Genomic DNA, 144179 nt, shown 5'->3' with positions numbered 1-144179 from the left:
GGACAAAAATTACTTAGGGAAAAAAATCCCCTATCTGCTATTCCACACAGAGAAGATGGTCTTGACCCATCCTTCCTGCTCGAAGTAGCAATAAAGACCAATTTATACCATTCAGTAACTCTCCCAGTCTTCTTTCTTTGTTATATTAACAAGGGGAAAACCTTTTGTCTTGCATGACATTCTGTCTGCAAAGAACACAAAGAATTTATAAGTTAGCAAATGTTTTATACTCTGCAAGGGAAAGACATCCAGCTGTCCAAGATCACTCTAACAAGATGATTATCAAAGTACATAAAATGTTTCTACCTTGAGATGCAAAACCCTACCCATATTCCCCAGAGCACACTCTAGCAGAGTTACAGTGACTTCCACACCATTCCCCATAATGCTTCAGTGGATGATATTTTACAGCATTCACATGATCTAATCTTAACATAGACATGACCTCCAAAGCAAGAGCATCTTACTACTGTCAAGAGGATGTTCTCATAACCAAGACCACCCTGGTAAGATAGCTAGGGTTTCTAACCTGCATATCAAATAAGGACTACTATCAAATACAGTAACTCTGTACTTATCATAATGACAGCACTGTAAGAAGGGCATCCATATTCAGTAAGACTTGCCAGCCCAGATATCCCCCTTCGCTCATTCTGCTGTAAACAAGATAGCCTACACATGCAGGTTGCACCATTCATGATCATACAAGTTACAGTATAAAGGCCTGCTCTCTTTTCTCCTTCTCCTTCCAAGGTTACCATTTTTTTCTGTGAGACAGCTAGGCATGTGGTCATATATCAGAAAACTGGTGAGCTGCAGCAGGAGAAGCATAACAGGATAAGGAGAGAGACAATCAGCCTGGAAGTTCTGAATGCTGACTGGCCTAATGTCTGTGGTATATAGTCTTACAAACATGTTACTGAAGACAACTCATTTCTTACAGATTTGTCATTATGGTTAAGTACACTACTTTAATTTCCTAACCATAGAAAAACTCATGTTTTTGATCATACCTTAAAACAAGTTTCTACATTAATGGATTATGTTGGTATAATAGATATGATGCTGATATCAAGGTGAAGGGTGAAAGTGTAATTTCTAACCCCATCTCTCCTTGATGTTTAAGTGCAGACAGTGCAGTTTGATCAGGCATTTTTGACCTCTCATTATATTAACCCTCATAAAGATTTATTTGACATTAATTGGAAATATTGCATTGGCCTTAGTCACTGTTTGTCATACTTAGGCTATTGTCTGTCTTGACTTCAGTTCTTGTGGAGTCACATTTATAGGGAAAGGACCCCTAGTACATGATCATGAGATGTCATTAACAAGCCTTACATGCATACCCAAGGGCGTAAGAACATCAAGCCCCAGATCCAGCTGTGATTTTAGACCCCTCATCAGCTGCACAAAATAATGCACTATCTTTTGTCATACATTGAGGGTTAAAATGCACAATGCTGCATACATTAATAATTCTTCGTGGTTTACAGCTTTTAGCAACTCTGCCTGCTTAATAAATGTCATATTGTGCCTTTGTGTCTTTAGCATTTTCTAACATGGTTCACTCATGAGACAGTGCTCGTAAGCTATGCACAAGATAGATGTGTGCAACTGCAAGACCCCTAATTTGACTGACACACCACATTTTTTCTGCCTGTATTTTGTAAAGAAGTAATCCATGGGTACTGAACTTTGTATTTGGGTGTATTTGGATGGTTTGCTTAGATAACAGAGTTTAATCTTTGATAAGGACTGTCAGACTTCTAGCAATTATCTCAGATTTTACTACGTCCTGATTTGACAAGCACGCTACATGAGCCTTGTTTTATCTGCTACATCAAACTGAAAAAATTTGAGACTTTGACACCTTCAGATAAAATGATACCAAGATTTGTTGTCATAAAGTTATTTTTATAAACACCCTTCTGCTAGCTGTTATAGAATTTAAGATGTAATACGCTCAAACTAAAAAATGGAAATCAAGGCATTACAAAGTACAAATTAAGCACAGCCTACTATAATGTAAACAAAATTATGTACATGCAGTTTTTTATTCCAGCCCCTTTCAGTAGCCTGAATAATACGTTTGTTGTAACTCATTCTGATAAAAAGAACTGTCAAACAGCTCATCACATTCTAAGTACATGCAGAACAGGATTTTTTGTTAAGGGGAGGCAAGCCCACTTGCATTGCCCCACCCTACATTCAGGTCTGCTCTTCCCACACATTTGGATTTCTAAATATGATAACTTTAAGATCATATAACAGAGTAAAAAAGATGACACTTCTTTATAGCCATTATTCAGTAATCTTGCACTTCAGTAAAACAAGAACCTTAATTGCCTGCAACTTTGACGTGCATTTAGCAAAAAACAAAATGAGTTTCAGCCTAACAAATGCATCTGTTATACAAAGTTGTTTTCCATTTTAGGCTGTTTTAAATAACCCAGTGTAAGCAGTAGCCTCTCCCATTCTAGGCTCTTTTAAATGTCTTATCTAACATGCTGCCCTTACTTGAATATACTAGCCTCACCATCACACAATTGTAGATGAAAGGAAACATCACACACAAAAGGAAAGACTGCTGCCTGTACACTGTAGAAGTCCCATTGGCAGTAATTTTCTGTGGACAGCAGTGCTTCAAAGTTCGTTATCAGGGAATTGGAATTAAATGAGTTTGAACTTTGTGTACTTTACATTCAATAAAGAATAATCTGCTTTATTATCAGCTTTTGAATGTATTGCTTATTAATGCGATCAGCCTGAAGATACAATCGGCATTATGGTGCCTTATTATGAATATGCAAATAAAAATATAGGTTGTGTGTTCATACTTAGCTGGTTGGAGAAAATGTTTACTGGTACCTAAGATACCAGTGACACGAAGTAAAGATACAGTTATAAATTTCACATTTGTACATTGAGTTCTCATGCTGCTGCTACCCCTCCATTACATTTTTTATGAGATGATATATTGTAAGTATGTGATAAAAGTGAAACGTGTACTAAAGTTCTCATGCTAGACATATTGTTAGTATAAAAAGCAGTGACCACTCTGAATACATGCAGTGTTTTTTCTGTTTCAGTTGTACTTTTCTGTATCTTTCTTTGATGGATATAATCTGTTTGATGCTATCATCTTTATGAATCGATATAGGACCTCCAGAGTGAATCTTCACTTTGCTTACATATTTCAGTAGTCATGATACACCTTTGAAGGTCACACTAAATGACCTTGATCTGGGTAAATACTGCCTCTTGCAAATTAATTTGTACTTAATGATTTATATCATATATTTGTCACAATACTTGTATATCTTAACACTGTTTAAAAATCAATAAAATGATTGGCCTTTATCAAAGGATTATATATAAATGAACTGACACATTAAAAGGACCTAAATAACTATTTTAGTTTGAAAGGAATCAACAACTTCAGTCAAGTAATAATCAACTGAACTCTGCACAGAAATACAGCCTCAGTGTGGGATTTCTGAGATTTTCTTATTCCCCTCCTTGGCAAGCATGTAAAGCAAGCTCAACTTGTGAGGTAATCATACCTCTCAACTTCTTAGAGCAAGAAATCTGGACAAAGCCATAAATAATGGGGGGTGGGGCAAAGGCCCAAAAATAGGGACAATTTTTAAATATTGCTCTTATAAACTTAGTAAGTTGATAGCATAGCAGGTTTTGCATTAGCGTGACTTTTCTGAAGAGCATAAAGTCTGAAACTTAAATGTCTGTCATTATTTTCTGACACTAATCTTTAGTGACTTGCTCGGCAGCCACAGTGGTGCAGCAGTTAGTGTTGTCACCTCACAGCAAGAGGTTCTCTGGTTCGATCCTCGGCTGGGGTGTCTTCTGTGTGGAGTCTACATGTCCTCCCTGTGGTCGCGTGGGTTTCCTCCAGGTGCTCCGGTTTCCTCCCACATCCCAAAGACATGCTGTAGGTGGATTGAACACACTAAATTGGCCCTAGGCATGAGTACATGTATGTGTTTGCCTTCCATGGAAGGTTGGGTGCCGGGCTGGCAACTCGACACTGTAAAACTCTACTGCCAATCATAGGCGGACAGGTGATCTGTTGTGGCAACCCCTGACTGGTAAAAGCCGAAAGAAGAAGAAGAATCTTTAGTGACTTGCCAATAATTTGTCAGAAAACCACAGTTTTATGAAAAATGGGCCAAAAATATGAGGCAAAAATATGTACATTTGAGAGGTATAGAGTATTATACAACTAAGCGTGCCTTTTTTTTCTTTTAATTGAAGAAAGAATAAATGACCTCACACAGTTTTCTTACAAATCCACACATTTTATGAGGGCTAGAGACAAATTCTGAGGCAAAATTGGGGACTGCTGAGGGTATGAATCTTTGGCTGAGATTAGACAATGACTAGAAGAAGGCTTGCTCAATTTAAGACATCTGCAGCCTTAATAAAACAAAGTAAATAAGTCAGCAAATCTAGCTACAGTAATCTAATTGCAGGATTAGTAAAAGTCTTAAACCTAGCTACAGATTACAGGGCCACTTATCTTAATTTGAGTAGTCAATCATGGATGACTAGTTTCATATCTTAGTTTGAACTGGCTTGCAGCTACAGCTTTGGGCTTCAACAAAATCAGCTGGAGAACAGTAAATAATAAAACTCAGTGGGAGTCAATGAAAAAGGCAAACTGACACACACCTTCCAGAGAGTCAAAGAAAACAGGAAACATGGCCAACATGGCAACTTCTATCAGATCATTTTAGGGTATAACAGAATGGAAAAAATGTTAGCCTCTTGCAATGATGCAGGGGCATTAGTACTGCAGAAAATATGAAGCTATGATGGAAAACATATTCTAAGAGTTTCTCCAGTTCAGTTCTTGGCCTTCTGTATAGAGTCTGCATGTCCTCCCTGTGTTTGCTTGGATTTTCTCCAGGTGCTCCGTTTTCCTCCCACATTTCAAAGACATGCAGTAGGTAGACTGAACATGTTAAATTGGCTGTAGGTGTGAGTGTACATGCATGTGTGTGGTATGGAAGAACTGCAAAGATGAGGCTTCCCTGCAAAATGCTTTAATGGTATAACCAGTTTTTTTTGTATGAAACTCAACTTTATTACTCAACAACTTTAAAGTTCATATACACAATTTGTTATAACTTTCACGTCATTATATCATGGTCCAAACAAATAACTGCAACAAAATTGCTATGCCTATGTTATATTTTGTCAATCACAACAATCATTGTTTTCCTTGATTATATAGCACCATTCTCTGGGTCAGTAGAACCTCACTCACAGAGATCACTTGTTTCTATACAATTTACATTCCAGTACACTATTATTCCTTTCTTTTTCTTTAATTAATTAATTTTTCAAAATGAGAGCCCATAACTTGGGTAATTTTTGAGTTTCCAATTTATAGTCATAACCTTCTTAGCAGCCATTAAAATCAAGGATAGTGGAGCCCCATGACAACTAAGGTATTCTTGTGAAATATCTAGGCTTAATAAGATTGACACTGTCAGAGTGATTTCCTTCCAGGTAATTTCCTAATCAAATAGTGAAACGCACCTTTAAAGTCAAATTCATACAATCAAAAATATATGCTCCAAATTAATTCTGTCTGTTTTCTGACACCTCCAGCAATTTCTTGATGTCTGGGGAAAATTGTTTGTAGCCTACCTAAGTATCAAAATATTTATGAAGACACTTCCAAGCAGAAATGTTGAATTTTCCGGACCTTGTAGCATATCTTGGGGCTATGCAAAATCATTGCTGTTGATCTTGAATTACAGGAGTTCCCAGAATCTCATTGCAAACTTTCCTTAGGCTTCAGTCATTTCCCAAATAAATATTTTTTTAATCACTGTTGCTGATCTGGCTTCTGCCAATATATTTACTAGTTTAGGTCTCTCTTCTGTATCTCTACTTCTTTGCTGTATTATCTTACCTGCTTATCTTATTAACCTATTATATTCCAAATGCCATCTATCTAATAAGTTTTGTCCTTTCCATTCCATAACTTTATCATTCTTAATTATCTATTCCCAATGTATAGGATACAGTTCTACTTGGAGCCACCTCTCTCCTGCTGAGCACATTCCTTTACTTCTAGCTCAATTCTGGCTTATCCTGTTGATGTCATCTCTAGGAATTATTTTAAGGATGTTTATTTAAATAGCACTTCACATCTTTTGTACATACAGTTTTCCAGAAATCTCTCTGTATTATTTTCAATTCCTTATATCCAGAATGTGAGTTTCTCCATCTTTCCTATCTTTTAACTTTGCCATGTCATCATCTTTTTTCCTTTTAGGGCATAAACAAGGACCCCAGATAAATAGATTATTGTAACTTGTGGGTCCTGAAAATTGCCTCTATATTAGGTATTACATGCCTTCCATCCTCATGTGGTTCAAGTAGCCTTTCCCACTTCATCCTTGGTGTTTTTCACTCCTTCCCCAAAACTGCTGTATTGTCCTATTTAACTTATCCCAACATTTCTTGTTAAGTTGGTAATAATATGCCTAATCTACAAATAAGATCTGCAGGGTCACAAATATTTTTATGGCCTGCAGTTTGTTTTCTTTATCCATATGTAATATTGTCCATTTCTTTATGTATACAAGAATTTTGTCACTACGTAACATTTCCATTTTTTATTTATCAAATAATTTTGTCATTAACTTCTTGCCTCATTTCTGAGGCAGCCAAATTCACTTCTCTCCTAAGCCACACCCCCAGATATATCATGTTCTTATGTCCTCATGAAAATGGGAAGCTCTGTGCCATATCAAATGTAGCAGTAATATTCAATACAAGAACCTTTGATGTTAAGTTGTCTATCTCGCCTTCATTCTTGCTGGATGGGTTCGGAGCCGAACCTCGGCTCTGACTCGGCCACTCTAAAAGCTTGAGAGCTAGTTCCACCGGCTCGAGGCTCCCCTATATCCCACAATGCTAGGCGGTAACTCCCCAGATCTCGTTTGCCGCTACAGCGATCGAGGTGCTTTCCTACCGGCTCAGGTTAGTTTTTGAAAAGAAACTAGTTATTTTCTTAGCTTTTTTCCCCTTTTTAAGTTAGTTTTCTAAATAGTTTTATACAGTGAGTAGTTCCCTCCCATTCCCAGTAAAATTCCCCCTTTTTTCCTAAAACTCACTAGAATTCTTCCCTTGGGCCTTAGGCCCAGTCCCTCCCTTCCTAGTAGTGAGTGACTGTGTTTATAGGGATTTATTTGTCTAAATTACTTTTAACTTAATTTAATTTAATTTAGTTTAAATTAATTTCTAATAAGTGTAATCGGTGTGTGTGTGTGTTTGTGTGGTTACACTTTCTCTTCTTAGACATGTCTAAGGACTCAAAGGTCTCAGGCTTTAAGAAGTGTGACTCGTGCTGTCAGAAGATGTCTCTGACAGACGGTCACACTTCTTGTGTGTACTGCCTGGGACCTTTGCACCTGCAGGACTCATGTGCTGTTTGCCATGGCTTCAGCCCTAGAGTCCTGCAGGAGCGTAAAAATAAGCTCATTCTGAGGGGCTTATTGAAGCCTGAGGGTCCCCCAGCTCAGTCTTCGGGGAAACCCTCGAAGCCTACCAGACTATCGGCTCCGGTATTTGAGTCGTCTTCTGGGGCTTCGAAGGCTGTTCGAACATCGTTTCCGGCCGGAGCCGATGACTCTCGAACTCTTGTACCTGCTATTTCCTCGGCTCCGGCTGGAGCCGAGGCAGACATTGGTGAGTCGGCTCCGATCAGGTTGTTGGAACCGACCTCCAGAAAAAGGTCCCAGTCACCATCTATCGGCTCCGTTCATTCGGCTCCAGCATCTCCATTGCTGTCTGAATGGAGCCATAGATCTCACTCCTCTAGGTCGTCGAGACTTTCTGATCATGACCTTCAGAGAGTAGTGAGTCGACTTCTTAAGTCTGAGGCACTGGCCCAGATGCTTCAAAGCCCGACTCAACAGTCGATGGCTAATCCTATCATTCAGAATATTCCTCCTCGACTCCTTTGAGTTTGGAGCCGGGGCGGCTCGGACCTGAGACTGTGGCTGCGTCGGAACCGATACCTTTGTCTTTGGTACCGTCGTCTGCTCCGATTTCTTCCTTGGAGGAATCTTGGTGCCGGATTTCCCTCGTCGGCTCTGAGGGGGCAAGTGGCATCGGACCCTTGTCCAACCCTGCTCTCCCTCTCTGTGCTTCGGCGCTGGTGAGTTCGGCTCCGACATTGGCCTCGGAGCCATCACTGTCGGTGCCGGGGGAGGTTTTCAGCTTTTTGGAGTGGAGACCTCCGGCCCTGCCTGACAGGGATGCCTTTGAGGTCATGAGGAGCATGTTAAAACCTGGTTCAACCCCACAGTCGGCTCCATCTGCCCCCCCCCCCTCCACGGTGCCTCTGGTGATTTCTGCTCACTCTCTTATCCCGGATCGCAGAGAGCCAGCTCCTCAAGTATCCCCAGTGGGGATCTCCTCCTCTTCCGAGGCCTCTCCTGACCTGGTAGGAGAGCCTTCTAGGAAGAGGCAGTGCAAGAGGAAGCACATCGACTCCCCTGAGTCTGTCACCTCTGACACAGATTTAGAGGATTCTGAAGGTCCCCCTCGTTCCCCCTCTGAAAATGTCTCTTTTGCAGACATCCTCGAGATCTTAAAACAGAGGGGGAATTGTCCAGCCCTCAACCCTTCAGAGGATGAATCAGTGTATCTTGAGGCATTTGGCTCTTGCCCTTCCACCTCCTGGGTGTCCCCTCCATTTGACCCCCTTATGCAGGTGGTGGCAAAGAAGGCCTGGACGGCTCCTGACACTGTGGACCCCAACCCCAGGAGACCTTCAAAGTTTATCACCGCCCCCAAGGACAAGGAATTTTTGACCAAAGGCATCTCTGTGGATGCTATGGTGGTGGCTGCAGCCACCAAGAAGGAGCTAGCAGATCCTTCAGTGCCTGTCCATCCTCCTAACAAGGAGTCTAGGACTATGGACAGGTACGGGAAGTGGATGTTATTGTCAGCGACCTTTTCTATGCACTCGCTGAACTACCTGTGTCATTTCACTTGTCTCCAGAGAGATTTGATCAAGGAAGCGAGTGAAATGTTAAAGGACCCAACAGCTGCGGGTTTTCAGGACAGGATGAACTCTCAGCTGGCTACCCTCCATTCAATAGTTAACTCCTCCATGCGCCTCCTTTCGTACACGGCTGATGGAGTGAGTAGAGCGGCAGGTACAGGTGTGGCCTTACGTCGGCATGCCTGGATGTGGCTATGTAATTTTGCGGACCCTTTCAAGGCATCCTTCACTAACTCTCCGTTTGATGGATCATCCCTCTTTGGTCCTCAAGTGAAGGAAACCCTGACTAGGTGCGAGACTGAAGGCAAGACTCTTTCTGCTGTGGGAGTCCATTTTTCTACCCCTTCTAGGCCTTACCCCAAAGGCCAGAAAGGGGGAAAGATGTGGTTCCGCAAACAATCTCAAGGAGCATTGCCTGACGCACAGAGTCGGTTCCCCTCTAGAGGTAGAGGGGGGAACAATAATGGTAGACGCCGCCCTAGAGGCAGAGGAGGCCCGCAGAATCAGGGCAGTTGAGAAACCTTCTCCGACAAGCCCTTTCAGAATCCCTGAGGTGTTGCCCAACTGTCCACCTTCGGAGGCAGTCGGGGGAAGATTATCTCTGTACCCAGAAGCCTGGCAATCCCTAACTCAAGACAAGTGGGTACAGACTATCATTTCCGAAGGCTATACAATCCCGTTCTTTCACATTCCAAAGCAAGCAAAAAGATCCCTTCCAGACGTTCCACCCAGTCAAAGGGGGCAAGCAGCTTTAGAAATATCAAAACTGCTTGCAAAAAGAGCCATTCAACCAGTTCCAGCAGACCAACAAGGATCCGGAATCTACTCCAAATTCTTTTTGGTTCCAAAGAAAACGGGGGACTGGAGACCCATTTTGGATCTCAGCAACTTGAACAAGTCTGTCAAGAAAATAAAATTTCTGATGGTCACGCTGCAGTCCATTCTACCTCTTTTGGGGGTGGGACAACTGGATGTGCTCTATAGATCTCCAGGATGCGTACTACCACATCAAAATGAGCCGACGCTCCAGGAGATTTCTCCGCTTCAGGCTGGGAACCAGTCATTTTCAATTCAGGGCCCTGCCCTTTGGACTGACTACAGCCCCCCGAGTGTTCACCAAATGTATGGCAGTGGTCGCCTCTCATCTGAGACGTCAAGGATTCCAGGTGTTTCCGTGTCTAGACGACTGGCTCCTTACAGCCCCCACCAAGCATCTTCTGCTTCTCGCCAGAGACTATACCTTTCACACATGTCAGACATTAGGCATTTCAATAAATTACGAAAAGTCTGTTTTGTCGCCTTGTGTTATTACCTTCATAGGTGCAAATCTAGACGCAGTCAGCATGTCAGCCAGACTCAGAGCAGAGAATAGCGGACATACACAGACAAGTCTCTCTTGTCTTGCAAAGCAGCAAAATCAAAGTCAGACTAGTCCTGAAGGTCTTGGGGTTAATGGCGGCTGCTATCCCTCTTCTTCCTTTAGCCAGATTCCATATGAGAATTTTACAATGGATGCTCTTCACTCAATGGTCGTACCAACAACTTCCAATGTCCCATGCCATTGCGATAACACAATCGTGCAGGAATCATCTTTCTTGGTGGATCACATCCCCCAGCTCTTCCTAGGAAGATCTTTTGTTCCTCCCCCTCCAGTTGCTACACTGACAACGGACGCCTCCCTGATCGGATGGGGGGGCATTACCAGGGCAGGACGGTCCAGGGCATATGGCAACCTTTCGAACGCCACTTGCACATAAATGTCCTAGAGATGAGAGCAGTGCTTCTAGCGTTGCAAGCCCTACAAGACTCTCTTCCCAAAGGGACTATAGCAATTCAGACGGACAATATGTCTGTAGTGTGGTACATCAACAAACAGGGTGGAACCAGATCCTACCCCCATGTCGAGAGGCACTCAGACTGTGGCAATGGGCGATTTCTTCTCAGCGGTTTCTGTTAGCAATGCACATTCCTGGGAAGTCCAATGTGATTGCGGACAAATTGAGCAGAGCTATTCTCATGCCTCACAAGTCGTCTCTGAAGAATTCAGTGTTGGACAAAATCTTTTGAAAGTGGGGCCGGCCTTGCTGCGACCTTTTCGCTACTCCCCAAAACAGCAAGTGCGACGATTATTTCACCCTCTTTCCCCAACCAGGCCATCCCAGCAGAGACGCTCTAGTCCACGATTGGCCCCGGGGACTTCTGTATGCCTTCCCTCCCTTTCCGCTGATATCTCAACTAATACAGAAAGCCATCACTCAGAAAGCTTCCATGATCCTCATTGCCCCTTACTGGCCTCGACAGGTTTGGTTCCCATTTCTTCACCGTTATCTGCTGGAGCAACCCTGGCATCTGGACCCAGTTCCAGACCTCTTGACCCACCAGTCAGGTCAGTTGCACCGCTCCCTCCCTTCTCTGGACCTCACAGCATGGTTTCTCCAATTCCAACTCTAGCCAGGCTTCCTCTAATATCTCACTCAGTCTGAGATATTTTAATAGCCTCTCATAAATCTTCCACTCGGAAGATTTATCATAGTAAGTGGAAACGTTTTTCCTATTGGGTACATTCAAAGGATATAGATCCTTTCACTGCTTCCATTCATTCAGTTCTAGATTTTCTAGCCGAACTTTTCCACTCAGGTTCGTCTCCTTCTACCATCAAGGTTCAATTGGCAGCTATATCCAACTTTCATGTTGGAATCTCAGAGTCCTCCATTATGTCTCACAAACTCTGCAAGGCCTTTTTAAAGGGAGTCTTTCTCCTCAAACCTCCTATCAGGGATCCTCCTCCTCTATGGGATCTCAACTTAGTTCTGACATCCTTGATTCTCCCCCCCTTTGAACCTGCGGCTTCATGCTCAATGAAATTGCTATCTTGGAAGACACTCTTTTTGGTAGCTATTACTTCAGCCAGAAGAGTCTCTGAAATTCATGCTCTGTGTAGTCGATCCCCTTATCTTTTGTTTCATAAGGATAGGGTGTCCTTACGTACCAACCCATCCTTTTTGCCTAAGGTAGTTTCTCTGGCAAATTTGAATCAAGCCATTGATCTTCCTGTGTTTTTTCCTAACTATTCCAACAGATCAGAATAAAAATTGCATTGGTTAGACATTCATCGCCAACTTAGGTACTATTTAGACAGGACCAAACAATTTAGGAAGTCTGATCAACTGTTTGTTTCTTATGCTGAAGGCAGAATGGGCCTTCCAGTTTCTAAAGTATCTCTTTCTAGATGGTTTACTTCATTGATTACATTTGTGTATGAGATCAGACATCAACAATTGCCAACCAAACCCAGGGCTCATTCAACTAGAGCTTTAGCTACATCTATAGCTTTCCAAGACAGACTGCCTATTGATTCCATTTGTGCGGCAGCTACTTGGGCTTCTCCCCATACCTTCATTTCTCATTATAAGTTGGACTTAGTCTCTAGAGGCCGAGCCAACTTTGGTTCCACTGTACTCAAGAGTCTGTTCCGATAGGCCACCCGGGACAAGGTGCTAGGGATGCGGTCCCATCCAGCAAGAATGAAGGCGAGATAGACAACTTAACATTTAGAAGTTATGTACCTACCATAACGTTCCATGTTAGTTGTCTTCTTCTTGCCTTCTTTCTTGTGTCCCACCCTCCTTCCCCCCTAGCCTGGACAGACCTAGAGGAGTTTGTTTTGTGACCTTTACCTTTTCTACCATCTCTATATATGTATTTATATATATATATCTGCAGTCAGGTTTAGGGCACCTTTTAGGCAGCCTATAGAGGTGGGTTATCCATTTTCTTCCATTTTATGGAATTTTCCTAGCTGGGCCTAGCTTACAAACGAGATCTGAGGAGTTACCACCTAGCATTGTGGGATATAGGGGAGCCTCGAGCCGGTGGAACTAGCTCTCGAGCTTTTAGAGTGGCCGAGTCGGAGCCGAGGTTCGGCTCTGAACCCATCCAGCAAGAAAGAAGGCGAGAAGAAGACAACTAACATGGAACGTTATGGTAGGTACATAACTTCTAATTTTGCTCTCATTTATTTTGCAACCTGCCATTTCTTGGTATTTACTTAAATGAAACAAAACATATAGATCCTATTCCAGTTTAACAGCATAAAGTATAATATTGTCTTCAAATAAATATATCTTCTCTTTTTCCATACCAGTTATATCCTCTGGTGATAGAGCTCCTTACTACTATTGCCAGTGGCTTCAAGTACATTGTAAAAACTAATGGTGACAAGGTGCAACCTTGCCTTGTTCCCCTGACAGAGTTAATCTCTCTGATAGTCTACCATTGACTTTAATTTGCAGTTGTACACCAACATAAATTTTAAACTATTGGTTTTGATATGCCATATTTCATTAAAACTATCTTTAAGAATTCCCAGTCAACCATATTGAATGCTTTTTAGCATCAATACCTACTAAGATAAGCTCACTCTTCTTTGCTTCTGTGTCTTTCTGCATCATTATTGTTTTATTGATATTGTCAAATGTCTGCCTATTTTCAATAAAATAACATTGGTCCAGAGCTATAACTCTTTGTAATACTTTAGAAAATGTATTCACTAAAATTATCTTAAAAAAATTAGAAGCAGGATTCAGGACTGATATAGGTCTATAAGAACTAGGATCTGCTTTTTTTTTCTTTTTTGAAGATCACTGAACTTGCTTGTTTCCAGGATTCAGGTACCTCCTGCCTTTCAGAATACATTTGAACAAACTTGTCAGTTATTGTACACCCTAACAGCTTCCAAACTTTAACTGGAATTGCAGCCAAGCCTGGGGATTTCCCTATAGTCAGATGTTTCATTGCATCTTGGACTCCTTGATCTGTTACTTCTATTAACTACTTAGCTTCTAATTCTGTTAATTCTTGATATCTGAACTACCTTTTGAAATATCTTAATCTTGTGGTTGTACTCTAGTTTATTCCTTTCTTTTCAATAAAGATTTTCATAGTATTTTCTGAAAACCACTAATAAGTTGTGGGTTTCTGTCTCTAGCTTCTTTATTTGATTATTCCAAATCTTTGCTGAAAACCTTTCTGCCTGTTGTTGTCTTAAATGCTATGCTATGTACTTAATATACTTTGGATGATTTTTGAACTGTTTCAGTCATGCATTCCTTCATTCATTAAGATTTTCCAAATATTCTGAAAGATAACCATTTGAAATATCAGGACCTGTTGTAGTAAGTCTTGTAATGCTGTGACTAAATGGTCGAAAAAACAGACTTACATATACTAAGTCCAAGACAGCCATTTCTCAGAATATTCTCTTGTATATATAAGTTCAGGGGTGAGGGGGATGTACCCTGCCCCATTGAAGGGTGTAGGTGGGCTTGCCCCTTACACAAAAGAAGTTGAAACAAAAAGAACGTTTTTTTGATATCTGCTCTTCTCATGCATTTTGGGTGTTTTTTACAGCATGCTGGCACTCAGCATTACAAGTGTCAGCACATCAATAGGGAACCATTCTGAAATGCATCTTTTCACCTCTTTAAATTTCTCGTTCTTCTGCATTTACATTATTTTGCATTGACAGTTTAATATTCAGTATGTTCTACCTATAATTGGTATTACTTTCTTCCCAGATCTGTCTCCCATATAAATTCAAGATTACTTTTGTATCCTCCCAAATTCACTGTAGAACTGAGCTTTGTATTGTTTCCTGACCCCTCTTCTACATCCATTTATTTGAACTCTCTTTATAAGTAAATGGGTGGGAAATCTCCAGGGCCTCAGACCTTCTGAGTGTTTGTCTAGATTTAACTGTGTTTAGAGCAGACCATGGTCTGAAAGCAGAAATGCATGAACCTCTGTACTGTTCTTCAAAAGTAAGTGTTGTTGCCCAGGTATTAAGTACAGATGAAGAAAAAAAAGCATATTGTTCCTTTCTCAAATGATTCTCCCATGTCTATAATCTGAAACACTTTAATTTTGTTTCCTAAGGATATTTCTTCTCCTGGAACATGTTCACATCTGAGCCCACCTGAGTCATCCAAATAATAACAAATTAAGTTCCATTCTCCTGATAATATTGTTATCTCATGCTGAAATTATCTAATTTGCCTCAGTGTTGCTTTGACCTCAGACTTCCAAGATGGCAACAGCATAACTTCATCTCTCTCCCAGTGTGAAAACAGAAACTGAGAAATGGGAATGCCATTGAAAATGTTTTTTCTTCTTCGTTTTGGAAAAAAATCAGTTACTAGCTAATAAATACACTGCCTGAATGCCAGCAAAGAAGAAATTTGGAAAACCTGAAAGAAAATCAACCAGAAACGGTGAAGAGAAAACACTGTCTGGGAAGTATTCTGCAGCTGTTCAGCAAAAAGTAGTTCAAGCTTCTGCTTTGCTTCAAGAGATGTCTTCCTTTGATTTAGATGAAAAAAATAAATCAAATGTACTCACAGATGATTAAAATAAATGAAAACTTGATGGAATATATAAATGCAAACATAAAAGGCTGGAAAATTTGAAGAAGCTTTAACTAGTCATTCAGATGAACTGATAAAACTGCAAAAATCAGTTTCATGAAGAAAAAGTTGGCTGAACGTGAGTTTTTTTCAAGAACTATTTAAAAAAATAATAAAGTTAGAAAGACAGAGCACCCAGCAAAAACCTGAGATTGTCTGCTGTACCAGAGAAACTGGAAAGAGTAGACTGTATTAAATTTATAAAAGTACAAATAAGCAACTAGACTGGTGTTCCACAGCAGAAATTGTTAATTGAAAGGGCACATTGAGTGTATACTTCAAACCTGGCCAAGGGAAAGCAGCCAATACCTTATATTAGTAAAGATTTAATCATACAACCAGAAAGAGTTGCTCCTGACAAAATTGTGCCAGAATGGCAAAGTATAAAAATTGGAAACAACAGAACGTTTGTAGAAAAGTATTATTCACTGTATACCATGCAGAAGAGAAGCAAATGTATCCCAGCAATCAGGAAATGTTGAGAGGCAGGTGTGAGATTCAAGCTGCTATATCCAACTGTCTTTAAAGTGTTTTTTTATGCAGAAAAGGCTAAGGAGGAAACAAAAAGTTTATCCAACAAAACATGTGTCAGTAAGCAGAAGGGGACTCTGCTTCTCATTCTTCTGATGGTAAGGTTCATAGAGAAACCTTGTCAGTAAAACATTTACCTGTGTTCCAAAGGAAAATGCTTGACAGAAAGAAAAAAGCACAGAGGTTGACTAGAAGAATTAGTAGTACCATGGAATTGAACCAGAGTTTGCTGTTGGGAGATGGAGATGACCAGGAAGAAGACTAGCAACTCTCAAATTAGTGAATAAATGGTAGACTATAAAGCATCTTATTATATTTTGAATTATGGGCTTCAAAGAAAAAGTGTCTGAAAAACATTGGACTTTTGTTGACTTTGTTAAATTTGTGGGTCATATCATTAATGATTAGAAGGACACTAACTATAAGTAAAACTTGTTTTGTTCTTATTAGTATTTCTGTAAAACATTTCATGATATAACCTGCATGTTGTATACTGTGAAGCAGTTTTGTGTAGTGTGTAGTTAGGGGTAATTTAAATGTGGAGAAGTCTTTTCAGTGAGTGTTGCATGTGTTAAATATATTAAAGTAAACAAGTACTTTCTTTAGTTGGAAGAAATATAGGTTTTACAGTATAACAAGTGAAAAAGGCTGGAGAAAAGCAAGTCTAATGTTCATGTGCTGTGATTCTGGGCTGTTGGGGTGAGGTGGGGCGTAAAAGTGCACTGATTATGGTATATGCAGAATTAGGATACTTTCTCTCCTTATTTTACAAGGGTGAATGTCTAGATTACTACCTTTGGCTTAAGCTGTAAACAGTTATTTTGTAAACATGCTGGCTTTAAAAATAAGACAATGATGACAGCCATGAAAATGCTTAGCTTCTTACAACTGCAAAGATATTAGCTTGTTTGCTTTCCACTGGCAAATGTTCAGTGGAGTTGAGATATCTGCAGCTGGGGGTAGCTGTGGATTATTTTCTGAGTGAAATTTACAAAGACTCATTGCTGAGTACATCTCCATAGAGACATGCTGTCTGTAGGTACAAATAGTTAATACTGAGAATTCTAAGTATTCTTTGCTGAAGGAAATGCAACATTTAAAGGTACAATGGCAGGCAGTTCAGAGAAAAAATAAGTTTGAAAGTATGAGAAGTGGATAAGAGGTAACAACCTCCCTATCAGCCTTAATACTTGAAAGTGTACACTGTTCTACTATCTACACTAGTGTTTTTAAAGACAGCTGGTGTGCTTCTTCTTAGGGCTAAAAGTTAATGTTTTTTGAAAGCATATAAGCTATTTTCATATCTGGGAGAGGAGGAGAGATAAGAAATGAACAGAAAGCAATCAGTGAAAGTGAGAGCATAAACTGTAGCATGCATGCACTTTCACATGAGTAACCTTAATTTTAGGTTACATAATGCCTTTGGGTACAGCCTTCAATTTGAGACAATTGTTGCCTTCTGTTGGGTAAAATTTCATGTTTTGTAAATGTTCATAGTTTTGTGTGTTTCTCCTAAATTAATAGGAGATGGGGGTTTTGTATTTAGTTTTTTGTTTCAGGGTTTCATTAAAACAAAAAAGTTTTGAACATGTGTCATAGGTTCAAATGGAGATGAGAAGAAACAATTGTAAAAAAGATCAGCCTGCCAAACATTAGTATATGCATCTAACACAAAATCTGGAAATACACATTCAAAAAAAATCCGCTATGTATAATAGGTGGGCACAGTAGCTTTTTATCATAATAGCTATGCTGTCCATATTATCCTGGAACATGAATGGCCTTACAGGAACAGATAAAAAGGAAAGCATATTGAATGATATTAAGAAATGCAGAGTGCAAATACCAATGCTGCAGGAGACACATTTGGAAAGAATGGAGCATGTAAGTTTGACAGAGAGGATTTCAGAATGGATATTCAGCGGAATATCAGGGACAGAGCAAAAAGAGAGGATTTCAGAATGGATATTTGGCAGAATATCAGGGACAGAGTAAAAATGGAGTAATTATACTGATTGCTAGAAAGGCTCCAATAGTGATAGATGAGGGAAAAAGACAAACATGGTAGCTGTGTGGTAGTAAGGGGCTATTGGCAAGGGAGGGGGATTACAATGGCTTGTATTTATATTCCACAGAAAACTGCTACTATCGAGATTAAGAAAATTTTGGGAGAAATAATCAGCTTTCAGCAGGGAATATTATTTATAGGTGGGACTGGGATTTTATTTGCATTAGTGAGGATGTACTGGGGGACCTAGAAATGACAATGTAACAAAAGAGGGAAGATTTCTGAAGAAATTTATGAAAATATTTGGTATGGAAGATGTGAATTCAGTAGTAGGAAGAACATAATTTATATATTATTCTCCAAGGTACAATAAGTGGACTAGATTAGACAGAAATTATATTTCACGTGAACGATTGCATTTAATTTAAACCTTCAACAGACATTCAGTAACTATTTCTGATCTAGCACCAGTAAAAACCAAGACAAAAATGTAGGGTAATGATGTAAAAATAAGACACTGATGCTTTCCCACCTTCCTGTTAAAAAGAGAGGAATTTAAGGAGTGAGTAATGGAAATTGAGAGTTATTAATTATCAATGACAAATATCTTCAGAAGTTTTTTATTTTATTTATTTCTTTATTTGACATTTGTTTACTGGGAAAATCCAACTGGGCAAGTGCCCTTTTTCAGTGGAGGCCTGGGGAGAAAAGCTCCAGAATTACACTAATAATGTTATAATTTTACATGTAAGTTCAGATACAAAAAGATAAAAAAAATCATCAGTGTTTGCAACAAAAATTCATACTGTAAATGAACAAAAGTAAAACTGTATTATACAGTTTTTCTAGGTCTAGCACATACTATCATTAATATAATACAGATGAAGTTGTATGAAGCTGAAAGAGTAGTGTTAAGAGAGGAAAAGAAGGTAAGAGGTGGTAACTAAGGGTTACCGATAGAAAAAAAGGCTAAGATATGATTTCAGCTATGAGAGTTGAACAGATAACTAGGTTGGCATTGGACATTGGCACAACCAGTTGTTGGATAGATATTACTTCAGTTGGGATTTGAAGGAAGAGTAGTGGGGAGTGAGTCTGATAGTTTCAGGAACTGAATTCCAGGATTTTGCTACACAGTGTGAATAGAGACTAACTCCAGATGATCTGTGAGGTTTATAAATGGATAGCAGATGCCTATTGGCAGAGTGTAAGTCATGGGATGGGGAGTAATATTACAGCAAGGTTGAGGTAGCTTGTGAAAAGGAGGTGTTATACAGTGTTTTGTGTGTTAATGTGAGCTGATGAAAAGTCAGGTGTGGGAGTTCAAGCCAGTGTAAGGCTTTGAGAGAGTAGTAGTGGTGAGTACTGGGGTGCTGACCAGTGGCAAACCTAGCTATTTTATTACAGCATTGACTGAGTTTTGCTGTTAAGTAACACTGAAGATTAGTTAAGATTGAGGAGGGCATAAAGAAGTGATAGTAAGATATAGGGGTTGGTGAGAGTTTCTTTGGTAGGATTTTTGAGGAATTTATTTTACCCTATACAACATGCTCAGCTTTTGATTGGTCTTTTTTATGCAGTTATTGATATGTAGATCAAACTGGAGATTGTTGTCAATTGTAAAACCTAGCAGCTTGGTGTGAGAGGCAACATTGATTTTGGTGTTATTAAGGGACATCATTTTGAAGGTATTGTTATTAAGGGGAGATTGCTTAGATAGGAATAGCATGAGCTGTGTTTTTTGGGGCTGAGTAGCAGTTGGTTCATGGTAAGCCATGACTCAATAGAATTAAAATGCTTCCTGAGTTATACTTTGAAGATGAGTAAGATTGTTTGAGGAGCAGATTAAAGCAGCATCATCAGCATACTGGATCAGGATAGCTTGTTTTGCAGCAGTATGAAGGTGGTTGATAAAGATGTTGAAAAGAAGTGGGTCTAAAATGGAGCCTTGAGGAACTTCAGTGTGTAGGGGAATAGATTGGAGTTCAATTTAACTGACCGATATCTGTTGGAGAGGTAACTGTTGATCCATTGTTGTGTAGTTTCAGTGAAGCCAAGTAGTGAAAGTTGGGATAGGAGTTTAGGAAACAATATCAAAAGCCTTAGATATGTCTAATAATAGAGATGATACAAGGTAGCCATTATCACATGCTTTATTTACTTTGTCTGTGAAGGAGAGAAGAGCAGTGGTAGTACTGTGAGCAGGCCTAAATCCATGTTGTGTGGGCAAAAGAAGATTGTTGTCTAGTAGGTATTGAAGTAACTGTTTATGGATGCATTTTTCAGAATTTTTGAAAGTGGGGAGAGAATCATGATAGGCCTGTAGTTTGATATTTCAGTGCAGGTGCCACCTTTGTGAAGAGGGAAGATATAGAACTTTTACCAGAAGGTGGGGACATAGGCTTCTTTGATAGATCTATTAATGAGAATTTAAACTGGATAGGCAACAGAGTCTGCTGTCATTTTTAGGTACTCATTGGGGAGATTATCGGTAGAAGGGGAGCATGGTTTGAGTTTGTTTGGCAGGGATTTAATGAAGGAAACTGGTACTGGTTGTATAATAAAAGAGGTGGGATATTAATTATGAGATACAGATGAAGTTGTAGGTGATTGTGGGAAATTGTTGGTAATAGAAGCTTTGCTGTCAATGAAATAAGAGTTAAACTGAGATGCTGTGTCTGAGGAAGTACTGTTAGTAGAAGGTTGAGGGGAAGACTGTTTTCCAGGGTAAAGAATTTTCTTGATTGTATGCCAGAAACTTTTTGAATTGCTTTTGTGCTGGTCTTATGGTTTTGAATAAAATTAATTTTATCTGGGTTTACCTGTTTTTCCACAAGGTTATGTAGTTCTTTGAAGTGTTTTAGATTAGTTTGAGTTTTTTTTTATTTTGAATAGCATGCCCAGGATTTATATCTTTTTTGCATAAGGGATACGGTATAGTTAGAAAGCCAGGGGAGTAGTTCTTTTTAACTTGTTTTTTTTTCTAGCAGGAGCATGTCTGTTTAAAGTGTTTAAGAATGTACAGTTGAATTTTTTGACTGCTCCATCAAGTAGTAGGTATTTAAGGAAAGACCAGTTAATGGTATTTAGAATATTGGTAAAGGTCACCTGGTTAAAGTGGGTAAAGTTGTGTAAACACTTGAATGTATGTTATTTGTAGGGGTGGGTGGTAAGTCTAGTCGTACAGATTGGGTGGTGATCACTAATTGAGTCAGGTAATACTTTGGTTTGTACAATATTACTGGGGTGGAAGACATAGAGCCATTATGACGTGATGAGTTGTTATATAGGTTGGGGTTCTGATGGGTTCTGAAAATCCATAAAGGTTAATAGTGTCAGTAGGGAAACTGGCACTTAAGTTTCAGCCAGTCAATGTTAACATCACCTAAGAGTACTGTTTTTAGTGAAATATTAGTTGATATCCAAGCTAGGATATTTTCAAGAGTGGTAAGATTATTACCAGGGGGTATATACAGAGCAATTAGATACTTTTATTATTATTTAGCTTAAAAATGATAATAATAAGTTCAGTTTTATCAAAAGTAGGTACAGGGTGGTTGTATGTAGTTAGATTAATAGAGTCAGGGTATAGTAAGGCTATGCCCCCTCCCTTTTTTTTTTTTTTTTTTGAGTTGGCCAGCTCTGAATATTTTGAAGTCAGGGGGAAGTATTTCAGTGTCTTTAATTTGTGGCTTGAGCCAGATTTCTGTAATTACTAATATGTTGGGGGAATGTTGTGTCATCGAGGTGTGTCGTTTAGAAATTTTGTTACAAATACTGCACATGTTTAATGAAATAATTTTAAGTTTATTGTGTGAAGTTGGACAATTGATTGTAGGTGGGAATCGTGTAAAGTTAGGACCTGGATTGGGGTGAATATCTCTGCATTGTAGCAGATATTTGAAGAATAAAGAGGGAAGAAAGGATTTGATTTTGGTCATACTGAAAGCCACCTTGATGTTGACAAGGTAAAGTGAAGTTAGTTGCATTTTTGGTTTAAATAGAAAATTATGGTCCCTATGGAAAAGATGAGGGGTGATGGGTAGGGCGTAGTGTTGTTTGTTATTGAAAGAAAATGTAATGTCAGTGGGGGGAGAGTAGGTAGAATTAATGTGAAGTAGGAAGACATCAAGGACAGGGTGAATAGTATAATGGTCAGATTGGCAGGGAGAATCATTGTGATTTTAGGACTGGAGGAGTTATATGATGCCTGAGAGTAGAGATGAGTTGTGTGCTAATATAATGAATTTGAAAGGAGGGGAATAGTGAAAGGGATAGTGGCATTGGGTTAATGAACTCAGGTTAGTTAGAAGGTATGCAGAGAGAGAAATTGGGGTAGGAATATGATTGGAAGGTTTAAGAGTATATAGTAGAGTATTTAGTATGCAGAGGTATAAGGTGTTTAAGCTGGTGTAGGAAGAATATATGGGTGAAGTAAGTGAGAAATAGCAGTTAAGGATATGAGGGCCTACAGATGTAATTTGGAGGGTAGGAGTTATAGAGGGGGAAGGTGAAAGTTTGTGTCAGATGGGGTAGAGAATATAAAGTTGAAAAGTGTGAGCTAGTGATGAATTAAGAATATGTGGGATGGTGTGAGGGTGATAGTGGGTGGAGCTAAAAGAGGAAGAAGTGGGTCATTGTAACGGATTGGAGCAAGGAGAGGAAAGGGTGTGGTTTTGTTACATTTAAATTAAATAGTTATAGCCAGTAATTGGAATAAAATGAAAATGGAGTTTAAAAATAAAGTTGAAATAAAAGACAAATATATATGGTTAGGAAGTAATAGAAATTACTGAGGGACTGACAAAGGTTACAGTATTGCAGAATAAGGGACATCTCACAGAACAAGAGGAGGAGCAAATGCAGAGTACTAAAGAGAAAATAAGGGAGTATCTGGATAATATGTATGAGTTTAGAAAGATTGCAGTTAAGCAATTCTTTTTTTGATAACTCCAGAGCACAAAAACTTTTAGCACAATGACTTTGGCAAAAGAATGCTGAAAAGGTTCTTGCCAAATCTAGGGAACCTATAACAAGCAGAATAATGAGAGATCCTGTAGAGGTTTTGGAGATATTATGGAGATTTCATGAAAATGTTTATAAAGCAGATAAAGGGGGATATCAGGAAAGAGTACAAATGGAAATATTTATGGAAGGCTTAATTATGCCAAGGTTAGAGGTAGACATGTCTCAACAACTAACAGTTAATATAAGAGATGAGGAGGTAAAAACAGTGATGTATAAGCAATCTTCAGGACATTTTCCAGAAGCAGATGGCATTCCTGTGGAAAATTGGAAATTAGGAGGGAGGAAAGTGACAAAGACCTGGACTTTTGTTTAACAGTATTTTAAAAGGAGAAGCACCAACATCTTGGAAAAAAGCTGTGGTGGCTGTGCTACTTCTAGATAGAAAAGGTCCTTCAGACCCAACGTCATATAGACCCATTTCAATTTTAAACCACAATTATAAAATATTTATGCCTATACTAGCTAAAAGAATGGCAAAGGTGTTGCCAAAATGATAGCTACAAATCAGTATGGTTTTGTGGAAAGGAGGCAAACATTTGGCAACATCAATAAAACAGTGATGATCCAGATGGAAGCAGAATATAAGAAAATACTTCTGTTGTTGGTGGGTCTTGATGCAGACAAAGCATTTAACAGTGTAAGCTGAGATTTTATGAATAGAGCATTGGAAGCATTTGTATTCCCTGATACAATAATAAGGTTAATTTGAAGGATATATGAAGGATTGGAGGCAAGAGTTAAAGTGGGTTGGTTCCTCTCAGATAAGTTGTGTTTGAACAGAGGAACCAGGCAGAGGTGTCCTCTTTCCTCTTTGTTATTTGCTTTATATTTAGAGCCACTAGCAAAGAAAGTAGGGGACTCTGAAATACAAGGATATAATTGGTATGGCAATCAAGAAAAGTTGGCTTTATTTGCAGATGATATTATTTTGCACATGATAAATCCAGAAAAGGACATCCCAGTGTTGTGAAATACTTCGAGACAAGTTTTGAGTCTTTTGGGGATATAAAATTAATGAGGACAAAACAAAGGCTATAGCTGTAAACTGGTTGAGCAATGCCAATATTTATGGGGACATAAGATTAACTATTTAGGAGTATGGATTAAAATGCTTTCTGTTATGGCAACTAAGAATATGTGGGAAGAGACTAAACAAAAAAAGATTAAAAAATTGAGAAACTGGAATCTCTTATTTATGGATATGGACAGTAAGATACAAGCAGTGAAAATGTTTTTAGTCCATTTGGTCTTGTACATGGGTCGTGCATACTTTTAGCAACCCAAGGAGAACCCCAACAAAGAATTTTACCTAAGGTAGATAGCAAATGTTGCAGATGTGATAGAGAAGAAAGAGGTCACCAGGAACATATGTTTTGGGAGTTTAATGGGTTGGCATATTTTTAAAATGTTATACAGAGTGCTCTGTCAGAAATATTGGGTGAGCAAATTGCTGTAAGTAAGGAAATGATTCTTTTGAGCTGGGATACAGAATATGAATTGCCTAGACATAGTAAGTCCTTATTAAGTGTAATTTTGTTGGCTGCCAAAAATCAGCAATTAGAGAATAGAAATCAAAGTATCCACAAATTGTATTTGAGGTCATGAATATTATAAAATAACTGGAAGAGGGATCTTTAGAAAAGGGAAGGAGCAAATTACAGAGAAGTACATGGAAATTGTGGGGACAATACATGCATAATAATGTTCAGGAAGAGGAGGACTGAGGTTTAAGGGAAGGCAGCTATTCATATTTTTTTTGTAATGTTAGACTAACGGTAATAGCAAAGAAAATATAACTGATGTATATTGTATTTAAATGGAAAAATGTTAACATTGTTTTCTTTTCTGTTAATGTATGCTTGCCTATATCTTAAGTGATAATTCAATAACAGTGTTTAAGATAAAAAACATTGCTTTGAGCTGCTTTTTTATTGCTCTAGGTAGTAGATAAACATTTGCCATTGTGATTTATTTACATCCCCAATAAGTTTTAATCATAATAAATCTGGCCAATCCATTTTTTTCTCCTCTGATCTGATGCTACCACACATTTTGAGCAATATTACTAGCCCTTTTCCTATCATTACTCATCTCTAAACTATAACCTAACAACCCCCTTTCTTTTATCAACCTCTGTTGTTCTGTTTTATTTAGGTGCATTTCTTGATGCCTAATTAAATTAACCTTTTCCTTATTTAAATATGATAGAACCCTGTTTGTCTTCTTACTATCCACCAGACCATGTAAAATTGTGTCCAGTGTAGCTATTGTTCCTTTAACAGCTTCAAACTGATATTTTTCTGCCCATCTTCAGCTATGTGGTCTAATACAATCCATGTAACCCTACTTATAATTCAAATTTTAATTGTCATTGGTTTCATTTTGAACAAATCACAACATTTAGATAAAGCATTAACCATTTGGTTTCTACTAACAATGTCTAGACAACTGAGAGACTTCCAAGATGGCTGCACATTGAGTAACAGCTTAATTTTAGCTCTCCCGGTGTGAAAACAGAAACTCAGAAGAGTCAGTAAACTCATTTTTTGGATAAATCTTCATAACTGGCTAAAAACCACACTGCCTGGATAACAGCAGAAAGGAAATTCAGAACCTGAAAGAAAATCAAAAACAAAAGTTGAGGAAAAAACACTGACGTGGAAGAATTCTGCAGCTGTTCAGCAAAAAGCAGTGCAAGCTCCAGCTTTGGTGCAAAACATGACTTTCAGTAACCTAGAGAAAAAAATACATCAAATGTACTCAAAGCCGATTAAAATAAATGAAACAGTGATGGAGTATATCAATTAAAATAACAAAAGGCTAGATAAAATGGAAGAAACTTTAAAAAGATATTCAGATGAGGTGATAAAACTGCAAAAATTGGAGGTCAAAATGAAGAAAAGGCTGGCTGAATATGAAACTGCTCAAGAAGAAATGTTTCAAAAAGTAATAGAATTAGAGGATAGAGCATGCAGGCAAAACCTCATCTTTTCTGCTGTACCAGAGTAGCTGGAAGGAACAAACTGTATTAATTTTATGAAAGTACAAATAATCACTGGACTGGTATTCCACAGGAGGAGTTGTTAATTGAAAGGACACATCATGTGTATGCTCCAAACCTGGCCATGAGAAAACAAGCAATCCTTTAATAGTAAAGATGCAATCCTACCAGCAGAAAGAGTTGATTCTGACAAATCTGTGGCAGAATGGCAAAGTACTAAAAGTGAGAGACAGTAGAGTGTTTGTGAAAAATGATTAATCACTGTACACCAAACAGAAGAGGAGTACATGTATTCCACTAATCAGGGAATGTTGAGAAGCAGGCATAAGATTCAAACAGCTGTATCCAGCTATCTTCAGAATATTCTTTCCTGGAGGGACAAAACCATTTTTAATGCAGAACATGCTAGGGGGAAATACAAAAGTTTGTTCAACAAAAAGTGAGCTGTGAAACAAAAGGAGATTCTGCTTCTTGTTCTTCTGGTAATAAAGACCACAGAAAGACTGTGCTAGTGAAACCATTTCCAGTGTTTCAATGAAAAATGCTTGAGAGAGAGAAAAAGCGCAAGAGTTGACTAGAAGAACCGAGAACACATTAGAAAGGAAGCAGAGACTGGATATGGGAGATGGAGATAAACATGAATTAAACCAGCAACTCAGAAACTGACAAATAAATGTGGGCTTATAAAGCATTAATTATATTTGTGAAACATGACAGAACAATAAGAGCTGAAAATATTGGACTTTTTTTACTTTGTTAAACTTGTAGGTGACTCTAAAGCATATGCCCTATATAATTTCATTGATGTTTGGAGAGACACTTAGGAGAGGGGAAGAGAAAGGAAACAGTTAACTGTAAGTAAAACAAACTTTTGTTCTTAACAGTAGTACTTGTATAATGCATGATATCTGCATGCTTTAAAGTAAAGTTTTCACAGTTATTTTCAAGTGTAATGGGGATACTAAAGTAAATAGGTGTCCCTGTTTTTCCTTCTTTTCTCATTATCCCTTTTCAGTTTTAAGAAATATAGGTACTGCAATGTAAAAAAAAGAAGAAGAAAAGTATGTTCAAAAGAGTATGATAGTATGATACAAGGAAACCTTATGTGCTTTTTCTCATTCTTGCACAGGGGAATGACTGGATTAAGGCTGGGTATCTAGTAACAAGTTTTAAGAGAAAGCAAATAAATGAAAAAAAAACATTGAATGTAATAAAGTGCTCCACTAGCAAATAAATAAATACTTGTAGAAGCAACTCTGTATCTGGTTCTCATGTCTCCATGGAGACAATCTGATAAACAGCAATAAAAACAGAACACTTCTTTCTTTTAATGTCTTTCTCTCAATGGCTAGGAGATAATGTTTTCTGAAAGCATTCAAATATTTTCTCATTCTGGGAGACCAATAAAGATAAAACAAAACCAGACAGCACTTAGCCAAAGCCCAGGATATACCATGTTTCTTAGCATGGATAACTTCCTTTTAGGTTAACCTAAGTCCATGAGTGTGGCTGTCAGGTTGGGAAAATTGTTCTTACTAGGAAAGTAAAACTTCAATATTTGAAGATGTACATAGTTCTGTGGGTTAACATTAAGTTACAAGTTTTGAGGGTGTATTGGAGTGCATTTGTTTCTTTTCTTTTTTTTCTTTTTTTTTTTTGTCTGAGAACTTTCAATAAAACAAAAAGTTTTGTAAGATGTGACATAGGCTGAAATGGATATGACAAGAAACAACTGTATAAAAGGTCAACCTGTCAAACAGTGTGTGCATGTAACACAAAAGCTGGCATTACATTCTTAACAAAAACATTGTTACAAATAAAAGGTGGGAATAATAGCTTTTTAACATAATGACCCTTTCAATATTATCTTTAAATGTTAATGGTCTCATAGATATATACAAAAAAGAAAGAATGAGCTATATTAAAAATGTAGAGTGCAAATGGCTATGCACAGGAGACACATTTGAAAAGAACTGAACATGTGAATCTGATAAAAAAAAAAAAGGTTTTCAGGAAGGCTGTTCAGCAGAATACCTGGGACAAAGGAAAAGCGGAATACTTTTATTAATTGCAAGACGAGCTCCAATAGTGATAGAAGGAGATAAAAAAGATAATGGTAGATAAGGGGCTACTGGCAAGGGAGGAGAATTACATTGGCATGTATTTATATTCCAGCTAAAATTGCAATAATGGAGCTTAAGAAAATACTGGGAGAAATAATTTGTTTTCAACAGGGAATATTACTTATAGATAGTGACTGGAATTTGATTTGCAGCAGGGAAGATGTGTCTGGAGGGCCCAGAAGGGGAAATATAACAAAGGAGGGTAGATTTTTTGAAGAAATTTATGAAAATATTTGGGATGGAAGATGTAAATTCAGTACTAGGAGTTCACAGTGAATTTACATATTATTTCCCAAGATACAAAAACTGGGCTAGGTTAGACAGGATTTATATTTCACAGGAACACGTGCATTTAATTGAAAGTTTTGATACACATCCAATAACTATTTCAGATCATGCACCAGTAATAACAAAGATAAAAACACAGGGTAATGAAATAAAAATGAGACACTGGTGCTTTCCACGTATCTGTTGAAAAGAGAGGAATTTAAGGAATGGGTAGTGGAAATTATTTGGGAGTTATTAGAGAAGACATAAATTTCTTCTGAAAATATAGCCAGGGAGTGGAATAAAATTAAAGTGGGGTTTAAAAATAAGGTGGAAATAAAAGAAAGAGAGATATGGTTAAGAAATAAATATTATTTAGAAGGACTGACAAATGTTAAAGTATTACAGAATAGGGGGAATCTCAAAGAAGAAGAAGAAGAAGAGGAGCAATTGCAGAATGCTAAGCAGAAAATAAAGGAATGCCTTGATAATATGCATGAGTTTAAAAAGATTGCTTTTAAGCAACAGTTTTTTGATAATACCAGATCACAAAAACTTTTAATGCAATGACTCATGCAACAGAAAGTAGAAAGGGTTGTTGCCAAGCTGAAAGAGCCAATAACAAGGATGATAACAAAAGATCATATAGAGGTACAAGAACATTTTCAGAAATTTTATAAATGTCTGTACAAAGCAGAGAAATATGGAGATCAAGAAAAGGTACAAATGGAAATGTTTATGGAAAAGTTAAATATGCCAAGGCTAGAGGTAGGTGAGGATCAATTACTAATAGTTAGGATAGGAGGAGATGAGATAAAAATAGTTGTGAACAAAAGTGTGTAAGTAAGGACATGATGTGTTTTTTTTTTTCTTTTTTTGAGCTATGATACAGAATCAGAATTGCTTAGACATGGTAAGGCCTTGCTGAGTCCAATTATGGTGGTTGTCAATGCAAATCACAGTCTAAACCAACTTTACTAGACATAGTGAATATAGTAACAGAGATAAAACAACTGGAATTGAAAGCTTTAGAAAATGGTAGGAGTAAATTACATTGGGAAAAATAGAAATTGTGGGAACAATAGACACATATGAGAAACAATGTTTAAAAGAAGACAGGATTTGAATGAACTATGTAATGTTTGACTGACAATGACTGGATAGATTTTAAGTGATGTATAATGTTTGCAACTACAATTATGTCAATATGGTTTGTTTTTATATAAATATATGATTGCCTGTGGCATATGTGATAATTTAATAAAAATGTTTCTTGTTTAAAAAAAGAAATAATGTCTAGACAACTAACTAGCAACATATTTAAACCAAGAAAAGTCCAATTGCTATATATTATGTTCAGAAGTATTTTAGAAAATCTTTCATTTTCTGTAGGAGGTATTACATCTGTTTGTATGGTGTGTCTACATTCATCTTTAATGGTGCCTCTCTTCTTCTCACTTTTTGTCCCCACTACATGCCTGCTTCCTATTAAAATATCTCTTCACTTAGCACAAAGCACACAATCCTAAAATATCTTTCCACCCTTCCATTACAATCATGGACCCACCCTAAACTCAGCTCACTGCAACTACAGCTTAAGAAAATTGTTTAGCAAAAGAACTCTATCACAAAAAACTACTCTTTAGAACCCTGTTAGAAGCTGCCTCATTTAAATATCTTTTCATGATTTGGCCTGCTTAAAAGCCAAGTAAATTGTGGAGAGTCAGATACTTGTGCATTCCTCTGCAAGGCTTTTCATGGCTGATCCACTATTTCTACTTAATATTTCACTTTCTGCACTGGCTCCTCTCATTAGTGCTCCTCCCATCGTGTGTGAGTGAATTCATATTCATAAGATGCATCATACTGTTAGTGAGCGTTCTGCCACTCCATTTCACTTCTGCCTGTCTTACTCAAAACTCTCCTAAATCAACTTAGCTAATAGACAACATCCTTCAGAGTTCCTCGCTTCCTATTTTTATTATGTCTAATCAGAACTTGCTGATTACTTGAGTACTCCCCGTGGTCCCACGCCCTTGAATCTCTTTAATAGGAAAGAAAAGAGCCAATTTTAGCTGTGTACATCTTACTGTTTCAGGAATCTGTGCTTATAATGACAGAATCCAAACTCTCTCTTGGTCCCATTTCTTTACTCTTTTCCCTCCCACTTATAGGTTGCTTCCTAAAACTCACTGTATTTATATTCTACTTTTCTCACTGTTTATCTTTATTTGCTGTTAAGACTGTAAATACTGAGAATGAGAAATGAAAAAAAGTTAAAAGTTAAAATCCAGTTTACTTGTAATGGGTGATTCACGTCCATTGATGATATCCTATTGTAACAGAGATAAAAGGAATGAAAGTAGAATCTTTAGAAAAGGGTAGGAGCAAATTACATAGAAAAATGGAAATTGTGTTAACAATACTTGCAGAATACTGTTTTGGAGGAGAAGTGAGGTTTAAGGGAAGGTAAGAATTGAGCAATTTATGTAAATTTGGATCGATGATAGTTACATAAAATAATATATGCTATTTATAATGTTTGTAACTGGGAACATGGTAATATGGTTTGTTTTCTTTTATATAAATTTATGTTTGCCTATGTCTGGAGGTAGAAATGACCCTTAGCAGAATTTGTGTAGTGCAGTTTATTTATATAATATTTTATTATTTTTTGAAAAGCAGTTCACCATAAAACATAAATGTGCAATTCAGCTATTACATCCGTGGAACATTAACATACATGTACAGTTTCTCTTTTATCACTTAATGCTCCAATTTTCATTTCTGTTTTGTCACTTAATGCTCTAATTTTCATCTAATAAATCCTACATTTATTAATTTTAATACTTATTCCCACATTTCATTTACATTGAGCATAGTCCAAATATATTCCCGTAATACCAAACCTCCCTTATCCTTTAACAGTCTCTTACCATATCCACAAATATTAAAAAATGCAGCAACATTCAGATATGCACAGGGACATATTTTTTTCTTTTACATTCGCCAATCCCCCAAAGCTCCATTCATACAATGTTTAAACGTGTTTATTAAATCGTCACATTTTAAGAAATGACATGAATACACATACATTAACAGATAAGAAAGCAAACCATAGAAACATTTTCATGCAGTATACATATTTTCCTTTTAAAAATTTTCATTCACTCATTTTCTGCCTTACTTTAAATTTCACTCCTGCTCCTGAACATTAGTCTGCATATATTATTCTCATGCATTCCATTTATTTCTATGTAATTTGCTCCACTGAACATTATTCTGCAATTTTTGTTCACATAAACTCCATTTAGTTCTATGTAATCTGGTCCTTCCCTTTTCTAAGGATCCCACATACACTTCCTTTATCTCCATTACAATATTCAGTAATCCAATTACAGTTAGCTTAGATTTTGATTTCCATTTTCTAATAATTGCTTTTTGGCTTCTGTTTGCGTTAAACTTAGCAATGGCGTACTATGTCTACTCAATTCATATTTTACATCCTTGTTCAGAAGAATCATTTCCTTAAGTACAACCATTTGCTTCCACAACAGTTCTAACAAAGTACTCTATAGGGAATTTTTTAAATCTGGCAATTCATTACATTCCCAAAAACATGTTTCTAATTAATTTTCTCTTTCCAGTCACACCTCCAGCATTTGCCGTTTACCTGAAGTAAAATACTCTGAAGTCTGTTTAGGGTAAAAACCCCTCTGCAAACCCTTCCATACAAACATCCTACACCTTCTGGCCTTTATTGTATACTTGGGAGATACAAGGATACCCTAGCATTGTTCTTTTGTAAATCCCCTTTCCATTATCTTTCCCAATCTTTTCTAACCTTGTCTGCTTGATACATATAGTTATAACAAAATATTTTATATGCCCTACTAATTATCCCCTTTTTAACAACAGCTTCTTTTGTAGACTTAATGAAAAAGTACAAAAGCAGGTCTTTCATTTAGCTCTCCCCTGTCCATTTCTGTTGGCCTGTAATATCACTCATACAGACCTCTCACAAAAAAATTGCTGTGCAGCCCATTCTTGAGCTATATGTAGGCAATGCATGCTCTCCACTGCCACGTTCAGGCATCCTGCTACAGTTTTTCTCCACTGAAGAAATGGATATACAATGCAAATCAAGTGTAGTAATGCTGATTATGACATATCACTATTATTCCTCCCATTCTAAAGAATGCCCAGCATTTTCCTACCCTTTACCCCTTACCAAGGGACAAACATGTCTGGATCATATTCAGCACATCTCTCACTTTACCCATTAGCACCTCATAGTAAAAGACAATATTCTGTCAAATTTTATTTTTCTTCTTCCTCAATGAATACTAAGACATCTAAGTGGGTTGTCACAAGCTAAGTCACTGATGTGGCAACACACAGGGCACATTGAAACTGCTCTCCATTCCCCAAGTAATTGTAGCATATAATTTATATAGCTTTAAATATGGCAATATCTTGCTAGAAGGACTTGGCATGTGTATTCCTTCTAGAAAAAATAAAAGCCTTATAGAATCTAAAATAATTGGGCATCAGAGTGGAGAAATATAACTGTACAGATGAAGAAATATTCATTTTCAAGAGTTCGTGTCTGGAAATACTGAAATATAAAATCTTCCAACTGCAACTACCAGGAATTTTCTCACTGCAAGTCAAAATAACAGAAAACTGGAAAGTTGGGATTCAAAATTTTGATTTATTCCTCACTGTTTATACTTTATAGGTACTTGCTAGACTATGGATCTGTAAGGATCCTTAGAATCCTAGCTATGCATTCCCAAGATATTCTTAGCCCTTGTATTTTAAGTACAAAATAACCCAGGCCATTCTATTTTAGATTTGAATATCCCAGAACTTGGTAGACATTTATATGTTACATCATTTCATAAGGGACAAATATGTGAAATCAGAGATGAACTTGTGGTTTCCCATCCATTCATCCATATTATGCCTGAATAAAATAAAATATGTGTTTAGGAAGACAATTTCAGAGAAGTAGTATTCTCTGCAATACATACTCATCCTTCCAACATGTTCTATTTATGTTGCATTGTACTCAGTATTCTACAGACTACTACAAGGCAACCAGTGTATGGCATGCAAAGCATCCTCTGACCAATACTGATGGATTTACTCCACACTGGCAAGTCAGGTGGCATCAGAAATACTCAGTCTATGGATCTAAACCTCTTCTGCAACATCAACAGAATAGTTTGGAGGGAGAGTTATATCTTACAGAGGATAACACTGCTCTCAAACAGACTTTCCATCCGTGTAAAACAAAGCTCATCCCTCTCCATATTCAAGCATAACTTAGATCTATTGATGGAAAACAGAAAATGTATTCCAGGACTGCCCCTCCTGTACTACTAATGGAAAGAAGCAGCTCCTAAATGAATTATCCCAATGCATGGGTCCCCTCAAACTATCTATGGTATGATCCCAGTTATTCTCACTATGAGTACTATATAATTATTGACTATGGCATGGATAAGGCCAACATAACACCAAATGGAATAGGTTAACATAAGCAGTAAAAGGGAAATTAGCCTTAATATGTCCTGCAAGCACTTACCTATGAACCTATAAAAATCAAGTGTAATAGAGGAGAAGCTAGAAAAGGTACAGTGTGCCATATTTCTACAAGCTGTTGGAGAAGAAACCTTAAAAGCTGAAGGCATTGCTTTTTTACCTTTTGGGAACAACAGAAAGGCAAAAAAAATCCTAATTTAGAGAAGAATTTTTGTGAGCCCAGGAGGAGCTTGCCATTTATTCACCATTTCTAAGGGCATACAAATCTATAGATATTACAGCTACTTTTAATATTCAGCTAATGATCCACCCAAAGACTGTGTATGAAGAGTTGCATGATTTGTTAGTAAGAGACAGAAGAGTTTGTGATATAAGAAAAAAATTAAACAAGGGAAATGATACTAAGGGAAAGAAAAATGAACTTATCAAATAATACGAGTTTCTGCAGAGGTCCAGTGTGTAGGAAATTTGGTCAAGCCAAGCATTGCTGAGGTATTCATGTCTTGAAATGGCAAAAGCTTGTTTTGCAAGTGATTGAAGCAAACAAAGCTAATAGCTATGTAAACTCTAATGTGTGTTAATAGCCAGACTGATCTACATAAGGCATAACTTTTGTGAAGACATTTGACCTGTGTTGAGAGTTTGTGCATACTTTCTTCAGTGTTTTCAGAAAGTCAACAGTTGTACTAATGCAAAAGTCACTGGACCAAAAAAAAGTATTCATAATTGTTATGGCATCTAGCTGATACATGGGCCCAGTATAACATCATTATGGATAATTCATTTATACAACTGGATTTCAGAAATTCCCTGAGCCCAACACTGCATTACTGATGAAACCTGGTAATAAAATTAGAATATTTAATCAGATTAAGATGCGTTGTGTGTATGAAAACTAACCAAGCAATTTATTACTTCAAGTTGTGTCAGTTCAACAATTTAAAATGAGAAACAATATGTTTAAAACAGTAGATAAAAGCCCGTGAATTCATAGTCTGTATATGCAGAAGCACTTGAGGGCACACTGAAGTCAGGGGCAATGATTTGTATAGTCAAAGAAACAATAATTTACATATTTGTAGAGTCAGTGATTCACATGTTTGCAGCAGCAATGACTTGTATACTAATAAGCTTCCGGAGCAGAATGCTGTGAGCAGTCATGCCAGATCACAAAACACAGTCATACATTCATTAGGACGCACTGGAAAATGCAATGCTGGGGTGGTGTGGCCAAGATGGTGAGCAGTTAACAGCACTGTTTTTAGCTGTGCTTCATTTTAACATATCTGAGAGGAGTTTTACTAAAAAAACTCAAACATAACATGTCAAAACTTGATGGATTTATAGTTGAACATGTGCTGAAAGATTTACTACAAAAAAAAAACAAGTTTGAAACTCTTTTAATTGCTTTCTCCTGTCAAGAAAACTAGAAGTAACTAATTGTCTCCTACTGAGATCGCGCATTGAAAAAAGACATATAGGCTATACTAAGAAACATCAATGAGTTATCTGTAAAGATAGATAAATTAGAAAGTAAAATGGATAATTTTAAAGAGGAACATAAAAAAGAAGTTGAACTGCTGAGTGAATCTCTTAAATAATAATCATCACAAATCTAAAGTATAGAAGAGGCAATGCCTGATTTATATGGAAGACTAGTTGAAAATGAGAAGAACACTGAATTTCTTCTGAAACAAAACAACTTATTCTGGGAAAAATAGAAGACTTGGAGAACAGATCTAGAAGGAACAACATCAGGGTTTATGAGATTCCTGAAAAAGAATAGGGAGACAAGATGATTCAATTCCTTAATACATGGCTGCCTAAAACTTTGAACCTGCCTGAAGCTTTTTCTTTTGGCATTGAAAGGGTGCATAGATCATTTTCCAACTCATCTTAAAAAAAAAAAAAAAAAAAAAAAAAAAACTTCACCAAGGTCAGCAATCATAAGATTTTTCTCATGTCAAGGTAAGGATTTAGTCTTAAAAGCTGCCTGGATTAATTATCCAGTTAAAAATGAAATAAAATACCAGAAGATTTGACCATGACTATTCAACATTACAGATGTCAAAGAAAAAAAAATGTGTGCCTCTTGTTAAAAGCTTAAAGAAAAACAATATTAAAGCACAAATCTTGTTTCCAGCAAAAATAAGGATTCACCTTCCAGAAGGGAAGACGATTTTTAACACCTTGGAAGATGCAATGGACATAATACATAGAAATAAAATTGTAGAAAAAAACAGAAGAAACTAACTAGAATCTATCAACTTATTTAAACAGAAATGCAACAAGAGATGGTTGGTCAATAAAAGATAAAAACAGTAAAAAAACTGAAGAACAAATGAAAATCAGTGTATTTCATGGTTATGAATTCTTATTAATTGAAATAAATGCTTGAATACTTATGAACAGGTGCTGAATATTACTTTTTATGAGGTAAATAATTTTTTTTTTCTTTCTTTCCTACTTCAAATGATTACTAGCTCCCTTTTTACAATGTTAGAGTTTGCTTCTTTTAGCTATATATGAAATTAAAGCCACATATGGTCATTTAAAGTTTAAAAGGTTATATATTTTATTAAAAGTTATTCATTATTATGATTAAATTTATGTTAGTTGGCACACTTTCTGATATCTTGGTATAGTTGAGTAAAGTACTATTAAATATAATGCAAGATGCAACAAATGCCACTAAAGTGGGATGTTAAGTTGCATTCTGGGTTCTTAAATTGCTCCAGTAGTGTGCTACTTGACATGCAATAGCACCTAGGAAAGACATGCTATGTTATAAACAAAGTATAAAAAATAGCTTTTTATATATATAAAAGTTATTATTGGAATGATATCAAATAATTAGCGTAAACATTCACACTTTTGCAAGTTAAATCTGGATCATACATAACTGTCATCCTTTTATTGCAAGTTTATATGTTATGTCTATTTTTAAAAAAATACAGTTTGCTTTATATTAAACATCTCATACAAATGGTTCTTACTGAATCATTAAACAGTATTTCTTTAAATAAATAAGTTTTTAGTGCTGAAAATACTTTGAAATATCTTTTTTGTTTTTTAGTGGTTTAGAGGGGTTTGAAGGAACGCTGTGCAATGTAGAGTTGACCTGGATTCACTTGCAAGCATTTTTATATGAATTGTAACTGATGGACTGTTCATTTTCTCACCCTTATTATGAAAACAAGCTTGAAACAACTTAAAGTCATGAGGATTTTTGTGATGATGCGGGAGTTCTGAAACTTCTAAGAGCTGTCCAGGTTGCGTCTTCCTGTCTAAAAGTAAATAATAGTATTTTGAATCATATGCTAAGATGTTAAATTATACAAGTTAATAAGCAAAAGACAGTGAATTGCATTCTAAACCACTGTCAGTTATTACATAGTTATGAATGTTTGCTACTGATAGTATACTTGATATGCAGTAGCACACAGGAAAGTTATGCTATGTTATAAACAATAAAAGTTCAACTAGGAAAGAAAAAGCAGCAAATGCACTGTGTGCAAAATTCCGTCTCTGTGTCTTGGGAATTCGCCCCTATTCAATGCTCATAACAGTCAACACCTTCAATGAAACCAAGTAGAAGTAAATAAAAGTATATTGTAATGCCAACAAACAAAGAATGGTTAAGCGCTTTCACTTGAATAAAACAAGCTTCCTCAGAACACCATAGCTTGCATCACAGTTGCTTAAATAACATTTTTGGCACCAAAATTCAGTTTGAAATTTTAAAGCTATACACACATCCTATGACCATTGTTCTCTATTCATAAAATATTAAATGATATTCATATTGTTTCTAAAAACAATGTTACATGTAATATGTATTGATAAAATGAACAAGTTTAAAAAATTGAAAAAATGTTAACAACATTTGGATCAAATCAAAACATGTTTGAAAACATATAACAATGTACCTTATAAATAGTTCATTTTAAGACCAATAGTGGTTTAACAGATAGAGTGTCATTTAAACCTGGTATAGTGGAAGCATCCGTATATATTTGCCACCAAAATTCTTTATATAATAATAAATTATTAAAGTCACCCCCTCTGTTATTGGTGTGCACAATGTCCACTATACCAAAATTAAAATAATGTTTATCACCATATTGCTTAATATGTTTATACAAAGCATTTTTTTCATCCTTCCTTCTGATGCTATAAAGGTGAGAATATATACATTTGTTTAAACCCCTTTGAGTCTTACCTATATAGAATCCTGAACATGTTCTACAGATGGCAATATACACCACCATTTTAGTTATACAGTTGCCCCCACAGAATTTAATTCTAGTGTGTTTGTAATTGTCCAATTTCACACTATCTCCCTGAAATATAGTGTGACATTGTTTACATGCCCCACATTTTGCAGTTTTCATATGCTCTGTCTTCTTAATGAAGATACCCTTCTCTATAATAGATTTTATATTAGCCCCTACCTTATAAACAAACCTTAGGCATTCACCTAATATAGGTGCTATATCTTGATCAGCAGATATTATATGCCAGTTGTTCATCAAAATCTTTTTAACTTTACCTGAATACATGCCAAATTACAAAATGCAAGATTTACCAAGTTTCAGACTTCATATCATGCAATGTATCCACAGTCGAAACAATAGCTGTCCTATATTTTTCACCCAGCAGAGGCTTGTACTGGTTACCCCATTTCCTCACAACATAATTACTTACATTTTCCATAACTCTAATGTCATAACCTCTGTCCTTAAATAAGGACGTTATAAATTTCACCTCTTCCAACATGTCCTCATACCGTGAGGTCATCCTAACTGCTCTAATAAGCTGACCCTTATATATATTCGTGAATTGTTTCTTCGGATGGTAGCTAGAATATTTCAAATAACTGTTCGAAAAAGTGTCTTTTCTGTAAATTTTGGATTTAAACTCATCCCCTATTTTTGACACAAATGTGTCTAAATAAGCCACACCATCATGACTGCTAGAGGAGGTGAATTTTAAAAAATTGCTGCTACTGTTAATATGTTGTAAAAATAATGCTAGCTGTTGTTCTCCAAATCAAATATATATCATCAAGGTATCTGACATAATATTTTATGTATGTCATATAGTGACTGTCTAAAACAGTCCTCTCTTCCCATTCAAGCATGACCAAGTTGGTGTATATGGGAGCACAAGCTGCTCCCATAGCTATGCCTTTGGTCTGCTTGTAATATTCTCCCTCAAATATAATGTAATTGTGTTCGAGAACCAGGGACATCATATCCGTGAGAAGACAGATGGTGTCCCATTGGATGTCTGTATGTTTTCTTATACTTGTAGCAAAAGCTGATAGACCATCTTCTTTAGGTATACAAGAAAATAAATCTATGACATCAATAGTCACAAATATCAGTTTTGAACTAGATAGGTAAATAGGATACTGTTTCAAAAAATCTCATGAGTCCTTGGCTATATGTGGAATAGTGGCATAAATGTGTTTCAAGTAGGTGTCAATAACCTTACCTATATTAAACGTGTTAGACCTACTCCCTGATATAATGGGTCTAAAGGGCGGTTCATCTATATTCTTGTGAATTTTAGGAATACCCACTATAGAAGCTAATACAGGATGTTCAACCTTAATATAAGTGTAGATGTCATTATTGATCCTGTTATCTAGTAAGTATTCTTCAATACATGTGTCTATTTTTCTATACCCTATGTTGATCTCATTCAAGGACAACATAGAATAATTTCCAGAATTATGTAGTAATTCATGTATCTTACAAGTGTATAAAAAACTGTCATAGATGACTGCGCCCCCCCCCCCCATCTGGTTTCATGATTCTGAGTTACTAGCACATCTTAATTCCTGTAATACCCTGCTCTCTTCTTTTGTTAAATTAGAACTAATGTGATGTCCATCAATTTGTCTATCCAACTGATAAAAAAAGGTTTTCAACTTATAAATCTGTTTAGTCACTACTTTATCAAAGATAGAAATGGTGGGGTGCATAGGGGCTATATATGTACTTTTCTTTTTGACTACTGGGATGAACGGCTCTGTATGAGAAATGTCACCCACTGTTTTTTTGTCTTTAAATAAAATAGCCAGGTTAAGCTTTCTCACATATATCTTTTTATTTAACAAATACAGTCCACTAGGTTGAATCTTTTGGTGGGAATAAATTGAATTGACTGCAGACCAGGATTATCAGTCAGTGAAAGCTGAATTGACTGAACTGAGGGGAGAGGTAAGCAAGCTTACTACCCTACTTAATCAATTAAGCAGCTCCTTCTTAGATATTCACAAAGGGAAAAATAACTGCCACAGTTCAAAGGTAGAACATAGCCGTGACAACAAGAATTGTATTACTGATACTGGTCGAGGGAACACTAACTGTGAAGAAGATGCTTTAAGACTGTCCAATTTGTCGACATTACAACCATTGCTAATGGACAGGGTTCCTGTAAAAGTACTGTTATGGCTAATACTGGGAGTACAAACATTATTTCTTTGGATATACCTCCTGTTTCTTTAGCAGGCTCTCAAAGGAGTAGTAGCAAAATTGGTACTCCTGACTTTACATTTGATTTCTCATTTGGTGATGTCAATGAAGAAGCTTATCGTATAGGCACTAAGCCTAAAAGAATGAAGTCACATTTCACTTATGGTACTACAGCAAAGGGTTTGGATACATATGGCACTACAGCAAAGGGTATGGACATTAATATTGACACTGTTGACAATGGTATGATGGACAATGTTGATGTTAGTGGTAACAGCAAAAGTAAACATATGAAACATGTAAATTCAGATCTGTTTAAAACATTTATTGATAAGAACTGTTATTTTGACACTGACCCGACTACAGAGATCAGTAACAAAAGATACACTTCAAAGGAGAAGCCCAAAGGTACCTTAAAGGATTTTATACACGACTTGGGTAAAAAGTTGGTTCTAATAAACAGTGTTAAACTGGACAATGCCTATCTTTCCAGATGTATAGAGTTAAAGGTAGTCCCGATGGGACTCAGATTTTTTAAATTACCTATGGGTTTGAATATTACTGAAAATGTTAAGTCAGATTTTAATAGTTTATTTGACCAATGTGGTTTTAAGTATATGTCTGTGTTGATGAAATTTAATGATGAGAAGCTGGTTTATTTAATTAAGGAGGTGGAAGAATTAAACACTCTGATTAAAAATGACTTACTTTTTCCCCAGTGGGAGAATTTGTATGTCAAACAATTCTCCTATGCTGAATCTAATATTTCAAAAATATATGAACGTAAGATGAAAAAACTATACAGGGACTTAGACCAATATAAAAGAGGCACAGCATATATATGGGAAAAAGATCACAATAAGTACCCCAAGTATGTGAGGGGGGACCAAAAGATAGGAATTGTAAATACATATAAACAATCTAGTTCTGATGGAAATGCTAACTCTGACTTTTTATATGGAGAACACAAGGGAGGAAGAGAAAGTGGATGAGGGGTTACAGAAGAGACCCTCACTACCATCCATATCCAAGGACCCCACATTAAATTCTGGTTCAGTTGTTACTAAGACAATAGATGAGTCCAGTAATGACAATGTAGGTATCCTACAGGATGGTGTTACTTACACCTATAGGAACTTTAATATATACAACTACACAAACTACGTTTTAAATACTGGACTCTTTGATTTACTATCTAAGGGGATTAAATTTATTCCCACCAAAAGATTAAACCTAGTGGACTGTACTTGTGAAATAAAAAGATATGTGAGAAAGCTTAACCTGGCTATTTTATTTAAAGACAAAAAAACAGTGGGTGACATTTCTCATGCAGAGCCGTTCATCCCAGTAGTCAAAAAGAAAAGTACATATATACCCCCTATGCACCCCACCATTTCTACCTTTGATAAAGTAGTGACTAAACAGATTTATAAGTTGGATAGACAAATTGATGGACATTAGATTAGTTCTAATTTAACAAAAGAAGAGAGCAGGGTATTACAGGAATTAAGATGTGCTAGTAACTCAGAATCATGAAACCAGATAGGGGGGGGGCGCAGTCATCTATGACAGTTTTTTATACACTTGTAAGATACATGAATTACTACATAATTCTGGAAATTATTCTATGTTGTCCTTGAATGAGATCAACATAGGGTATAGAAAAATGGACACATGTATTGAAGAATACTTACTAGATAACAGGATCAATAATGACATCTACACTTATATTAAGGTTGAACATCCTGTATTAGCTTCTATAGTGGGTATTCCTAAAATTCACAAGAATATAGATGAACCGCCCTTTAGACCCGTTATATCAGGGAGTAGGTCTAAGACGTTTAATATAGGTAAGGTTATTGACACCTACTTGAAACACATGTATGCCACTATTCCACATATAGCCAAGGACTCATGAGATTTTTTGAAACAGTATCCTATTTACCTATCTAGTTCAAATCTGATATTTGTGACTATTGATGTCATAGATTTATTTTCTTGTATACCTAAAGAAGATGGTCTATCAGCTTTTGCTACAAGTATAAGAAAACATACAGACATACAATGGGACACCATCTGTCTTCTCACGGATATGATATCCCTGGTTCTCGAACACAATTACATTATATTTGAGGGAGAATATTACAAGCAGACCAAAGGTGTAGCTATGGGAGCAGCTTGTGCTCCCATATATGCCAACTTGGTCATGCTTGAATGGGAAGAGAGGACTGTTTTAGACAGTCACTATATGACATACATAAAATATTATGTCAGATACCTTGATGATATATATTTGATTTGGGATGGTGGAGAACAACAGCTAGCATTATTTTTACAACATATTAGCAGTAGCAGCAATTTTTTAAAATTCACCTCCTCTAGCAGTCACGATGGTGTGGCTTATTTAGACACATTTGTGTCAAAAATAGGGGATGAGTTTAAATCCAAAATTACCAGAAAGGACACTTTTTCGAACAGTTATTTGGAATATTCTAGCTACCATCCAAAGAAACAATTCACGAATATATATGAGGGTCAGCTTATTAGAGCAGTTAGGATGACCTCACGGTATGAGGACATGTTGGAAGAGGTGAAATTTATAACATCCTTATTTAAGGACAGAGGTTATGACGTTAGATTTATGGAAAATCTAAGTAATTATGTTGTGAGGAAATGGGGTAACCAGTACAAGCCTTTGCTGGGTGAAAAATTTAGGACAGCTATTGTTTCGACTGTGGATACATTGCATGATATGAAGTCTGAAACTTGCATTTTTGGTAAATCTTGCATTTTGGAATTTGGCATGTATTCAGGTAAAGTTAAGAAGATTTTGATGAACAACTGGCATATAATATCTGCTGATCAAGATATAGCACCTATATTAGGTGAATGCCCAAGGTTTGTTTATAATGTAGGGGCTAATATAAAATCTATTTTAGAGAAGGGTATCTTCATTAAGAAGACAGAGCTTATGAAAACTGCAAAATGTAGGGCATGAAAACAATGTCACACTATATTTCAGGGAGATAATGTGAAATTGGAGAATTACAAACACACTAGAATTAAATTCTGTGGGGGCAACTGTACAACTAAAATGGTGGTGTATATTGCCATCTGTAGAACATGTTCAGGGTTCTATATAGGTAAGACTCAAAGGAGTTTAAACAAACGTATATATTCTCACCTTTATAGCATCAGAAGGAAGGAAGAAAAAATGCTTTGTATAAACATATTAAGCAATATGGTGATAAACATTATTTTAATTTTGGTATAGTGGACATTGTGCACACCAATAACAGAGGGGGTGACTTTAATAATTTATTATTATATAAAGAATTTTGGTGGCAAATACATACGGATGCTTCCACTATACCAGGTTTAAATGACACTCTATCTGTTAAACCACTATTGGTCTTAAAAATTAACTATTTATAAGGTACATTGTTATATGTTTTCAAACATGTTTTGATTTGATCCAAATGTTGTTGCTAACATTTTTTCAGTGTTTTAAACTTATTCATTTTATCAATACATATTACATGTAACATTGTTTTTAGAAACAATATGAATATCATTTAATATTTTATGAATAGAGAACAATGGTCATAGGATGTGTGTATAGCTTTAAAATTTCAAACTGAATTTTGGCGCCAAAAATGTTATTTAAGCAACTGTGATGCAAGCTATGGTGTTCTGAGGAAGCTTGTTTTATTCAAGTGAAAGCGCTTAACCATTCTTTGTTTGTTGGCATTACAATATACTTTTATTTACTTTTACTTGGTTTCATTGAAGGTGTTGTGGACTGTTATGAGCGTTGAATAGGGGAGAATTCCCAAGACACAGAGACGGAATTTTGCACACAGTGCATTTGCTGCTTTTTCTTTCCTAGTTGAACTTTTATGGTTGCTGCACTGTTTGCTTCAGTCGAGTTCTATGTTATAAACAAAGTATACAGATATAGTGTCTTACATATATAAAAGTTATTATTGGAATGTTATCAAATAATAAGAGTAGATTCACACTTTTACAAGTTAAACCTGGATCACATATAACTGTCACTCATTTAATGCAAGTTTATATGCTATGTCTCCTTTAAAAATGACAGTCTGCTTTATATTAAACATCTTATACAAATAGTGCTTACCGAGTCATTAAATGTTATTTCTTAGTGGTTAACATAGTTTGACATTTTTTGTGTTTTTTAGTGGTTTGGAAGGGCTTGAGGGATTGATGTATAATGTAGAGGTGGCTTGGATTTACTTGTGAACATTTTTGTGTGAATTGTTGCTGATAAATTGTTCATTTGCAAGCCCTTGTCATGAAGACTAGCTTGAATCAGCTTAATTACAGTCATTAGCACTTTTGTGATGCTGTGGGAGTTCTGAAACTTCTAAGAAATGTTCAGGTTACTTCTTCCTGTCTAAAAGTAAATAATCATAATATTTGTAATCACATGTTAAGATGTCAAGGAATACAAGTTAGATAATAAGCAAAAGACAGTGAATCATATTCTAAACCACTGCCAGTTATTAAATAGTTGTGAATGCTTGCATTATAACAAAAGGATAGTTTATATACTAGCTTATAGAAAGACACTTCTGATAAAAAAAATTAGGATTGTGTTTCTCTGTTATTGTCTCTTTTTAATGATAACAAAAGTTAATATGTCAGAACAATTTATTATGGAAAATAGGATTGATTCTATCCATAGTGCTAGATTACAGAGTGTCAAATATATAAGGGTAAATATAAATGTTCTATTATATGATATTCTACACTAGAATTATAACTAAAATTTAAAACCTAGACATATAGTAATAGTATAAGACATAGTATACAATCAGAAATAGAAAGAGATCAGAATAAGTAAATATGTATATAGTTAAAGAATATAAATATGTCTACAAGGTTGGCAGATTGCCATAGTGGTTAAGGTGTTCACCTTATAGGGACAAAGTGCAGGGTTTGATTCTCAGATGGGGTAATTGACTGAACTTGGAATGGCCTACAAGGGGAGTTAACCTAGTACTAATTTATGAACGTATGATCCTATGAACAAATTTACACATAGTAAATACAATAGAAAAATATAAATCATCTGACCTATGAATTAATAAAAATGAAAATAACAACTGGCTTCCTCCCTAGACCAGAGAGATAATGTGAGGTACAGGGAAAGATGATTGTAGAGATATTCAGTCTGGTCAACTTATAATAAAGATTCTGAACATCTGTGTAACTTTTTTTATTCATAATAACTCACTGAAGGGCTTTTTTAAGATGATGCATACTAAAAATATGAAACACATTAATATGAATTAGAAGCATGAGCTAAGCGTTGTTAGTCTAATGAAGAGTTTGAGAGGTAGTTTGGTTGTCTTTTTCAACAAACTAGGAATATGTTATTCCATGGTAGAATGTTTTAGGGTTACAGCATTAGGTGATTTTTTTATCTGTTTCAAAAGTTTTGTCCATAGCTGAATATTTCATATTGTTATATATAAAGTATATAATAAGTTATGTACATAAATGTGATTTTATAATACATGTGTTTTTTCTCTTATATAAATGTCTGATTTTAAATACATATCTATTAATATTAATGGATTGAATAATCTAGTAAAGACGGGAGTATGTTCAAATACTTGCAATTACATTAAGCTCAAATATTTCTACAGGTAATACATTTACTTAATAAAGATGTAAATAAACTTTAATTAAAGAATTATTTGGTTTTAGCAGGTTTTAGCTTTTGAGCTAAAAGAAGAGGCACCCTCATTTTATGTAAGAACTCACCAGTAATGCCTAAAGTAAAAGATACCTATGTTGATAAAAATGGTATGTTAAGGATTGGTATAATTGAGTGGAACAGAAAACTATATACATTGGTGAACTCTTATTGGATTCCAGGGGTTGGAGCTAAAGATGCAAAAAATTATTTTGACACTATAGCCTATTACATGAAAGGTGAAGTCATACTGGCTGATGATTTTAATTGTATTTTATCAGACAAAGATTCCAGTGCAGATAGAAAGCTGAGAATCACATCTTCAGCCAAACACTTAACAAATTTTGTAAATCTAATGAATTTAAAGGATATATATGAGCTAAAGAAAGCAAACTCACTTCAATTTACCCATTATTAAAATAGATATGGAACACAAACAAATATTGATATTTTTTTATCTCAATCTGTTTTCACATATCAGAGAAGTTTTAATAGTTTCATGTTCGTTATTGTACCATAATGCTAGAATCTTTCATATTATTTTAAAAACTGACAAGTTAATATATCACAGGAGATTACCAGCATACTTTAAAATAAAAGGATTCAAGGATTAGAATGTTAAGAAGTCAAACTTTTCCTAGAAATAAACATGAATGGTGAAGTATCAGACATTGTCTTGTGGGATTCAGTAAAGGATTACTTAAATGGAAGAGTTACAAGCTGGTATACTAATAAAACAAGAGAATGGGTCAAAGAATTGAATACACTACAGGCCAAAATAGCCACACGTAAGTTAAATCTAAAACAAAATGACATTATTGGTCAGTTTGAACTTAAAAACTTAAATACAAAATATGTTGAAATTCTAAATCATAAAGTTTCAATAAAGTTGAAAAACAAACTTCAGTAAACCCTTTACATTTACATAAACTTGCTCTTAGATGAAAGAAAATGAATAAACTAAATCATATCAAAGAAATTATAACACATATAAATAAAATAGAGGAAGAACAGATATTAAAGGTGTTCTTGAGGGCTTTAAAATATTTTAGGAAAATATAAATAATAATACAAATAACCTAGATAATAATGATATAGTTTAAACTTTTCTAGGGGAAAATATAAATAATAAAATAACAAGCGAACAAATAAAAAAGATTGATAGACCATTCACTTTAACAGAAATAAAAGATCAGATAAAAAAGTTAAAAAATAATAAAGCAGGCTTATATGGTCTTATACCAGAACTATATAAAATATTACCAAATCATGCAGTTAAAATATTAGATAAGGTCTAAAGAGAAATAAAAACAACTGTTGAAGTCCCCACCATCATGGAAATAGTGCCTTATATCACCTATTTTAAAACAAGATAAGGATCCTACAAAGTGATCATCATACAGACCTATTTCACTTTTAAATGTGGACTATAAGATTATAAGATGTTCTTGTCCATTTTAGCTAACATAATTAATCTACTTATACTTAAACTAAAATTAACAATAATAAACTGGGTTCATTTTAAATAGACAAATACATGATAATATAATAAGAATATATACATTAATAGACTATGCAAATAAAAATAAAAAATAATTTTCTATCATTAGTCTTGATTTAGATAAGGCTTTTGACTCGGTTAATTGGTCGTACCTGTTTAAAAGACTTAAAGTGTAGAATTTCTCACCTCAGCTAATTGCATTAATTTCCAAGTTATACAATAACTATTGTGCTTATGTTAAACTAGGTTATTTTCTTTATATTTCCTTTAAATTACAGAAAGGCACAAAACAAGGCTGTCCATTATCATCTTTACTTTTTGCATTAGCTATAGAACCCTTTGCTAATAGATTAGATCCAATAAGAACATTAATGGTATCAAATTAAAAGAAGATTTTAAATTAAATATTCATCTCTTTGCTGATGATATTTTACTAACAATAGGAAATACAGAGAATTCATTAGAACATATAATTAGTTCAATTAGTCATTTTGAAGAAATCTTGAACTTAAGATTTAATCATAATAAAACAAGTAAATTTTTAATTAATACAAAATAAAAAAAAAATCGTACAAAAGTATTCAAGTAGAATAGCAATCAAATGAAATACCTTGGTATAACCATTATGTCTAAAAGTAAAGAAATGATGCAAACAAACTTTCAACAGGTTAATAAAAGTTTTTTAGTCACAAATTGGAACAAATTTTTCTTTACCGTGGAATTAAATAATAAATATATCACAGCCAGTTATAAACAAATAGTCCCTAATAGTTTGATCTGATTATTAAAAGATTTTTGTGTAAATAAAATTACCCTCTGTTCAAATTTCCTATTTAAATGACATTGTTTACTCTTTCCAAAAGTTTGCATATTCTAACCTTTGGATTAAAGAATTGATATTTTCTATGTTTCCAATTGCATAAACAAATGACTGCTTAGAAACTCATAATTTCAACAAAATTTTAGTATTGAAACAAATAAATAACTTAATTTATTGGCATCAATTCTCAAATAGTACTGGCATGTATACTGTTGAAAATGTAAGGTCCGAATAGAATCAAGATTCTGAGAATTGGTTAATTTTACAAATATTTAGACACTTTGAGAACACAGAGATTAGTAAAATGTTTAACCAAGATAAGAACTTTTTCCCCAAATTATTGGAATTCTCAATAAATATCAATAACAATGCAATGAAAAATAAATCATATTTGTCATAAATGTATGAAATTCTTAAATTAGATTTCACACATTTAGACAATTACATTTGGAACTACTACTCAGAAATTAATAATGAAGACATCTCTGAAGAATACAAGAAAATAATATTAAAATCTACAGATAAAACTGCATCTTCATTATACTGGAAATTTTTTACTTGGAAATTATTACACAGAGTTTTTGTTACTCCTAACAAAATATAATTATGTATAAATCAAATAGAATTAAATGCTGGAGATGTGATTCTGAAATAATATCTGATTGGATGCATATAGTATATGAATGTGAAATCATCTCCACTTTTTGGAAAAAAATTAATAACTTAATTCAAGCTCTAGAGGCAAACAGACATAATATTTCAAAATTATTAGTTTTATTTAATGCTCCGATTCCTGATATAATTCCAAAAAACCAAAGTGCCTCTTCTTTGGTCTGTTCTTGCTATAGCCAGAAAAGTAATTACTAAAAATTGGAAAAGTAAAGTTACCCCATCTAATGTTGAATTTATAAGTATGGTACAACTTGTTTGCAGTAGTAATTGCAGATTATAAAGATGAGAACTTCTAATATCACACATTCATATAAATATTGACTTAATGACTTACTTGAAAAATTTATATTATTGTTAATATGTATAACTTTGATATATTGATCAGCTGTGGGCCTATGCAAATAGTTTTTTGTTTGTTTTTATAATTAATCTGTTTATGTATTGTTTTAAACCAAATACAAAATAAATAAAGAAAACGCAATGCTGATTTAGTCATAGCTGCAAATAAGCTAACAAAATTTCTTAATTTTGCAGAAAATTATATAAAGCTAGTTATACTACTGACAGGATAGCTAAGTGACAAGGAAAACGTTCTTCTACTAATTCAAATCCACTGCACCTACTGTGTCAAAATGCATGAAGCACAAGGACTGATGCTCTATCCCAATACAATGATTGTGCCAGACCAGCTCCATAATCTCATGTTAAGTAGAATATATGAAGCACACTTGGGAATTAAGTGTAAACAAAGAGCATGTGGCATTGTGATTTGGCTAGGAATGTCCAAAGTGATTGAGTGTATAGTTAAAAAAAAAAAAAAAAAAATATATATATATATATATATATATATATATATATATATTCGATCTGTAGCATGTACAAAAAGTAATACTAAAGATGCACTAATCTCTCAAAAAATTCCAGCCAGGCCATGGAGGAAATATTGTTTGAGATTTATTTCAGTTTGAAAAAGAGTCAACATCTCACATGTGCTGATTACTATTTTAAGTACCCTGAGGTCATCAAAGTAAAATATATTCCTTCACTTTTATTAACATTGCTGAAGTCATTTATTTTTCTTTAACAAGGTATTGTTCATATACTTATTGCAGACAGTGGTCCACTGTTTGCAAGACATGAAATTCAAACAGCATATTATAACTTCACCAATATTACCCAAACAAATGTCCGAAACTGGCAGAGTTATTCCAACAGTGAAGAACATCAATGATAAAATATGTTGACAGCTAAGGAAGAACCATTATCTTGCACTGTTTGAATACATAGATAGTCACTTCAAACCACATACATTCTGCCTTTGTATATTGATGAGAAAAATAAAAACAAAGTTGTCAGCATCTTCTGTTTTACTTCAGACAGAAAAAATACCAAATCTCCAACCTCAATTGTCAGGTCATTTCCCTTTAGAAATGTATATGAAAAGTTTTATAGAGGCTGAGCCTGTGTTCTATTTACCTCGGAAAAACTCAGATCTTTGAATATAGTTTACAGAGGAAAGCTCAAGCTGGCCAACTCATTGTAGAATTACCGAAGGTGATTTGATTAGCAGCACCTCTGTAGGTTTGGACTGTCCATAGATGAAGCAACACTATCCTTTAACAAGGTAGAAGTGCGTTAATTTTAGAAAGGTGGGCGTTTTCCAGGACTGGCTGTTACTTTGGGCCACAGACCACTAATAACATTGAATACTACATTTGTTACAGATTGACATTAGTCACTGACTGGACATGTATGTATACTCTGAGCATTTCTGCATTGCAATGGCTAAGCATCATAGAGGAATGAGTGACGTGCTACACTTACCCCTTGGCTTTTCATGCATGGTAAAGGTATTAAACACTCTGTGTACCCAGGCGAAACAAACAAGTTCCCACCTAAGAGCAGTTCGCTCTTTTTAAGTAACCAAGTATAACTGAACCACAACGAGCAGCAAGACAACGCAGCCCAAACTAAAAGAATATTGCAAAGGTCTTGTATATCAATAATAGCTCCTTCTAAGCTAAGTGTTGCAGCAAACACTGGAACTACTAGTGAACTGGGTTCAGAACACAGCAGTGATTTTACCCCGTTTAACCCATAAACCATACAGTATTTCAAACACCACTACTGGTGAAAATTGAAACTCCCTGTAATTTTCCTCTGAATTGTAAGAAACTGGTATCACACATAAGAGAAAAATACCATTTATTCTTGACTTATCCTGGCCATTAAATAATTGGAAGCTGGAAAAACCCCGCTCCGCTCGCCCTCGCTACGCTCGGGCTCGCTCCACACCTCTTCCTGCCCCCATATCTCACCCGCCCCCAGTAGGGCTAAATTTATACCTAACAAACCACACCCTCATTCTTTTCTTTGAACCAACCAAACTTGACTTTAAATCTCCACCCACCTCAATACCAATTTCCCTAGTATAATCCCCAAATACCTTCACAATTCAAAGCATTACCACCCATAGCAAAATGAAGCCTACAAAAGTCTTAACAAGTAAGCCAATGTTAAAAATTGTACTCTGTACCTTACTACTTTTTATCAAAATTTATCTACTAACTAGATATGAAGACCAGACACTCACTGTTTTTTTCTATCCCAAGCGCCAAACTAGTACCATCCCATCCCTAAGCTGTTCTAAACTTCACAACTTTCAACTGTCCAGTAAAATATATCACCCCAACCACCATAACCCCCTTAAACCCAACTCAAAACACACCAAATCCAAACATGAACTAAAATTATTATGTAAGCTTATCAGAATATTAGACCTTACAAAAAAATATATAACCATAGATGGGGATATCCATCCTAACCCAGGCCCCACATCACCTACAATTGAAAATAACCCACCACTTACCCTACCAAACTCCCTCCAAATATACCACCTAAATATAAGAAGTCTAAATAACAAGATTCATAACCTGCACACCCTAATAGCAATGTACCTCCCTGATATAATGTGTCTAACAAAAACCTGGCTAAAACAAGGAACCAAAGATAATGAGGTAATGCCACCAGGCTATGATATTTATAGAGCTGATCGCCTGTCAAAAAAAGGAGGCGGTATCGCAGTGCTCTACAAAAACACACTAAATCTCACTATCAATTCACCGCAACCACCTCAGATCTCTAATGCTGAAATACTTGCACTAAAATTACAAATAAACAAAGATAAAAGTATTAATCTAATTGTGACCTATATTCCCCCCGGAAATAACTCTGATACTCTTGAACACATCCTTAGTTGGCTATCAAAAAACTATCCTCAAGAAACCATTATCCTAGGAGATGTTAATATAGACTGGACTCAATGCTCCTCAGACAACAACCCTACTCACATTAACCTACATGGTTTCTGTCAATTAATATCTTCCCCTACCAGAGTAGGTAATAATAATCAAAAAGAAAGCATCTTAGACTGGATCCTTAGCAACAGTCAACACCATACATACTCAACCGGAACTCTTCCAAATAGCATTAGTGACCATCTCATCACCTATATTATGAAAAAGAAGGTTCTAAGCTCCACTCCGTCTATGTATAGGTCAGTCAGAAATAAGAAGGATTTTGACCTCACCAAATTTCTGATGGAACTTAAATCCTTTAACTGGGCAACCCTTAAACATCTCCCCCTAGAGGAAGCAGTACTTCTTTTTAATAGTACATTCCTGAACATACTTAACTCTTATGCCCCAATGAGATCAGTCAGAGTAAAAACAAGAATTGCACCCTGGCTAACAAAAAACACCATTTCACTAATCAAAATTAGAAACAAAACCTGGAAAATATGGTGTTTAACCAAATCAACCTCGGACCGTATAAAATTCCAACAACTAAGAAATGAGACCAAAAAAGCAACACTACTAGACAAAAAAAATTACTATTGTCAACTCCAACATATACACCAAGACAATCCTCAAAAATTCTGGAATGGTCTAAATAATCTTCTCCACCCAGGTAAATCCTCTACCCCTACCCCAGAAAAACTAAGTGACAAGACCCCTGAAGACGTTGCAAATTCCTTTAACAAATTTTTTACTGACACTATACAAACTCTAGCTAATCAATTACCATCCACCAACTCTATAAAAATGGAAAACTTTCAACAACTAAAATCCACCTTTAAATTTCATCCTGTCTCCACTGCCTATATAAGATCCTTACTGAAGAAATTAAAACCAACCACTCTCCCTGCAGACCTTCTCCCAGCTGAATACTTACAGATATCAGCAGATACCATTGCGTACCCTATCTCAGTTCTTATCAATAGAACCATAGCAGAAGCTACAATCCCATCTATATGGAAAGTATCCCATATCATACCTCTCCACAAAGGTGGCTTATCAACGGAACTATCAAACTATAGGCCTATAGCAATACTATCACCATTGGCTAAATCATGGAGAAATGCATACACAAACAACTGCTTTACTATCTTACCCTGAACAATTTAATAACCAATTCTCAACATGGTTTTAGACCCCACCACAGTACAACCACTGCTCTTCTCTCTTTTACCGACACTATTAATCTCAACCATAATGACAAAAAAATATCTTCAGCACTATTTCTTGACCTATCAAAGGCCTTTGATATGGTGAACCACCAGCTACTTCGCCATACACTTGAAAATCTCCAACTTGACAAACAAGCTCTGGACTGGTTTCTTGGCTATCTATCTGGCAGGAAGCAAGCAGTACTCTGGAAATCCAAGCTTTCTAACCTCCTACCTAATACCATAGGAGTACCTCAAGGATCTATCCTGGGACCTCTTCTTTTTACTATCTTTATAAATGACCTGTATAAAGCCATCCCGGAAGCCACATGCATTCAATATGCTGATGACTCGACACTAGTCTGTGCTGATACTTCTCCTGTCAACCTACTAACCAAAACCCAGTCTTGTTTCATGTTAGTAGAGAACTGGCTATTAGGACGTAAACTGATCCTGAATCCCAACAAAACCAAATTACTACTCTTCCATCCCACGCAAAAGATAACACCCCTATCCTTTTCTATCCAATCCAAAAATGGGACAATCATCTCCCCAGACCCCTATACTAAACTATTAGGAGTCACCATAGATAACAAACTAAGATTTGATATCCATATCAACCAGACCATTAAAACCGTTAATAAAAAACTTGGGTCACTTTACTGGATTAAATCTTTTCTAACTCCAATAGCAAAAGTGACCTTGGCCCGTTCTCATCTTCTCTCCACCCTCTTGTATGCCTCCCCTATGCTCACCAATCTTAACATAGCTGAACGGAATAAACTATCACGTTGCTATAATCAGATTGCTAGATTTGCAACTGGAATGCCTTATAGAACTCACCACTGTATTAATCTAAGAAACCTAGGTTGGATTGAATCCCCCACCTACTACAGAAGACCCAACTTATTGAAGCATATAAAATCCTAAACCAACCTGACAAAACTCCAGGGCTGAAAAATTTAATGAAACCCTACAATAATCTCAGCAGTCTGCACTCTTCAAACAAAATATTAGTTCAAACAGTCAAATCCAATAATGTAGGGGGTGAATCACTTTTTACCAATTCCATTGGTAAAATCTGGAACTCCCTCCCCCCCAGTCTCTCCCGCATTTCCTCTCTAAGCCTCTTCAAAAAAAGATTAAATCACCATCTAAAGTCACATTGGCTTTGTCAATCCTCAAGTCCTGACTGACCCTTTCTCAGACAAGTATAGATCCCTTCCTAATAGCATCCCCTCTTCCTTTCTTGTTTCTCTCTCCTCTTAACCAAAGTGACTATCCTAAAAGTAGAATGGTTATGCTGTAATCTATGTTTATATTATTGTATCCCTGATAGTGTATATTATAGTCCTGCTCTGCATCTCCTTTGTTGCATCTACTAATATAGGAGATACAATTGTTTTTTGTTATATCTTCTTACTCTGTTTTATTACAATGTATTAATTTTTATTTTACTATAATGTATTAATCTTTGTATTTTATTGTGGAGCTTTTCTCCCCGGGCCTCCGCTGAAAATGGACATATATCCAGTCAGACTATCCCGGTCAACAAATGTAAAATAAAATAAATAAAATAAATAATGACATCAGGACAATTTTTTTTTACCTGCGGAATGATGACAAGTTGTATAACATTCTCTCCTGAGTGGAAAGTATATATGACAGAATTTCAGACTGTGGTATTGAGTTTTTGAGTCTGTGTGGTACATATTTGCTTGAGTTAAGTAAAGGAATTATTTATATTTGTTGTGAATTATATCTAAAAACATCTGCATTAAGGGACGCTTTGAAATTACAATAATAAATTTATACTTTGTTTAGGTCTTCACTATGTCCATAAAAAAGTCACATACATTAGGTACAGCTCTTTGCACCCATGGTACTTGACGAATATGTGTATTGTGATAAACTACAACTATTTTGACTATAAAATTGTAAACGTCTGGCAGTTGACACAGAGGGTTAAGGCTGTGAGCTGTAGTTCCTGATGCACAGGGTTTGATTCCTTCATTCCTCATCTGCCTACTGTTATGAACTTTGAACAAGTCACTTAATCAGACATTGCACCTAAGTTACTCCTGAAAAGGGATTATGTGTCCAGTGGGCCTAGATGGTTAACAAATGAGTATTATTATAATTGTTATTATTATTATTATTAAAATGTTCATAAACAGAGGCTGTTATGATAGTTTATTCACACACATCCAACCACCCCTGTACAGACACAACACACACACGCGCGCACGCACACGCACACATGCACGCGCACACACACACACACACACACACACACACACACACACACACACACACACACACACACAGTCTCTGCATTTTTCTCACATTCATTCATTCACTTGCTCACTCACCAGCTGCCCAATTTATCTTACTCGGAGTCGCACCACAATCCTTCAAGATCCTGAATAGGATAAATTGGGTATCTGGACAATGAAGGAAAAATTAATTTTCTTTTTTTCAAGCAGCTATGGATTTTCTAGGTCTCTCACACAGTCATGGATGATGAGGGGTCTCCCTGCAATCTTGGGTTTTGCAGTAAGTACATACCATGGGCTATGGCTTGTTTAACCATAACCAAATGCGGTTGATGAGGGGCCCTGCTGCTGTCTTGGATTTCTCAACTAGTACATAACATGGGATGTAGCTGTTTAACTGTGTTCAAATAACAGCATGTCACTTAATTTCATCCACAGACTGCTTTGTACCCTCCAGTTGTAGTCATTTTTTAAAGTGAGTTCACCTCTAATGTAGGATTGTAATCAAAGGAAAATGAATAAATTATGGGCACAATAATATATTTCAGATGTTTGTTGTATCCAACACATACACTGACACTCAGTGCAATACCTTTCTTCTTTTTTTTTTGCCTCACATTCATTCAAAGATTACCAGCTTTATCATAATCAGGGTTATACCAAATGACTGTTCAGGATAACATGTATAATATGGAAAGAGTGGAATTTTTTTTCTCCTTTTCACCCCCAGACAACTGAAGCTTTTGTGGGGCCCCCACACAGTCATGGAGGATCAAAGTGCTCCCAACAGCTGTGGGATTCACAGGTGCCTACCAATGCTCTTTTGTTTGAACTAATGGAATTTAAAGAACTTGCCTCAGTTTTGCACCTACTGTTCTGAGCATTCCAGTTCTGTGAATTTTATCCACCTACAAATTTATTTCTACTGGTACCCCCAGTACAAGTTTCTGTATAAGTAAAACTGCTAGGATGTGAGTCATCCCTGTTGCAGAATGACAACAGCCAGCTAAGGTAACTGTGAGATTGCAAGTTGAAGTCAGACAGAAGCATGTGCTTATACCTTCGCAATATTTGTTCATGACTGTGTAAAGCTGCATATGATTAAAAGATGTGCATGTGTGCAACAATGTGATTCACAGAGCTCTTTGCAAAAAATCCTTATTAGAATAAGAAGTTTGTACAGTTATCTAAATTATCTGAAAGTTAAATTCATCACCTTTTTGTACACCACTGTTTACTCTGTTTCTGAAAAGATCACTGGGAGGCTAAAGTAAAAGCAACAACTATATTGAGAGTGGAATTATGGCACTGTAAGGGTGAATATATTCAGAGGATTTCATGACAGAGAGAATAAGGTAGAAAGAACATTGTAAAATACTAATAAGATCAGAACTGGATCATGGTTAAATGGGACCATAGTCAGGGTGATAGACCACCCCCCAGCCATTCCAGTGTCTCATTACTTGGCTCTCTCCCCATTTGCCAGAAACACTGCTCAATCCTGTTATTGTACATATTATTTTATTCTTTATTTTTACAATAAATATAGATATTTAAATATAATTTAAATTTTTTTATTTCAAATGTCATAGCACAAACACTGATTGCCATTCCCTAAGCAAAGCAAAGCAGTCTCACATCGAAAACAGACTTAGCATGACCAACAGTAAACTTCTCTTTTCTTGAAACTCAAATTCATTGAAAATGCAATTTCACAGTGGTGAATTAAGTGTACCTTGACCTCCAAGTTGTTTTCAAACCACGAGATCCCCCCCCTCAACACACACACTTTTAGGATTATGTGTAAATGCACGTGTTCTTTTTTTCATCTTCCTGATCCTGATTTTTTAAATGTTATTTCCTGTTTAATACAGCAACATTTGTTAGAGTGTGTTTTAAATTTGCAGTTTTGAATATTTTTTCCAATTGACCAGTGAAACAAACTGTATGATCCAACAATAAAAAAGAGCCCATTTTAGAACATTTCAACCATGAAAGGCCAATCAAACTACTAACATAATCCACCAATATCCATATTCAACAATTATGGACAGTTTATTGTCTACGTATACATCACATCTGATTGTGATAAAAATGGCCACAGTTAAGTATTCCAATATGCTTTACACAAATGTTCACTAGTCCTGCAAATATAGATTAATGACTTTTTAACTCAACCGGGTCAGTCATTTTTTTCCCCACTGATATCCCCCAAACTGGGCAAGTATAACTACATTGTTGACTACATCCTTCTCAGATGTCTGTATCAAAAAATTAATAATGATAATGACCAAAGTCACATCTTTTGCATTTGGTTCACAAAGTAGCCAAAATATTCTAGCATAATTCATACACACATACACACATTACTCCTGCAAAGCCAGATTAATGACTGTTTAAAAATGACCGTATTATAAGAGCATAAGGTACTTTCATCCACGGAAAGCTCCTCACCCCATTAGCAGTTATAGCCACTTTGTTGGCTGTGTATACCCTTATTGTTATGATGAAGTAAATGTATGTGTCCTGTATTAGTAGCATTGGATAAACTCTTTGAAATGTTAGGATAATCTCTAGCATTACTCTATTTTTGTTTTACTTGGATCGCTTGTCTGTGTACTTAATAAAGGATTTTTGACTGGAAATAGACTGCTTGCCTTGCTTGGTTTATTTTCGAATACTTAGTAATTCTGTACAATTATATATTTTTTATTATTTTTTTTTTTTTTTTTTTACTTAAGATGAGTTTAAGTTTGCTACTTCTACTACTATTGTCTGATCTGATTAATATACAGTGATTAACTAGATATATATGGAATGAAAATCTTCCACACAGAGAAGTTTCTTACACTGTTTTGTTTTTGGACCCACTATACTTGTTTAGTGGGTTGTTTTGAGACTTTGGGGATACCACGGCGATTGCTTGATAATCTCTAGCATCAGACCACAAGATGCAGCCATGCATAGCACAGTTTAAATACAAGAGTATTTATGAGAGCATACTAACCACCTGATAATATATGCTAAGTCAATCTCTGCAGAGGTAAAATTTATCTGAATAATTCCACAATAAAGAGAACTATTACTAATGCAGAGGTTGCTGCTGGTAAACAATTTTGCATTTTAATGCTTCATCTTCAAATGCAGTACCTTCTGCCCTTGAAGAATTAATTGCCTAGGTTACATTAAAAAATCTATGTGCTGGTGATACTGCATAACATTTCCTGAAATAGATCAGCTATGTAATAGAGAATGTCTGGTAATCAAAAACAACAACAGGTTCATAATTACTAGTCATGTAGTCATGAAGACCATTAAGAAGCCTAGCTTAAATTTCCAATTGCTCCAAAGCACTGCCTGGTTAACTGACTTGCTCAGTGTTACACAGCAGGTAAATGAACATGAAAAGATTCAAACCTGCACCCTTGCCACAGGTAGCAGCTCATTAACAAGTCAGAGCTTTAGTCCTCTGCTATAACTGCCAAAGTAACATTTTTTTAACTAAATGCTAAAATCCTTTACAATCTGATCTCGTACATAATTTATTTATTTATGTATGTATTTATTTATTGCATTTGTTTACCGGGAAAGTCCACTGGGCCTAAAAGAGCCCATTTTCAGTGGAGGCCTGGGGAGAAAAGCACAACAAGAACACAGATACAGAAAATATTAAACATTAATTGGTACAAAAGTAGATACAGTGTTATAGATAGTGATTACAGTGATATATACAGAATATATACATAAAAGTAGAGACAAATTAATCAGCATTATTGTACCAGTATCAACAAGTGATAAAAAATAATAATTATGGAGAAAGTATCATCAGTCAGTAATAGCAAAAAGCATAGGACTTTAGTTATCATATAAGGAGGAGGTCAGGTTATAGAGCAGGTACATAGCTGCCAGGAAGAGTTGAAATGATTTTTCAGTATTTGTTTGAAGGTGATGGTACTGCCTGTGTTTCTTATAGAAGGTGGAAGTGAGTTCCATAGTTTGGTGACAGTGAAGGACTAGAAGAGTTGACCAGCAGGTAAGGTGGACTTTTCTACTTTTAGAAGTAGATGATTTTCAGATCTTAATTGCCTGCTGGGTTGGTATTGAATGAGTAGTGTTAAAAGAGCAGGACAATCTGGGGGTCTGTAGATTATTTTGTGCATTGCAGTTAGTTAGGTGAATGAAAGATGGTGAGGAAGTTCCAGCCAATCTAATTGTTTCAGTGAGTTACAGTGGTGAGATGAGAATTTGGCCTTGGTGGCAAATTTGGCTATTCTGTTGTTACACATTTCAAGTCTGGATTTTGCAGAATGTTTTGCAGAATGTTGGATATTAGTGAGGAGAGAGGTGCCATAAAGGACTGACAGTAATAAAAAGGTTGCAAGGGTATGACTAGCAGAGGGGCTAAGAAAGTATTGGTGCCTGTAGAGCATACCGAGCTTTTGGTGTGTTTCTATAATGTTATTGTTTATGTGTACATCAAAGTTAAGGTTTTCATCTGTAATAATTCCTAGTAGTTTAATGTGTGGGGCAACTTCTATAGTGAACTTGTCTTGAGCTTGTATAGTGAAGAGTTTTTTTTTATCTAGGAGAGTGGTTTTCTTAGGGGCAAAAAGTACTAAAAAAAAATATATATATATATATATATTTTTTTTTTTAACATTTGTATCTTCTAATTTGTCCCGCTATCACCTTTTGTATTTTTAATTGGCTGTATTATGACTTTGATATGTCTATTTTATGTCTTTTCCTGGAGCTTTTCTCCCCGGGCCTCTACGGAAAATGGACATGTATCCAGCTAGACTAGCCCGGTTAACAAATGTAAAATAAAATAAATAAATAAATACATACTAGTTTAGTTTTTTTTTTTGGATTTAGGGCAAGATGATTGCTAAGTATCCAAGATTCAGTAGAGGTGAGGGCATTCTGGGTGATTTCCTAGAGTTCAGAGCTGGAATTTGCAGAGCATATTATTGCACAGTTGTGGGCGGCCGCGGTGGTGCAGCAGTTAGTGTTGCCGCCTCACAACAAAAGGTTCTCCGGTTCGATCCTTGGCTGGGGTGCCTTCTGTGCAGAGTCTGCATGTCCTCCCTGTGGTCATGTGGGTCTCCTCCAGGAGCTCTGGTTTCCTTCCACATCCCAAAGACATGCTGTAGGTGGATTGGACACTCTAAACTGGCCCTAGGTGTGAGTGCATGCATGTGTGTGCCTTCTGTAGAAGGTTGGGCGCTGGGCTGGCAACTCAACACCGTAAAACTCCACTGCCAATCATGAGCAGACAGGTGATCCACTGTGGCGACCCCTAACCAGGAATAGCCAAAAGAAGAAGAGAAGAAGAAGATTATTGCACAGTTGTCAGCATACTGGATTACTGAGCTGTGGAAGAGTGGAGTGAAAGTTGTTAATAAAGATGCTAAATAAGAGAGGACCAAGTATGGAGCCTTGGGGTACCCCTGTGGAAGCACTGAGGAAGGGAGGGTAAGATTGTTGCCATTTGGCAGATTGCTGCCTATTGGAGAGATAGCTATTGAACCATTGTAGGGTAGGTGGGGAAATGTGGAGGGTGGATAGTTTGGAAAGGAGGATGGTGTGGGAAATAGTATCAAAAGCTTTGGAGAAGTCTAGGAAAAGAGAAGCGATTGTTTTGCCAGAATCCCTTGCCCAGTTGACTGTATGTAGGAAGGAGAGGAGGGCAGTAGTGGTGCTGCATCCTGGTTTGAAACCATGCTGAGTGGTTGACAGAATTTGTTTTCAAGAAGGTGGTTGAGGAGTTGGGCATGGATGCATTTTTCCAGTATTTTATTGAGGGGTGAGAGAATTGCTATGGGCCTAAAGTTTGTCATGTCTGTCTTGGTGCTGTCTTTGTGTAAGGAGAGAATAAATGCTTTTTTCCAGATGTCTGGGACTAGGGATTCTTTAATCGATGTGTTAATGAGTATGCCGATGAGATAAGATATAGAGTTTGCAGCTAGCTGCAGGAAGTGTATGGGTAGATTGTCAAGGCACAGTACAGGGTGTTAGCTTAAGTAAAAGTTTTTTATTGTGGAAGTGGGTATGGGGGAGAATTTTAGGTTGGAGTTGAGGGCAGGATTGTCTTCTGGCATGATTTGGTCATCAGCTGTCTTGGTGGTGGTGGTTATAACTAGAAAAGTTGGTGGTTAGGTTAGCTATGGTGTCAGTGAAGTAGGAATTGAAGAGGGTGGCAAGTTCGGCTGGGATTTTGTCTGGGTCAGGGGATGGGTTGTTTTGAGAGCTTGGGTGTAATAGTTGGTTAATGGAGGGCCAGAATTTTTTGGAATTATCTTTATGTTGGCTTTGTAAATGGAAGAAGTGCGCTTTTTATCTCTAGTTATTAGTCATTTTGCCTGGTTACTGAGTTGATGGTATTGTAGTAGAGTTGAGGGGGTCTTTATTTTTCTGCCATGATTTCCAAATTGTATCTCTTGTGTACATGATTTATTTTGTGGATTTTGAGAGCCAGCTTGCATGGTTATGTTTTATCCATTTTTGGCGGGTGGGTATTTGCCTATTTAGGATGTCTAGGAATGTTAAGTTAAAGAATTCAACAGCCTCATTAAGTTGTAGGCATTTGATGGGTTCCCAATTTACTTTAGCTAAAGTTTAATTAAATATGGATGGTTGGAACTTAGTCAAATATCTGGTTGCTTTGTATTGGTGTTGGCCTGGGGTTGGGGAAGATTTGCGTAGGATATATGCTGGGTTGTGGTCGCTAATGGTATTAGGTAGTATGCCTACAGTGGTGATATTGCTAGGATTGGACACTAATATCCAGTCTATTGTGGAGCACCAGTTGTTATTTTTGTGGGGTCTGGCAATGTGTTGGGAGAAGTTATAAAGGTTTATGTTTTTTGGGGGGTTCTTTTGGGCAATGTCTAGCCAATCAGTGTTTACATCACCTAGGATGATGGTTTCATTATCTATGTTTTGGAATGTCCAGGCAAGTATGTTCTCTAATATTGGTATATTGTTTCCTGGAGGAATATATGGAGTTTTTATGATAGTTAAATTTTAATATAGAGATAAGTACTTCAGCTAGGAAGAAGTTGGGTGTTGGTTTTGAGTAGGGAAGTAAAGCATATTTGCTAGGGAAGAGTATTGCTACTCCTCCTCCTGTCTTGTGTGGCCAATTGGCTCTTAGGCATGAGTAGCCTGGGGGGAGAAATTCTGTGTGTTTTAAATATGATTTCAACCAGGTTCAGTAGCTGCTATAATATCGAGTTTGTTTTGTGAAATCCATGTGTGGAGTTTAGGTATCTTGTTTCTAAGGCTTTGGAGATTTATGACTGATAGCATGAGAGATTTGCTAGGTTTGCTGGGGCTGGGGTGGGTGAGCCTGGGTTGGGTTGTATATCACTGCACTGGGATATAATGCTTTGGCAATTTATGTGGGTTATACTTATCAGTTTTTTCCTAAGAATGGTATAGTTGCTATTGGTGGTATGCTATTGGGGGTGTCTTTGGGAAGGTAGAATTTTTACTTTGGATAGTACAGAGGTATTAGCTGTGAATAAGCTAGGGTGGATGCCTGAGTAACTTGATAAATGTGGTTTATGTGTGGGGGTTGTACAGGTGGGTCTAAGAGGTATGTTGGGTGTCTGGAGAGTTGTGATTATTGTTATTAGTGAGAGTGTAAGTGAGAGAAGTGAGATTATAGTATTAGTAGTGATGGACATGATGGTGGTTGAGTGCAGTGTGATAACAGAATGAATATGAGCAGGATAACTAGAGTTTAGGGGATGGAGCACTATGTGGCCCTATTTAGAATGGGTGGAGAGGGAGAGTAGTTAGGAGGTATGGTATGATTGGGGGAATAATAAGGGGGTTATGGGATATGTGGAATAGAGGTGTGGGAGGGGTCAGGTTAGGTATAGTACAGTAACTATTAGTACAGTAACACAGCAATATGCAACAATGACTACATAACAGATGCTGAAGATCAAACGGTTCTGATCATCACTGCAAATAATGCAAACTGTATGACCTGACAAATTTCAACCCCTTTGCAATTGCTGGAGGCTGTAAAGAAGGTACTGCAAAAATATATTACTAAAATGCAACATATTTAGACTACTATATTAATGAATTAGTTCATTATTTAGTGCAATTAATAAAGCAAAGCAATTAATAAGAATATAAATACAGCAGTAGTTTTCATTCAACAGCTCATATTTCAAAGAAAAATCACTGCATACAAAATATATGTTTGCAGGACAACTGCATCTCATTTTGATCTTCCTATTTCTTCTCTGTCATCAAGAATAGTTACCCTATCTTACATTACTTGGTACAGGTCTGACCTACTTAAATGGCTAATATTGCTGTATTGCTACACATACACTTCCAGAGTTAACAGAGATGGATCTTGGACAAATGTAAGATAATAAATCAGTCCCCTGCCGCCAGTACTGTTATCCCATTACTTGTCTGTCTCTCTCCAGTTACCATGAACACTGTTCATACCTGTCAGTGTATATACTGTTTTCTGCTTTACTTTTACAGTTATCACATAGATCTGGAATTCATTTAGAATTTTTATTTCAAATTTTACAGAAAAACACTGACAGATATTTTGTAAACAAAGCATTCTCACATTGGAAACAGACAACATGAAAAATGGTAACCTTCTCTTCCCTTGATACTCATATTTAGTATAAATACATCAGGCAACCCATTAAACTACAGCAGGTTCTTGCAGTCAAATCATGGAAAAGCAAAGTTGAATATTTCTTAGCTGTTCTCATCTCAACAAATCTGCACTGGAGGAAATCTCTCCTGACTCCTGAGACAGCTGTAGCAGCAAATACAAACTCAAATCTCTCACACGGACATCAGCATGTATGTCTTCCTCCTGTGAAATTTGACATGCATACTTGCTGATGTCCATTCTAATTTCTCCTGAGACAGGGTTTGGACTCTGTTTTTAAAAGCAATGGTGCATATTCTTTTTATTTTTATTTTTAAATGCCAGGCTGAACCCCTCAACCAGCGTCTGTCCCTAGGCAGTTGCCTAGGTCACCTTGTGCTGGATATGGCTCTGGATAAGATGCATGTTATTCTTACTATTACAAACTGGCATTTAATCAGCATACACTTAGGACTTTTTATTATATACTCTAGTAAGCATTCTAATGTTTGTCAGTATCCTGTGTAACTGGCAGTAGAAATGCAGATGACCACTGTACCCTGACTTGATTGAATCTAATTAGATACACAACGTCAAACACCTTGCAGACTACCTCCCCACCAAGTCTAAAACTGTCAAGTGATATATGCTGTGAGGTTTTAAGATGCTATGCTGTATTTTTATATTCAGTCTATAAACGTTTACTAAAAAAATACATGGTAAACATGAAGTGCATTTCGTCTTGTTAAATACAAAGACTTCTTCAGATGCAAGTAAAACCTGTCTTAAAACATTTTAAATAGATGAATACATTGTCATGTGATCCCAACCCACCCAGTGAAATCCAATTAAGGATCTATACATGTTTTACACTTAAAGACGTCAGTCCTATTTTACACTTTAGTGCCATTGCTTCTTTCAACAATGAAGAATACATCCTACCCACCCCACTTATTGTACCATACAATGACTAGTACGTTCCCTTTGAGCAACAATTACTATCAAGGACACAAAAGAAGTAGAAAAACAATACGAGGAAAATAAAGTAACATTCTCATTCTAAGTGGAAACAAGTAGTCTATGTTACAATAAGGAATCATGCTATTTACAGTAAAGCAACCAATAACAACTTTAACCTGAAGTATGCACCAGTTAAGTGATGACCTTATCACTACCAGCACTTGGTCACAACTCATATGTGGTTAATACTCCAGTCATCTGTGCAAAGTTTTAAGTTTTAAAATACTAGAAATCGTACATGTTTCATTCAGTCTTGGAAAATTGTATGTGTTCATCAAAATCTGCAATATAACTCTCTTGCTTCTAATAGTAATGTACAAGGACCCCCTCTTGGGTCCTGGGGTATTTGGTCGATGACCATGTATCCAAAATTGTGTGTGTTGTGTTCATTTACATGTTTGGCTAGTGCATTGTCCAGTTTACTTTTGCCTATTGCATACTGGTGTTCATAAATGCTTTCTTGAACTTACGTTCAGTTTTGCCAATATAGTAAACTGGACAAACCTTGCATCTAGCCAAATAAATGATCATCTGAGAATTACAGTCAAACCTATAGTTGACCTTGTAACTGATGTTCCTTACAGTAAAATTGTTTGTTGCATCCACCACTTTACACTGTGAACACATGCCATACCTAAACATACCTACTTTTCTCGACCCTTCTCTCATTTTGTTTTCCAGTAAGCTTTTCAAATTTGGTCCTTTACGGAAAACAACTCTAGGGCGCGGGCATAAAATTTCACCAAGTGATGGATTGTTGTTTATTAACCCCCTGTTCTTCTTTACTATACTCAAAAAACTATATGTTTCACATAAAAATGTGGTGACCAGGCTCAAATGAAAGTTAGTTTTATTTGTTATAGTAGGTGCAGCTGATTCCCTAACCTCCATGTTGTTCTGTACCTCAGAAGAATTAACTGGTAACTGTAATAACGGTTGGTATAATCCTATGTCTCTTTTATAGGTGACTTTGTGTATGAGGTCATCGACTAAGTTGTTTGGATATCCCCCACTTGTGAACATACTTTTCAGAAGTTGACATTCGACCCTAAAATCAGAAATCTCTGTGACCATCTTGGCTGCCCTTTGACCACTGCACATTTTTGGTGAAAGGGGTGACTACTGGAAAAATGCAGAAAGGAGTTAGAGTATGTCTCCTTTCTAAATAAGGTGGCTGTATAACTTTTTTTCTGTCTATCATTTCTAAGCAGTACATCCAGGTATGATATTACATTATTGTCATATTGATGTGTGAATTTCAAAAACTCAGTTGTACTGTTGAAATATGACACAAGGTCGTGGGCTGCAACATGGTCACCTCTGACTGTGATGAAGATATCATCCAAAAATCTACAATAAAAGTGAATATGTTGTTTGATATCCGCATTTGTTTGGATGTAGTCATTTTCCCATTTCGCCATAACCAAGTTGGCGAAACTGCCACCACAGGGAGACCCCATGGCAACACCTACCTTTTGGAGGTAATATTCTTTTCCAAACATTAGGTAGTTGTTAGACAAAATGATGTCCAATAGTTCACCTATTAACGAGATTTCTGAATCAGTTGCTCCCCCCTGTTTTAGAAACAACATTACCCACTCAGTACCTGTTTGTTGTGGAATTGAGGTGTACAGGTCCTTCACGTCGACTGTCAGGAACCCATACTCTTCCTCAAAACCTAAGTTGTTAATTTGTTCCAAGAAGGACCATGAGTCCTTACAAATACATGGAACTCTGTCCACATATTTTTTGAGTATATGGTCGACGACTTTGGCACAACCATGCGTAATGGAATTACGTCCATTGACTAGGGGCCTCATTGGTGGGTTCATAATATCTTTATCTATTTTTGGGATACCAAATAATAAAGGTGTCTTTGGACTGGGAATTGCCATAAAATTGTAGACCTCTGTGTCAATTCTACTGTCAATAAACAATTCCTCAATATATCCTCTGATTCTATTAGAGGCAACATTTACTTCATTCAAGGATGCATGTTGGTATGTTGTGCTATCTAACACACTATGCGTCCTTTTCTCGTAGTCCCAGCTGTCCATGATGACCAAACCCCCACCCTTGTCAGGTGTCATACACCTGGCCTTACAAGAACGCATCATAGCCAAGGCTTCCTTCTCTTCCTTACTCATGTTATACTGTGGTTTACTGTACCCCCTATCCTGTACAAGTGAATGAATGTCTAACTCACAAACACCCTCAAATAAAGTGAGTACTGGATGTAATGGTGGGTTAAACGCACTCGCTATTCTAAATTTTGTTTCCAACTGCAGAGTGTCATTGTTGAACATAAGCTTAAAGTTGGCTTTATGCACAAAACATTTAATGTCAATAATGGCCCGTGCCACATTTAGATGTATTTTTGGGACAAATGTACTTCCCTTGGCAAATAAGTCTATCAAAACTTTGTTGATTGTTACAGATGAGAAATTATACACTTTAAAGTCACCTGTTTGATTTTGTAGGATTTTACAGAACGGATACTGATTCTCCAATGCTTCTCCTCCTTCTACGTTTTGTTCTTCGGTGGGTATCTGTTGGATTGTGCTTGCTTCGTCTGGTACATATTGTGCCAAACATTCTGGCCCCTCCAAAAATTTCCAGCATTATTGTCAGTCTGGTAATCATTTCTGTTGTTGCTGGAATTATTAATTTTAGGCGCCTTACTCCTTGTGACCACAGGTGACCAAATGATACACAGGTCACTACTACTGGCAGTCTGTTGGTTGTCGTTTAGGACTGATGGTTCAAGTTCACAGTGTTGTTCATCTCGGTTGTTGTCACTCCTAACGTTAGTATCCTTCCGGTTTTGTGTATTGGGTGGGTCAGGATAAGCTGTCCCATTCCGGTAAGCTAAGATGTCTCGGTTTAACTTTTTATGTTTAATAGATTTCGATTTCTCAATGAGTTGGTCTATACTGCTAAAACACCTTTTATATTCAAACTGATATCTGAAAAAATCATTGTGTTTACAAATTTCTTCTTTTAGAGACATGATTTCAGGAGCTAAACTCTCTATTTGTTGACAATAATGCTACTTTATGATGTTTAGCATCACAAGCCCCTGTTGGTTGAAGTGCTCAACCAATTCCATATAAAATGCAGAGTTTTTTTCAACCCATTCAGGTACTGCCAACTCCTGAGACCTTCATGGACAATCTCATGTTTTAAACATTCATTAAAGTAAGAAACTTCAAGCTGGAATTTCTTATTTTTAAGAAGCTTGTGGTCATGTTCTTTAAGTTTAGGGATAATATTGTATCCAATATTGTTGTTACCTTGTGTCGATTCACTACGGTGCTCGCTGTCACCATCCTGCGTGAACGAAATGTTGACATTGAGCCAGTTATGGATGTCCAATACTGTCACTGGCTCCGATGCATTAGTAAGCCCCATAGATGCTGACGCCTGATTACGGTTAATTACCACTGGCTCCTGGCTCCGAGTTCCTTGACCAGTAGATAAATTGCTGGAAGAAACATTGGAGTATTTCAGATTATGAGCACCAGAACCAACTGAATTACCGCTGTTAACAACTAAACTTTCTTGGCGTTGCTGGTCTAACGAATCCAGTCGAGCTGACGTGTTCAAGTCGTTGAGTTAGCACTTGCAGCAATACTGAATGTTCACTGTATTGCTGAGGTGTCTGGGATAAAAGTAGTGGACTGCTACTACCACTGCCCTCACTAATGTTTGCCATTGAAAACACAAAAAACTCCAAGAAAATAGGCAAACAAACAAACTTCTCAAAAGTCCAAAAACCAAAGAATGGCAAACAAAAGGCAGATGACAAAGTAGATTTACTCTATAAACTTTTACTAAAGTATACACGATAAACATAAAGCGCTTTTCATCTTGTTAAATACAAAGACTTCTTCAGATGCAAGTGGCACTAAAGTGTAAAATAGGACTGACATCTTTAAGTGTAAAACATGTATACATCCTTAATTGGATTTCACTGGGTGGGTTGGAATCACATGACAATGTATTCATCTATTTAAAATGTTTTAAGACAGGTTTTACTTGCATCTGAAGAATTCTTTGTATTTAACAAGATGAAACGCGCTTCATGTTTATCGTGTATTTTTTTAGTAAAAGTTTATAGAGTGAATCTACTTTGTCATCTGCCTTTTGTTTGCCATTCTTTGGTTTTTTGACTTTTGAGAAGTTTGTTTGCCTATTTTCTTGATATTTTCATATTCTGCAGCTCAGACACAGAAAGATGCATATGCACAGATGCACACAGGTACGCAGGTGCACACATACTCACAGACACTACTTTCAGTTTGCACACCTTGTAGTGTGAGGCACAGTCAGACACTTTGGGCTACAGGTCATGCTCAAGCTGACATAAGGCAATCCCACAAATAACTAGAACATTCTGTTGAAGTCCTTTTAAGTTGCATACAAGATGAAAGCACTTAACCTTTCATTTTTATTTGTTACCTAGTGGAGTAGTTGGTGACTGACTTTTTACATTGGAAGTATCCTTTGCCATGCAGTGTTTCTGGTTATTAGTTTCATTTCTACAATCCCACAAACAGTTACATCCATTCTGTTACTCCTAGCGTTGACATATTACAGAAGTAGAGAATGAGACATACTCCTGAGGAAAACCACATCCCATGGAAGCAGTTAAGACCTATGGCAAATGCCTATTCAAAAAATGAGGTCATAGATACGCAGACCATGGAAAAGTAAGGAATATAATGGTAACAGACATAAATAATATTAGAAAATTAATTGCATATTGGTAATGTTTTGGAAGACAGCAAATGACATGATGTCCCCTGAAAGAAGTAAAGCACAGCAGCATACCATTGTTTGTAATGCCATTTCAGGAGGTTCTTCTGTAGGGCAAACACTAACATCTGATGATGGGCATTTGATATTCCTTTACAGAGATACAGTGGTGACTATGATGGTGAAGATAATGGCATAAGTACTAATGTGGCATGGATACTCACAGTTTGGGACACCCACCATCTGTGTTCATAACTAGTGAAGCAGATCAGCATTTTCATTTGGCAAGTGGGACAGTTATCCTATTTGTATTCAGATTCCATTACTATATAGCTCTTTCAATATCTCTCCAATAGGTCCAACAACATTACCAGTGGTGGATTAAGAGTACCATGAGCTCTAGGTGATCTTCATAGCAATAGACCCCCACCTCCCCACACACTTTTTTGTGGGGGACACCATACATAAATGCACACATTCATTTTGATTAATTTTCATGATTTAAAATCATTACGACTTCTAGCATTAGGGGCTTATTGTAATCTGCCAGTGCCCATACCTATCAGTAATAGCCACTTGCCTGTCTACACCTCAAATGTCAGACTGAGATAAACAATGGGCCCAGTAAAGGATTCTAATCTGCTTTACAGAAATGCACCCCATTCTCATATACAGACAGCCTCAATATTCAGCAATCATTGCATCATTGTTGACTGTGCACATTTCAGATGTCTGATTGTGGTGCAAATAATAATTATGGACAAAATAATTATTTCAGTAGCTCAGGTCTTCCAACTTGCTTCACATAAATGCACACTAGTCCTGCAAACCTAAACTGTTTAAAATGATCTAACAACAAGGAGGTAAGATACTTTTATCCACATATACTCCCACACTTGCCTAGCAGTTATAGCCACTTTGTCATGTACACCTCATCTGATTATGTTAAAAATACCTTTCAACCTCTTTCAACAAGAATCAGGACAAAGCCAAAAAATATAATAAGGGACAAAGTCCTAGAATCATGGACAGATTTTAAATATTACTGTAATATACTTAAAGCTGCTAGAATAAAGTTTTTTTTACTAGTGTGTATTTCCTGAAGAACATGATATATGGAAGAAATGCTCAACAATTTGTCAGAAAACCACATTTATGAAGAACATATCAAAATCAGGCAAAGTCAGGGATATTCTGGAAAATCAGGGGCAGTTTCAGCTTGGTTTCACATACACATTACTCAGAGCTTATTTCTTATAAATGCACATTAATCCTGATAAGACAGAATGTAAGCTGAGCAAATAACAAGAGGGTAAGTTATTTTCATCCACAGCCTGCCCACCCTCCAGTCTAGTGACTGCAATCACCAGTGGTTTGGCAGAAAACAAAACATTTTATGAAGCACAGACCAAAAATATGAGAAAAAATCATGCACATTCTACACTTTGTTCCACACAATTGGCACCCAGGATGTAAATATTCCAGTTTGTTTCATACAAAATGCACACTAGTCCTGTAGTGCCAGATGGTAAGCTGGGAAAACAACAACAGTGTAAGTTACAAACCAAAAATATTTGGCAAAAAGAGGTACATTCTGCAAAATCAGGGACAGTGTAAAATTTGTTTCACACAAAAAATGGCCAAAGAGTAAATATTCCAATTTATTTCATACAAATGAACACTAGACCCTACTGCCAGACTTTAAACTGAGCAAATGAAAGAGGACAAGTTGCTTTCATCCACAGCACAGGTAGCCACCTCCCTAAAAAGCAGATAACAAATATTCCAATTTATTTTACACAAATGCACACTAGCCCAGCCCTTAATGCCAGACTTTAACGTGAACATGTGAAGAAGGCAAGTTACTTTCATTCACAGCATAGCAACCCCCAATCTGGTTTGCCTGCTTTGCATACAGAAACAAAAGAAAGTATTCAAATTTATTTCACACAAATGCACACTAGGCCTTAATGCCAGATTTCAAACTGAACAAATAAAGAGTGCAAGTTGCTTCACCCATAGTACAGCCAGCTCTCCACCAAAACATCAGGTCACCTGTCAGCATTTAAAACACATTTCAACTCACTCGACTAATGCCCACAGTGGCAGCTAGCTAAGTACACTGTTTAATTACATGCATGGATTTTCTGTTCACTGCTGTCCCAAAAAATCATGGGCTCTTTAGCCAGGCTAGTGCAGCTACAGACATTTAATTAGTTATGTGTTCTTTTGAATATTGCAATAAGCATAATTTCTTTACTTAAAAGAATAAATAAAAAAGTGACTGAGCTGAAGAACTTCTCTGGCCTGTGCAGTACAGGTGCAAATACCAAGCACTGTGAGTATTATAAAGGTAAGTATTCACAGTGCCTGTCGTTTAGATTTTCTTTTTCTTTTCTTTTCTTTTTTTCTTTTAAAGAAAGATTTAGCTTTTAACAAGCAATTGAATGCTTGTTACATTCAGCACCTAAGCTAACTATAATGAGTTTGCTTAGGCGCTGAACAAAAGAAACTTTTTAAAAAGTTTATCTTCCTGGCTTGCCATGGTCCCCCCCTGGGGCTGTGGGCCCAAGGCAACTGTCCGACTTGCTACAATCCACACTAAGAATTATTAGTAGTCCCTGGACACACAGAAGCATTACCTGGTACATCTTGATTTCCTTCTTTGTACATATACAGTGTAATTTGCAGGGTTATGCATATGCCTTGCTAGTGTAGCATGCAATAATAAAGCATTTTTCATCTTTCATAGATATGTCAGCATATTCACAATCATTGGTAGACTGTGGTGCAGGATAGCAGGCTGATGTTGACGGATTTGTGGCCGTTGCTGATGACGCCATAACTCTCATTGTCATGGCACAGCATGAGGACAGTAGCCCACAGTTGCAAGGTGCAGGGACTTTACCTCCACATTAGATTGATGACTCCAATAGGGCATATTCTAGATCACAGGTGGTGTATCATGGACCCATACCTTTACCATATGGGAAAAATCCCAACAAAGCTCCACCTCTCTCTCAGATCCACATGTGGAATTCCTGGAAGAGAGTATGACAGAGTCAGAGGTTAGAATGCCCACCATACTGCCTGTCTTCACAGGTGCTAGATAAAGTCAATGATCAAGAGGGTTGCTGAGACAATTACGGCATTGTGTGCACAACAGCAAATGTGTTGGGACATTGTCCAAACACAGGTTACTGCTACAGAGAGTCACATAGAGATGTTAAAAGTGTTGCAAGGTATACATGAGGATATTCACCAATATATGGGAATGGTGAAGGCCAGGGACAATGCCATTATGGTTCTGTTGTGTAGTATAACTTCTCACCCAGCATCCATTTCAGCCTGTGTCCACATACTTGCAAGGATGTAGCAGGCTCACAAGGCAGAAGGATGTGAGCAAGACTTAGGATGGGTTTGCATGCATGTATGGGGACTATATTGAACATGGAAAATGGGTGGCCCAGTCAGCACCACCATCCATGGATGTGAAAACCTCTATGAGTCAGTGTGTTGCACATTGTCAGGCTTCCACATCACACTGAATAACCTCACAGTCAAGGTCCCATTCACACAGTACCAGCCAGCCAGACACTATTAAGGGTCTTAGCAGCATCATGTAGGTCATGCCATGCAAGCAGCTTAATATCTAGCTCTCATGACAGCACCATAGCTCACAACCTCTGCGGGCAAGAAATCTGGACAAAGCCAAAAATAATTGGAGGCTAAAGGCCTCAAATCAGGGACAAATTTTAAATATTGCTCTTACAAACTTTGAAAGTTGCTAGAATAATATGTTTTGCATTATTGTACAAATTCTGAAGGATGTGAGTCTGAAACTCAAATACATGTCATTATTTACTGACTTAAATCATCAGTGATTTGCCAGAAAACCACAGATTTTATGAGGAAAAGACCAAAATGACAGTGGAGAGGTATCGATGGTACCAATTCTCACTTTTGAGGAGTCTATCCAACTCTATCATTGGGGACATTGTGTATGGCACAGTCCAGATCTGACTTTCAAATCACATGCTCACATGATCCAAACCCACCCACTCCCCACCACTGGCACTCAAATCAAATCATGGCACTTGTAAAAGATTAAATAAAGGCAAAACATGACAGTCCTTCAGAAAACAATATCAAGGGGAAAAAAACTCTACTTGCCTATAGTTACCTGTCAAATTAAAACATCTGTACACAAATGGGAAAGAGTTAAATCATATTGAAACCTGTAGTACCTTCACATGCAAGTTCCAGATAGATAAACAAAGCAGCATATCCTCACATTTTTAATAATGGTGTTTCTGCATGAAAGGATAACTATGTCATCAAGCATGCTCTGTTTCACAATGCTGCCTACAGTTCAGGCCCTCCTGCTGGTGTGCCTAGCAGTGCACTTGTGCTGTTGTCCAAGGACAACTGTGCACATGATTACTGTGAACGAATCAGCTATACATTTATGCATGGTGTGTGGAGGAATGCTTGATGCACAGTGTGAGTTGACCATGCACTGAACAGCACAGCCTAGAATTTACACTGCATGAAAGTATGTCTTTGTTACTTTACACTGTTATGCATGTTTGTCAAGGCATGTAGTTATGGATGAGATGCTACCATTTCACCTGTGCTACCACATGCCATGTATAAGCCTGTTTAAGGGGTGCCTTGCTGCTGTCTGCCATTGGCTGGCTGTTATACTCAGTCCTACAACTTCCTGATGATACATGGAAGGGAGCTGTGTGACCAGCTGGGGATCCAGCTGGCAGTGGTTATGACACTGGTGTACTTGATTAAAGCAGAATCATATTGTGTAAGATGCAGCAGGAGTTCAACATTCTACTTACAGTAGTAGGGCTGTACAAAGAGTCTTCCTAGACTGAGCCAAGCAATAGAAATGGATTTTCAGCAGGTTGGCCACTTATTCAAAGACTATGCAGGTCTATGACAGGGCTGTAAGATTCTCCTGCAGTTCCTTATGGATTCTAAACTGGTGTCATAAGCCAAGGCTCAAGTGTGTAGCCTATATCTCCTAAAGAACATAATGGGGAGGGGGCACATGGAAATGGGGTGGTTAGGCATTATGCCTTTTTCATTGTTTATACAAGTATTTATGAGGGTGTTTGGTGATTTATGATGCAGTTACCTACTTGGCGTGATATCCTACAATGCAGGATGTAGTAGTGCAATGAACTTGTATGCCAAATGTGGGAATCATGGACATTTCCACGATACTGGGCTGAGACTTTGGTGATACATCCATGTGCATCATGAACTACATGGCAGTTAATTGAAAGGTTGCCTTTCCTGTTATTGTGTAACCCCCCCCTCCCCTGTGCAACAGGTGGGGTCTAATATCCACAGCAGTATAATTTATCACACCAAGCACCTCAGGTAAGTGTGTCAGTTCTTAAAAAACACAAATGGTGGTATCTGCATCCTGTGGTGACAGTGGGAAATAGATATGCTCATCCACATAGGCTAAAACAACACAGAAGAACTGCTGTAGTATCCTTGAGGCTGTAGCCTGTGAGATATACAACATGACCCCAGTTCATCTCTGAAAGGTTCCCATAGCAAGTGTAGTGAGAGCTATAAAACATGCTTCCCCCAGTTCGAGTTTATGGGTAATACAAGTTAATAAAGCCCTTATTATGTTTTTGTTCACACAAAAGCAATCAAGAGCCTCCTTCTCATCAAAATTGTAATGAATTAACCACTGCTGGCAAGGGCTCTGCTTTAGGCACTAATCACAGCCTAGTGCACTGGGTTGTGGTATTATGGCAACAAGCATTTAAAGTGTGAAATCATGGGACTGGCTGCTGCCTTGATCAGCTTTGCAAATTGCAAAGTGACTGGAAATTTTTATAAACCTACATGCAAAATGTGCACTTGTGTAGCATTTGTGTGACTCTGAATAGCAAAAGGAAGGAAAGGAATTACGTTAACATATCTTCAGTATATCACTTGCATATATTTTCTTATTTAAATGTCACTATGCATTCACTTACATACAGTTCTTTTTGTGACTTTTGGATGCTTGCATATTTGCAATACTGCATTGTGAATCTGACTGTCTTTTTGCATGTCTGCCAACTTGCGCAAGTGAGCTCTACACATATTCATAACTAACTATACATACCACCTGTGCTCTACTGCTTTGCTTTGTGTAATAATAAAACAGATACATCTGTAATTTCTTATTATTCCAATTGTTTCTGCACAATTATGAAATCTGACTACCTACTTCTTCCAATATGAGCTTATATGTTGTGTGCTACAGTCTGTTTCAAATATGGTCATTCAAGGAATTTCCACAGATGGTTTCTATTTTCTGCATCCTCTAACGTTAAGCTTTTCTTGCTTTTTATTATATTTTAGCCATTTCTTCCTCTTGGGGGTGGCCACAGTGGTGCAGTGGTTAGCATTGTCACCTCACAGCAAGAGGTTTTCCGGTTCGATCCTCGGCTGGGGTGCTTTCTGTGTTGAGTCTGCATGTCCTCCCTGTGGTCACATGGGTTTTCTCCAGGTACTCTGGTTTCCTCCCACATCGCAAATACATGCTGTAGGTGGATTGGTCACTCTAAATTGGACCTAGGTGTGTGTGCCTTCTGTGGAAGGTTGGGTGCCGGGCTGGCAACTCAACACCATAAAACTCCACTGCCAATCATGAGTAGACAGGTGTTCCACTGTGGCGACCCCTAACTGGGAAAGCCAAAAGAAGAAGAAGGCATTTCTTTCTCTCTGTACTCTCTTAATAACAGTCTTTTTATGATCTTTTTACAAAGCCTCTTAGTTTTGAAGCCTCCTTTTGACTGTAGTTGTTTGTCTGAGTTCTTTTATTATTATTATGATTATTATCATTATCAACATCACTAGAAAAAAACATACTTGCAACCATAGAAAATGATTAAAAAGTTTATCTTTTAGTTTATTTTGTTATAGTGAATAGAATAATTTCCATCATTTTCAGTTTCCTTATTGTTATATCCATGGACTTGGAAGTAGCACAAATTATTGCAGTTCACTAAATTCAGTTTATCTGTAAAGGCCTATTGGCAAAGTTTGACTGGCAAAGGCAGGGAATATGATAGGAATCCATGGAGTATGCACTGGGGATATTATGCAGTTGAATATGTCTTCTTGGAGACATGAAAACAAAACCAGAGAGATTCAAAGTTTTTTTATGAAAAGGATTATAAGTACATGTATACCTGGTGGGGTCAGTCTGCCTCTCTACATTACAGAATATACCTTTGGTATGGGGAAGCCAGAAGTACTTTTCTGATATTTAGGGCTGACTGAAGGACTTTTCTGTAGTTTGAGGGTAGTTCATTGTGAGAGAGTCTGAGAACATATATCTTAGTGGGACTCAGTAAACTGAATTTTTCACTTAGCTTAAAATTTAATTGGGTATATTGTAGGACGTCAGTGAATTCATTAGGGGCCATTTTGTTTAAAAGGCATTTTATTACAACTGGGGCAAATGGACAAAATGCCACTAAATTAACTAACATACTCCATGTCTGGCGACCTCAGGGTTAGTTATATTACTTTAGCGTTGTAGATGGCCCAGCCCCTCCACAGGAGTTTTAAACCTTTTGACCAATTGCTCATTCTGTTATTTGGCTGCATCTAAATAGATTTTATTCTGCTTGACTTTTATAAAAAATATTAGATCTACAGTATGGCATTTTTTGAAGACATATCATGCTTTGACATATTCATTCAAAAGTAAAATTGTAAATATGACAGTGTAAAAAGATTTGAGCATTATAATAACTAAAAAGGAATTTTGCTGCAAGTGTACTAAATACTTATGAAATCTTGGTCTATTTCATTTGATTTTAACAGAAATTAAACATACAAAGACATTTTCTAGTACCATTATATGCATCTTTGATTAAAACCATTATAATGCGGCTTTGTTGTTCCTTTTTACCTAAATGTGGTACAACTTAAAGTTTATCAGAAAGTTTTATGAAGACGATAATGGAGGTGAAAGATATGGAGTACCAGCTTAAAATATTACTCCTGCTCTCAGTTTTTGACAGACTCTTTGGGGTCATTTATGTTTTGTCCTTAAAAATATGATCTAAACTGTGTTAGTTCTGAGTTATAAAGGGAAGGGGAGATCTTAAAATGTATTTTTTTTGTTTGAGTGTTTTCATTGAAACAAAAAGGGTGGTATTAGTCCCAGGGTTCACATTTTCATAGCACTCATTTGCAAACAGTGCTGCTTTGTCTATATGCAAATACACTAATCACAGGTTTTTCTCATTGAATAAGTAATTATGAAAGCGTTTTGTAAAAAACTCCCACTATCATGAAATGCATAAACTTGCTGAAGGTAATCCTTAAGTATGTGCAAAGTACTATGTGTAAATATACTGTAAGTGTGGGTATAATTTTATAAGTAATCAGTTATTATGTATGAGCGTGGCTATGCACAAGCTTATCAGTACTTAAGGCAAGCAGTGTACAATGCATCTATTTTTATTAAGTTTTAAAAAATATAAAGTGGTTTTATATGTTTCCTATAGGGGTATCCATATGTGGACACCCTGACTGGTTTCTTAAAAGAGTAGAAAGGGAAATATAGGAAAGACTGAAAAAGGGGAGGCATAACAAAGAGGGGAAACACAAAAGGAAGACATCAAGAGAGTTGTACTGGAGGGGGTGAGAGAAGAGGGGTAATATATGTTCTGTGGGAACAGACCACCCTATTTTTCATTTTTTTTAACATAAGTGGGTAGTTTGGGTAGGAATTAGGTTAGAGGGTATAGGAGAGGGGAAAAGTGAAGCTCAGAGGTGAAGAAGAATTGGTCACAGGAGGATGCCTGGTCCAGAGGACCTCAAATGTTTCAAGTCCTTGATAGTGTTGAAGTTGAGGACCCTGATGTTGAAGAGGTGGAGGCCTGTGTTGGAGAGGTGGTCAGCGCTGACCTGAGTAGTGAGTTTTGAACCCACTGAACAGCATCCTGGGTTGGCTGAAGATCTCTCTCCACTACCTGCTTCACCATATCCTCAACAAAGTCCTGAAACCCACAGTCAGTGTTACTTATTAGGTTGCATCATGGCAGGGTGTCTACAGGACTGGTGCTACTCCCTCGACCGTGTGATGACATCTATGATCTGGCTGAGGGTGAACACTCACTGACCTGGGAGGAAAGTGGTTGGGCTGTTCCTTGGGATTCTGGGCCTGTAGAAAAATGGACATAAATGGGAGATAAAGGGAAAATAAGAAAAACAAATAACTACATAATTTAAATTAGAAAAAAAAAGAGAGGGAGCATAGGAGACAATAAATTTACTCATAATTTAATACATCAGTGCAATTTTTTATTAGCAGTGATTTCTTAACTTAATTCAGAAAAAAATATTCTGGAAAATTGTACTGGAAAAGTGAACAATCAGTATAATCATATCAAGTGGTGGTGATTTTTACATTTGCAGTCTACTAATACAGTCTGATACTAAGGAGATAAGGTGGTGTAACATAAGAAATGGTACACATTTTACATTTCTGGCTGATATGGATTGTACTGCATTTGTGTACTGGAAGCACATTACTTCTTTTATTATTATTCTGCATGAATTATTTCTGGATTTATACTTGCAAAATAAATAAATAAAACTAATAAAATGTAGGTATTATTCAACACATTTTCTTTGGAATGACACTTTTTTTAGAATCATGTTTGCATATTCACAAGAATCCTTAGTCAATCTTTTCAGATTTCTTTCCTCCTCTGCCTGGTAATATAAGATCTCCTTTTCTGCTGCATATAGATGACACAGAGGATGGTTGCTTACCTATCATAGATGTTTATCCACATCTTTCTTACATGATTACATTTATTAATCAGCAAAGCACAGCAGTTATACTTGTACTGAATTTGTGTGCTTATTTCTGTATGCATTTGTACTGAATCTATTGGCCTTATATGCTTACATTTAGTAACCAATAAAGCAGCAAAGTACAGATGCTCATGAAGTATTTCTACTGAATTCATCTTTAATACTCATTTACTGTAAGTTGAACTACAAGGAAATCCTGAGTTCCTTCACATTGTTAGATTTGATGCTTGTGTTGAGCTTGTCTCTTTGGGGATGGGTACTTTATTCAACCATTGCAAGAATTTCAATTGAAATTATTGCTTTGCACTATGCCTTGCACACCTTAACTGCATTTTTTAAGTCAAATCATGCAACCTTGCTGTAATCAACACGCTTTTAAATTCTGAAAGTATGGCATTGAACAGTGCATTTCACACTAACCATTGTGCAAGGATATAACTGGTAGGGTAATCAAGAAAAGTTAGTTTTATTTGCAGATGATATTATTTTATACTTGATAAATACAGAGAAGGACATTTTGATGTTGTTGAATATCCTGAAACACTTTCAAGTCTTTTTTTGCATATAAAATTAGTGACAATAAAACAAAGGACACTGCAGTAAACTACGTACTCGCATATGAATTGGTTCAGCAATGCCCATGTTTATAGGGAAATGATTAGATGAAGTATTTATGTGTATGAATTCAAAAGATTTTGTTATGGACATGTGAAAAGAGGTTAAAAAGATAATACAACAACTAAGAAAATGGCAGCTCTCATCAATGGACATGGATGGCAAGGAATAAGCAGTTAAAATGATTTTAGTCCCTTTAGTTTTATATACAGGTCAATCATATTTTTATCAACCAGAGGAGATGTTATGGACAGTATTTAATAAGGACTTGAAGGAATTCATTTTGGAGAGGTAAAGGGCAAACGTTAAGTGGGTCATGGTGACCCTTCCCATAGAACAAGGAGGTTTAGGATTACCTAATTTGAATGGATACTTTAGAGCTATGCAGTTAATAAGACTCATATGCAAGCAGATTGCTATAAATTAAAATGAAAAGGAATGATGATGAAACATGCAGAAATTCAAGAAATGAGGAGAGATTTTGGCTGTAGACCCTTAAGGAGAATAACAACAACCATACAGAATATTACATTCATAAAGCTGCAGAAAATATTCTAAGAACTAAGCCAATACAGGAATGGAGAAAAGACAAGGTATACAAAATAGGCAAGGGGGGATGGAATTTACTGAAGAAAATTGGCAGAGGAACCAAAGTACTGGGGCACATGACTAGAGAGGGAAAGGCAATAGCATAGGATATGACCAGGCAGAAGTTTACATTGCAGTTTAGACACTGCCTTCCCTATCAGGGACTGATATCAGAGTATAGTCAGAGAAAGTGATAAGGAGTGATATGTTAAAGATCAGCTCTGGCAGAGATTTTAGTCGTGTCTACAACAGAAGCTGCTGTTAGAAATGGAATAATTAGTAGGGCATATAAAATACTGCATAATAACTATAAAAAATCAGAGAAGATTAGAAAAGATAGGAATGAGAGAACAGAATGGCAATTTACAAAAGAACAATGTGAGGACATCTGTACAGCTCCTAAGTATGAGACAAAGTCCAGAAGGTTTAGGATTTGTTTTGGAAGTGTTGACACAGATATTTTTATACCCGCAAGCATACTTTTTCCTCAGGTAGATAGCAAATGCTAGAGGTATGATGGAAACGAGAGGGGTAACTGAGAACATGTTTTTGGGAGTGCAACAAGTTAGTAGATTTTAAAAATTCACTACAGAGCACTTTGTTAGAAATATTTTGAGGGGAGGGGTGGCTTTAAGTAAGGAAATTATTCTTTTGAGCTGGGAGAGAGGATCTGAATTGCCAATACATGGAAAGGCCTTACCAAATTTAATGCTATTGGTTGACAATAAAGCAATTACTAGAAAAAGGATCAACATCTAAATTAACTGTAATTGAAGTGATGAATGTTTTAAAGATCAACTATAGCTGGGATCATTAGAAAAGGGAAGGAGCAAATTACATAAAAATAAATTAAATTTATAGGGAAAATATATCAGAATAATGTTCAGAAGGAGGAGTAAAGTTTAAGGGAAAGCAGGAATTAAGCAATTTATGTATTGTAGTAGTAAAATTTCTTGTTCTTCTTCTTCTTCTTTCAGCTTTTCCTGGTTAGGGGTCACCACATAATAGTAAAAGTTGTTAAAAAAAAGTTGTTAAAAAGAAAAAAAAAACAGATATATAATGTATAATACATGAATATTTGAAATGTTAATATGGTTTGTTTTCTCTTTTATTAATGTATTGGTACATATGTCCTAAGTGATAATTAAAAAAGGGAGTTAAAAATTTTAAACTAGCTATAAAATTAGAATACAAAGACACTCCCCTGGATTTATGAAGCCCTTTAGAGCATGCAGGATTAGTCTAAGAGCTATTTTCGGCAATATGGCCGATGTGCGATCCAGGAAAGAGCTCCCAGGATGTGCATGTAAGCTCTTAGACTAATATTGCACGGACCAAGCTCCTGTATGCAAATTACGCGCATTTGCAGGTGAAAACCATACAAATGAGGGTATTATGCGATCCAGGAAGCTGGCAGCTGTCAGTGCAGGATGAATGCAGTCTGCAGAAATGTACTCGGTTAGTAACTGAGTACATTTCTGCAAACTACAAAACAGAGCTATGACAGCTCCAAATATAGGCTGCATATCATTGAGGAAGCATGCCAATGGTCAAGTAGAAGGCCAATGATATTGCAAAATGTTTAAAAAATAAAAAAAACAACTTTCATTTTTTTTCGCCGATCTCACCTGTTTAAGCATGGGGCAGCAGCACACAAACAGGATCGGGGGAAAATAATAAAATAAACCTAAAATAAGCATACTAATTAAAAGCAGTATTCTGCCATGCAAGTCAATGGCAGGCAAAAGACAACCTGGCCAGTGAGTAATGGTTGCTAAGGGGGGAGGCTCAGTGTGGGACATGTAACTATGCATTAGCAGGCAATCCTATGCAAATGAGGTGAAGGATAGTGAATCCCAGTTTTCCCCAGGGTGTGAGGCAGGTCCCAAGAGTATAAATAGCTGGGTGCAAGACTAGGATATATGTGACATCATGGGGGGGGTGTCTGGCAATACTGTAAGTGGATTGGAGCCCTGGGGCTTGAGATTGCTCCTAGCTTAGCACAGCTAAGCTAGGGGTGTGTCTAAGCCTGCCTAGCATTCTTTACAACATGTAAGCGGGTGTGTGCGCTGCGCAACGGGTTTTACAGGAATAAAAAGAAGTTAAACCAGGAAATAGCAGCTCTATGCACATTTGAGCACTCCGTTTGTGTGCTGCGCACACGGGCTTAAACAGGGAGGCAATGGAAAGGGAAAACAGCAGTAGGAAGGTAATCAAGGAGAACTAACTTAGCTGACAGTTGAAATGTATCAGAATCAGCCAATTACACAGGCAGCAGACCAGCCCAGCACACCACTGTAAACTATGCAAACACCTTACCCCCTTGTTTTTCCCAAAAACTTTGCACCACCAGTGTATACAAACGGGGAAATTTTACAAAATGAAAGCAAGAGAAAAAATGTTAGTGGCTGCTTTTGCTATCATAAACCAGCATGTGCAAGACACTGAGGGTGGTGAGGATGTGAATGCTGCTGAGCAACCCACAGTGAGGAGACAGAGAAGAGTGTACAGACCCAGGGTAACCTACCAAGGGCTACATGAGCTGGAGATAGTGGAGCACTGTAGGGTGGACAGGAACCTCCTACAGCAAACTGTTGTACTGTGCCGGCCATGCCTCACACACAGAACTAACAGAGGGGAACCCATCCCAGTGGCTACCAAGGTATGTGTAGGCCTAAGAATACTAGCTACATGTACCTTCCAAAGGCCAACTGGGGATATGATGGGGATTTCACAGGCATCAGCATTCAGGGTACTCCACCAGTTCCTGGATGCCATGTTAGCACATGTCGGTGAGCACGTATATTTCCCCATCACCTGTGAGGTGTTGGCCAGCAATATGCGTCTCTTCCACCAAATAGCAGAATACCCTAAGGTAGTGGGTGCAATAGACTGCACACACATACACATCAAAGCACCACCTGGTGAGCGGGGTAAGGTCTTCATCAACTGCAAGGGCTTTCCCTCCATCAACTGCCAGGTTGTGTGTGATGCCCAGGGCATAATAATGAATGTATGTGCTGGCTGCCCTGGAAGCTACCACGATTCTCACATCTGGCATCTGATGCAGCTGTACCAGACATTTGCCAGTGGGGGCATCCCACACGGTCATCTAGTGGGGGATGCTGGATACGCACTGGAGCCATGGCTGATGACACCCATCAGAAATGCACACACACCCGAACAAGAACTCCATAATGAGGCACACACACAAACACAAATCATAATAGAGCATGTGTTTGGGATGCTCAAGTCACGGTTCCGGTGCCTGGACACATCTGGTGGAGCCTTGCAGTACTCACCAACTACATGTACCCAAATTGCCCTTGTATGTGCCATGCTACACAATATGATCCTGTGGAAACAGCTGCAGCAGGAACAGCATGAGGCAGGGCCACACAGCCCCCCCCCAACATTGCCAAGGCCTGCACAGGCACAGAGTGACTCAGAGAAGGAACAACCTGAGCCTGCCCCAGTAGGCAGAAGGAGGCATGCCCGGTATGCCCTGGCCTTGGCAAAGAGGCAACACATAGCACATGCACTGACACAGTAGGGACCCAGGGTAGGACACCTCTCTCTGACTAGCACATACAGTAAAAGGGATGCCAAACATGACACTATCTGTGCTCAACCATGTATAGGGAGTGTACTATGTGCATCCAACATAGGCAGCCCTGCAGCACCACCCTCAATACTGGGACACCCACAAGGTAAGTGACTCACACATGCCAGTTGGGGGGGGGGGTTCACATACCCAACAACAATTACAGCCAGCAGGATAGGTGTAGACAAACACAAACAAATGCTGCACTATGGCCTCTGAATGAGCCCTATGGGTAACCCCTCCCCCAGGCCTACACAGATAGACTACAGCAGGCCAGGCAGTTGGATGTAAGCTGTGAAGGCTAGGAAGTCAGAAACTAATATGTAGGTAGTTAAAGCTAAGATCTGTAGTACACTGGTATGCCTCTAGCCAGCATGATAGCTAAGACTACAGACTGAAATGGAGTACCCAACATACCAGTACAGTCCTAGCAAATGTGTACAAGTATCAGGTGTGCCCCCATCCTACGTAAACTTATAGTAACAGTCAGGTGTGCCCCCCCCACTCCTGTGTAAAAATGTAGAAACAGTCTGGTGTCCCCCCCCCCCGCTATGCAGAAATGTAGCAACAGTCAATGCCAAATGACTGATGGATACCCTGCAGACATAGCATGCTACCTGTCGGTGTACAACACAAAGGTCAGCACTGCAGTACAAACTACCTGGACTTGATACACACATGCAATACAGATGGCCATACTGGGCATGCTCACACACTTAAACACATGAAGGCCATGTCTGCAAACACCAGTGGACCAGACATATCTGGCAGTTGCAGTACTTAGTGCAGACACATGTCAGTATGCACCACTCCTGCCTTGCACACACAGTGGATAGGAATACAGACATATATGTAAGGACAACACACTATAATAAGCCAAAGGTAGACAGACATAGATGTGTGGAAGAGGGTGACTATGACAAGGAGCCATCCGGGCCTGTCCCACCCAGCACACAGCCAAAGGGCCCCAAACACATGATGTGCAGCTGTCACTCACTGCAGATACTAGCCACCAGTATCTGTCAGCATAACAGACTATGTGGTGCACGTGCCATGCAACATGACTTTACAAGGAAGTAGTCATCTAGTAGCTGTATACACATACCTGTGACATATGACCCCGTGTGTGCCCGCATGTGGCATGTCAACCCCTACATGAATGGGTTATGGCCCATGCACACACCGCCCTCCCCATAGCAATATTATGACAAGCCTACTGAGGTCATCCAATGTGAAATACACCTTTGGGAGAGCTGTAGCTCAGTAATTTCCATGATGCATCCCATAACTGTGTACTTCTTTAGCGATAAACTAGTTAGGTAGTAGTTCTAACCCCAGACTTGGCAACTGTGTGAGTGTGTGTTTGTGTGCATGTCTGTCTGTCTCTGATTGTGTAGAGAGAAATGCTTTTTAGGCTACTCACACTCTGTACAATTCATATACTCAACTTTGGCAAGGTTGCTAATGTCACTCACCTAGAATGCACCTCTGGGAAAGTCATAGCCCAGTAATCTCCATAGTGTGTCCTGCAACTGCGTACTGCTGTAGTGTGATAAAGTAGTTAGGTAGGTGTTCTAACCCCAGACCTGGCAACTGTGTGTGTGTGTTTGTGTGTGAATATGTGTGCGTGTGTGTCTGACTGAGTAGAGAGCAATGCTTTTTAGGCTACTCACACTCCGTACAATTCATATACTCAGCTTTGGCAAGGCTGCTGTTGTCACTTACCTAGATATACACCTTTGGGAAGGATGTAGCCCAGTAATCTCTGTAGCGTGTTCTGTAACTGTGTGTGTGTGTGTGTGTGTGTGTGTGTGTGTGTGTGTGTGTGTGTGTGTGTGTGTGTGTGTGTGTGTGTGTGTGTGTGTGTGTGTGAATCTGTGTGTCTATGTGTCTTTGTCTCTGACTGAGTAGAGAACAATGCTTTTTAGGGTACTCACACTCCTTAGAATTCCTATACTCAAGTTTGGCAAGGCTGCTGATGTCATCCACCTAGAAATACACCTCTGGGAAGGTTGTAGATCAGTAATCTCTGTAGCACGTCCTGTAACTACGTACTGCTGTAGTGTGATTTAGAACTGTGGTAGGGTTCCATCTCCACCCATGGCAGTTCTGGATGTTTTGTGTGTGTTTCTATATCTGTGTAGGGAGCAATGTATTATAGGCTACTCACTCGCAGTACATTTCAAATGCCCTACTTTGGCAATCCTGCTGATGTCATTCATTGTGAAATACAACTTTGGGGAGAAAGTTCTTTAGTAATTCCTGTGGTGTGTCCTATAACAGCTCCATGATGTACTGTGATATAGACCTTGGTAAGGGGTTCTATACCCACACATGTCAGTTGTGGATGTTTTGTGTGTGTCTCAATGTCTGCGTAGGGAGCAATGGATTTTAGGCTAGTCACTTGCAGTACAGTTGAAATGCCCTACTTTGGTAATCCTGCTGATGTCATTCATTGTGAAATACACCTTTGGGGAAGGATTTCTCTAGTAATCCCTGTGGTGTGTCCTATAACAACTCCATGTTGTAGTGTGATATAGACCTCGGTCAGGGGTTCTATATCCACACATGTCAGTTGTGGATGTTTTGTGTGTGTCTCACTGTCTGTGTAGGGAGCAATGCATTTTAGGCTAGTCACTCACAGTACAGTTGAAATGCCCTACTTTGGTAATCCTGCTGATGTCATTCATTGTGAAATACACCTTTGGGGAAGAACTACACCAGTAATGTCCATGGCACATACTATAACTGTATAGTGCTGTAGTCTAATAAACTAGTTAGGTAGGGGTTCTACTCCCAGACAAGACAGGTGTGTGTTTGTGTGTGTTTGTAACTCGTATCCTGTGTAGAGGTGGTTGTGAGTGTGTGACACCTGTAGGCAATGTGGAGGGGTTTTTGCTTATTTCTTTTATGGTGGTCCTACTATATATCACAATGTCACCCATACAGAGATAACAGATGTAAATTAGCTGAGAGGTTGGGGTGCAAAGCCATACTCATACATGTGACATCAAGGCCAGCCAATCACAGTTAGCAACCCCACTATTACCCAGAGCGCACACTCAACCCATGTGTCTTATGCACACACATGCCTCGGCAACAGCCAATATGTGGGTAGTACACTGCATATTGGCCACTGAAAGTAACTATGCAGTGATAGCAGTGGGGTACAGAGGCCATGTCACCCTGCCCATCTGTCCATTATGCACGTACATGCAGACAGTGCACCCCCACCATGTTCCCCAATGGACAGCTGCACCACCTATGGTGCCTTCACATGTGACTCACAATGGACATACCATGCCTGACAACATGCCCTGTATGGACAAATGATACTGACATCAGAGAATGCTGGTAGCATGCTATCAATGTAGGTGCAGGGTAAACCTGCTGCCCATTACCAGTTCCTGCCACAGGTGGGCAAGACTGGCACATCTGATGATAATCTGTGTTCACAACATGAGCCAGACACCCCAGGTACAGTTCCACATGTCTCTGTACATGCATGTGGGAGGTGTGCACATCCCAGACACCATCCATGTCATGTACTAAGAAACACATACATGGCAAGTGATGCACAGCATTGGCCACACACAATAGTCACCCAGGTGACTGGATGGAGGATGCAATACCCACCTGTGTGGGGAAATGCAGAAACTACAGGCCTGAGTCACAATGCAGAACATTGTCATGTGGCCTGATGCCAAGGTATACCCATCACCTACCCTTGTACAGCCTGCTGGCACAGTTGACCAACACACACCTGTGCAGACATGCACCCATGCATGTCAGATCTGGCACCCTGTATGTTCATGTGTGTGTTGTATGGTGCATATGTCCACATCCACACTCACTACAACCCCCAGGGCATACTGAAGCATGCTGTCTGATGTCTGACACCTCCTCATACTCTTTGCCCATACGACCTCCATATGACCCATGTGGTGCATGTGATACCTGCACATTGATGTGATGTGGCAATCCCACTAGTGATGAGTTGCACTCCTGGCCCTGCCAAGTGTGTTAATGTGTGTGCATCCCTGTGTGAGTGTGCCTTTGTTGATGCTGGCACCTGTTCATGCAGACAGGCACGTGTACATCACCTACCATATGTCTACTGTATCCCTGTTGCAGATGTCACTCACCATCACATATATGTTCTGAGTGCTCCACAGCAGGTAACCCATGTGGCGCATCCAATAACTGCATCGAACTGTGATAGCACTACATAGATGTCGGGGGTTTGATACTCTGTGCTGGTAGGTGTGTGACACAAACATGCTTCAGTTTTACTCACCCACCCCTCCCTGACATGAATTTGCCTCTGTCTGCCTCCCCCACTCCCTCTCTGGTGGATGTGGAGACCCACACCTGCTTTGCTTAGGCTGCAGCATGTGTATTTTAAGTGATGCTCATGATCAGCTGATGGCTTCTGCATGAACTTCTGCATGAATTGCAGCCCTCCCCTAGCTGATTGCATGTGGAACAGCTGTGGTAACATTCCCATAGCCAATTGCTTGGAAACACACTCCAATACCTAGGAACATCATGGTGGTGTTGGCCCTTTTCAGTCACTGTGAGCAGGAACTAGATCTGTTGTTTGGCAAACAGCATCTCAGATGGATTGGGGATTTACCTCTAACAACATACACTGTGGAAAGAGGGCAACAAACAGGAGGGGGATGTGCCTGACCTGACTACAGACTGTAAGTGCTGCTATACTGGATTTGGAGTAATGTTAGTTTAACATTGTTTGTCTGGATATGCCTATCGTACATGTTGTAATACCTGTCATATCAGTTCCATGTACATGAGGAATCCCCATCTGCAGGGTCATCTGCAGACTGGGCAGTGTTGTGCCTTTGGTTTCATGTGTTAGCCACGGTGCATCTATCTGTGGAATGCAGAAGGTAGTGTGAGGATTGCAGTCTGTAGATGGTGAAGGCTGTGACAGTTACTGACTTCATATCCCTCATAGGACATATTTTGCAATAAACCCTATCACAATGGTAAATTTATGAAGTTATCACAGCAACATGTCTATACTGGCCCTGTGTATGTGCTCTCAGCCACACCTCTGTCAACCTTTGTACATATGTTGTGCATGAAGTGATGCATATGCGCTATACACCATAAATACTGTCATCATCTCTGATAACAAGCCAGTGATATATCAGATTGCTACATGTCATGTACAGTAGGGGTTATATTTCATGACATAACCTGGGCATTCTGTGCATGTTTGTACAGTACTGAGGTCTGTGTAGTGATGGTGAATGTTGGCAGTGTGTGTATTGTTAATATGTACTTTATCCTGTATACAGACTGTGATAGATGACATTGTTCTAGCTCCCCTTCTATGTGATGTTACATGCTGCCCCACTGTATGGTACCATTTTGCCATACATGTTTGTAGGGCCATAGACACACATGTCCCATACGACAGACAGCCATCAGATCAAACTGTGTAGCAGCCCAGTATATGTAGGGTCATTCTGTGAGTGGCACATATGAGGATGGTGTAGAACAGATAGTCCATATACTGTAATATTATGCTAGCTTACCATATGTGGTTGTGGCTGTGTTCACATTGGTTGTGGTTATGCAATTTCATACAGGTGTATCTTGCCCTGTGCTGTGACATGGCTGTTGAGCCTGCTATATATGCAGGTACATGTGCATTCCCCCATACGAGATGTAGGCCAGTGTTGAGCCAGTCTGCCTGTAGCCTGCACAGTGCATTGTTACATGCCTAGCAGCTTAGTGTACTTACCCAGTGAGATGTCATGTGCAGATACTTGTCAGATGTACTGCTGCCGGGCCTCCCTTAAAAGTCATGTATGTCAGACAGAGCAGTGGGCTGCTGTACAGATGTATGTCAATATCTAGTGGGTAGTATGTGTCCATGGCACCCCTGTACCAGCAGTCATTATGTATCAGGCCAGACAGGAGTGTGTGAATCCAAAACCTATGGTGGCAAATGTATACTAGTCATTATGTGTTATACCCATCTACATAGCTGTCTACATCCATATTGTCAGGCCTGGTACACATGTTGTGCACTGAGGGATTATGTGTAAACTGGACTGTACAGGGTGTGTCCAAAGTTCCACATATATCAGCCAATATCTCTGCTGCACTCCACAGGGGCATTACATGCAGGTGGCGGTACTTTACAATGATTTCCTTAGGATGTATGTCAATAGCCAATGGCACACATGTTATAAGCAGATGTCACCTTCCACATACACCATGTCTGTCCCAATGACACTAGCAATAGTCTAGTAATATAACTGCTATACATACCTGACATCCCCTTACACTACGACTTTGGGACTATAGGGGCTGGGGTAGGGCTATACTCCACGTCCAGGGCATGTGGTGGAAATATATGAACATATACTTATCCAGATAGCCATATACATATAATTACACATGTGTACTCCTTCCAATTACTTCCAATTACTACTGTCATGGCAACCACCCACTATAATTCCCTACAGCATGTGGGTGTGGTCCCTTTACATTTCCTGTGTGATGGGCATCCTTCCTGTGTGTGGGCATCAGTGTTACAGACAGCAGGTAGCAATATCTCTTACAGGAGAACCTGCACACTCAGAGCCACATATTTGTAGGAGGATCAGGAACTACAGACAGACTGTGAGTAGAGTTGTGTTATGCTTTGCATAGTACTGGTGTTACAGGGTGTGTGTGTGTACATGATAGTGATAGTGTACCTTGGAATGCATTCTGTCTGCATAGCTCACTATTGTGGGCCTATCCTCTTGATGGACAGAGGTATGTCTATCATGTTTTGTCCGTCCACCACACGGGTCCTGTATCAGATATTACACTGGCAGTGTGTGTGTTGCATGCTAGCAGTACATGGCTACATCCATTTTAATGCATAACCTCAGTTCAATGACTAAGGGTATGCTGAAGATTATCCTGTAACACCAGCACCTTGCTTAGTGTATGGCAACAGTGTTCCACATATGTGCCTGTGTTCCAGCCTCTGTCCTCCAGCTACATACCAAGCTTTGCACACATGTCATGCTGTTGGGGGTTGTTCTGTATGTTTTTCAGATTCAAATTGCTACAACCATCATTGTTATTCATAATGTAGGAACACTGATTGACTCTTCCACATTTGAACGTACCTTCTGGTCTACTACTCAAATTCGTATTAGGGGTGTCATTACAAATTTCTAGAATATTTTTGAAAATGTTGCCCTTTCTGAACACCAGGAGGGTTTAATACTGTTTAAGTTCACCAGATTCCCCCTAAATTTAATAATATCCCAATTAACCACAATAAGGTTAGATAACTGGTGGGAATCCACTGTATAGGTAGTCACTATTCTCTTTGCATTGTCCTCCTTGTTTATTCTATCACTCAAATCATGCCTTTGTGTTTCTGCATTCCCTAAAAGGTGTTGAAAATGCCCACTCTGTATTTTTGTAAGAACTTCATTATATACCTTATCTAGTATGAAAAAAGGATAACCATGTCTCAGAAACAATTTTTTAAATTTAGGTAGTTCTACATTCAACGTGTCCATTTCAGATACTATCCATGCAATCCCAGCTATTTGCCACTTAACAATCGTTCTTTTATGCCATGGGGGATGACAACTGTTGTAATGTAAAAAAAAATTAGAATAGGTAGGTTTATGGTAAATAGTGGATGAAAACCTATATAGTTCCCTTTCAGGACAAGTGCCATAGCTTGTGTCACAAATTGTTATTCTACATTACTGAGAGATGAAAATTCTGACAAAATTTCCTTAAACAACTCAGTACCTGTATCATGAGTTATAACCAAGTAAAGGTTGACCACGTGTGTATATATGTATGCATGTGTGTGTATATATATATGTGTGTGTGTGTGTGTGTGTGTGTGTGTGTGTGTGTGTGTATATATATATATATATATATATATATATATATATATATATATATATATATATATATATATAGATATATATATATATGTGTGTGTGTGTGTGTGTGTGTGTGTGTGTGTGTGTGCGCGCATATGTATATATATATATATATATATATATATATATATATATATATATATATATATATATATATATATTTATGTAGTGTGTGTATGTATCTGTGTGTATGCATATATATGTATGTATACTCTTGCATGTATATTTGCTTGAATGTATATATGGAAAACATAAACATTTATATACTCTTATTCACTTGTGAAATATCTTGCAATGCTCTACCAGGTTCTTATTTACTCTCATTGTATATTCTGTATACTTGTATTTATAACCAAAAGAGGGAATATCCTCTTATTGTATACTAACAGCTGTAAAGTCTACCATCTGTATGCTACTACTCTGTAATGTCTCTCTTGTACATTTTTCTTCTCTCTGTAAACTTATGGAGTTTTTCTCCCCAGGATTCCGCTGAAAATGGACACTTGTTGTCCAGTCGGACTATCCTGGTAAACAAATGTTAAATAAATAAATAAAATAAATCAATAGTAACAAACAAAACATTTTCACTGTAAAAGCCATTACTTATTTTACTTAAAAAGTCCCACAAATATTTTAATAAATGTGGGAATTTTTGCTCTACACCTTTATTTTTTAAATCTATATAGTTAGCTAAAGAGTGTGTTTTAGAGATGACTCCATCCACTATTTGTCTCAGAACTAACTAAAGATTTATGGATGTTAGGAATACCAAATATCTTTGAAACATCAGGATGTAGCACTTTCAAGTAAATATAGTCTTTCTCCGTCATACTTCCATCTAGCAGAACATCCATTAAGAATTTGTCTACCTTACAATAATTGATGTTCACCTCATTCTTGGAGGATACAGATGAAACATTCATGAAGCATTTCATGCATTTTAAATCATACTCTAATGTTTCCATACATATCAAGCCCCCACCCTTGTCTAGCTTTATAATCCTAATATCCCTATGAGCACATATCTCTTTCAGTAATTTCCATTCCTGATTATTCAGAAAATCCAAAAAGATGGAAGAGGAAGCGTACCAGCTACAAAAACTTTAATTCAGCACCACAACAAGTAATCCACATAAACGCTTTTAAAAAAACAGATGCGTTTACGTCCACAACAAAAGAAAGACTTCATCAGATAAATTGATTCAACTTAATTGATAATTATATAGTACAATTAAATTTGATTCAACCAATAACACTGTTTGCATCCTGCATCATCCAGTTAAAAACTGTAGCTCATATATATTAAACAAAACTTCATTCAAAATTCATCACACCATATTGAATCATCTTAAGAACAATTATCTCCCTCTAAAAACTTTAAAATCTCCACATAATTTGTATGTATATCATAGTTAGTGAACTTTTCTACTAAAATTATTTAAATAAATAACATAAAAGTTAAGTAAAAAGACATTATTTGAAGTACATAGTATTCATTGTGCTTTCATTGTGTTTTACTTTTGTACAACTAGCACCATCTACTGTTTAAATAATGAAAGTGCTAAATTTAATCTATATTTTAGCTGTTCTTAATTTTAAAACAGGGGACAAAGATATGTGTTCATTTAACCCAGGTGTCCTGGTGGCTTCTAACAAAATTTGCCACCATAATTCTTTGTACTCAAGCCATTCCTCCCATAAACCTCCTCTCATTTCCTTTTTAACCTGTTCAAGCACAAAAAACAAGAATTTAGAACCATTACATGCTTTAGTGTGCTTGTACAGGGCATTAGTTTCCTTAAATTTAGATATTTCGTATGTGTGTTCATAAATTCTTTTCTTCAGCACCCTCTCCATTCCTGATTATTGATTATTTCCTCTTTTTATCGCCTTTTTCTGCCATTCTATATAAATCTGTAATGCACATTTTTTCAAATAATGTAAGGGTGGTGTAAGTTGGTGGACTGTAGGTACTGCTTCTATATATACCTTTACTATGATGAAACTGAGTATTAGATTCATTACCAAATAAGGTATGCAATATAACTGCAGTGGTGGTGCTGCGGTAGCGTTGTCGCCTCACAGTTAGACGTTGCCCGTTCGATTCTCAGTTAGAGTGTCTTCTGTGTGGTGACATGTGTGAATGGGCGTTCCTTCGTTGAAGGTTGTGCGTTAGGCCTGGCAAGCCAGCACGTAAAACTCTACTGCCAATCATTAGCGGACTGGAGTTCCGCTGTGGCGACCCCTAACCGGGAAAAGCCAAAAGACACAAACAAACAAAACCAAATAAGGTATGCAAATTAAGGTTCCTAATGTAAGCCTTTATGTCCACAATAGTCTCTGGTATTCATAAATAAGTAGAGGGGAAAAAAATTAGTCCTCTTCAAAAAAAGATTGCAATGCCTAGAAGAAATAGAAAGTGAACTATTACTGTATAAGTCCCCAAAATAATTTTGTACTATTGTTGGTAAATTCCTTGAAAGATTCCTGTAGGGGTTCAGTGCTCACTCCTTCCCCTCTAACTCCAGTGGGATTTAGACTGGTATTGATTCAGATGCTCTTGATAGTAATTCTGTTCTTTCAACTGGGCTGAACACCTCAGTGGGGGGTAATATAAAGGGTCAGTGAATCCCTCATAGTTGATATCTTTACGTTCTTGTTGTAGAAAATCTTGGACCTGCTCTCCCAGTTATTGTCCTCACCATCTATTATCCTTGAACCAAATTGCTTGGGAGCAGGATAAGCATGTCTGTCATCATAATTCCTCTTATCCCTGGCAATTTTCTTCTCTATTTTGATATTAACCTCTCTCACAATTTTATCTACTCAGCCAAAAATGTTGCCATATTTATCACACACTTGGCAGAAAAGCAAATTATCTGAAATAGATTTGTCAGGTTTGGTCATGTCTTTTTTCAAACTGTCCATGTGTTTGATGTTTGCTCTAATAAGACCTTCCATAAGTTCACAGCCATGTTGATTAAACAATGTCAGTAGTTTTATCATGAAAGTCCGAACCATTACCTCAATCCCTTAGGGACAATTTGTAGTCTAGTATACTCACCCAAATACTGATTTTCTATTTGCAGCTTCTTAAACTTAGTTATTTTTTTTTCTCAGAGTCAAGTAACTGCCTGTTGAGACATACATGAGTTATAGGCTCATGCTGGCTTTTCCAAGGAACATTGTGAAGCTAAGAGAAAAAGCTAGTGTTGGTAGTTCTGTTGTTGTCTTTCATTTAGTACGATCAATCAAGCCATTGATATCTCCAATGTCAATCATGGCCAAACTTACACAGACCATTGGGCAGGGGTAATGTAGCCTGTACCATATGATGGTGTCAGTCTGTTGATGTCTATAGTCTCAACACTAGTGTTACAGTGCTCCTAATTTGTTGTTGGTTGAGATCCCAAATACTGGGAAAGCAAAGTCACTATTTGGATCAAATTCCTTATATGTTTGGAAACATCCAAACTGGTGTCATTCTATGAACAATGTTATAGTATTTTTGTACAGAAACGTGTTTCAATTGCTATGTATTTACTGATTGGTGGTATCAGCTCATGTGACCATTATGTTTTTATTTAAAAATATTTGTTCTTGAATATATCAGCATTCTGATAAAGTCTCATGTTACTATTCAGATGAAAGCATTAAACTTTATTAAATCTTTTTCATCTCAGGAGTGTAATTGAGGTGTTTGTCATTTTCTGAACAGTGTTATTATGTTCTAAGTTATTCATGGTTCTGCCACTCCATCGCACCATAGTGTTTGCAGCTATAAAATTAAGTACTGAATATTGGAAAGGAGATAAAATAACTAGCGGCAGGATCTTTAGAAAAAGAAGAAGCAAACTACATAGAAATAAATGGAATTTGTAGGAACAGTACACTCAGAAAAATGGAATTGAGCAATTTTATAATATGTGATATTGGAGTAAAGCTAATCATTAAAAATAAAACATATTTACACACACACACACACACACACACACACACACACACACACACACACACACACACACAAAATACTTGAAAATGATTTATTTTATGTGTACTTATGTAACAAAGAACCATGCAAGTAATAGATTCAACATCTTTATTCAATACTGACGGATGAGCGATCATGTTTGGATTAAGTAAAGATGTCATTGAATCTGTTACTAGTGTGGTTCTTTGTCACATGATCCTAGTACTACCTAGACTGTAGCATACAGTTTATGCCTAGGCTGAAGATCTAGAAGATATGATCCAGAGTACTATAATTTATTGTGGTTTCAGCTAAATTACTGAATGTATTTAACTTCTTTTAATCGTTTCTAAAGTAGAATTACAATTTTTTTCAGCAACTACAGATAACGTACTGCTGTAACTTAATATACATAATATATCCTACTCCTACCAGAGCAGACTTCCTGTGGATTTTCACCTCTGCCACGTCTATGAGCTCCTCAACCTTTGTAATCAGTGTAAACAAGTGATCTAAACCTGTCTCAGTGGTGTAGATTTTGGTACTCCACTGACTAGAACTGTTTGGCTTTGCTGAGAATGCCAAAAGCTGTTAAAAGACAAGTGCACCTAAACACAACTTTTTCACCTTTCATAATGTATTTTCTTCCCTATAATTTTTTTCCTAAATTGCTTCATATAGGGAGACCTTAAATTAGCTTTTTATCTAGTTTATTTTGTTTTTCTTCATCCTTCTTGGTACACAACATTATATTTATTTGTTTATTTATTTATCAGTGTAGAGCACTGAATGTCAGGATGGCCGAGTGGTCTAAGGTGCCAGACTCAAGGGTTACACTTCTTCCATGGCTTATGGGAATTCTGATCTCCAGATGGAATTGTAGATTCAAATCCCACTTCCGACAGATGCTTATGAACGTTTACAACTTACCAGTTTCAGTCTCAGCCACAATACAAAGAGAGTCAGAATTACATTTTGTCAGAGATAGCAAGAATAATGAAAGTACACATCTATAAAATACCATTACACTCTAAAAAATGTAAAGTATATACAACTACAATATATATTATTTATAATAAATCAAGTCTCATTCAGAAAGTAATGTGTCTGTGTAATTACAGCTATGTGTTGTCTAAGTGGGAATCTAGTTAATTAGAGTGAAGGATGTTATAGTTTGTGAGTAGCTGGAAGAAATTATGTTAAGCAAATGATTAGGTGAGTGAGAATTGTACATTGGTGCAATAGAAAGTGTTGTGAGAGAAAGCAAGAGTATTATTAGTAGGAGAAAGAGAGTGATGTAGCTCAGGTTAGGTGATATGTTTGGATGAGTGGCAACAACATTTGGCTGATGAGAGGAGGTGGGCCTTTAGTTGAGTCCTAACTTTAGGGCAAGACCCTGTCTTTTATTTGTGGGGGAATATTTTCACAGTTTTCAGCCTAGCATGCAGAACCAGTGAACTGTACATCAGAACTAAATGTTGGGGGGGGGGTGCAATGTGGGGCAGAGTCTAATTAGTTTAGTTGCTATGGAACAGAAGGTCTGGTTGACTAGGAGTTTGAATAGTTGGGATCCTAGGACAAGTTCAACCTTTTGTTGAAAAGGGAACCATTTTGCCTTTTAGTGTTTTACACTGATGTACATTTTTAGGGGACAAGGTAATAAATCTACAAATTTTATTAGTTATTGTTTGAATGTGTATGGATTTTGCTGTGTTGCTAAGACTATAAGGGGAGACTGTATTCAAGTTGGGAGGCTGAACGTCTTTGCCTATGGCTGTTTTGGAGTTTTTTTTTAAAGAAAAGAGGATATTTTAATTGGCTTAAAATAGGAAAGAGTTAACCTTTATTCTTGTGTTGTCAAGGCAGAGGGAGCAGCTAAAGGCTGGCTTAAGCCAAATGCCAAGGTTTTTACATGAAACATTACATAACCCATAACCTTCTTTAGGAGCTTATCTTACTGGCTCCTACATCTTATTGCTCACAACACTGCAGACCTCTGGCTTAGGAAAAGTTCACATAGTAATATGTTATGTGTTATTTCTGTCCTACTTGAGGGAATAGAAAGTACTGCCTGGGATCACAGGCTTACCTAAAACTGTGCTGCATAAAATGATATAGAAATTATTGAGTTGTGGTACCTCAGTATTGTGACATAGAGGGATGAAGCCCTAACAATGACCTAGGGGACCCAAGTTTTATTAGTGACTCCTGCTCTGGTAGACCAGATGTGGGAAAGATAGGAATGAGTGGCTGTTACTGGCTCACGTATCCCGGGGGGAGGGTGGGTGGCTTCCCTCTTGGATGATACCTAGAAGGAGCACTAGGTATCACACCTGCAGAGCAAGGGCTTGTTGAGCATACACTGCTTCCATGTAAATTGCAGTGGCAGGAAAAGTTGACATGCAGATGCATGCTTCCTACAGCAAGTCAGCATTTAAATGGAGCTTGAAGGAGCTTCCATAGTGATGGGGAGATCCAAGGGGAAGGGTACACCATTCCATTCAACCTGAAAGTTGGCCTGCTTATCACCATAGGGAGAAAAGAATGAGCTAACTAAGCACCCTAAGCAGGAGCAAATGAGACATCCCTGATAAAACAAATGAACCACTTGGATAGTGGAACCATTAATCAGTTCAAGGAAAGGACCAAAAAATAATGATTGCTGTATAGAGACAACATTGTTTATTTGTTAATACCAATTGTTAGTCAGAAATCACTGTGCAACTTAGATACAAATGATAGGACAATTGTCAACTCTTATTGACAGAGAAAGTGGCAGAGTTGTCCTACAGTTAAAATATTCCTACTCTTTACAAAAGTAATCTGGTGACATTTATAGCATATGGAAGAAATAGTCCATGAAAGTCTACAAGAAAAGAAAGCCCACTCTAATCAAAGCAAGCCATTGAAAATGTACTGACATTTTCTCCAGAGTTTCTCAAATTAGGCAGTAATTCATAGTCTTCACAAAGTAAATGAAGAAAGAACTATGAAAGAAACATGCTTGCAACAGTATATCACCTTGTGGAGCCCAGAGTATTCTGTGGGTAAAGAAACCTTTGCAGAAAAAACAAAATCACATCAGTATGGTGCCACCCCTAACAGACCATTTTGTGGTACACTACATTATAAAATATTACTGACCATGATGCAGAAACATCAGTGCCACATGCCAGCTGAGAAGTACAAAGTATGATAAAATGAATCTTCTCAGTTTCTGGCCATGGTGGTCCTTTAAGAGTACTGTTTTATCTAGGGAAGAGAGAATGTCAATCCAGCTTTGATGAGTATATTCATAAGGCTTTAAGAACCAGTCTTAGTTTGATGTTAACAATAGTTTCAGCTTTATCCCTGGATCACTTATAGCTTCTGTTTTTCTTTCCCCTCCAAGGGAATTAAAAAGGAGACTGTTACATATCCTGGATATACACAGAAAACAGATAATGTTTGGTAAACTAAGGCGTTAGAATATCATAACTATTTATTTTGTTTATGCAAAGAAAGCAAAGCATTCTTGTTTTGAGCAGCTAGCTAACTGTGTTGCATTTTACTATGATAAAAACAATAAACCTTTAACTGTGTCCTTAATGAGGTCACTCCAACAGAAAAGCTGCTACGTCTGCTGTCTTTTTCAAAGGCATGTCTGCGAGGAACACGGGAGAGGTTGCAACATGATCAGTTATGTACACATTTGCTCAACATAAGAAGACAAATGCTTGGTTTACTGTAGAGCTGGCTTTGGTTGGGCAGCTCAGTAACATATTTCATCATGATCGTCCGCTGTCCTATTTCTTGGTAAGAATGACTTACTGCTTTGGAAGCTGCCTGAATGCTGTACTACTGTATGAGTCCATCTCTATGTGAGAGAAAACAGATTTTACCTTTTGTGATGAGGACCTGCATTTGTTGGAGAAAAAAAAAATATTTATTCTGCTACAGGAGCCCTCCCTTCAGTCTGTCTCTCTCTGTATTTCTCTCTGCACTCCCCCACACAAGCTGCTGCTACTATGAATACTTTATACAGTTGAACTTTTAGTGCAGCTGTAAGCTTGTAGAAATTCTGTTACACTTCATTGCCAATAGGCTGCCCCATTTATGCTTACCTTCATTTGTTATAGCTTGTTCAAAGGTCATCAGTAATAACATGTTCAAAGGTCTTTGGCAGTCGAACGGTAGCCTTCCAGTTGTTGGCAGATGTCTTGCAAAACCAGTGAGAGTAGAAATCACATGAAGAAGCTGCACTTTTCTCTTTCTCCCTACCAATGCACACATTTCATCTTTGATTTCTTTAATATGGAGGAACTAGATTAATTGTATGGTAGCAACAAGTGTTATAAAAATGCATTTCTTTTCTCTTATGTTTCCTCAGATGTGATACTTGGCAAAGTAATTTGAGAGAAATATGAAATCTATGGGACATTTTTCTGCAATATCTGCATTCTACGAATCAGAAATGTCAATAATGTATCATTCTTCAATATTTTTGTTTTTATTTTATATGGATTTATAATCTAAACTCACAATACAATTTTGGAGAAAAGACAACAATATAAATACATTAAATGATTCCATTTGCCCATTCTATAAAACAAAGACATTTGCAATACACATTTGAATGAACTGTAACTTTGAATACATATTTATTTGTTATGGATTTGTACAAAATCAGCAGGGTGAAATTCACAGACAGATTGCATACTACTTTATGCTCAGCAAGTGACCTTGAGGAGTAAACAAGGAATATGCAACTTACAGAAATTTTATTGCTCATAAGTACAGCTCTGCTCTACTAAGTAGTGATGTTTTTCAGAACTGCATGTAAATGTAATACTCTGTGGTCATAACCTATGAAAATTAGGCCTTTGTGCATAGCTCTGCAAGGAGTTTTGCATAATATGGTGATTCATATTCATCCTTGCTCTCCAAGACTATGCATAGTGCAAAAAAACGCATATGTATATGCAGTGGTTAGCAGCATTGCACCTATGCATTTTAACAGGAGAATTTGTACAGTACAAGGCTATTTTTCTATGCCCCACTAAGGCTGCCAGTACAAGTAGTACTAGTAGTTAGTGTATTGGCATGTGTTTGTGTGTGCAACTGTGAATGTGAATGCATATATTGGTCTGTTTGTGGATACTAAAATAGTGTGTGAATGTTTAGTTGAATTGTATGTGCTTGTTTGCTATTTAACTGTGTGTATGTGTATTTGTGTGTCTGTCTATAGTTATATATCTGTACTGTCTGAGAAGGCTGAATAGAACACAGCCACAGACCGTAGTCTCTTTGTTCTACTTAGCCTCTCCTGTCAAACAGTGACTTAGGTAAATCATTTGTGCTGGCTGTGTCCGCCTGTTTGTCTGTCTGTGTCATTTTGTGTGTGTGTGTGTGTGTGTGTGTGTGTGTGTGTGTGTGTGTGTGTGTGTGTGTGTGTGTGTGTGTGTGTGTGTGCAATTTATTGCCATCTTGAGATTTGCCATATAGCAGGCTATTCACACATACTGTGCACTAAGACAGACTTCCATATTTTCATTGAAGATGACTGCACATTGAGTAACAGCTTAATTCTAGCTTTCCCAGTGTGAAAACAGAAACTCAACAGAGAAGGCTACTGGGCTTTTGTGTTTCTGGATGCATTTCAGTAACTGGCTAGTAAATGCACTGCCTGAATGCCAGGAAAAAAGAAATACAGAGGACATGAAGGAAAATCAGCGACAAAAGGTGAGGAAAACTTTGACTGAAGAAATTACTGCAGCTGTTCCTTAAAAAGCAGTGTAAGCTCCAAACATGACTTCTAGTAACCTAGAGAAAAGCATAAGACAACTGCACACAGACCTGGTTAAAATAAATGAAATACTGATGGAGTATATCAACATAAACAACAAAAAAGCTGGAAAAAAATAGAAGAAGCTCTAAACAGATATTCAGATGAGGTGCTAAAATTGCAAAAATCAGAGGTCAAAATGAAGAAAAGGCTGGCTGAATATGAGACTGTTCAAGAAGAGATGTTTCAAAAAGTAATAGAATTAGAGGACAGAGCACGTAGGGAAAACTTGAGATTTTCAGCTGTACCAGAGAAGCTAGAAAGAACAGATTGTATTCATTTTATGAAAGCACAGATAAACAACTGGACTGCTATTCCACAGCAGGAGTTGTTAATTGAAAGTGCACATTGTGTATATTCTCCAAACCTGGCTATGAGAAAACAACCTAGACCTTTAATAGTAAAGATGCAATCCTACCAGCAGAAGTTGATTCTGACAAAACTGTGGCAGAAGGACAGCGTACTAAAAGTGGGAGACAGCAGAATGTGTGCGTAGAATGATTACTCATTGTACACTAGGCAGAAGAAGAGTAAATTTATTCTACTATTCAGAGAATCTCGAGAAGCAGGCATCAAATTCAAACTGCTGTACCTAGCTATCTACAAAATATTATTCCGTGAAGGAAAAAAGCATTTTTTGAAGTACATACTAAGGAGGAAATAGAAAAGTTTGTCCAACAAAAAGTGAAACAGGAGGAGAGTCTGCTTCTTGTTCTTCTGGTAATAACGACCACAGAGAGACTGTGTCAGTGAAATCTTTGCCAATGTGTCAATGGAAAATGCTGAGGAGAAGGAAAAGAGCGCAAGACATGACTAGAAGAATCAAGAGTATGTTAGAAATGAAGGAGAGACAGTATTTGGGAGATGGAGATGAACAGGAATAAAATCAGTAATTTGGAACTTGACAAATGTGGCATTACAAAACAATTATATTTGTGAAATATGGCAGAACAAGAAAATCTGTAAACATTGTACTTTTTGGACTGCGTTGGACTTGTGGTGGACTCTAAAATATATGCCCTACTTCATGTCATTAATGCTCAGAAAAATACTTAGGGGATTTGAATAGGAGTTAGAAAGTTAACTGTAAGTAAAATAACATTTTTTCTTAATAGTACTATTTTTATAGTGTATGATTTTCTTTGCATGATATAAAGTAAAGTGGACATCCTATGTATCCAAGAGATGAGATGGAAGGGCAGTGCAGCAAAGCCACTTGTCTTGGAATACAGAGTCTACTACTCAATAAGAAAAAGGAATGAACGTGCCACCTCTTGCTCTCAAATATTTAAATAACTGAAACACTCTCAGTACAAACAGCAGTTAAGGTGGAAGCTTGGTAGCTCTTACAAGAACTGTTGAGCTGTTGAGTTCTTGTAAGAGCTACAAGCTTCTGCCTAAACTGCTGTTTGTACTGAGAGTGTTTCAGTTATCTAAATATTTGAGAGCAAGAGGTGGCACGTTCATTCTTTCTTCTTATACATTTTATATTTATTTGAACGGCCTTTAGTGGTGTGATTTGCTTTTTGTGCTTAGAGTCTATTACTCAGGTGGAGGGCAGGCTAGAAATGGTATAGGAATTGTGGTGAGACAGAGGCTTCAGAAGGCAGTAAGGGATATCATCAGAATTAATGACAGACTCATGGCAGTCAGACCCCAGTGTAATGATAGGGCAGTATTCATAATCTCAGCCTATGCCCCACAACAGGGTTGTGATAGTGAGGAAAAGAGTGCATTCAAACAGCAGTTGTAGGACTTACTAGATAAAGCGGGACAACATGAATTGGTGTTGATAATGGGTGATTTGAATGCATATCTCGGGACAGACAGAATAGGATATGAGGACTGCCTGGGTCCACATGGGTGGAGCAACAGGAATAAAGAAGGAGAAGCCATTCTAGACATCTGTATGGCAAATGGCTTGATAGTAGCCAACACATGGTTCAGAAAGAGAGACAGTCACAAGATCACATATAAGAGTAGTCAACATGCAACTCAGGTAGACTTGCTCGTAGTAAGGAAAAGGCACTGGTGTAGACTCCATGATTGCAAAGTCATCCCCAGTGAAACAGTCGGCCCACAGCATAAACCACTATTTGCCACAATCAGCTGCAAGCGGTGGTCAGAGAAGGCTCTAAGGTCAACAGAGACCAGGCTGAAGACCTGGAAGTTGACTGGAAAGAAAGCACAATAGTTCAAGGAATTACTCAGGGCTCTAGCACCCCAAGAAGAGGAGGAAATAGGTGGAATTGAAGAAGAATGGCAGCACCTCAAAACAGCATGTGTTAGGACTACAGAAAAGATATGTGGCCGAGCCAGGTATGGAAATAAGGTACATAAGGAAAGCTGGTGGTGGAATGCAGAAGTCCAGGAAGTCATCAAAAGAAAGGAGGAGTACAGGAAGAAGTGGGAGATAGAAAAGACTGACTAGGCTAGGAAGGACTACTAGTTGGCTAACAAAGAAGCTAAGAAAGAAGTTGCAATAGTAAAGAATAGGGCATTGAAAGCACTGTACCAACATCTGGAAAGTGACTCAGTAAGGGGCACAAATAAACCATATCTGGTTGCAAGCCAAAGACAGAAAGATAAAGAAGATAGTCAGACACCCTTCATAAGGGATGCCAGCAACAACCTGTTCACCAGTCCAGAGGACATAAAAGGCAGATGGAAGCAGTATTTCCAGCAGCTTCTGAATGAAGAAAACCCCACAGAAGCTGTACTGCCCCAGAAACAGCATAAAATGAGAGAAGAAGAGTAGCCCACCCTAGAAGTAAGAACAGCACTAAGTAAGACGAAGTCAGGGAAAACAGCAGACTCAGATGAGGTCACAGCAGATATGATAAAGATGCTGGTGAGATAGGGGAGAAATGGCTCCTGAGGGTACTAATAGCAGTGTGGAGAGAAAGGCATATCCCAGATGACTGGAGAATAAGTATACTCATGCCAGTGTACAAGAATAAAGGGGACATCCACAACAGTGGGCAGCACAGAAGCATCAAACTCCTATCACATTGCATGAAAATTCTGGAGATAGTGATTGATAAATGGATATGCAGAGTAGTAGAATGTAATATGGGAGATGAGCAGTTTGGATTCAGATCAGGATGCAGATGTTTGCATTGAGAAAGATACTTGAGAAGATGCTAGAGATGAGAAGAGAGTCCAAATGGGCATTCCTAGACTTGGAGAAAGCATATGACAAGGTCCCAAGAAAGCTGATCTGGGCAGTACTGTGGTGGTTTGAAGTCCCAGAAACATTGGTAGAATTAGTGCAGGCTATGCACAAGGACCCAATGACTCAAGCATGAACAGTGTTCAGCCTCACAGATGGGTTCCCAGTGGGAGTGGGTGTACATCAGGGTTCAGCTCTGAGCCCACTGCTGTTCATACTGGTGATGGACTACATTAGCAAACAGGTTGGAGGGGATGGATCAACAAAGCTGCTGTATGCAGACAATGTGGCAGTCCAGGCAGACTCTGAGCTAGAACTTCAGCAAAGGATAGGAGAATGGAATGCAAATCCGAAGGCACATGGGATGAAACTAAGCACAGATAAGATGGTGGTTAATGGCAGCAAATTGGGGAAATCAGAAGAAGCTGAGAATAGAGATAGAAGGGAAGATAGTGGAACAGGTAAACAGCTTCAAGTATCTGGGAGGAGTAGTTGAAGAGAAGGGTAGTCTGAATGAAGAGCTCAAAGTTAGAATCAGAGGGGCTGCAGCCAACTGGCATAGAGTATCAGGTGTAGTCTATGACAGAAGAATGTCAAAGAAGCTGAAAAGTAAGGTGTACATGACAGTGGTGTGACCAGTGCTACTGTATGGTACAGAAACCTGGGCAGTAAAAGCAGAACAGTTGAAGAAGCTAGAAGTGATGGAAATTAAGTGCCTGAGAAAGGTGGTAGGATGCACACTGTGGGACAGATGAAGAAATGAGGACATAAGAGCAGAAACCAAAGTAGCTCCAATTGCAGAAAAGATCAAAGAGAACAGATTATGGTGGTTTGGGCACATGTGTAGAAAATCAGAAGACAATCTGGTGAGGAAGATTCGGGACAGACTGGAAGAAGGTAAGAGGAAGTGAGGATGTCCAGCAAAGAGGTGGGTTAATTGTGTGAAAGATGATCTGTGGCAGTCAGGCATTAGTGTTGAAGAAGGCAGGAGTGTGGCACTAAATCGAGAGAGGTGGTGGCAGTTAACACAATACACCAACCCCATGTAGACAAATGGGAAAAAGGGGGATGATGATGATGATATAAAGTAAAATTTTCTCAGTTGTTTTTAGGTGTAATGGGGTACTATTGCATACAGGTGCTCCTGTTTTTTTTTTTTTCTTCTTTTTTTTCTTTGTCCCTTCTTCTATCTTTCTCCTTGTTCAGTTTTAAGAAATGTAGACACTGCAATGTAAAAAACATCTGGTTAAAAGAACATGACAAAAGAAAAAAATAATGTGCTTTTTCTCATACTTGCATGGAGGAATGATTGGATTAAGTCCTTTAGCTTGATCTAGTAACAATTTTTAACAGAAATCGAGTAAATGAAAAAGAATATTGAATATTTATAAGACTTTTTTTCTAGCAAATAAATGTATCCTTACTAGCAATTCTCTTCTGGTCCTCATGTCTGCATGGAGACAATCTGATAAGGAGAAAATGGCTATAATCTGATCAACAATAATTGGCTAGCAAAGAAAAGAGAGGAACTGGCTAGGTGATAATGTTCTCTGAAAACATTCAGGTGTTTTTGCTGCTGGAAGAGCTATAAAGATAAGACAAAACCAGACAGCACTTAGGAAAAGCACAGGCTGCACCATGCATCTTAACATGGATAACCTTTCTTTTAGGTTAACTCTTGTCTGTAAGTGTGGCTGTCAGTTTGGGACATTTTTCCTATTAGGAACATAAAACTTCAATATTTGAAGATGTATATAGTTTTATGTGTTAGCATTAAGTTAATAGGTTTTAGGGGGGTATTGGGTGTGTTTTTTTGAGAGCTTTCAATAAAACAAAAAGTTTTGTAAGCTGTGACATAGGTGCAAATGGATATGACAAGAAACAACTGTATAACATTCAACCTGCCAAACAATGTATGCATGTAACACAAAAGCTGGAACTAGATATTTAACAAAAAGCTGTTATACATATAAGTTGGGAATGATAACTTTTTTAGTAAAATGATGCTTTCTGTAATGTCTTTAAATGTCAGTGGTCTCCCAGATAAATACAAAAAAACAAAAGTAGTCAACTATATTACAAAATGTAGAGTGCAAATAGCTATGCTACAAGAGACACACTTGGAAAGAACTGAACATGTGAATTTGATAAAGGTTTTTCAGGGTGGTTATTCAGTGGAATACCTGGGACAAAGTGAAAGAGGTGTACTTATATTAATTGCAAGAGGAGCTCCAATAGTGATAAAAGAGGATAGAAAAGATAATAACAGTAGATTTGTAGTATTAAGAAACTACTGGCAAGGGAGGAGGATTACACTGACATGTATTTATATTCCACCTAAAACTGCTATAATGGAGCTTAAGAAAATTTTGGAAGAAATAATCAGCTTTCAGCAAAGAATATTACTTATAGATGGGGACTGGAATTTGATTTGCAGCAGTGAAGATGTGTCTGAGGGGCCCACAAGGGAAAGTATAACAAAGGAGGGTAGACTTTTGAAGAAATCTATGAAAATATTTGGCATGGAAGATGCGAATTCAGTACTAGGAGTTCAGAGTGAATTTACATATTATTCCCCAAGATGCAAAAACTGGGCTAGGCTAAACAGAATTTACATTTCACAGGAACATGTGCATTTAATTGAAGGTCTTGATACACACTCAATAACTATTTTAGACCATGCACCAATAATAACTAAAATTAAAACACAGGGTAAGGAAATAAAAATGAGACACTGTAACTTTTCCACCTATCTGTTGAAAAGAGTGGAATTTAAGGAATGGGTAGTGGAAATTATTCAGGTGTTATTAGAGAAGATATATATTTCTTCTGAAAATATGGTTAGGGAGTGAGATAAAATTAAAATGGTGTTTAAAAATAGGGTAGAAATAAAAAGGGAGATATGGTTAAGAAGTAACAAGGATTAATTAGAGGGACTGAAAAATGTTAAAATATTACAGACTACGGAGACTCTCACAGAACAAGAACAGGAGCAACAACAGAATGCTAAATAGAAAATAAGGGATTACCTTTATAATATGTGTGAGTTTAGAAATGTTGCTGTTTAGCAACTGTTTTTTGATAATAACTCTAGAGCACAAAAACTTTTAGCACAATGACTCAGGCAACAGAAAGAAGAAAGGGCTGTCACCAAGCTTAGGGAGCCTATAACAAGGAAGGTAACAAGAAATCCTGTAGAGGTATTAGAAATATTTTGGAAATTCTATGAAAGTCTGTATAAAGCAGAGAAATATGGAAATCAAGAAAAGATACAAATGGAAATGTTTATGGAATAATTAATTATGCTGAGGTTAGAGGTAGATGATGCTCAATTACTAACAGGATAGGAGGAGATGAGATAAAAATGTGATGTATAACCCATCTATAGGAAAGTCCACAGGAATAGATGGCATCTCGTGCTGGAACTTTAACTTAGATGTAGTTATCTTCTATAACCTTTTTTCATTTTCTTCTTTATAAACTTACCATATTCCCCATAAACAACATAGGATTTTGGTTCAGCTGTTTTGCTAATAATTCTATCTTCAGGCTACAAATCTCTTGTCTTAAGAATGTAGATTTTAACACACTAATTATAGTTGCTCTTCTTGTATCTGTTTGATTAATTTATGAAAATTTAAATAATTATTCACAAATATGAGATACAGGGCTTCTCTGAAGTGGAACAAATCACTGTCTTCTTGGCAAAATGGAAAATATGGAGCTTGCCATGCATTATTCATTGTAAAATCTTCTGCGTTTTTTAATAAGATTTCAGTCTTCAAGCAACTATTCATGCTTTTTTTAGCAAAGTTGCTGTCCTTTGCCTGGTCTGCATACCACTTTTAGGTCTTCTATAAACTAAGTAGCATCCTTTGCAATCTCAGAGAGCTTGAAGAACTGTTGTTACATATATTAATGACTAGACTATTGAGATAAATAATGTTAAGCAAAGGGCAAATAGAACACATTTAAGAAACAAATTGTCTATTTTCAGTATAGATAACTCAGTTCCTATTGAACAAGATAATACCACTGACAACTTTGGAATTCTGGATACAAGTATTCAGCAATCTGAGGATTTAGAGCATATAGAAGAAAATAAAAAAGAAAGAAAGAAGTTTACAACAAATAACAAGGAAGAAAAATAAACTGAATATTTTTTATAAAGCAAAGGGAATACATAGTAAAATTAACACTGCTTTGTTATGTAGCATACAGGTTACAGGGAATGGTGACATTTTTTACCAGAAAACCTTCAGTCTACTTTAAAAGGCATCATTTTTCCAGAAGAGAATGTTGAAAAAATAGGCAAGGGGCAGGTGAAAAGGAAGAAATAGAAATTGAATGGGAAAGGATTGAAGAACATTACTGTAAGAAAAAAAAGAGTTGAAAGACAGAAGTTAACAACATGGCTTAAGCTGTGGATGTATATTTCTAGCCAGATGAGATTTTTATGTTTGCAAATGTAATAAGCAATGAAAACAGTGGGATTACTAAGACTAATGTTGACGAAGATCATTCTTTTATAACAAATGTAATTGGAGATTCAATTATTAAGGGAAATGATACTTACATTTGCAGAGAAGATAATGAACGTTTAATAGTGTTATGCTTGAAAGGAGCAAAAAGAGAGGATTTAAGAAAGGCAACAACAAAATCCGGTCTCACCAATAAGCGAAAAGGTCACCAGTCGTCACAAGGAGTCAAAGTAACAAAGATAGTTTAATCCACAAAAACGCCACTAACCACGATACAAGTACATCCAACAAGGCACGTTACATAGCACAGTACATAGCACAGTACATATGACAGGACAAACAAGGCTCAAAGTAATCATAAATCCTTGATGCAAAAAAACGCCAAATGATGGAAAAATATGTTAAGCGCTTTCAACCAGTGTATCTGGTCTTCATCAGAACAGGATTTAAGAAAGGCCTTAGAACACTTTAATGTTATGAAATATTGATCTGTTTTTATTCATGTTGATACAGGTGATCTTATTAACAAGGACTCTCTGACTGTTAGTAATGAACTTACAATCCTCTTAGATCGCATAGCTTGTACTGGTATTAGGACATATTTTTCATAAATCACATATAGAAAAGAGAGTCAGGTCACCATGAATAAAACATTTGTTTTGGTTAAATACCTAGATATAAAAATGTTCCCTTTAAAAAAAAGGAAAATGTATATTGCATCCGAGCCTAATTGTGGGCACATGTATTTAGATGGGATGGCGTGCACTTGTCAAGATCAGTGAAGAGAATTTTTGCAGCAGATATTTTGCAAAGTTTGACAAACATGAGGCAGGATTTTTGCCAAGTCAAAAATTTAACAGTTCACAGATAGCAATATTGATGATTCTCTGATTGTTGTTAATGCTAGGACCATTAATAATAAAGTTTTTTAATTGGAAGATTTGTTACGTTTCCACAACATTTATGTTAATATTGTTTGTGAAACATGGTTAAAGAACAATGACTAGAAACCAGTTCTGTCATGTATAAATGTTTTACTGTAATAGACATTCTAACAAAAATCAGGTGTAGGCGTTATGAGAGGGACTGAAGATTGTTATGAGACTTGTGATTATTGTAGATTGTATAACTGTGACAATAAATACATCTCTGAGACATGTAATAATTGTTGGAATGTATAGACCCAAAGTTAAGTACTGATGACCTAGAGGAATTAATACATTTCTGTAATGAAGCACAGGAGAGAATAATAATAGTAGCTGAGGACTTAAATATACCAGAAGCAGACTGGAATAATATTGATTCAACAACATTAGTAAGGAAAGGATTTACAATGTATGTTCAGGAACAACAATTCTTCAGATTGTCAAAGAGCCTGCCAAGGAATGGACCATAGTATACATTGTTTGTGTCCTAAAGCAATTACTGTTACTTCATGTCAGGTTTTACCACTGTTGATGTGCAGTGATCCTGGGGTTATAAAGGTTAATTTGCTGCTAGATAATTTTTCCGAACTGAAATCTAAACCAATGTACAGAAGATTAATAACAGATTATACGGAAGCAAAATGGTCACTATATGAAACTAATTGGAGTGATGTTTTTAATGGGAAAATTGCATAATGAATGTGAAAAGTTTTGAAAGAGAAATTATTTGAATGCAAAAAAATCAAAAAAATGTTTAACATCAGGATCTAGGCACACAACTTCAGAAGGATATGTTTCATTAAGAACAAGATACTTGACTAAAGTGAGCGATAAAAAGTATAAGAAATGGAAAAGAGGTCAAAGTACATATTTGAATAATAAACAAGCTGAACATGCACATTAAACATAGTGTGAGATAAGATCAAGAAATTTTTAAAGAAAATTATATAAAAAATATGTATTATAATAGGAAACTATTTTATAGTTACATAAGATGTGGTAGGAGTAAAGATATACAAATTGATAAACAGCGTATAGATTCAAAAATGTATTCTCAGACAAAACTGATTATAGATATGTTTACAAAATCTTATACAAAGCAGTTTGGCTCCACAAAGAGGTGATAGATTGTCCAAGTCACATCCAGGTAACCAAAGATACCAAAATCAAATTAGATTACTTTGAAAAAGTACTATGCAAACTAGATCCAAACAAAGCACAGGGAGGAGATGGAATTTGTAATAATGTCCTGAGAACACTCATCATGAAGTTACAGTACCATTACACCTATTATTTACTAGGTCATATAAATATGGGGAGATTTCTCAAAATTGAATACATGCACTTGTTAAACCTGTATTTAAGGAGAAGGAGAGTAGGACAAACCCAGAGTCAAACAGATCCATAAGTTTACTTTTGTGTTGTGGCAAAATAATGGAGAAGGTTATATTGGATAAATATTTGTCAGAAATGGAGAGGTTGGGACTTGAAACCATATATCAGCATGAATATGTTGAATGTAGATCTACTACTACTACCTGTTACATGATGTTCTGTAGCAATATAATAACAGCTACGAATGAAAACTTGTGCTGTGATGTCATTTATATATTTAACTTCAGCATTTGATAGGGTCATGAGTAAAACTCTGATCAATAAACTAGAATAACTAATTACTGATGTGCTGTTCATAAGATGGATAGCTGCATGACTTATAAATAGGACATGGCAAGTATCATACAGAAACTGGACAAGTGAAATTCGAGATTACAGTCATGGTGCCCCACAGGGCTGTCTCAGACCCATACTTGTTTATATTGTATCTTTCAGATCTAGCTTTTTCAACTAAGGTGTTTTACAGTCAGTATGCAGATGACAAGAAAATGAGTAAGTAGATTACATATGTTACAGATACATCACAAACTAAGCATATGAGATTTGGGAGACAAAAATTGAAAAGCAAATATTTACTACAGCACAGAGTGATTGAAAGTGTAGATTCATTTAAGGACCTGTGTATATGGGTAGATCCAGCATTAAGTTTTTCTAATCATATTAATCAATTGGTTAATTATAGTTATAGAACTAGAGGTTGTATAAAAAGATTTATAAAGTCTAAGAAATCAGAAATGATAAAGTAGTTGTTTGTTAGTTACATTAGACCCAAACTTAAGTATGGAATGACAATACAAAAACCTTATAAGAAAACAAGCATGAGTAAACTGGAAAGCATACAGCAGAACTGTATCAAGGGGATCATGGATGTGAAAATTTAAGTTATTATGAAAGGCTAAAATATCTGAACTTGTACAGTGTCTCATATAGATATTTAAAAGATCTTATTTGGATATATAGGACATTTAGAGACAACTACCTCTTGGAATATTTGGGATTACCAAGAAGTAATAGAAAATCATCAAACAACTTATGTAGATGATTGTATAGGAATGAGAAGTGTACTAATTGGTTTTCTGAGACAGTAGCTGATGCATAGGATAGACTACCAAATGACATTAAAGCAAGCACTATATGTTTTTAAGAACAGCCTGGAAACATTATGGGAGCAACAGATGTTCTTCATTCCACATTGCTGCAGTCCTAACTATTGGGTAGTCCGCTGTCCAGTCATATACTCAATACCAATGGCTATGGTCGGTCATTAGACGGCGCATTAGAACTGGCAGGGTACTCACGCGCAATGCGCGCGGCATATCACGGCATCCTTCAGTCTTTTGCCGCAGCATCGATGCAGAAGCAGTTTTGTTGGTTGGCTGCCTGAAATTTGGAGAAGTTTTGTCGGAGTTTCAGACCAAATCCAAGAGTTGGGCTAGATACCCGTTTGGGAACATTTTGGTTTTTGCATTCAGATATTTACGGATGAAAGTGAAAAGTGAATAACTGTTGTGGGAAACAGAAAACAGATACCGCAGGGGGAGTTGTGGTTACCTATACCTTGTTTAGGCGTTGCTCCACGCTGTGTTGGCCGCACGCTGCTAGATTGGTTAGACGCGCGCACTATTGAAGAAGAGAAGAGTGTGCCAGGTTAGTGTTTGGGAAGCGTTAAATATGTAAATAACGTCGCCGAAATGCCGCCACGTCAAAAAGCTAAGGACAAAAACTAAGGGTTGAGGGTTGATGCCAAGCCTAGATTTGTGTCCGGTTCTGCAGACGTGCCCAGGGGGCCAGAGGTTTTGCAGAGGAGTTTCAGAGTGGTTTCTTTGGCAGAGACTTGTTGCTTTAGGAGGTAGTAGGCCAGGAGGAGGGGGCTGGCTGGGGTTCTTCCCTCTCTCTTCCTCTTTCTTCCTCCTTAAGCCTTAGAGCCCTCCTCTCTCTCCAAGGTGGGCGAGAGGTAGGCCGAAATGGGCTTTCTCCTAGCACTTCAGGTTCTGTGGTTCTGAAACTAAGCCTTGAAATGGCAGAAAATTTGATTAGATTTGATTACTATGATTAGAGGTTCTATGCCCTCCCCCTCTGATGGGTTTGCTAGTTTGAACAGTGAGTTTGAAACTTCAGAGTCTTCTTCTGAGTTCTTTCTTGGGAGACTCTGCAGGGGCCTCTCTCTGATTCTGATGTGGATTCTGATGATTCCACTCCCTCCTCCTCTCCTCTCCTCCTTTTCATTTTTCAGATTCAGAGATCTATGAGGGGGATGGAAGGCCAAGATACCAAGATTAAGGAGAAAGCAGGAAAAGGTTCAGCCTTAGGCTTATTTTGGCTTTCCCCCTTAGCTAAGTACTTCCTGTGTATACCTGTGGTGTTTGAGTGGTGAAGATGGCTGATTTTTGCCTCCTGCCCTGTTCCTGATTGATAGTACTGATAGGTGTGCTGAAGCTCATAAGTATCTTTTCTATCTTTTAGCTTAGAGACGGGTAGACTGTTTCCCAGAGGGACCTGGACCTGTTAGTGTTTGAAAGGTAGTTAAAACCCTGTTGTTCTCTGTTGTTTGTGATGTAGAGGCAGGGCTTTGGATAAGAGGGGAAAGAGTCATGGGGAAAGAAAGTGTCATATTCTTCATGCTGAATCAGCAGTTCTATCAATGTGCTCTCCATTCAAAATAGAAATCTAAGGTACCAATTTTTGTCTAAGGTGTAAAGTTAAGCTGGATTTAAGAGTTGTGTGTGTTGCTGGTTTGTAGGGTATGCATCTGTCTGAACAAGGTTTGCTTCTTGTAATGTGCCTCCTTTGGGCTGGTACACAGGCCTCCTCCGAGGGTGGCTGCCACTAGTTCTGTTCTTCGCGCATGCCTGGTTGAGGGACTGGATTTTTAGCTGAGCATGTTAAGACAAAGGATTTTGGATGCTCCTTACACAGCAAGATGTGTTAAAATTCATTTGGACTAAAGCTATTTAAAAAAAAAGGAGAGAAAAAGCAGGTGCACAAACAGTTAAAGATTTTTTTTGCAGCAGCCACCTAAGTTTAGTAGAAATTGGCCTACTAAAGGATGGACATATCCTGAATATGATTCCAGTCTAGGGGGGGGTCAGACTTGGGTAGGGGCAGAGCTCACACTTCAGAACAGTTCACCAGGAGGTTCAGACTGCCTGTTACCCTGGCAGAGGCAGGGGTCAGTCCCTTTAAAGCTGCTCAAAGATTCCAGATTTGGCGACCCTGTCAGGCAGCTTCTGGTGAAGGCTCACTTTGGAAGACTAAATGGGATTTTAATTTATTCGTTGGATAGAATTTCAAGACAGATGGGGGTTTCAGTTACAGGTTTACTGTAATTCACTTTTTGCCAGATTCAAATGCCCCCCATTCCTCCTCCCTCTGTTAAAGAAACCAGCACGGAAAGAGGGCTCTGTTAAGCAAATAGGGGCCAAATAAATAGGGTTGCACCCAGCCGGCCGTCTAGCTACCAAGAATTATTCTCTGTTCCTAGTACCAAAGTAGGGGAACACGGGAGCATCTGGAAGACTTATTTTATCTATCCTGAACACTTATCTAGCATTCTAAGTTCAAGTTGTTGACGTTACAACAGCTTTTGCACTCTCAGACAAAAATGATCACTTGATGGTAAATCTCGATCTCAAGGAAGCTTACTTCATGTGCCTATAAGCACTAATATTCACGTAGCTGCAATGCCCAGAGCTATATCAGTTCTCTGCATTGCCCTTGCATTGCCCCTTTATTTATCTACTGCTCAGAGTATCTACAAAGGTTCTGGCCCAGTTTCTTACTTCAGGAGGAAAAAAAATTCAAAGATAAGACCTTACTGACTGATCTGAAATTCTGGCTCTGGAAGCTTCTAGACGCGTGCTATGATGCCTAGGAAATAAAGTGGAGTCTAGTAGTCCAGTAGAGAGTCCCTTAGGCAAGACATGTGCTTGGAATACAGCAGCCAGACTAGTGCTTTTGACCCCGGATTTTAAAAACGGTGGCCAACCCGGACAGTCCCTCAAGATCCTCAAACTATCTTCCTTGAACGCAAGGACTCTCCTTCACCTTCAAGCATTAGGGGCATTGGTATCTTAGGAGTGCTGGTCATTAGACTCAAGTGCTTAAGCTGGTGAGAGCTGCAATGGTATCTCAAAATGTATGGAACTCATGTTTGGACACTGCTGACACTGTCAGCCAAAACCTTCAATTAGAAGGCTGCCATTGGGCTCCAGATTTGTCCTAAAAAAGGACTCTCGGAGAGGGTTGGGAGGTAGGCTCCAGGGTAGTCATATTTTAACGACAGATGCCTCTCGAGGATTTTCTGGGAGCTCATCTAAAATGGAAAGTCGATACAAGACAAGGGTTGGCCAGGCTAATATCATGGAATAGGGACAGGAAGGTAGCAGGACACAGCCAGCAGTTGTTACATCTCAACAAGCAGGTACTGTTTCCAGGGCAGGTGTTCTTTTCTAACAGACAAATACAAAACAGATGTGGATTGTAACAGAACACAGGGGAACAACAGCATTATCCCTGCATGCAGGCAATGAACAATTATATGATGACTGCTTCAGCCGCAACTAACTCTTTCATTAAAGGTTCTTGCAAGGAGCAATAGAACTCCTAGAAAGATGTAGCACAGAACCTAGCACAGAGGAAACGAGAAATTGAGGGATGGACTGGGTACTTCAGAAATTGATCTTCCCGCAGGGAAACTGGATCACCAGCTATTTCGGAGTTTGACCACCACCATTAGCCGCTACAGCTTTTTGCCAGTTGGCTCTTTCTTTCACTTGGAAAGTGGATGCTTTTTCTTCTCTCAGACAGATTTTTCTTCAGCTTCATGCCTTTGCCTCTTCCGTCTCAGTTCTGGCTCTCTTTCTTAAAGGTCAACACTGACAAGCCAAGCCCAAGCTTAATAGTCTAAAAGCCCAGATGGCCCCCACTAGGATGATTACATCTGCTCAGATTCGGTTCTTACTCTTTCCATTCCACATCTTCACATCTTCTGAAGGACGTCATCTGCTGGCATATTCTTCCCACTCTTCATCTAACAGCTCACATTCCTTGTGTTGAAACAAATGTGAGCTCAACTTCCCAAAGAGTTAACAATGTGATTATATGTGCTGAAAAACCTAAGAAAAGAAAGTAATAATGCAGAAATGGAAAATGTTTTTATGGAAGCCTAATTTGGTGTTGAAAAGGGAGATTTCTTGAGAGAGGGACAGTGGTTTTTTTTACTGAGTCATCTCAGCAAGTTATTGGATTTAGGTTGGACATGATTCTGTTGCTCTTTTGTTTCTAAGATTCATGCTGTTACAAGATTTTGTAGAGGGCTTCCTGTTTCTGCCATGTTTTTACTCCTAGCTTTGGCTCTTAGAGACACCAATTTTATAAGACCCCTTTACCACAATTAACGCTTGGGATCTCAATTCAAGTTTGAAAAACTACTCTACACTCTTGCTTGGACCTGTTGTGCTGAATTGGAAATACTTGTCATGTGCTTTGGCCTTTCTGTTGGCTGCTGATCTGCAAGACTATTGTTTGGAGACTGCTTTTCTGTTGGCTATAGAGCCCTTTTACCTTCCATATCCCAGGGCTATTATTTATGGCAACCCAATCCTTATACTTTAAAAGTTTTTTTTGAACCCCCAAAATGAACCAAACTATTTTTTTTTGCCTTTAGATGTTCACAGGTTTTGTACAAAGGATTTAGACAGTTTGCCTGTTTTTGATTCACACCTTTAGATGCTATTATCAAAGGATTTTAGGATTTTAGGGAGTTTGAAGTTTGAATTGTCTCTTATTCTTTTGTTGGTAGCAAGAGCATTTGTTAGTGGCCAAATGGTTCATTTAGGTTGATTTTCTTTGCATTTTGGGTTGTTATTGGCAACTATTTTCATTTTCAAGGCGTGGCAGCTTTCTTATTCCACATTAGGCTTTATACCCTAATTTCAACTTGCTCTGGGAAGGTGGCAATCCAAGCTAGGGCTACGAGGGCTCAGCTGCACTTTTCTTAGTGCATACCATTAAGCATTATCATGCCTCTCCTCTTGGTTTTCAAGCCTACCTTTTGTTAAGCCATAGCTCTTTCCAATAGTTTCTATCTGCAGCTCTGCACTTTTACCCAGCCTCCAGACCTTCGCTTTGTGATTCTACCCATAGCATTAGACAGCCTCCTGTGGAATGCTTTCAATACCCTCCAATCTTTGAACCTACCATAAAATGGAGATGTTCGAGGATCATTTTTTAGAACCTTTGTCCATTGTGTACATTTTGATGGGAAAGTTGTGGCTATATAGGTGGGCTGGGGTTATCTGATTGTTTAATTTTGGTTATATTGCTAACATATTCTGGTGCAGGTATATTGTATATCCTTATCTTTTAGACTCTAATGCGGACTGGGGCAAGAATCTTCATGGACGCCTGGACATCGAGGACAGTACCCTTGAACTGAGACGTCAGCGGCCATGTGGATCCTCCGTATCAGCGTGACATGTATATACCCACTGTACTTTTGGTATATTAGCAGGCTAGAAGGGCATTATTGCCTATGCTTGAAATGTTTATATGTATGTATGTATGTATGTAAGTCATGCTTTTTAAATATGTGAAGGTATGGGGATCATCCCCTAGGTAACAAAATATACTTTGGAAAAAATGAAATGTTGCATTTAGGGTAATGTTGTCCTTTAACTGTGCACAAGTAATTTCAATTGCTCTGCACACATCCATAGCTTTTTTGATAAGGTCAAATCAGTTTCCTTTGATAGCCTACCCCTTGTTAGGTTATTTCTTATTCCATAAATCATTCTGTTATTAACGAATCATACAGCTAATTGTATTCATGGTATTTGGCTCCATTCTTAAGCTCAGTAACCTAGCCTTCTGTTGTATCTGTAGGATTTGTCTTTATATTTAAGTATAGATATTTTGTGTTTTCTCTTCAAATAAGGTAAAAGGGTTAAATGCATTTTTGGCTTCATCTCCTGTTACATGTAAGAATACAGCACATTGAACAACTTCAGACTTTTTAACTAATCCACTTACAGAGAAGAATAAGTCAAATTTCTGAATCCATGCCTTTCAGATTTTCTTCAAATTACAGCTCAACACAAAAATTCTGTGTGGTTGCAGCTGAGACATATTCCACTGAGAGTTATACTTCCATAGTTCTAATCTTAGAAATTCTTGAAAGCAAATTCTATCTGCCTGTCTGTCTATCTATCTGTCTCATCATTAGCAGATATTTTCTCCAGTGTCTGTACCATGTCATATCAGGAAGCTTAATAAATAACACAAAAAGACGATATGTGGCTTAAATATCACAAAGTCTATATTTTAGGTGATTTCTCTAGAAGCAAATTTATCATGTAACACTGCAATTAGCTTGTTAATATTAAAGCTGCACAGCTTGGGGCATAGTGAATGTTGAAGAAACTGAGAAATGCTTTGTTTTTGCTTGAAAGTATTGTTTTTGTTGTAAACATATTTAATTAGATCCAGAAATCTTTCCTGCATTTCCTAAACAAATTTATACAATTAACAGCCACAAATGACATGGCTGGGGCAAATCATGTAGTGGGTTATGCTATACATTAATGGCTATATAATGAGATGCCTCATATAAGAATGAGGTGCCTCATATAAGAATGAGGCAAAACAAAAATGGCAGAGCAATTCAGAAATGTCTAATTGTCACACAGCAGCAATCATCTCATTTTAGATTTGAACTCGGCCATATGCTCATGTTCAAGTGGAATACATCATGCAAATATGCTAGGGGTTGCCACATCCATTGTAAATGTGTATCTGCAGGAGGCTGTCATTGAGGTTGCTTTGCCTGACACTGTACAATATTGCCCCTCGAGGCACAGGATCGTCAGGATACTCTTAACATTTCATGTCCTCCATGACAACAACACAGTGGAATGGTAAAGCATGGACAGAGACACCATGCAAGAAATTGTGGAAAAGTGTCAGCTTTGTCTGCAGCCCTCTGGGAGTCATGGACTATCTATCTCCATGGATACCCAGATACCCAGATATGTGTGGCTGTACATATATTAGCTACATGGACCTTTCAGTGGTCTACTAGGGACACAGTGGGGATATCTCAGGCATCTGTGTTGAGAATACTCCATGCAGTACTTTACCATATCAACTAACAAATTAAAACAAAGAGTGAGAAGGTCACACTGAAAAAACAATCAATAAAAACTAAATGAAAACTTAGTTGGGATATTTAGCAGTCACCCTAATGATAATGGACGTCAGCTGGGTATAACAGCCCTGTGTTTCTTATGCTTAGTCAAACACTCTGCTTGTGCTATGCTGACGAGATCATAACAAGGCCGAAATATGCATATCCATAGCTAGTGGGGTTTGGCTTTATTGGCCTGAATTCTCCATTAAAATGACTTCAAACGTAAAAGTCATGGGCAATCAGAATTGACATATAGCTGAAACACCTGATGTTCATAAGAGTCAGTTGCATATATCCCATGTGGCTCTGTTACAGGAGGTTTGGGAGGTCACTCATTGGAAGTTCTAGCTTGGCTGGAGTTTTCATTTAGATTTTATTCCTCCTAAATGTGGAAATCATTTTGAGAATTTCTAAAATAATACTGCCAACATTTAAAATGTGTCCCTAATCTGGGAACTTTTCTTTAGCTATTTTTTACTTTGTTCCAAATTCTGTTGGTAAAAGTTCAGAGCACTGTTGGAAATTACTCTTACTATGAGCTCAAGGATGTGTCTACAATCTGTTATTGAGACCAGTTGCCATAATGATTACAGTCTCTGCCTCACATGCACAAGGTGCAAAGTTCAATCCTGACCTCTGACCAATTACCTGTAAGGAGTTTGCATGTTCTCCCTTTGTCTGTGGGGTTCCTCCTACCTGCCATACAAGCTGAGTATTTCTACCTCAAAACTCACCCAATAATGGATTTGTGGGTAGCAGCAACACAGACCCCAGTTAGTGCTTATAAGGGGGAAGAGTTGTATATACCAACAACTTTGGGCATTAACTGTGGTGCACAGGAGAATATGGATCACAGACTGATTGCCATGTCAAGGCTAACCACTCAACAGTGTAAAATTGGCTGTAGAGGATTTGACATGCTGACTAATGTCACCAAACAGGCATGGGTAGTTACCAGTAATAAGTAGGCTGAGGTCCCGGCCTATTCCAGGGACCCATACTAATGATGGAAAGGTGTGTGTGCCCCTATTGGCCAGTGTGTGCCTGCTGTAAAACCCAGCAGCCCTGGATCAATAAGCTAATGGCTGGCCGGTGTTCAGTTGCCCATCTTGGGTTACCTGGGATAGATCTGTTGTGCAAAAGCTGGATGTAAAACCAGTGAACCTGCCAAACATGAATTGTGTAAGTTCACTGACAGGACACAGCTTGGAATTGTATGACATGATAGTAAGGAGGAGGCTATGTATTCAGGAGACAAGTTGGAAGGGTTGTGCAGGAAAGTCATTTGGCTTGGGATCCAGAGTCTACTACTCAAGAAGACAGACTAGAAATGGTGTGGGAATTCTAGTGAGGGAGAGGCTTCAGAAGACAGTGAGGGATGTCATTAAAATTAATGATAGCCTAGTGGCAATCAGAATCCAATTTAAGGATAGTGTACTGTTCATAATCTCAGCATATGCCCCACAGCAGAGTTGTGATAGTGAGGAAAATAATGTATTTAGACAGCAGTTGTAGGACCTAGTAGATAAAGCAGAACAACATGAACTGGTGTTGATAATGGATGACCTGAATGCACATATTGGGACAGACAGAACAGGATATGAAGATTTCCTGGGTCCACATGGGTAGGGCAACAGGAACAAAGAAGGAGACGCCAGTCTAAGCTTCTGTCTGGCAAATGGCTTGATGGTGGCCAACACATGGTTCAGCAAGATAGATTGTTCCAGGATCACATACAAGAGTGGCCAACATGCAACTCGGGTAGACTTCTTCCTAGTAAAGAAAAGGCACTGGGGTAGAATCAGTGATGGCAAAGTCATCCCCAGTGAAATAGTCAGTTCACAACATAAACCACTGGTTGCCACAATCAGCTGCAAGCAGTTGTCAGAGAAGGCACTAAGGTCAACAGAGACTAGGCTGAAGACCTGGAAGTTGACTGGAGAGAAAACACTGGAGTTCAAGGAATTACTTAGAAGAGGAAATAGGTGGAGTTGAAGAAGAATGGCAGCTCTTCAAAACAGCATGTGTGAGGACTGTAGAACAGATGGACAGCTGAGCTAGATATGGAAGTGAGCTACATAAGGAAAAATAGTGGTGGAATGCAGAAGTCCAGGAAGTCATCAAAAAAACAAGGAGCACAGGAAAAAATTCAGAGTTAGAAAAGACAGACCAGGCTAGGAAGGAATACTGGTTGCCTAACAAAGAGGCTAAGAGAGGAGATGCATTACCAAAGAATAAGGTATCAGAGGCACAATATCAATTTCTGAAAAGTGACTTAGTAAACGACACAAAGAAACTCTATCAGGTTGCAAAGCAAAGAAAGAAAGATAAAGAAGATAGTCAGACACCCTTCATAAGGGATGCCAGAAACAACCTGCTCACCAGCCCACAAGACATAAAATACAGATGGAAGAAGAATGAAGAAACCCTCCTCAGAAGCTGTACTGCCCCAGACACGGCCTACAATGAAAGAAGAGGAAGAGCCCACCCTAGACGAAGTAAGAACAGCACTGAGGAAAATGAAGTCAGGGAAAAGCAGCAGGCTCACATGTGGTCACAGCAGATATGATCAAGATGTTGGGTGAGATAGGGAAGAAATAGCTCCTGAGGGTACTCATAGCAGTATGGAGAGAAAGTGTATCCCAGATGACTACAGAATAAGTATACTCGTGCCAATGTTTAAGAACAAAGGAGACATTCATAACTGTGGGCAATAGAGAGGTATCAAACTCCTGTCACAAAAGTCCTGGAAAGGGTGATTGATAAACGAATAAGACGAGTAGTAGAAAGTAAGAAAGGAGATGAGCAGTTTGGATTTAGATCAGGATGCAGCACAACTGACCCAATGTTTGCAATGAGACAGATTGTTGAGAAGAAGCTAGAGATAAAGAAATAGTCCTTTTGAGCATTCCTAAGCTGGAGAAAGTATATGGCAAGGTCCCAAGAAAGCTGAATTGGATAGTTTTGAGATGGTTCAGAGTCATAGAAATATTGGTAGAATTAGTGCAGGCTATGTACAAAGACCCAATGACTCAAGTAAGAACAGTGTTTGGACTCACAGAGGAGTTATCAGTGAGAGTGAGTGTGCATCAGGGTTCAGCAGTGAACCCACTGCTGTTCATGTAGATGATGGACTACATTAGCAAACAGGTCGGAGGGACAGGTCAACAAAGTTGCTGTATGCCAATGATGTCACTCTACAGGCAGATTCTGAGCAAGAACTTCAACAAAAGATAGAGGATGGAGGAATGGAATACAAAACTGAAGGCACATTGGTTGAACCTGAGCACAGATAATACAGTTGCAATGGCAGCAAATGGTAGAAATCAGAAGAATCTGAGAACAGAGATAGAAGGGAAAGTGGTGGAATAAGTTAACAGCTTCAAGTATCTGGGAGGGGTAGTTGAGCAGAAGGGAAGTCTGAATGAGGAAGTCAAAGCTAGAATCAGGGGGACCACAGCCAAATGGTACAGGGTGTAAAGGGTAGTGTATAACAGAAGAATGCCAAAGAAGATGAAAAGTATGGTAAACTAAACAGTGGTGCAACCAGTACTACCGTATGGTACATGGTACAGAAACCTGGCAGTAAAGGCAGAGAAGCTGAGGAAACTAGAGGTGATGGAGATGAATTGTCTGATATGAGCGGTAGGATGTACACTGTGGAACAGATGAAGAAATAAGGACATCAGACCAGAAGCCAAAGTAGCTGCAAGTGCAGACAAGGTGAAAGAAAATAGATCACAATGGTTAAGGCACATGTGCATAAAAGCAGAAGACAATCTGGTGAAGAAGATTTGGGACAGACAGGAAGTAGACAAGATGAAACGAAGGTGTCCAGCAAAGAGGTGGATAGATTATTTGAGAGAAGACATGCAACAGTTTAGCATGAGTGTTGAAGAAGGTAGGAGAGTGACAATGAATCAAGAGAGATGGCAACAGTTGACACAGCACACTGACCCCATGTAGAAAAATGGGGAAAAAAAGGGGGTTGATGATGGTAATGATAATGATGATGATGATGGCGGTGTGTCTACCACCTACCTTAGCAATCCTGCATGCTACTACAATCATTACACTTGCAAGGTAACTCTTAATACACTTTTGGATAACACATATACCAGTACTGACACAAACAGACATCTCTTACAGGTCTTAGAGTAAAGAGCAGATGCACAGCTACTGTTGCACAGACAAACAGATACTTCAAACTCATTTTCCACTATTTTTTTCTGTAGCTTGATTAGGTTCTGGGCTTCTTGTCATGCTTATATCATGTAGATTCACCCCTTTGGACACTATGATTATGTTAATTAGACTTCACCTCATTATCTCAATTTGTGTGATGAGCAAACCTGAAAAACATTGTGGAGATTTCTACATGATGCCATGCACAGTCCTGGGCACCTGCAACAGTTTCGCACACGCATGGGCAGCCAGTTATTTTAGGGATGAGATAATTGTCATCTCACATTTAACCATCCTCAGATGGAATGTTTGTACTTCTCAACAGTATACACAGAGATGGAGGACTGTCATGTTTCACACCTTAAAGTGCCATTGGAAACAATAATACAGTGCCTATATATTCTAAGGTTGCCATCTGTAGTACAAATAGTGTAATAGTTGGTACCCATCATTGCACAGACATTGGAACATGTGAGAACTGTTTTGGACACCAATCCTCTGCCATTTTTCCCCATGATTCTTCAAGGTGTGACATCATGGCTGGTGAAGGAGAGGGTAGTGCTCTTTTTAAAGATTAGAGGTGGTATGAAGAGCTGTCAAAGATTTTTCTGGACATCCTCCATAAGGAGTACAGCTGTAGGCTCATGCAGAAGGGTCACAGTACAAGACTTATGACTGGAATAGTTTGAGCAAGGCTGTCACCCATGCTACTGGCATCCCACATATGGAGACACAGTGGTGTCACCATTACACTGACATGATGCATCATAATCCTGACCTAAATTGCTGATAGGAAGAAGTTAAGGCACAGTCATCACCTCAGTACTATAGATATATATTCTTTTATCTGCTCCAATAACCTGCCATTGCATGCCATCAGGAAATATTTCATTATTCCCTTTGTATGTCTCTAGCTCTTGAAGGTACCAGAAGGAATAGGTAGATGCAGAGGAGTACATTGGAGAGCATAAGAGAGCACCAGGATGAATAATCCTGCTGTCAGAAAATGTCTAGCTTTTAATTGTAATAGTACTAGGCATTAAAAAATAATGAATAACTTTCATACACCAGGGTCACATCTGTCAGTACTGGAAAAGATCAAAGATATTAGTATGACTATGCACTGTTAGAAGTATTTCCTCGTGCCTCATCCTGTATAGGTTAACAAGTGAATCATCATGTTGTGTCATTGTTGTCACATTGATGAGGATGTTAGTGGGTTCAGTTCCCAACACCCTTCCTCATACACTGTTGTGATCATGAAAACATTTTGTGTATAGTTTTCTAATCAGTAGTATCACTACAGAAGTACATGGTCTATATATGTAACATTATCATGATTTGCATGCTACACATTTCACAACATACAATAGTTGTCCTTTGCATATCACCTGTAACTATCATATATATAAAATATATATATATAAAATATATAATATATATATGTATATATATATATATATATATATATATATATATAATATATAATATATATAATAGATATATATATATATATATATAATATATATAATATATATATATATATATATATATATATAATACATATAAAATATATATATATATATATATATATATATATATATATATATATATATATATATATATATATATATATATATATAATATATATAATATATATATATATATATATATATAATATATATATATTATATATATATATTATATATAATATATATATATATATATATATATATATATATATAATATATATATATATATATATATATATATATATATATATATATATATATATAATATATATATATATATATATATATATATATATATATTATATATATATATATATATATATATATATATAATATATATATATATATATATATATAATATATATAATATATATATATATATATATATATATATATATATAATATATATAATATATATATATATACATATATATATATATATATATATATATATATATATATATATATATATATATATATATATATATATATATATATATATATATATATATATATATATATATATATATATATATATATATATATATATATATATATATATATATATATATATATATATATATATATATATTTATAGGCTTATGTCATCCATGATTATATAATGCTTTGTAAAATGTATTCTGTTTAACTGTATTATTAATAACAATAGTTAGAATGCAGTTTTCGTTGTGTTTGTATTTCTCTCTTCCCCCAACCTCTTTGTTGCTATCTTTTCTCTTACCTAAAATTTTTTCTCTTCATTTGTTTTATTACATATGCAGCACCACAACAACCTGCAACCAGCTCACCGGCAAGGCCTGTCAGACCCTCACAGGTGATAGCATCAGTGCCGGCATCACCACCACCAACAGTAGAAGTACACAGCACATCTGGGTTCCCACCCTGCCACAGTTTCCTCCACACTTCCTGCCCTACCTGCACCATCTATATTGGTAGCCCTGCAACAGAGGCCATTCTATGTCATATGATACAAATATTGCTAGCCAGTGAGATGCATTTGTCAATTATGAAACAGAGTCAAGCTTCTGTCTTTATTCTGACTGCTCTCATGGCACAGCTTGTTAATGACCTGCTTTGTAGACTGTCAGTACATAGACTAGAGGGTTCCAATTCCCTCATAGCTATATTATTTAATTTATCTGTCTTCATTCTGCCCTTGAGTAACATTCCCCTGATATGTGTTTTCCTGACCACTGCAATAGCCCATCTCATCAATGCTGTGTTTAAGAGATTATCAGTGAAGAGAGTTATTGGCTTATTTCCCTTCAGGTCTGTCTTTTATTTACTGCTTCCAGTCTGTTGTTGTGTAACATTCCCCTGATATGTGTTTTCCTGACCCTTTCATTATGATTCCTGAAATGGCTCACCTACTTAGCGTTGTGAGCACGAGAATATCACTGAACAGGGTAATGAGTTCAAATTCCATTAGAGATGATAATTTATTTTTCATTGCATTTACCTTTGTAGTACATGCACACTCTTCTTTTTCTTTCAGCTGCTCCCATTAGGGGTTGCCGCAGTGGATTATCTATTATCATTTCTTCCTGTCCTCTGCATCTTGCTCTTGTCACTCCAACCACCTGCATGTCTTCTCTCACTGCATCCATAAACCTTATCTTAGGCTTTCCTCTTTTTCTCTTACCTGGCAGCTCCATCCTTAGCAACCTTCTCCCAATATAACCAGCATCTCCCCTCAGCACATATCCAAACCAACACAATCTTGTCACTCTGGCTTTGTCTCTAAACTGTCCAACCTGAACTGACCCTCTAATATATTCATTTCTATCCTCTCCATCCTCCTCACACTTAATGCAAATCTTAACACAACTCTTAACATCTTTAACTCTGCCACCTAGAGCTCTGACTCCTGTCTGTTTGCTAGTGCCACCTTTTCCAACCCATATAACATAGCTGGTCTCACTACCCTCTTGTAGACCGTCCCTTTCACTCTTACTGGTACCCGTCTGTCACAAATCACTTCTGACACTCTTCTCCACCAACTCCACTCTGCCTACACTCTCTTCTTCACCTCTCTTCCACACTAACCATTACTCTGAACTGTTGACCCCAAGTATTTAAACACATCCACCTTCACCAACTCTACTCCCTACATCCTCACCATTCCTCTGTCCTCCATCTTATTCACACACATATACTCTGTCTTAGTCCTGCTGACCTTCATTCCTCTCCTCTCTACAGCATATTTCCACCTCTCCAGGGTCTCCTCAACCTGTTCCCTACTTTCACTACAGATCACAATGTCATACTCAAACATCATAGCTCACAGGGACTCCTGTCTGATCTCATCTGTAAACCTGTCCATCACCATTGCAGATAAGAAAGGGCTCAGAGCTGATTCCACCTCTACCTTGAATGCATCCATCACTCCTACTGCAGACCTCACCACTGTCACACTGCCCTTGTACATATCCTATACCACTCTTACATACTTCTCTGTCACTTCTGACTTCCTCATACAATACCATAACTCCTCTCTAGGCACCCTGTCATAAGGTTTCTCTAAGTCCACAAAGACACAATGCAACTTCTTCTGACCTTTCTCTATACTTCTCCATCAACACCCTCAGAGCAAACATTGCATCTGCAATGCTCTTTCCCAGCATAAAACCATACTGCTGCTCACTAATCATCACCACCCTTCTTATAGTACTTGTAGTACATGTACACTGATAAAATAAAAACATTATGTCAGAAGTGGTGTAGATTGGTATGTCATGTCACTTTACTGTATCCCCCCTATGCTTTTTGAGTTTCACATTATCTATGATCAGGTATTTCAGATGGATAACTGTATATGTGTCATACCCCCTTCTCCACTCCACTGTGTTCTGTATCCCTTCTGTGTTCCCCAGAACCCTCTGCAGTCTTTTGTCAGCTTCTGTTGTTTTTGTTGACCTGCTACTACCGCTGCAATCAACCCTTAACAATTATAGCCTTACTTTGACCCATAAAACATTTTTCTGCATACCTTTTGCCTTAAGTCACAACAATAATTCAGCACATTAGTATTACCATCTCTGCGTTCAGTTGTGTGAAGACTGCACTAGATGTTTGTGCACATGAATGCTTACAACAGCTGCCTGCATTTTACTCTGGCCACAGGTTGTGCTAACACGATTTTAAAGCAAAGACGAACTGAGTAGCGTAATACTTAATTATAAGAACAAAGCTTTCAGGTTAAACACCCTTCATCAGTATTAGCTCAATGCACCTTCTTAAAACAATTTATACAGACATTAATTAAACCACAGCCAATAGAAATTCATCACATACTGTTAAAGAAACATCACAGTCTTTTTTTAAAAAAATATAGTAATAAAATATTGCACAAGTCCCAACATATAATACATAAAAAATAATTTATACAATTATGTCTCTGTTTTAAAATCAGTTTTAATGATACCATTTGATTTAAACCAGGTAATATATCTGCAGATAAAAGGAGTATCCATTTATATTCACTCAATTCTAGTTTAGTGTTTATATCACCCCACTTATTGTCCTTGGTTATATTGCCAATAACTTTAAACATAAAACCATGCTCTAGATTAGTTTAATTTATATGCTTAGCTAGAGCATTTGTCAAGATCTTCTGTCTAATGTCAGAATTATGTTCTATTATTCTATCCTTAAGTCTTCTATTAGACTTACCTACATAGAAACAGTTACATTTTTTGCATGTAGCCAGGTATACAATGTTAGTGCTATTACAAGTTGCAGCACATTTGAATTCAAATCTTTTTCCAGTTTGTGTATCAAAATAATTCACATCTTTATCAATATAAGTGCAGCAACAACAATTATAGCATGGAAAAGTACCATATTTTTTTATCCTGGTTAAACTCATACTCCCCTTTATATCTTTATAGCATAATTGTTGCTTCAAATTAGCACTGTTTCTAAATGCAAACCAAGTTGTAGGGTTAATAAATTTCTTCAAATCTGGTAAGGCCTGTAATATGGGCCAATTGTCATAGATAATTTTCTTTATTTGTGAAGTACTTCTATTATATGTTGTTACATATCAAAGTTGTACACAAATATCAGGGGTAGCAGATGTTATATCAGTAATATTTCTTCTGTCCTTGAAGTATGGACTAGCATCACCATCCCGTACTCTAACTATTTCATTATAGTAGCATGTAATCATGTTGGGATCATAACCCTATCTATTAATAGTTTGCCCATCTCATCTGCTTGTTGTTGAAAAAGATTAATATCAGTGTTCAATCGACTTAAACGTTTCATTTTGGACTTTATTATTCCTCTGAAGATATGTGGAACATGCATACTTTTTTATGCAGATATTTATTACCATGTATAGGTTTTTTTATATACGGTGGCATGTATATCATTACCATCAAAATGTAATGTCACGTCCAAAAAATTAATTTTGTTTGAAGAGCATTCCATAGAAAACTTTAAAAAATCAGTGCTACCATTCAGCATTTCAACATAGTCATCCAGTTCTTTTCATATAAAAAAGACATCGTCCACAAAACGTTTAAAAAAACAGATTTTGTCTGACAGAGGTACAATACTGTTAAAAATAATTTCACATTCCCAACAATCTAATACCAATGTTGCATAGGTATTGGCCACTGAAGTGCCCATAGCAACACCAGATATCTGATGGTAATACTTATTGTTGAACATGAAAACATTATTTTCAAGGACTACTTCAAGTAGTTCACAAATGGTTTCAATACGACGTCCATCTAATAACCCTCTTTCACATAACACTTTTCTGATAGTTGCTTTTCCATATTGATTGGGAATTACAGTAAAAAGGGACTTAATGTCCATTGTAACCATAATGAAATTGGTTACATCTGTGTCATAAAACCATGTGCCCAAACTAGTTAGGAAATCAGGAGTGTCCTTGATATAACTTTGTACTTATCTCAAATAAGGTGAAAGGCAATGCTGTAAATAAATTGGGATAGGCTCAGTAAGCTATCCACGTCCAGAGACAATTGGTCTCATGGGTGGATTTGTAAGTGATTTATGTATTTTAGGAAGGCCAGGCACAGGCAGTGGTGTCCTATTTCCCATTGAGAAAGAAATTAAGGAAGTCAGAAATTCAAGGATATAATTGATATAGCGTTCAAGAAAAGTTGGCTTTATTTGCAGATGATATTATATTGTACCTGAAGGAACCAGAAAAGGACATCTCAGTCTTGTGAAATAGTTTGTGATAGTTATGTTTTTTTCAGGATATAAAATTAATGCAGAAAAAATAAAGGCTATGACTATAAACTATGTAGCCACATATGAATCGGTTCAGCAATAATCATATTTATGGTGACATGATAAAATGAAGTATTTAGGAGGATGGATTAAAAAGGATTCTATTATGACAGCTAAAAATATGCAGGAGAAGGCTAAACAAAAGATAATACAAAAACAATAAATTGAAAGTTATTGTCTATGGATATGGATAGCAAGATAAAAGCAGTAAAATGTTTTAGTCCCTTTAGTTTTATACATAGGTCAGGTATATCATTATTGACCAGAGGAGAAGTTGTGGATAGTAATTAATAAAGAGTTGAAAGATTTTATTTGGGAATGGAAGATGGCAAGAGTCAAGTGGGATAAACTGATGCTTCCAATAGAAAAAGGAGATTTAGGATTACCTAATTTGAAGGTATATTGTACAGCTATATGGTTAAGGCTCTTATACATAACACAAGCAGAAAGCTAAAATTCAAAGTAGAAAGGGATGATGATGAAGCTGGGTCAATTCAAGAAATAAGGAATGAATGGGATTTGGAGGCAAATCCTTAAGGACAACAATAACATTCATCCTGAATATTATATTCATAAAGTAGCAAAACGTATGCTAAGTACTATGCCAACATGGGAATGGAGAAAGGAGATTTTGCCAATAGGGATAATTGCAATTATGGGTACAGAGTATAGACTAAAGGGGGCTGGGATTTAATGGAGGAAGATGGCAAAGAAATCAAGGTATCAGGAACAAATATTTAAAGAAGAAAAGGTGACAGAATGGGAACAATCCAAGAAGACATTTGGATTGCAGTTTAGTGACTGTCTTCCCTGTCAAAGATTAATATCAATGTATAGACAAAGAGAAATTGATAGGGGAATCCTAAATGAAAGACCAAGACTGACTGAGTTTTTAAATGAATCTAGAACAGAAGCTGCTGTTAAAAAGGAATAATTAGTAGAGCATATAAATATTGCACTTTAGCAATCAATCAGAATATGTCAGAAAAGATTAGGAATTCAATTCACAAAGAAATAAGGGGAGGATGTATATATGACTCCCAAACAGGGAACAAAATCTAGAAGATTTGGGATGTTTGCCTGAAAGTGTTCGCATAGATATTTCATACTCCGAGGAGACTTCAAAGATTGTTTCTTCAGGTAGATGCCAAATGTTGGAGGTGTAATGGGGAAGAAAGAGGTGACTGGGAACATATGTTTTGAGAGTGTAATGAGTTGCCAGACTTAAAAAAATTCCCTACAGACTGCTCTGTCAGAAATACTGGGCAAGGGAATGAGTGTAGCTAAGAAAATGACTTTTTGAGCTGGAATACAGCATCTGAATTGTTTAGACATAGTAAGGTCTTGCTAAGTTAAATTGTGGTGGCTGCCAAAACAGCAGTTATTAGAAATTAAAAATTAAAGTCTAAACCGACCATACTTGAAGTAGTGAATATTGTAACAGAAATAAAAGAACAGGAAGTGGGATCTTTAGAAACGGGTAAGAATAAATTGTATAGAAAAAATGGAAATTGTGAGAATACATGCAGAAAATGTTTGGTAGAGAAATGAGATTTAAGAAAAGGCAGGAACTGAATAATTTATGTAATGTTTATTAGCTTATATGATATATAACAATAGATTTGAATTATAATGTTTATAAATGTGAATGTGGTAATATGGTTTGATTATTATTATATAAATGTAAGTTTGCCTATGTCTCAAGTGATAATTCAATAAAGGTATTAAAAAAGATGAGGTATATTTAGATTACAGGAATGTAGAAGGCAAAGTCCCTCATACAGGATCCATGCTGGTGCAGTGCTTCTGTAAAATTGTTTGCTTTCTAAATACATTTGAATGAAATATTCTTTACTTTTATATGAAAAAAGTTGCAAAGTATTGTTACTTCCTGTATGAAAGTTTATGTCTACAGACAGCAGCACTTATCATATAAAGTACAAAGCAAACAAATTCCTGCATTTGAACTATACTGGAATGTATGTCCTCAGCAATGAAGTTACACACTTTCTGAATTGTATATAATCTCAATGGCTTCACTGCCTTTGTCTTTATTTCAATATGTGATATTCAAATTTTAGAAATATATAAAACTATATACAAACTGAAGTTATGAAGCTGATTTACAAATTTTTGACTATATAACCTTCGAACTTCAGACTGTACCCACTGGTAAGATTTAAAGTGTGCATAATTATTGGTAATATTAGATAGCAGAATATTATAATAAGTAATGTATCAGCAAATGGCCAGTTAATATTGTGTTTATGGTTACTAACATGTATAGCTTTGTAAGTGATCTACAGTATATAATTAAAAGTATAGCATGCTATGCAAAGGTGTAGTAGCAAATGACAGAGGTCAGGTGACTGTGTAATGCCATTGGCTATGCCACATCACTCAATGAGATGGATTTGCATGTATGTCTGATTGTGAATATTACTGCAAATTATGCTGAATCTTTTGTACTGGTTCATACACTGATAACACACCATGCCCACCCCAGGTCATTCATATCATACATTAGCAAGTTAGGCCAGGCAGCTAGCAGAGATAGAAATATTCATGTGCAGTTTCAGTGAGAGAGAGACAGCAGACTCTTGGTGGCAGCAAGCACATGTGGTCTAGTGCTGCTTGAACAGGATGGACAGCAGGCACTTATATGGATAAAGATGACTCTCAATGTCAACAGAGATGAGGGACACTCACAATCAGTGGAAAGGCATCTCTACGTATGACTGAGCCAGGAACAGGTATAGAGCTGTCTCTATTTTTTTATTTTATTTATTTATCATTTGTTAACTGGGTAAGTAGATTGGTCCAAAGAATGTTTTTAGCCATGACCCAGAACAAACACAAAAATAAAAGTATATGAAGGTTGGTATTCGGTAAAAATAAGCATTTACAGCTGACTAGAAACCAGATTTTACATCCTGATGTTTACATAATTTGTAGTGAGTAAAGTATTTAAATGCAATAAAAAATGTGTGTACAATTATAAACAGTTCAACTGAATACATTTTAACAATTAGATATGTGAAAGTGAAGAAAGACTGAAATGAAGATATACAAATGTAAATATCCATATACAGTTTATATAAATCTACTATGTTAACATAAGCAGCTGACAAAGAAGTGATTAATGTGTTTTAGATCTAGCAGAAGAACAAAGATAAAACAGCACACATGATAAACAAATGCAAGGTAAGTTTAACAATAAAACTAATTAAAAAAATCCTAGAGTAATATCATCATAGGCATTAATATGTATACAACTGATATTTTTAGAACTTTTAGTCTTTTTAAATGCTTTTGCTATAACCAAATATTTTAACATATAATTTCCAGAAATTTTACAAATCTAGAAGCAAACACTGAATGCAATAAATAACTAAACAAACAGCAGCAGTGATAAAATAAATCTATTAAGTCCATGCTTTGCAGTACTGTAAAATCAGTAAAGGAAGAAAAAAGTAGTCCTCAGATAAGGCAATTCCCATGATTTAAATCAAATTATAGTTAATCAAGAACGATAAATCCTTTATTGGGATAGAGTAAATTGTTTTGTTAACAGACTTCTCTTTTATCATATTTATTTTATTTATTGTCATTTGTTAACTGGCTTAGTCCAACTGAGCCAGAGGCAGATTTACAGTGGAGACCCAAGGAGAAAAGCTCCATAAACAAGTAACAAAATTACAAAAAGAGATATATTTACAATAGTATAGTATGAAGATGTTATACATCCAAAATAAAATTCACTATTTATACAGTTGTGATTCTAGTTACAGAATGATAGTACCGAAACAATATATTCTGTATGCAAAAATATATACAAGTAGCAGCAATAAACTCCATGTGCAATGGTATTTACATGAAGAGGGTGTAGGTATACAATAAAAAGCTCATTAGAAGACAGAAAGTAAGAAATATGCTTAGATAAGGAAGTAGAGATTAGGAAGAGAACAGCAGGATATCAGGTAGGAGTTTGACAAGGACAAGACCAGGTCTTTAGTAGATAGTTTTTAAGCTTGAGTTTGAATTGGGCTTTATGGGGAATACTTCTTATATCAAGGGGAAGGGTATTCCAGGTATGAGTGAGTCACGACAGAGAATTTATATAGGGACTTTCCTATATTTTTTGTTGGTTTGTAGATGTCTAGTAGATGTTTGTCAGATGTGCGAAGCTGACGTCAGGGGTTATAGAGTGATACAATGTTAGCGATGGAGTGACAGGAAGTGGCATTATAGAGTATAGAGTGTGTAATATGTAGTTGTGGAAGAAGTTGTTTTTGGAATTCAGGCCATAGTAAAGACTTAAGAGTGAGGCAATGGTGGGATTTATATGGTAGATTGGAGGCAAACCTAGTTATTTTGTGGTAAGTTTGTTCTAGTTTGGAGAGGAGAGATGACTGAAGGTTAGTAAGGACTGGAGCTGCATACATGAGGCAGGGAAAGAGAAGAGACATGGTGAGGGAAGGTTTGGTAGAGGGAGAGAGTAGTTTATGATTACGGTACAGAAGACCAAGTTTTTGGTTGTTTTTTTTTTTTTTTATATACAATGATTGATATGCATGCCAAATTTTAGTTCATCATCGCTAGTAACATCAAGTAATTTAATATAGGGTTCAGGTGTGATGATAGTATTAAGTGAGGTAATGGAGAAGGTGGGTTTATGATGTGCTAATGTTTTAGGAAAGAAAAGTAGAAGCTTTGTTTTTTTTGGATTTAATATTAGGTGATTATCGGTGAGCTAGGTTTTGATGGAGGTTGAAGGTGTCTTGGGTACGAGCAAGGAGTTCTGGGATGCTGTGGGCAGTGGTAATAAAGGCTGAATCATCAGTATATTGGAAGAGTGTAGAGAGGTTAGTAGCGGAGTGTAATCTATTAGTAAAGTTGTTGAGCAAGAGGGGACCAAAGATAGAGCCTTGGGGAACACAAGTGTTGATGGGTAGAAATGGGGAAGTGACAGACAGCCAGCATATAAATTGTTGTCTGTTAGATAAGTAACTAGAGAACCAATTTGTTGAGGGGGTGGACAGATGGAGATCAGAAAGTTTAGATATCATTTTGGGGTGAGAGACCATACTGAAGGCCTTGGAAAGATTGAGGAAAAGACAAGAGACTAGATGGCTAGAGAGAGCCCGAGCATAGCGGGTAGATCTGGCTGGGAGAAGCAAAAGGAAAAAACAATCAAAAAAGGTATGTCTGTGAGCAGGTATGAGGGAGAGACACAATTCTGAGTGAAAAAGGTAAGAAATCATATGGTTATCCGCAACTAAATCCAGCTCATATGTCATTTTTATCAAATCCAAAAGCTACCTTCTAGAAAGAAGAGTTTTCTGTCTCCATCTGTGGGCAACACATTTTGCCCCAACAGGAAGAAATAACTTCACCAACATCTAGGCTAACTCATCTGGGAATTTGCCACCACAAAGCCCCAACACAAATACCTTTGGGGTGTTAATGCACCTGAAAGGGCTAGATTGCATCACAAATTCCCTAGAAATCACTATTAAATTTGTAGCTCATAAAATATTTAACATTTCCAGAAAATGTGTATCCAGTCCTACATAAACCCCACCCAAGAAATGACTGTGGAAACCAATGAAACATTCTAGCCAAACTGAAGGGAGTATAAAAGTACTTAAACTGACATTGTCAGATGCTGAACTAGATTGACAAGCATATCTAGATGGAAAGCATGTTAGCCCATATTTCCTATCCAAATGAAACCTTTAGGTCCTTCGTCCAGATAAATCTGTATTTCTCTATTGCTTTGGTTCTCATGTCTGCTAATGTCTGATATACATATCTAACAATTTTCCTAAATGAAGAATTCTTTCCTCTCCTCTGTTATCCGCCACCCATTTAATTATCAAAGTTGGGTCTATTTTCTTGTCCGTAAATAACTTAATTTTCCTTACAGTAGCCAAAACTCTCATAAAATTATATTTTATCTGCCTCCGCCCGACATATCTGAGAAAAGGAAGGCCATTCTAGCACTCCATCTCTATCAATTACCCCAATATAAAAGGTTAGAACATACATAGAATTCCCTCCTAATTTCAGAAGCTGCAGCCCCCCCCCCCAATGCCTGGACATCCTAAAAGTAAGGACATCATCCAACCACCTCAAACAGCATATTTCTTGGAAAACACAGTCAATAGTCTGCAAGAGAACCAAGATAATCCTCAAGGTAGCTCTACACTGGTTACCCCTCTTCACTGAGAACTTTTGAAAAAAACTCTCCAGATCTCATGATATAACCATGTCCTTCTAAATGCTGATATAATTAGGGCAAAAAGCCTGTGAAGCATGTTAAGCCTGGATGTGTAAAATAGAGCTCCAGATAGATCAACTCCATTCCTCCCACAGAAGCAGGGAGTGAAAGGTTTCTCCTACAGAAGCGGCGAGTGAAAGGTTCCTCCTCAGTATCCTTACATTTCCACCTGCCTATATAAAGTCCACAATCTGTTTATTATTATTTGAAAGTAAGGGCTTGGCAAGAACACTAGTGAGGACCTGAGACGCATAAAAGTGGTAGGGGAAAAGAAACTAAGAGATTTATTGAACCTCTTGTGGGAAATCAAGTCACAGTAGCTTCTATATTTAAGAGGATTCCTTAACCCTAAACCAACTCCATGGAAAAGCCTAGACCTTTAATAAACTTTATGCCCATGAATGTTAACTGGTCCTCATCATCAAGAAAAGGGAACTCTTGAATGAGCTCAGAGAGAAGGCATATAATGAAACGTAATTGTTTTAATTTTCTGTGCATTGATATTATACTCTGAGGTATCACCATATATCTTACAGTCATTAAAGTGGGTCCACAGATCTCTGTCAGAGCAAGCTGAATCTACCTGCACATTGCATGCAAAAACCCGAACCAGGGAACTAAAACAAATGAAAAAAACAAGACTGGTTTCCTTGAGCCCAACGTAAAAAAGTATTCCACCAAAATTCAAGAGGTAAATTGAACGCGTCTTTTATTGAACTTAAAACAAAAGCGTTTTCACCAATGATACTACAGTAGCTTCCTCAGAATCACAATTTAAAAATACGCCAAATACTGGAGGTTCTTAAGTAACAAATGTGTAGCGTCATTACATCATAATTAAGTCACTCCAGGGTGGCGCATAAGAATAAAAAAATATTTATAAACCAATCCACAATAAATGAAATGAATCATTGTTTAAAACCAAATAAACATTAATACTAAAAAAATTTTTAAAAAAAAATTTTACATGAATTAAAATTTTACATGAATTAAAATCAGAAACATCGCATATGAAACAATGATGCACACTTATACAAAGTATCTTTCAAAGAGGACAGGTAGGTACCTTTAGGTTGATCTTAATTGAATCAAGTAACTAAAACTAATAGTTATATATATATAATAAAAGGTATTCCTTATTCATTTTAAAAAATTAATTTAATTAGGTATTAACATGTATATACCCCTCAGAGCAGGAGCGCATACATGTATAATGGGACCAAAACAACTAAGACTACACAAGGCAATAGAACCACATAAAATAACAACAAGATTGAAGTAAATAGAAAAGTACTAGATAGTGAAAGATAATCTAGCTAAGTAGTTATCTTAAATAACTTTTCAATTTCAAAATACAAGAAATGTTGCAATTTTCATTAAGTCCATGGTAGGAAAAGGCATTAAGCTTAAATTGCCATTCAATTTCACTATTTTCTAATAAGAGAGGAATGGGACCGCCCCTGATATTAGGAGAAACGTGGTCTATTGCCATAAAATGAAAGCTGTGTCCTAGAAAACAAGAAATATGTTTAGCCAAAGAATTATCACTTTTATTACTTCTAATGGCATAAACATGTTGGTAAATACGTTCGCGGAATTTGCGATCCGTCTTACCAATGTAGAATGCCGCACAGCAATCACAGGTAGCTAAATAAACAACGGATTTGGTCTGACAATTAAATTTTTGGTTGATGTGATATTTGATGTTCCTAATAACAAAAGAGCTACCTGTTCTTAACAAGTAGCACCAATTACAGGAACCGCAAGTAAAAGTGCCCTTTGTTTTAATAAATGCCCTACTACTACTACTGTTTGTTTGCAGAAGTTCCTTCAAGTTCTTACCCCTTTTGTAAATAACAGAGGGTCTAGGGCCAAATTTCTCCAAAAGAAAAGAGTTGGATGTGATAAAGTGCCAATTTTTTAGTATAATTTCCCAAATTTTTTTAGAATTTTTATTGAAAGTTGTAATAAAACTTAAATTAAAATTACGGGTCTGTTTAATACTAGACCAATCAGAAGACATGTCCCCACTCAAAAGAGAATCAGAATGAGAACCATTAAGGGGAACAAGTACCCCTCCATCGGTGTTCCCTTGGTTGAGGAGTGGTATATAAAAACCAACTTGTCTCTTTTGGTCTATTTCCTCAATAAGTTCATCAATCAGAGAAATAGGGTAACCACGATTGATAAACATGTTTTTCAAAAAAAGGCATTCTTGTTGGAATGCATGAAGGGAACTACACATACGAGCGGCCCTAACCAATTGGCCCTTAACTATAGAGCGTCTTTGTTTGTATGGGTGATGGCCAGAAAAATGCAAAAAGGAGTTACAATACGTAGGCTTCCTATAGATAGATGACTGAAACACATTGAGAACAGCATTTTTCTCTAACTTCACATCTAAATAGTCAATGGCTATTGATGAATACTGAAATGTGAATTTCAGAAACCCTGTGGACTCATTCATAAACTCTACCAGATTTTTAGCCAAAACATCGTCACCTTGAAATAAAATAAAAATATCATCAAGGAAACGGGTGTAAAAAACAATGTTATCCTGAAATACGGGTTTATTAAGGATGAAATGATTCTCCCAATAAGCCATAAAGGCATTGGCCACACTCGCCCCACAAGGAGATCCCATTGCTATACCCTGTTTTTGTAGAAAATATTGTTTCTCAAAAATAAAAAAAATTGAGCTAAGGACTATGTCCAATAGTTCAGAGACAACTTCGATCTCATGAGGGGGAGCATTTAAATCTTTGAGTAACAAACAAGTCCATTCGATTGCTTCTTGATGTGGGATAGATGTATAAAGATCAACCACATCTATAGTTAAGAAGTTATAAGCTGGGTCAAAGTCAATGTTGTTAATATTACTAAGGAAAGACCATGAGTCCTTACATATGCCTGAAATAGATTTAAGGTATTTAGATAGAATGTTATCAACCAGGCGTGCAGCAGGATATGTCATCGAGGATCTACCATCAATTAATGCTCTCACAGGGGGATTCACTAAGTCCTTATGGATCTTAGGAATCCCAAACATTACAGGTGTTTTTGGGAAAGTAATGTCTAAAAAATTATAAGTGTCCAAGTCGACTTTACCTGCTAGGAATAGATCTCTTAAATATCCTCTGATACGCTTGAATGTTACATTCATTTCATTTAAGGATGAAGTGGCATAAGCTGGCGTATTCAACACTACTGACATTTTCTGATTATATTCCAGTATGTCGAAAATAACCAGCCCACCACCCTTGTCAGGCTTAATGACTCTAACTGGTAATTGACTCAATTTGGTCAAAGCCAAGGCTTGCTCCTTAGTGGTATTGAAATCGTATGAGTTGGAAACAACCTTGTTTTCCTCTAATAAATACCTAAAATCCAGTTCACAGACGTTTTCAAACAAATGTAACCCAGAATGTAAAGGTGGATTAAACACACTGGATAGTTTCAAACCAGTGGATTCATTGATAGAACAATTGCTGAATAACAAGTTCAAACTGAGACGACGAACAAAGCACTTCAAATCAATGATCATCTTAGCTAGGTTACATTGCTTACTAGGGACAAAGGTATAACCATAAGAAAGCAGTTCCACTAAATCAGCATCCAAAACAGCACTTGAAAAGTTATAAACTTTAAAATCACCCTTCTTATTGGTTAACACAACAGGTAGTTTAGAAAAACAGTCAGATTGAAGGTGATAATCATCGACTATCAATAATTGCGCCGCTTCTTGTTCCTGTTCTGGCTCTGGCAATTGTTCCGATTCCCTAAAAAATTATTATTATTGTTTCTGTTGTTAGGACCATTACCGTTGGTATTTGTTGTTGAATTATTATAACTATTAGACTTGATTCTATTACTACGTCTTAAACCATGTGTAGGTTGGTCGTCAAATTCTTCGTCAATGGCCTCCAAATTGTCAATTGGAGGATGTGTCTCAGTTTGTATAAGGTTTCTTTCATTAGAGACAATTGTAGTAATCCTATCCCTAAGTAGAGGGTAGGCATTTGAATCTTGGTAAACCAACCTATCCCTATCCAACTTTTTGGATTTGTTCGCCTTAAGTTTGAGCAAAAGTGCATCTATACTGGCAAAGATGCAATTATAATCATATTTATAGCGGACAAAGTCAATATCCAATTTTATAGCATTATCCAAATCACTAATTTCAGAAGATAAGGTTTTGATAGTGTTCGAATAATGTTTGATCATGAGCTCCATTAACTGGGCCCCTTGTCTTTCAAACAAGGCTGTTAAATCAGAAAAGAAGGCAGGGTCAGATAAAAGACCACTAGGAGAAAAGTTACTTCTTAACCCCTTAGGTACTATATTTTCATTAAGACATTGCTGAAAATATATTACTTCAAGTTGCAATTTTTTGATTTTCAATAGTTTAGTATCAAAAAGTTTTAGTTTATTTGTTAAAGTAGGTAAGATACCTTGTAAAGCATCAGAATTAACAGTAGGTTGATCCCCAGATGAATGCTGTGTAAACTTCAATGCATCCAGGTTGACAATCCAGTCAGCAAGCTGAGGGCCCTCTACATTGTTAAGAATGTTATTGTTATTTCCGATAATGCCCACAGGTAAAGAACCAGGACCAGGCAATCCAGAATCCGCCATCGTTGAAGGTACTGTATTGAGAAGAGGTGTACCTGAAAAAGCCACCTGCTGTCCTGCTGGAATCATCTGCGATGAGGAAACAGTAGACTGGTTAGACTGTAGAACCTGAGGATGAATAACAGAACTAGAGGGATATCCTCTATTTATGCCTTTATGGTCGATGGTATTGAGACGTGAATGCAAAGTGTCAAGGCGTTGTGAAAGAGACATCAGGATAGATGGTATATCAAAATTGTCGCTAGCATTGTTTATAGGATTATCCTCTGATGAATTAGTACGCGTTGGGCAAACAGGACTACCAGAAGCCATACTCAAACGAAAACCCGAACCAAGGAACTAAAACAAATGAAAAAAACAAGACTGGTTTCCTTGAGCCCAACGTAAAAAAGTATTCCACCAAAATTCAAGAGGTAAATTGAACGCGTCTTTTATTGAACTTAAAACAAAAGCGTTTTCGCCACTGATACTACAGTAGCTTCCTCAGAATCACAATTTAAAAACGCACCAAATACTGGAGGTTCTTAAGTAACAAATATGTAGCGTCATTACATCATAATTAAGTCACTCCAGGGTGGCGCATAAGAATAAAAAAATATTTATAAACCAATCCACAATAAATGAAATGAATCATCGTTTAAAACCAAATAAACATTAATACTAAAAAAATTTTTTTTAAAATATTTTACATGAATTAAAATTTTACATGAATTAAAATCAGAAACATCGCATATGAAACAACGATGCACACTTATACAAAGTATCTTTCAAAGAGGACAGGTAGTACCTTTAGGTTGATCTTAATTGAATCAAGTAACTAAAACTAATAGTTGTATATATAATAAAATTTGCATTGCATGCATAAAGAGACATTTTACATGTGTTGACTATAAAAGTTATGTCCTGTTATCAGATGCATCCAAAGCAAATGGAGTTATATACAAAGCAAATAATAACACAGAGAAGGGACATCCCTCCCAAGCATCCCCCTTTTTTAAACATCTTTATTGAATCACCACATTTTAAAATACAGCATGAAAACAAACCATAGCAACATTTTCCATTATTACTTTTGTGCAGTATACATATATTTTTCATTTTAATAATTTTCATTCACTCCAACATTAAATAAATTGATCAATTCCTGCCTTCCCTTAAACCTTATTCCTCTTTCTGAACATTGTTTTGCATGCATTGTTTCCATAATTTTTTTTCAATGCAATTTTTCCTTCCATTTTCCAAAGATACCACTTCCA

Source organism: Protopterus annectens, chromosome 9.part0 (assembly GCF_019279795.1).
Source record: "Protopterus annectens isolate FY-2018-M chromosome 9.part0, PAN1.0, whole genome shotgun sequence".
Classification (NCBI taxonomy): Eukaryota; Metazoa; Chordata; order Ceratodontiformes; family Protopteridae; genus Protopterus; species Protopterus annectens.
This window is presented reverse-complemented; position numbering follows the sequence as displayed.